This window comes from Myxocyprinus asiaticus, chromosome 28 (genome assembly GCF_019703515.2).
Source record: "Myxocyprinus asiaticus isolate MX2 ecotype Aquarium Trade chromosome 28, UBuf_Myxa_2, whole genome shotgun sequence".
Classification (NCBI taxonomy): domain Eukaryota; kingdom Metazoa; phylum Chordata; class Actinopteri; order Cypriniformes; family Catostomidae; genus Myxocyprinus; species Myxocyprinus asiaticus.
Window position 1 is genome coordinate 618,166 of NC_059371.1, and position 144,179 is coordinate 762,344.

Consider the following 144,179-nt stretch of genomic DNA (forward strand, 5'->3'; position numbering starts at 1 on the left):
TAATGGAAAGTGATTTTCTAGTACCAAATTAGCAATTTAGCATGATTACTCAAGGATAAGGTGTTGGAGTGATGGTTGCTGGAAATAGGGCCTGTCTAGATTTGATCAAAAATTACTTTTTTCAAATAGTGATGATGCTGTTTTTTACATCAGTAATGTCCTGATTATACTTTGTGATCAGTTGAATGCCACTTTGATGAATTAAAGTACCAGTTTCCTTCCGAAACAGCAAAATCTGAACATTATTCCAAACTTTTGGCCGCCAGTTTATATATATTCATTTATATTATATTATGTATACATTTATTTTAACAAATAGCATCAACAAGAGTCACATGACGCCATGCGAGGATCGGACGTGTGAACGGTGAGCTCTGTGCACTTTGCTAGCGTAATACGTTTTAATGACATAAACCGGTGAGATTCGATACACTCTGATCCATAACTGTTCTAGGAGGACAATATGTCAAAGAATTCAATATCCTCAGGCTCTAGAGACATTAAAAGACACTTACGTGCTCAGGCAGACACCCCTGACCAGGCTGCGGACCAGGGAGTCGATTTGGTTGGAGAGATGCAGGAATTGCGGCGAGAGATGTTGAACATGTCGGCAGTGCTGACGAATGTCGTTGCTGATGTAAGGGGGAAATCACCCACTGGCCCAAGGACAGTATCCAATGGCATGGCTGAAGGTCTCCTGCGTGTTCTGTCTTATCATGCACGACATTAAATAATACTTTGATTATTTGATTTTAGTTCCATGTTTTATTAATCTTATCATTAATTCTTTTCTTTATTTCATCTTACTCCAATTATGAAAAACCTTGTTGATGTATCTATGCTCTGAATTTAAGTTTTGTATCTTATTATTTTTAGTAATTCTCTCTTCTAGACTGCATTTGTTATTTCAATGTTATTTGGGTCCAGTGCCAGCCAGACGCAGGTCCTTTAACTACATTTATGCATTTGGCAGACGCTTTTATCCAAAGCGACTTACAGTGCACTTATTACAGGGACAATCCCCCTGGAGCAACCTGGAGTTAAGTGCCTTGCTCAAGGACACAATAGTGGTGGCTGTGGGGATCAAACCAGCAACCTTCTGATTACATTTTGATTACCAGTTCAGTGCTTTAGCCCACTACGCCACCACCACTCCACAAACTACAAATTCATCAGTTTCATATATTAGTAAGTTTTAGACTAAGTCCTTATAGATTCTCGTCTTTATCCGTTTAGTCTGATTTGGCTAAGTTCATATAGATTCTCGTTTAGCCCCAGTCAATTAAGTTCTGTTTTACAGATTCTTGGTCCTACTCTTGGTATTCCCGTTTAATTCTACTTGGCTAAGTTCTATTATAGATTCTCGGTTCGCCGTTTAGCCTTTTAGTACATACTTAACTAATGGGTTACTTCTCAAGTAGCTTAATTAAGCCAACTCTGACCATAGATCTGTAGTTAATGAGAAATATACTAGAAAACAGTCCTTTAGAATGAATCATAATAAAAATGTATTTACCAGGTAATAGTAATACATTCAAACAATCCAATTAAACTAATAAATCAAACTCAAAGCTATCAGTGAACCAAGCATAATAATAATAATTAAAGTTGCATTCCATTCAAACATTTACCAAACATAAGAAATTCAAAATGCAATTACCTGGTAATGGAAAGACTACACACAATGTTTACTGGGTGGGTCATCTGGCTACAGAGGCACTGGTAAAGAAAACTACACACAGCAATTGTGTGGGATATCTAAATACAGACTCCTTGATTCCTTTGTTATCTCTCCTTAAATACCAAAATGATTCTATTGTTATTTCAGATGTGTGTGTTTGATGTTATCCAGGATTTGGTTTACAATTTAGGGGTTTGAAGGTAGACCTCTGAAACTTGTGATTGAGTGTTTGATTGATGTTTACAAAGAATGCACCTAATCTGCATACAGCATCTGGTCTGGGAGAGACCTGGGAGGGGTCATGCCTCTGAAAGAATACAGTATTTTACTAATTTCTTAAATCTTACTTGTGATTTGACTTTGCTGAAAGGGAATAAGACCATTTTACTAGTTGCACTGAGACCTCTTGAATGATACCAAACATGTATGATCAGAAAACCTTTTACATTATAAAACAGGATAAGTCATAACTTTGTTTTTTGGTGTCCTTAGTGATTAACATTTTTATTAATTTTCAAAACAAAGAAAAACAAAACATAAATACAATGATTCAACTTTAACTTCCACTACTTCCCCTTCCCAATCAAGAACCCCACCCGACCCCAAATGAACATCCCAGTGGTCTTTCATAAGTACACACATTTACAGAGAATAATATAATATAATAAATATATATATATATATATATATATATATATATATATATATATACACATACATACATATACACATACACACACACACACATATATATACACACACACACACACATACACCTATAATAAACATACAACTCTAAACTATACCTCTCTCTCCACAGACCCACTGCGAGAGCCCCCCAAAAACGTCAAATATCTACCCCATTTCCCAATAAAAGTGTCCCATATCCCCAGCCTTCTACATGTTACCTCTTCGAAGGCTGCCACCCTTCCCATCTCCTCGCACCACTCCCGAATTGAGGATGCTCCCACTGACTTCCAACCCCTTAAAACAATCTGCCTGCCTATCATCGCACTGGTGAGGACCCAATTGTTTATGTATTTATCACCTACGTCGATGACCGCCCCATCACCCAAAACACAGAGTCTGGGGCAAAACGAAATCCGAATGCCCAACACGTCACACAGAACACTCTGTACCTTCAACCAAAATTCCTGAATCTCAGCGCACCACCAAAAAACATAGGCCATGTCTCCTTCCTCTGACTGGCATCGCCAGCAGGTGGGTGTGTCTTTAAGACCAAGCCTATACAATTTAGAGGGGGTCCAATAGAACCGATGTAAAATCTTGAATTGTATAAGGCGAACCCTTGCATCTCTCGATGCAGTTTATATGTTTTTAAAATCCTAGCCCATTCTCTCTCCTCCAATTCCAGGTTTAAATCTTTCTCCCATAATCTCTTGAGAGTGGTTGAGACTCTGTCCCCCAGACTCTGAATTAATAAGGAGTAATACACTGATGCCTCATGGCCCTTTCCAAAAGCAGAAATCACCTCTCCTAGGGTATCTGCTGCTTTAGGGGGGTGTATGCTACTCCCAAAAATAGTACAGAGCAAATGGCGTAACTGAAGATAACTAAAAAACTGAGATCTGGGGATCCCAAAATATTGAACCAGATTTTCAAAGGATCCCATCACACCGCTCCGAGTGAATTAACCCCCTCGCAATCCACTCTGACCAACAAAAAGGGGACTTATTAATGCATAGTTTGGGGTTTAGCCATAGGCTCGAGGCAACATTTAGATAAATATCTGAATTAAACACTCTGGACACTTTTGTCCATACTGAGTGTAAATGTGAAATAATGGGGTGTGATTTAACTTCTCTATTTAGTTTGATGGAAAGGCTGTGCAATGGCAAAATAGGGGCAAGAAGTTCTTGTTCAATGCAGAACCAAGGAGGGGCTCTTTCAGGTGGAAGCGACCAATGAGCCAAATGTCTGAGACCGAATGCATAATAATAAAACAAAATCTTGCGTAGGCCTAGCCCACCTTTGTCAATCGGTCTATGTAATTTATTGAAATGTAGTCTGGGGCGCTTACCACTCCAAATGAAAGACTTTGCTATGCTATCAAATTGCTTGAAATAAGAGAGGGGGACATCTACCGGGAGAGACTGTAGCAAGTAGTTAAATTTTGGAATACAGTTCATTTTAATAACATTAACCTTCCCAATCATCGATAAATGAAATGAAGCCTACCTGACTACATCGCTCGAAAAGCTTTTTATGAAAGGGTCAAAATTAACTCTGACTAAATCAGACAAATTTGTTGGGAATAAAATGCCCAAATACTTAATGCCCTGTTTGGGCCACTGGAAGGCGCCTGGCTGAAAGGCCGTTACTGGACAGTACGCTGTCAAAAACAAAGCTTCAGAATTAGACCAGTTGACTTTGTATCCTGAGAACTTGGAAAAGGAATTAATAATTCTGTGGAGGCAAGGCATAGATCTAGTGGGGTCAGAGACGAATAATAAAATATCATCCGCATAAAGCAGAAGCTTATGCACCATACCTCCCGCCACCACCCCTGGAAAATCATCATCTTTTCTTATCGTGGCTGCTAATGGTTCCAGGGCAAGACAGAACAATAATGGGGAAAGAGGGCAACCCTGACGGGTGCCCCATCCAGAGTAAAATAATCTGAAATTAATCCATTTGTTTGTACCGCTGCTACAGGGTGTCTATAAAGTAACTTGATCCAACCAATAAATGTACTCCCAAACCCATACATTTCCAAAATCTTAAAAAGATAATCCCATTCTACCATATCAAACACCTTTTTGCCGTCAAGTGAGATGGCAGCGACCGGAGTCTGATCATTCGCCACTGACCACATGATATTGATGAAATGCCTAATATTATCAGAAGAGCTATGACCCTGAATAAACCCCACCTGATCTAAATGTATAAGAGATGTCATAACTTTACTTCATCGGTTAGGCAAAATTTTAGCCAGAATGTTTACATCTAGCTGGATCAGGGAAATTGGACGGTAACTTTTACACTCACTTGGATCTTTGTCCTTTTTAAGAATCAGACTGATCCGGGCTTGTGTCATGGATGGTGGAAGCTTTCCATTCTTTAATGATTCAGTATAAACTTCTAACAAAAGTGGAGCCAGTTCTGTAGCATAAGATCTAAAAAATTCAGCAGCAAAACCATCTGGCCCCGGAGGCTTGCTTGTAGGTAAGGACTTAATTACCTCGTCAAGTTCCTCCAGGGTTATCTCAGAATCAATAGAGTTTTTTTGCTCATTCGTCAGTTTAGGGAGTTCTAATGGTTCCACAAAGTTTCTAATATCTTCATCAGTAGACGAAGACGTGGAACTATAGAGATCAAGATAGAATTTTTTAAAAGCATTATTAATATCAATGGCTGAGGTAAATATTTCACCACCAGCAGATATCACTGAGGGAATGGTAGAAAAGACTCTCTCTGCTTTATATACAGTATCTAGCCAAGAGCTTCCCTGCTTTGTCCCCTGACTCAAAGTATGACTGTCTTGCCCTGAACAACCAAAACTCCACTTTCTGCAACAAAATAGTATTATACCTGTATTTCAATCGGGTCTATTCTCTGAGACCATCAGATGACATACAGCGCTTCAGCTCTGCCTCGGCACTTTTAATATTTCCTTCCAACTCCACAAGTTCTCATGCTTTGGTTTTTTGATAAATGAGGCATACTGTATGATCCGACCCCTAAGAACCACCTTAAGTGCCTCCCAAGCCACGCCCACAGAGGATACTGAGGTCCAGTTGGTCTTCATATAAACATTGGTTTCAGTATTTAACATTTGTTGGAAATCAGGATTTTGCAAAAGGGATACATTAAAGCGCCAACTATATGATTTCCTTTTCTCTGTATGTGGCAATATCTCTAAGTTCACCAGGGCATGATCTGAGACTAAGATATTTCCAATTGAGCAATCAACAACAGATGAAATGAGGGACTTAGATATAAAAAAAATCTATTCTAGAGTAAATTTTATGAACTGATGAAAAAAATGTATAATCCCTACCAGATGGGTTCAAAAGTCGCCAGATTTTTACAGATCTTGTGAAGTGTCAATGTTGCTCTAGGGGGTTTACACACTTTTGCTTCACTATGTTCAAGGACTGAGTCCATCAAAAGATTAAAGTCTCCTCCCAATATTATGTCATGAGAGATGCCAGCAGCTTGCAACATCCCTTCAAGATCTATAAAAAAGCCCTGATCATCAGCGTTAGGTGCGTAAATATTAGCCAAAATCAACCTTTGCCCCTGAATTTCTCCTAAAACAACGACTCTTCCTAATTTATCTTTAATCTGTTTGAGACATTTGAATTGTAGATGTTTAATTATCAATATAATAACTCCCCTGCTCTTACTTGAGCCAGCACTAAAGAAAACATGTCCACCCCATATCTTCCCACATTTTTCAGCTTCCTGTGGGGAAAGAAGCGTTTCTTGAAGAAACACTATATCATATTTCTTGTGCTTAAGAACAGAAATAACCTTCCTTCTTTTTATGGGGTTCCCCAACCTATTCATATTCCATGTGGAGAGAGATAACCCATTCACATTAACATTTGACATATTGATATAATAAAAAAATAACAAAAATGAGCATGTCAAAAACAAGATTACACAGACCACATTCCCCATTAGTGAAACAATCAAACCCCGCACTTTCCCCGGAACAAAACAAAGATAAAGAAAAACGTGCGCATTAACCCCACGCACGAAAGCGCCAACCGAACAAACATATTTAACCACAACTGTCCCGAAGTAGTGTAATTCCACAAAACAAGCTCCAGCCGTTAGGCAGAGCAGCACGAAAAACAAAACCGGCATCCCGGTTCCTTGGATGATCAAGAGCCAAACTAACTCAGAGGCCGCGCAAAAAACAAAACAAAAAAACACCATAAATTACTCAGCCCGTCAACTTTATAAAAGACGTCTTTTATGTGAGCATGTAGATATTTTGTGGTCATCCAAAGTGTCCATTCTCGATCTGGCCGGGAAAAAAAAAATCTTCAGTCAATGCAAAAGTTTCTTGGAGTCATGCCATAAAACAAACTCCAGCCGCTAGGCGGAGTCAACGCAGAAAGAAAAAAAATGGCACCCAGCTTCCTCAGATAATAGAGCCCTGATCCGCGAGTCAGTCCACTAATATAAGAAACATCAAATGGCTTACTCCAATGTATTTATAAAGGAGAGTGCCTGTTTTGGACAAGTAAATACTTTGCGACCATTCTTCGTTTCTATTCTCAGTTTGGCCGGGAACATCAATGCAAAGGCGATCTTCTGTTGGTGTAAGAGTTTCTTACACTCCTTGAACTGATCACATTTCTCTCGTGGAATTCGCAAAGTCCGGGAACAAGAAAATATTATGGTTCTTCCAAGAAAGCTTCCCTTTACTCCTCACCTGGTGCAACACGAGATCTTTATCGGATGATTTCAGAAATCTGGCCAGAATCGATCGGGGCTTGTCTCCCTCAGCAGATCTGCGAGTTCGTTCAATTTCCAGCTTGTAGCCTGTTATGTCGAGCAGACTCGGGAAAAACTCGTCCAGGAATTTCACCATATCTCTGCCCTCTTCATGCTCAGGAATTCCAACAATACGTATGTTATTCCTTTGGCTCATATTTTCGAAATATTCCAGTTTTTCCTAAATTAATTCCAAATCTGTTTTGGACATGGGCGGATTAACGGATAATTCCCTTTCCGATGACTCAAGATAAATTTGTTTTTCAACTTCTGTCACTCTTGTAAACAACTCAGAGAATTTTGTTTCCATCTCCGTAATTGATCGACGTATTACAGCGAGATCCTCCAAGTCAGCAAGAACCTTCGTCAACATCACCGACATGTTGGACAACTGACGCTGAATATCTTCTCCCGAAGTGCCATCCAAATCGAGTCCCCGGCTCACAGTCCCATCAGAGGCCTCAGCTTGAACACGTAAGTGTCTTTTAATGTCTCCAGAGTCTGAGAATTTTGACTTCTTTGCCATATTTACCTCAAAGAGCAAGTATGTAACTGGGTGTATCGAATCTTACCGGATCACAACATGAAAATAATTAAAAAACTAGCAAAGTTCGCAGAGCTCGTGTCTCACACGTCTGTCTCTCGCATGGCGTCACATGAACTGGCCATTTTTTGGTGTCCTTAAAAGTGACCTGAGGTGAGAGAGAGAGAACAGATGTGAGTGTGATTTGCGTGATTTGCGTTCTAATCAGTGGGGTGAATTGTCTCAGGTGGAGATGTCTTCTGGGTGAGGGTTTTATGACATTGGTTCTTGCAGAGTTCTTTTACCGGAAGTGATGCAGACAATTTTGTGCCAGTCTTACACTGACTTGGAGGATCTTGCTGTGTTACGTCGACCGATCACTGCCATGGAGGCGAAATTTACCGATGTGGTCACGAGTGGGGGATGTCGAGAAACGGATCGATTATCTGTAGTCATCGGAGAGGGAATTATCTGCTAATCCACTAGCAAACAAGGTGAATTTGGACCGTGTCTGGGGGAAGTTGGAGGACATGGAAAACCGTAGTCAGTGGAATAACGTCTGTATCGTGGGAGTCCTGGAGAGAGTGTAGGGACAGAATATGGTGGAATTCCTGGACGGGCTGGAAATCGAGCGAGCTCACAGGGTTCCAGCTTGGCGATCCGCTGAGGGAGGCAGGCCCCAATCAATTCTGGCCAAATTTCTGAGATCATCCGATAAAGATCTTGTGTTACATGAGGTGAGGAGTAAAGGAAGGCTTTCTTGGAAGAACCACAGCATTTTCTTTTTCCCAGACTTTGCGAACTCAACAAGAGAGAAACGTGATCGATTCAAGGAATGCAAGAAAGTTTTACATTAACGGAAGGTCGCTTTTGCACTGATATTCCCAGCCAAATTGAGAATAGATACTAAGGATGGCCGTAAAACATTCACATGCCCACAGCAAGCCATGTGCTTCATAAAGTCAATGGAGTGAGTGAGTCGTGTTGTGTTGCTCACGTTGCGGCCGGGTGGACTGGCTCACTGAACATTTGCTTGACTGTTTGAAGATTCTGCGTGCTCTTTTTGTGCTGGTTCTGTCTAGTGGCTGGAGTTTATTTTGTAAAACAACACATCTTTGGAACGGTTTTGTGGATGAATCTACATGCTCTTTGTGCTTATTCCACCTATCGGCTGGAGTTTATTTTGTGGAGTATTTCTGGCAAAGTCACTGGAGTAAGTAATTTGCTTACACTCATGTTGCAGCCGAATGGGCCAGCTCACTGAACATCTGCTTAACAGTTTGAGGAACCTGCAAGTTTTTTTGTACTGGTGCCGCCTATTGCTTTCTCGAGATTTCTCTTCTTAGACATAAGAAATATGATATAGTGTTTCTTCAAGAAATGCACCTTTCTCCGCAGAAAGCTGTAAAATTTGGAAAGATATAGGGTGGGCATTTTTTTATAGTGCTGGCTCGAGTAAGAGCAGGGGAGTCATTACAATGTTTTGTTTGTTTTGTTTACAATTCTTATGTTTTTTGTCTTGGATGTTGTCTGCCTTATTGTCTATGACAGACAAACACTTTTGGACATTGGTTCAGCGATCTCACACCAAAAACCGGACTTCACATTCCTCAATACCGACCCGCTGTTTACAAACACGCAAGCGGAGCCCTTTGTCTGGGCAGCACGGCCGCGGAAACGCAGGAGGAAAAGGGGAAACAGAGCCGGCGTTCTCATCAGAGTAAGACGCCGCGCAAATCAACCCCCGCTACCCACTATTCTACTGGCAAATGTTCAGTCTCTGGATAACAAGCTCTGCGAGCTGAAAGCGCGGATCTCTTTCCAACGAGAGATGAGGGACTGCTGCATTATCTGCCTAACAGAAACTTGGATGTCTGCGGAGATTCCAGACTCAGCCATTGAACCCGCGGGGTTCTCCATGCACCGAGCGGACAGAGCGAAAGACCTCTCAGGTAAAACTAGAGGAGGTGGTGTATGTTTTATGATCAACAAATCCTGGTGTGATCAGAGGAACGTACATTCCATCAAGTCTTTCTGTTCTCCTGATCTGGAATTTCTTATGCTTCTGTGTCGACCATTCTGGCTACCGAGGGAATTCACAACGGTCATTATCACTGCTGTGTACATTCCCCCACAAGCCGACACAGACCGAGCACTCAAGGAACTGTATGGGAGTATAAGTGAGCAAGAAACCGCGCACCCTGAGGCCGCGTTCATTGTGACCGGGGACTTTAATAAAGCCAGTTTAAAATCAGTCGCACCAAAATATCACCAGCACATTAGTTTCAACACACGAGGGGACCGGGTTTTGGTACATTGCTACTCTCCGTTCTGGGATGGCTACAAATCCCTCCCCCGCCCACCATTTGGCAAATCGGACCACTCTTCCATTCTGCTTCTGCCCGCTTACAGGCAGAAATTGAAACAGGAAGCACCCACCCTCAGAACGATCCAGTGCTGGTCGGACCAATCAGACTCTACGCTACAAGACTGTTTTGATCACACGGACTGGGAGATGTTCCGGTCCGCCTCTGATGACGACATCGAGCTTTACGCTGATAGCGTAATGTGTTTCATCAGAACGTGCATAGAGGAAGTGATTCCAACCAGAACTGTATGAATCTATCCAAATCAGAAGCCATGGATCAATAGCGATGTTCGCGCGGCACTTAATGTGCGGACCTCCGCTTTTAATTCCGGGAACGCGGAGGAGCATAAACAAGCCAGTTATGCCCTCCGAAAAACTATCAAAACAGCAAAACGCCAGTACAGGAGCAAGATTGAAGGACAGTTTAACACCACCAACTCTAGAAGCATGTGGCAGGGAATTAACATCATCACGGACTTTAAAGGGAATAAAAACTCCGCCATGAACACCGCTGCCTCTCTACCGGATGAGCTAAATACTTTTTATGCTCGTTTCGAGGGAAATAACACCGCCCTTGCGGAGAGAGCTCTCGCGGCTGAAGCTACAGAGGTTAGTTCACTCTCCGTCTCTGTAGCGGATGTAACCCGATCCTTCCGACGGGTGAATATCCGCAAAGCCGCGGGCCCAGACGGCATTCCGGGCCGCGTCATCAGAGCGTGCGTGAACCAGCTGGCTGGTGTTTTTACGGACATCTTCAACCTTTCCCTCTCTTTGTCTGTAGTCCCCACATGCTTTAAAACATCCACCATTGAGCCTGTTCCAAAGCAATCAAAAATAACTTGCTTAAATGACTGGCATCCTGTTGCTCTGACCCCCATCATCAGCAAATGCTTTGAGAGACTAATCAGAGATTATATCTGCTCTGTCTTGCCACTAAATCTTGACCCGCTGCAGTTTGCTTACCGCAACAACCGCTCCACTGATGATGCCATTGCATCTACAATACACACTGCTCTCTCCCACCTGGAAAAAAAGAACACTTATGTGAGAATGCTGTTTGTAGACTACAGCTCAGCATTCAACACCATAGTGCCCTCCAAGCTAGATGAGAAACTCTGGGCTCTGGGCTTAAACAGCTCGCTGTGCAGCTGGATCCTGGACTTCCTGTCAAGCAGACGCCATGTGGTTAGAATAGACAGCAACATCTCCTCATCACTGATCCCCAACACTGGAGCCCCACAGGGCTGTGTTCTCAGCCCACTACTTTATTCCTTGTACACACATGACTGTGTGGCAACACATAGCTCCAATGCCATCATTAAGTTTGCTGATGACACGACGGTGGTAGGTCTGATCACTGACAATGATGAAACAGCCTACAGAGAGGAGGTGCACACTCTGACACACTGGTGTCAGGAGCACAACCTCTCCCTCAACGTCAGTAAGACAAAGGAGCTTGTGGTGGACTTCAGAAGAAAAGACAGAGAACACAGTCCCATCACCATCAATGGAGCACCAGTGGAGAGAGTCAGCAGCTTCAAGTTCCTGGGTGTCCACATCACTGAGGAACTCACATGGTCCGTCCACACTGAAGTCGTTGTGAAGAAGGCTCATCAGCGCCTCTTCTTCCTGAGACGGCTGAGGAAGTTTGGAATGAACCGCCACATCCTCACACGGTTCTACACCTGCACTGTGGAGAGCATCCTGACTGGCTGTATCTCCGCCTGGTACGGCAATAGCACCGCCCACAACCGTAAAGCACTGCAAAGGGTGGTGCGAACTGCCAAACACATCATCGGAGGTGAGCTTCCCTCCCTCCAGGAAATATATACAAGGCGGTGTGTGAAAAAAGCTCGGAGGATCATCAGAGACTCCAGCCACCCGAGCCATGGGCTGTTCTTACTGCTACCATCAGGTAGGCGGTATCGCAGCATCAGGACCTGCACCAGCCAACTCCATGACAGCTTCTTCCCCCAAGCAATCAGACTTTTGAACTTTTGATCTCCCACGATCAAAATACATCAGCCCTGCACTTTATTACTCTTTTATCTCACACCGGACTGTCATAAATTATATTATTATTATTATATTATGTCTCTCTTAACAACTGACTATCAACCGACAGCCTGAATGTCAATACAGTACAATACTGTACATTCTATATATATATATATATATATATATATATATATATATATATATATATATATATATATACTTTTTTTTATATATATTTTAATTTTTAATTTTTATTGAATAATGTGTATCTATATAGTAAAAAAAAAAAAAAAAGCGTATTGTATACTGTACAGTGTATGTTATATTTGTATATTGTTGAGTGTAATTATGTGTATAACAGATGTTTAAATTGTGTTGTGTTAATTTGATGTTATTGTAAATTGGTATATGTCTCATCACTGTCACGACTGCTATGTTGATCGGAACTGCACCCAAGAATTTCACACACCATTGCACTTGTGTATATGGCTGTGTGACAATAAAGTGATTTGATTTGATTTGATTTGAAGAGCAGGGGAGTCATTACAGTGACAAGTTAACATCTACAATTCAAATGTCTCAAACAGAGTAAAGATAAATAAGGAAGAGTCATTATTGTTTTAGCTGAAATTCAGGGACAAAGTCTTATTTTGGCTAATATTTATGCACCCAACATCGATGATCAGGGCTTTTTTATAGATCTTGAAGGGATGTTGAGGGCTGCTGGCACCCCTCACGATATAATATTGGGAGGAGACTTTAATCTTTTGATGGACTCAGTTCTTGATCATAGTGAAGCAAAAGTGTGCAAGCCCCCTAGAGCAACATTGACGCTTCACAGGATGTGTAAAAATCTTGGTATTATAAATATTTGGAGACATTTGAACCCATCTAGTAGGGACAATACATTTTTTCATCAGTCCATAAGATTTACTCTACAATATATATTTTTATATATATCTAAGTCTACCATTCCCTGCTAGTGGTTAAATATTTACCTCGGCCACTGATATTAATAAGGCTCTTAAAGAATTCTTGATCTTTATTGTTCCACATCTTCGTCTACTGAAGAGGATATTAGAAACTTTGTGGAACCATTAGAACTTCCTAAACTGTCGGCTGAGCAAAAAAATTCTCTTGAATCTGAGATAAACTTGGAGGAGTTTGATGAAGTAATTAAGGCCATGCCTACAGGCAAGGCTCCGGAGCCAGATGGCTTATTTTTTAGATCTCATGCTACAGAACTGGCTCCACTCTTGCTAGAAGTTTACACGGAATCATTAAAGAATGGAAAGCTTCTGCCAACCATGACACAAGCCCAGATCAGTCTGATTCTTAAAAAGGACAAAGATCCAAGCGAGGGTAAGAGTTACCGTCCAATTCCCCTGATCAAGCTAGACGTTAAAATATTGTTACAAATTTTGGCTAACCTATTAAGACATCTCTTATACATATAAACTCAGCAAAAAAAGAAACGTCCCTTTTTCAGGAGACTGTATTTTAAAGATAAGTTATTTGGATTTTTACAAAATTTACAGATCTTTATTGTAAAGGGTTTAAACAAAGTTTTCCATGCTTGTTCAATGAACCATAAACAATTAATGAACATGCACCTGTGGAACGGTCGTTAAGACACTAACAGCTTACAGACGGTAGGCAATTAAGGTCACAATTATAAAAACTTAGGACACTAACGAGACCTTTCTACTGACTCTGAAAAACACCAAAAGAAAGATGTCCAGGGTTCCTGCTCATCTGCGTGAATGTGCCTTAGGCATGCTGCATGGAGGCATGAGGACTGCAGATGTGGCCAGGGCAATAAATTGCAATGTCCGTACTGTGAGATGCCTGAGACAGTGCTACAGGGAGACAGGAAGGACAGCTGATCATCCTTGCAGTGGAAGACCAAGTGTAACAACACCTGCACAGAATTGGTACATCAGAATATCACACCTGCGGGACAGGTACAGGATGGCAACAACAACTGCCTGAGTTACACCAGAAACGCACAATCCCTCCATCAGTGCTCAGACTGTCTGCAGTAGGCTGAGAGAGGCTGGACTGAGGGCTTGTAGGCCTGTTGTAAGGCAGGTTCTTACCAGACATCACTGGCAACAACGTTGCCTATGGGCACAAACCCACCTTCGCTGGACCAGACAGGACTGGCAAAAAGTGCTCTTCACTGATGAGTCGTGGTTTTGTCTCATCAGGAGTGATGGTCGGACTCGTGTTTATCGTCGAAGGAATGAGCGTTACACTGAGGCCTGTACTCTGGAGCAGGATCGATTTGGAGGTGGAGGGTCCGTCATGGTCTGGGGCGATGTGTCACAGCATCATCGGACTGAGCTTGTTGTCATTGCAGGCAATCTCAACGCTGTTCGTTACAGGGAAAACATCCTCCTCCCTCATGTGGTGCCCTTCCTGCAGGCTCATCCTGACATGACCCTCCAGCATGACAATGCCACCAGCCATACTGCTCGTTCTGTGCGTGATTTCCTGCAAGACAGGAATGTCAGTGTTCTGCTATGGCCAGCGAAGAGCCCGGATCTCAATCCCATTGAGCATGTCTAGGACCTGTTGGATCAGAGGGAGAGGGCTAGGGCCATTCCCCCCAGAAATATCTGGGAACTTGCAAGTGCCTTGGTGGAAGAGTGGGGTAACATCTCACAACAAGAACTGGCAAATCTGGTGCAGTCCATGAGGAGGAGATGCACTGCAGTATTTAATGCGGCTGGTGGCCACACCAGATACTGACTGTAACTTTTGATTTTGACCCCCCCTTTGTTCAGGGACACATTATTCCATTTCTGTTAGTCACATCTGTGAAACTTGTTCAGTTTATGTCTTAGTTGTTGAATGTTTTTATGTTCATACAAATATTTACATGTTAAGTTTGCTTAAAATAAAAACAGTTGAAAGTAAGAGAACGTTTCTTTTTTTGCTGAGTTTAGATCAGATGGGGTTTATTCGGGGCTATAGCTGTTTTGATAACATTAGGTGTTTCATCAATATCATGTGGTCGGTGGCGAATGATCAGACCGCTGCCATCTCACTTGATGCCGAAAATGCATTTGATATGGTAGAATGGGATTATCTTTTTAAGATTTTGGAAATGTATGGGTTCGGGAATACTTTTATTGGATGGATTAAGTTACTTTATAGACACCTGGTAGCAGCGATACAAACAAATGGATTAATTTCAGATTATTTTACTCTGGATAGGGGCACCCGGCAGGGTTGCCCTCTTTCCCCATTATTGTTCTGTCTTGCCCTGGAACCATTAGCAGCCACGATAAGAAAGGAAGATGATTTTCCAGGGTTGATGGAGAGAAGTGTGGCACATAAACTTTTGCTTTACACAGATGATATTTTATTATTCATCTACGACCCTACTAGATCTATGCCTTGCCTCCACAGAATTAATAATTCCTTTTCTAAGTTCACAGGATACAGAATTAACTGGTCTAAATCCGAAGTTTTGGCTCTGACAGCGTACTGCCCGGAAACGGCTTTTCAGCCGGGCGCTTTCCAGTGGCCCAAACAGGGCATTAAGTATTTGGGTATTTTATTCCCAGCAAATTTGTGATTTAGTTAGAGTTAATTTTGACCCTTTAATAAAAAGGTTTTTGAACGATGTGGGCAGGTGGGCTTCATTACATTTATCTATGATTGAACTGTATTCCAAAATTAAATTACCTGCTACAATCTCTCCCTATAGATAGGGAAAATCTAATTCATGCGTTCATGACCTCAAGACAAGATTATTGTAATGCATTACTGGGAGGATGTCCAACAAGATCAATAAATAAACTTCAATTGGTTCAAAATGCAGCAGCCAGAGTGCTGACGAGAACCAAGATATATGATCATATTAGCCCCATTTTATCATCGTTACATTGGCTACCTGTTAAATTTCGTATTAATTTCAAAATTCTGTTAACTACCACGCTATATTCCATCACGTTTATTATGATCGCAAAATTCTGGCCTGTTAATAGTTCCTAGAATATCAAAATTCACAAAAGGAGGTAGATCCTTTTCATATTTGGCTCCTAAACTATGGAATGGTCTCCCTAACACTGTTCGAGATGCAGACACACTCACTAAGTTTAAGTCTAGACTAAAGACTAACTATTTAGCCAGGCATACACCTAATTTATCCTTCAACTTACAATTAGGCTGCTTTAGTTAGGTCTGCCGGAACCAGAAACAATGATCATGATCTATAACTCTGTAATAAATTGAATGGCATCTATGCTAATATTCTTTTATTTGTTTCGCTCTCTCAACCTCAGGACTCCTCTCCTGAGGTCACCAGAACTGGCTGGATCCAGCTCTATTCCTGCTTGGTGTTGGACTCCACTGCTACGTATCGCTGTGTGATGATGACTAATAGCAGCCGGTGCCAGCTAAACATCACTTCGGTCTATTACGATGGACTTCAGAGGATGAACTGATGCCAACTCCAACCATAAAGACATGGGATACTTCATATGCCATTGCCTGAACCTTGGATTTAGGATAGACCTCAACGAAATTACCAGCCAGATTGAACTGCGATACACCTAACTGAACTCTGCATCACCTCGGTCTAAATATGGACTACACTTTTGAAATGGAATACATGGACTATCAATTAATTGCCAACAAAACCCTTCATCAGCCAACTAACAAGGACAATTGCATCTATGTGAACTTCTGCAGTTAATCCAGGATTACTTTTTTGAACTAGTCCTAGGCCGTTCGCCTGTTTGGAACCAAACCAGTGCAGAAAGATTCTCTGGAGTCCCAAAAATAAAAGTTATCAAAAGAATTTTAAAATTTTAATTTATCGTCAAACGGTGTGCCAAAACATTCGTAATGGGTGTGGCCACTTTTACTAAAATGGTTATAACTATTTAACAGAATCAGATATTGTCACCAAATTTGGTACACATACACTATATTGCCAAAAGTATTCGCTCATCCATCCAAATAATTGAATTCAGGTGTTCCAATCACTTCCATGGCCACAGGTGTATAAAATGAAGCTCCTAGGCATGCAGACTGCTTCTACAAACATTTGTGAAAGAATGGGCCGCTCTCAGGAGCTCAGTGAATTCCAGCGTGGTACTGTGATAGGATGCCACCTGTGCAACAAGTCCAGTCTTGAAATTTCCTCGCTACTAAATATTCCACAGTCAACTGTCAGTGGTATTATAACAAAGTGGAAGCGATTGGGAATGACAGCAACTCAGCCACGAAGTGGTAGGCCACGTAAAATGACAGAGCGGGGTCAGTGGATGCTGAGGCGCATAGTGCGCAGATGTCGCCAACTTTCTGCCGAGTCAATCGCTACAGACCTCCAAAGTTCATGTGGCCTTCAGATTAGCTCAAGAGTTTCCATGGCCGAGCAGCTGCATCCAAGCCATACATCACCAAGTGCAATGCAAAGCGTCGGATGCAGTGGTGTAAAGCACGCCGCCACTGGACTCTAGAGCAGTGGAGACGTGTTCTCTGGAGTGACGAATCGCGCTTCTCCATCTGGCAATCTAATGGACGAGTCTGGGTTTGGCGGTTGCCAGGAGAATGATACTTGTCTGACTGCATTGTGCCAACTGTGAAGTTTGGTGGAGGGGGGATTATGGTGTGGGGTTGTTTTTCAGGAGCTGGGCTTGGCCCCTTAGTTCCAGTGAAAGGAACTCTGAATGCTTCAGCATACCAAGAGATTTTGGACAATTCCATGCTCCCAACTTTGTGGGAACAGTTTGGGGAAGGCCCCTTCCTGTTCCAACATGACTGCGCACCAGTGCACAAAGCAAGGTCCATAAAGACATGGATGAGCAAGTTTGGTGTGGAAGAACTTGACTGGCCTGCACAGAGTCCTGACCTCAACCCGATAGAGCACCTTTGGGATGAATTAGAGCGAAGACTGCGAGCTAGGCCTTCTCGTCCGACATCAGTGTCTGACCTCACAAATGCGCTTCTGGAAGAATGGTCAAAAATTCCCATAAACACACTCCTAAACCTTGTGGAAAGCCTTCCCAGAAGAGTTGAAGCTGTTATAGCTGCAAAGGGTGGGCCGACGTCATATTAAACCCTATGGATTAAGAATGGGATGTCACTTAATTTCATATGTGTCTAAAGGCAGATGAGCGAATACTTTTGGCAATATAGTGTATGTATGGAGTCATTCTAAGGACACACAAAAACAATTGTGCATCTCCACCTCTTGGTGGCATTTTAATATTAAAAAAAAAAATTTCTTATGCCTCTGCTCTGGGCATCAGAGATCGTAGGTCATAGAGACCTCAGAATTGGCAGAATGGTTCCAAATCGTCCCCACTACTCAGGCGTACAGACACATCCATCGGACACTAGGTGGCGCTATTGTGTACAAAAAAAAACAAAAATCACATTTTGGGCCATAATTCTTGAATCGTAAGGGCTAAAAACAAAATAGTTTTTTCCTGTGTTTCCTTATGCCATGACAAAGGGTTTTGCAACTGTCAAATTTTTGCTCCGCCCCTTCGTTTTCCCGCTCTTTTGGATTATTTAAAACAATTCAAAACTAACTCTTCCTAGGCCGTTTGCCCAATCGGAACCAAGCCAGTTCAGAATGATTCAGTACAGTCTCAATATCAAAAGTTATCAAAGGAATTTTGAAATGCTGATTTATCGTCAAACGGTACGCCAAAACGTTCATAGTGGGTGTGTCCATTTTACTAAAATGGTTTTAACTTTTGAACGGATTGAGGTATTATCACCAAGTTTGGTACAGGCATGTATGGGCTCATTCTGAGGACACACCAAAATTATTTCACATTTTTGCCTCTTGGTGGCACTATAATAATTAAAAAACTAAAAATGGCTCTAACTATTGAACCGTTGGTCCGATTGACTTTTGAATGCAGGTCTTTGAAACGAAACCTGGTAGGCCTATTTGTCTCTTGGCCCAAGAGGTCTGTGCAGAATTAGAAAAAAAAGGCCACTGGGAGGTGCTATCGCGTTTAACATGTGTGTAAATCATTGTACATAATGCTGTGTTTAAAAAAGAAACCATATTATACCATATTGTAGATCTCCTCATTCTGAACAAGTTTACCTAAGTACCATTGGTGTGAAATAAAACATTCAATAAATACTTGAGATTATTTAAATAAAATACTTTTTTGAACTAGTCCTAGGCCGTTCACCTGATCGGAACCAAACCAGTGCAGAAAGATTCTCTGGAGTCCTAAAATGAAAAGGTATCAAAGCAATTTTGAAATATTGATTCTTCTTAAAACAGTATGCCAAAACGTACATAATGGGCGTGGCCACTTTTACTAAAACGGTTAAAACTCTTGAACAGAATCAGATATTGTCACCAAATTTGGGACATATATGTATGGGGTCATTCTTAGGACACACAAAAAATATTGTGGCACTATAATATTGTATACACGCAGACGTCACGTTTAAGAGACGCAGACATGACATTCAGTGAGATGAGTGCGTGATGCAAAGTCATATTTTTAAGCCTAAAGGGATGCCATAGAAGTGAGGGAAATATTTTGAGAGAGAATTGTTCATTAGCTTTGTGACTTGTTGCCTATTACCTGTTGTACAGTCAAGAATACATCTCAGAAAAATAGAACGACTGCACTCGTTCATTAATTGTGATTGTTGCAGTAACACAGGGGTCCTCAACCATTTTCAGGCCAAGGACCCCTTGGTATGTAGAGAGACAGAGCAGGGACCCCGTTGCATATTGTCTGAAAATTGAGTGTTGCATTTTATGCCTATAAAAAAAGTGTATGGTACCATATTATTGTATGTACATATTTTATGATGTTAACATTGCAAATCCATTAAAATAATTATTAAATTAAATATAGCAGAGGTCTGCAACCTTTTTGACATGAAGTGCTATTTTTAATTTTCCTTTTTAATCACTGTGCCATACCCCCTCCAAAAAAAACAAAAAAAAAAGAAAAAAGAAAAGAAAACAATAGACAGATAAACATACAGACATACAGAAAGACAGACTGTCCATGCAGAATAAAAAAACTTTTATAAGGTTACTGATAGGCCTATACCTGGAGTCTTCATCTCATGTTAGTGATCAATTTTATACATAAGTTTCAAAATTACAGTTAATTTCCGTAGAAGGAAAATGTTGTAATGAGGACAAAATGACTGTGTGCACCTTTAATTATGTTGATTTGACAGTCACCGTCAGTGTAGCCTATGGCAGCTTGATAATCTCAGTGGTAACTATATATTTAGACATATTACATATACATAGGTCTATACTGTATATTAAGTAAGTATAGGCTATTGTTCTGAAAGCAAAAAGCAACTAATAATACAAGAAACTGTAGGCTGACATTCGTATACCACATAAAAAAGCATAGCAGATGCGTTTACTTAAGGAACCCTCTACTGCAGCGCTGCTTAACATGATATACGTTGCGTTATGAGCGGCTCGTAATGAGCATGGCCGATGGGCTAATTTTGTCAAACTTTAACAATGTTCGGTGTTCCATTTAGTTCATATCAAAATAAAATAAATATGAAGAAGGATTACTGCAAGAGGAAGATTTGGCATGCAGGTTCGAGGGGCTTCAGAATGTGGATGGACTAAAATACATACTCCTCTCTCGCCAGGGACGTGCAAGTGTGAGGATCAAGTGCGAGCACGATGTGATCATTTGTGTTCCGCGACTACTACCGGGTCCTTGAATAACGTGCGAGTAAGGGCAGCCGGTGATGTTTCTGGTGCTCCCCATGGAGTTGGTGCCCTATGCAGACTGCGTAATATGTGTATAGGGAGCGGCGGTACCGTCTCTCACTCGCGTGCGAGTGATTATTACGAGTGCCGGTGGTGGATCAAACAGTAATTTACGGACCCCCTGTTGAAGAACCTTGCAGTAACATTGATAATCTCAGTGGTAACTATAAAACCACCTGTCTAATATTTTGTAGGTCCCCTTGAGCTACCAAAACAGCGTCAACCCACATCTCAGAATAGCATTCTGAGATGCTATTCTTCTCACCACAGTTGTACAGAGCGGTTATCTGAGTTACCGTAGACTTAGTTAAACTGTCTGTTCGAACCAGTCTGGCCATTCTCTGTTGATCTCTCTCATCAACAACGCATTTCCTTCCACAGAACTGCCGCTCACTGGATGTTTTTGGCACCATTCTGAGTAAATTCTAGAGACTGTTGTGCGTGAAAATACCAGGAGATCAGCAGTCTGGCACCAACAATCATGCCATGGTCCAAATCCCTGAGATAAAAAATTTTCCCCATTCTAATGGTTAAAGTGAATGTTAACTGAAGCTCCTGATCCATATCTGCCTGATTTTATGCACTCCACTGCTGCCACACAATTGGCTGATTAGATAATCGCATGGATGATTGTTGGTGCCAGACGGGCTGGTTTGAGTATTTCTGTAACTGCTGATCTCCTGGGATTTTCATACACAACAGTCTCTAGAGTTTACTCCAAATGGTGCCAAAAACCAGAAACATCCAGTGAGTGGCAGTTCTGTGGACGGAAACACCTGTTGATGAGAGAGGTCAACAGATAATGGCCAGACTGGTCAGAACTGTCAAAGTCTACGGTAACTCAGATAACCGCTCTATACAATTGTGGTGAGAAGTATAGCATTTCAGAATGCTATTCTTGCCCTTAAAAACCCATGTATACACAAAAATGCACCTCCCGCTACAGCACCCCAACTTAAATCATCTTCCCAAGGCCCTGCAACAGACCTTTCACACTTATGTCAAATCTATGCAAACTTACGGAGAAAATGATTGTATGTAGACTATCCTTTTTTTTTTCTAGAGAGTAGAGGTTTACTTGGTTATCGTCAGTGTGGTTTTAGGAAGGGAAGATCAACAACAGATGCACTTACAAAATTCATCAATGAAATTGAAAAGGCTATGGCTAATAAGGAAATGATGGCTGGCTGCAGTACACTTCGACGTAGAAAAAGCATATGATGCAGTGCGTAGAGAAGGCTTACTCATTAAATTATGCAATGTGTGGTGGAAGACTGTATATTTGGATCATACCAGTTCCTATCAGGCAGATCTTTAAAAGTTAAAGTAAGATCATCATATGATGTAGGCTGTGGGGTACTGCAGGGTATAGCGTTATCAGCCTGATGCCATTAAATACCTGTATAATGATAAATTATATATATGATAATGTGGGACCTGGTATAGGGGCTGCTTTATATGCTGATGATGGGGCTGTGTGGAAAAGAAGAAGGAATATAAAATACTGTATGTTAGTGCTGCTCTTCAAAAAGCATCGTTGACTGGAGAAATGGTTGCTTAAATGGGGTTTTACAATGTCAATAATTAAATCTTGTAGTATATGTTTCTCAAAGAAAAATAGGTCTATACTATCAAAAGAGATTAAGTTCTTCTTGTATGTGAGCTCATGAGAAAGGGTAAGTGTTTTTAAATAACTGGGGCTGTGGTTTGAAAATAGTTATATCTGGAGAACACATTAGTACAAACCAAAAGTAAGAAAATTATTAATCTGATGAGGGCAATTTCAGGGTTCAGTTGGGTCAGTGATGACAATATACAAACTCATGTTAAGAGTAGATTAGGGATGACATATTAAAAGTTGTATGTGTATCCACATAGTACTGATGAACAACCAGAGGTGTTAAGGTCTAGCCTGGGTAATGGGGCAGAACACGCAGCGGCGTTGACCTCATTTGGAGGGGATCGTCATTTATTTATTTTTGGAGCACAGTATCACATCTCCACATTAATATTATAGAGCAGAGTTACGGTAGAATACATTTTCCATGCGGATTGCACTAGCCCTTCAGGTGGCGATATACATCAAAGGTGGTCCACCCGCCATAAAATACGGAAGAAGAATTTATATTGTTGAGCCTCTGCGGCTGCCGTACCTACGCGCGTGTGTATGATGACATAAAGAGAAACGACCATTAAATGCCATTTCAGTTTAGCACAGCGGTACTGATTCAGAGATTAGTTTATTTTAGTTAGCCTAATTGTTTACGTTTTCTTTTATGTATTTATACACGCTGATAAGGTGAAATAAAACCCAACGCTCATACTATTTTCAACTGTTTTAACCACAAAAATCAGCGGCGTTAATCATATTTACAATTAGGTCATATTTCTGTCAATCAGTCGTCATACAATCAATAATATTTCTAGTTAAAGGGCATCATGAGGCTCGTGAATCTGTGCAGCAGGACTGTGATGCTCCACAGACACAAACACACGACAACAACAGAGAAGAAAATGGTTTGTGCGACACACACACAGAGAGAGAGAGAGAGAGAGAGAGAGAGAGAGAGAGAGAGAGAGAGAGAGTTGACACTGATCTCTTGCCCTGTGTCTCCTCGCAGAGCCGGTATTTTGTGGATCATCGCCGGGTGAGGCTTATAGCGGGATCAGGGGGTGACGGCGCCTCCACGTTCCACAGTGAGCCTAGGAAAGAGTGGGGCGGTCCGGACGGGGGCAATGGAGGTGCTGGAGGAGATATAATCATTAAAGGTTGGGTGAGCATACGTCCTCTTTTTCTCGGACATGTTCTCTTTTTCGGATACGTCCGGTCGGAATTTCAAAATTAGCTAAAATGTCTGGGATATGGCTTGTTCTTCAAATTGACCCTTCGCTAAGCCCCGCCTTAAAGAGATAGTTCACCCAAAAATTTAAAAACAGGTCCGCCCCAGAAAAACTAAAGAACAGGGTAGGGGTTGAACCAGCTGTGCGTAAGTTGGGACGTAAAGTTCACACTAAGGGCTTAGTAACTACTAGTTAGTTTGTGACTAAGTCAGTGCTTAATTTGGTTGCACCACCTGTTCTTAAGGCAAGACTTAACTAGTAGGTCTTACGTTCTCAAAGTAATGCGTAGTCACATAATATGACGATTACCTGTATTATCCAATAAGCAGCCTTCAAATTTGTACACAGAAGTGTTAAAAAGCTGTGAATTTCAGTTTGATCGTGTTATGCTTGATGTTCAAACCTTGTTTGCTCAGGTAACTGTCATCTGTAATAAATTATATCCCCATTAAAATACGATAGGTAATATAAGAAGATTTGATAAATAGTATATTTGCCCTGTGTAAATAACAATATATAGAAACTGTATCTAAAATAAATAAGGGGTGATAAATAATACTAATACAACAGGCTGGGAAAATAGACATTTATTCATTTTAATATCCTATATATATTTTGAATATGTTGAAACTTGACACACTGAAAACTGCACGTTAGATCAGTTTCATGCTGAAGAGCTGCTTCAAAGTTTTTGTTTTCTCTCTTGTGAATGTGAGTGTAAATGTCAACATCATAATGTATGTCAAAAGGATTGATGCCTGTCACGCAAAACATGAGCTCATTGATGTCATAAAATATCAGTATGCTTTTTTATTCCATCCATTACTCCTGGTCGAAGGCTTCCGTAAATATTTAGTTTGTACGTAGGGTTGCATTCTACTTAAGTTTAATGGTGCAACGCTCAAATATTTAGTAGTGCGTAAATTGTGACTTAGTGCCCATTTACGCCACAAATAGGCTAAGTTTTAACATATGTATAGCTGGTGCAACCGGCCCCTGGTCTCAGGAAAGTTTGAAGAGCACCTTATTTTCATCATACCTCTGTATACAGCCAACGAAGGCAGCATTTTCCAGTTTTTGGACACAGCCATAGACAGAGGAGGCTGAAGGCAGCCTCAGTCAAACCGGTTCCTAACCTGATGGCAAACGACACATGATAAAAGGTATATTTTCTATGTTAATTAGAGTTTTTGTATTAACAAGTCATGACGAGCGACAGTACATTCTGTCATAGACCTTGTTCACGCTGGCGCCATCTTTGATTTATAATGGGAATGAAAACAAGGCTGTGAGGCTTGGTTTCTATTTTTGGCATTGCGCTGGGTAACCCTGCCCACTGTGAACTGGTACCGGTCCAAAAACTTTCTCATAACAGTATATTGAAGCCAGCATATCATGAGACGGTTACAAACTACTTTTGCTTTTTGATTTTGGTCGAGAATATCACACCTACCGAATGTTTCGCTGAGGTATTGCTCTCTTCAGCCGGAGGTTCAGAATGGAGTGACAGACATTCCTGCCTAGTCTATCTCTGTTTGATTAAATATTCCAGTTAAAAAAAAAATTAGGCTGGGCATATAAATGCATCTATTCTTGGACTACAGACTCTTCAGAAATGTTTTGTTAGTTCGGTTTTCTGGTTTGTGTGCAGCTGTGTTCTGTTCTTTAGTGTTGCTGTGGCGGACCTGTTTTTAGATAAACAAAATACGTTTTCGCTTGAACGCCCCATTTCACCAGCGGGCTGCATGAACTACTGATCTCGTGCAGTCTCATGAACGTGCAGAGAAGAGCAACGGTCGGTCAACAGTTTTACTAAATAATACAGTAGACTTAGGTTTGTTTCGCACCAAACCTTATCATATGTTTTCATAACAATCATGAGTCTCACGGGTTAATTTATTAGACTTTTGAATTATACTTTTGCATCCTTTTGAAGCTTGAAGATGTGGTCACCATAAACTGCCACTGTTTGACATCACTGTGCACATTGTTTTCACAATTCCTTTGTCTTAAGAAAAAGAAAGTCATATTGGGTTATAACAACACAGGGGTGAGTATGTGAACAATGATTGAATTAAAATTTTTGGGAGGACTACCCCTTTAAAAGCACTTTTGACCAATCCTGTCTGAGGAACTGTTGCCCTTCCGACATTAATGCTGTGTTCCATTCAGCTCAGAAAATCGGATTTTCCAACTTCCTACTAGGAAAAGTGCAATAGAACGCCACTTGAAGTCGGAATTCCAACTGGCAAACTCGTGCGGAAATTTTCAACTAAGATTTCTCCGTGATGCAGGTTTGTGACGTCACACAAACATGTCGGCACTCTGAGATATACAAAGTAAGTGATAAGCATTCAGTTTTATCAAATAATATCGATAAATAAGTTCTTACACTACATGATATTAAAGCTTGTTTTACAAACGCCTGCAGAAACACGTGTGTAAAACACAGTAAATTAAACTCTTTTGATAATTGTACACCTGTAGCACAAATGCTAGCATTGCAGCATTGTTTAAGAGTTGGGTTGCTAGGAGACGTCTCTGGTTACAGTCAAACACCTGCTAAACTAACAGGAGCATTGCAGTTTTGTTTCCTTGCACTAAGGTGCTCCGATCAGGATTTTGGGGCCGATCACTGATCGCTGGAAGCAGTATCGGCCGATACCGACCACAGGGTCAATTTGAAGCCTTCTATTTATCATGTAGCATTATTTCTTTATTTAACTATTCTTAACAACAATGTATATTAAGTACTAAAATTAAGAGATGATAAAGGGTCATGTATTGACAACTGTTTATTTATTGGCAGGAAACATGTGCAACATATTCCACTCCCTCTCTTAGAAACACTCTCTTAGAGACATAACTTAAACCATAGCAGTCTATGCTGGGTTATTGAGAAAAGCCTAGAGCTTAACAAATATAGCTTTCCTGTGGATTATATTACAAAAACAGAACAGAGTCTTTATAAATTTACTTTAACTTAAGACTATAAAAACTGCAACAAAAAAGGCTATAGCCAAAATATTGATTCAAGTCAGTCAGCCCTCAATTTTTTTCTGCATTTAGGAGATTTATTTAGGGCAATAAAGTGCACAGCAAGAAAAAAAAAATCTTGTACCTCCATATCTGTGTCTATCTATCTATATGTCACTTTATCTCACTTCTCAGGGCAGGCCTAACAAGCCAGGCCCATTGTAAGTTCACATCTTTTGGGATGTCAAGAAACGCAGCTGACACTAACAGAACCACAGCTGCACTGTCATGACGGCTTTTGCATCATGAGTCAATGATAAACTCTGGAGTAGCCGCTTTTTGTTCTGGAAAGCTCAGGCAGTTTTTGTTGGCTTTTAGAGAGGAGTAGAGAGAGGGAAAGTGGGGTAGAGAAAGAGAGAGGGGGGATAGAGATTAGTAGATTCATATCTCCCAAAGCTTACTTCTTAAGCATCAATGGCAGATTTTTCTTTGTAAATATAAGCATCTCCACATTTTTGGCAGACAGCTTGTTCCTCTTCTCATCTACAATATTCCCTGCTGTGCTAAAAAGTCACTCGCTATCTACACTTGTGCACGGTACACAGAGGTATGCTCGTGCTGCTTGTGTGAGAGCGGGAAAACGGCTTTTATTGTCCTGCCAAAAAACAAGCGACTGTCCGCTCCATGGGATAACTGGCTCCGATAGGTAGAGGTTCATCTGCAATGATGTTGAGCTGCTGATGTCACCGCCACCATGTTCCCCATCTTCATCCAACAACTCAGCATACATAGATTCAATGTCACTGAATCTGCTCTGGACCGCTTCCAACAACGTGGCTTTCGAAGTTTTTACACCATGGTCAGTCTCTGCTGTTTTCTCAAGAAGACGAGTTAAAGCTCTGATGGATGGTATAACATCTGCAGCCGATATGGTTGATGAGCTGATCTGTTGCATGAGCTCTTCAAATGGGGTGAGTAGAGAAATCATATTTTCCACCAATTTCCATTGGCTGCCGGTGAACATGGAAGGCAAGTCATAGTCAGCTCCATAAGCACACAGGGCACGTTTCTGTTCCAGCAGACTCTGTAGCATAAATAAAGTACTGTTCTACCTGGTAGGTACATCTTGCTGTAGCCTCTTAATAGGCTGGCCAAGTTGTTTCTGAATACTTTGAAGTCAGGAGTAGGCAAACTGGGAGTGTTTGAAATGACCGATGTGTCTTCCAGAGGCTATTATATCACCGATGCTCCCTTGGCCACGGCGAGCTGGAGTGTATGAGCCATGCACGGCAGGCTGGGTTGATCGCATCCCTCATGGCCTTTACAATGTTCTTGGCATTATCCCTCTTGTGAAACTGATTGATGTGATGTTTGTCCTTCGTAAGGCTGTCGACATGTGTAAACACTGTTTGGTATAACTGCGGCAGGCATACATCAGTGAAATATTTACGCCCTGGCAGAGTGTAGTGTGAATCCAAGTAGGACATGAGTCACCGGAACCCTTCGTCTTCCACAATAGACAGCGGCTGGTGATCAAAGCATATGAATTCCATTATTTTGGCTGATATTTCTTTTATTTCTTGCTGTTCTATTACTGTAGGGTTGATGTTGTTGCAATATCTCTGTTACCGACAGCTGAGTGAGTGGCGCCTGAACTGCTAAACGGTCCTGCTCTCTCTCTGCCTTAGTGCTAGCAAGCTTTGAAAACTGCTCATATTCCTTTATGTGACTAACCTTCAAATGTCTGATGAGGTTGGTGGTGTTGAAATGTTTTTGGTGCTTTCCATCTCGTGGTATTTCCTTGGCACACACATTGCAAATTGTCTTTTTCAGACACCTGGTAGAACTGCCAGACTGCTGAATATAGTGAAGCCATTTTAGCTGCGCATAGAAAAATTGTCTCGCGAGTTTTGCATAATTTGATCACTCTTCTGATCGGCCTTTATGGAGACCACCGATCAAACTATTTAAAACGATTATCGGCCGATAACGATTGGCAGCCAATCGATCGGAGCAACCTTACCTTACACATCATCTTCCAAACATCTGGCAGTGGATTGCCTTTATGGTCGGAGATTGAGATATCAAGTAGGAATACTAATGCTGCATTCCATTCAAGTCAGATGCGGGATATTCCTACTTGATATCTCTGATCTCCGATTATCAAAAGAGAGTATAATATACCATGTTTTATACACCTGTTTCTGCTGGCATTTGTTATACAAGCTTTAATATCATGTAGTGTAGGAACTTTGACTCATGTATCGATATTACTTAATAAATGTGAATGTTTATCACTTACTTTGTATATCTCCCTGAGTGTGACATGTTTGTCTGACGTCACGCACCTGTGGCTCATCGAAATCGGAGCTGAACATTTCTGCACGAGATTCCCAGTTGGAATTCCGACTTCAAGTGGTGTTCCATTGCACTTTTCATAGTAGGAAGTTGGGGTTGTTTGCCGAGGATGGCAGCCATGTTGCGAGCTCCAACACAACTTAGCAGTTTTTTGTTTTTAATGTTCTTCGTTCATGTTATTTTAGTGTTAGAAGTCATCAGTGTTATTGTATATGACAGACAAACTATTCTGGACATTGGCTTTTCATTCACACATCAGAAACCAAGCTTTGAGTTCCACAATGCCGATAACGCACTGCTTACAAACACAGCAGCGGAGCCCTTTGTTCGGATTACGCGGAAAGGGAAGGAGAGCCAGTGTCCTTGTCTGGGTTAGACGCTGCGCCAATCAACCTCCACTACCCAGCATTCTTCTGCCGAATGTCCAGTCTCTGGGACAACAAGCTCTGCAAACTTAGGGCACGAATCTCCTACCAACGAGAGATGTGAGACTGGTGCATTATCTACCTTACAGAAACTTGGACGTCTGCTTAGGTTCCAGACTCAGCAATTGAGCCTACGGGGTTCTCCGTGCGTCGCGCGGACGGAACAAAAGATCTTTCGGGGAAAAGCAGAGGAGGGGGCGTATGTTTTATGATCGACAAATCATGGTGTGATCGATGGAACGTACACACTATCAAGTCTTTTTGCTCCCCTGATCTGGAATACCTCACGCTGCTGTGTCAACCATTGTGGTTACCAAGGGAATTCACGGCGGTCATTATCACAGCCGTGTACATTCCTCCACAAGCCAACACAGAGCAAGCACTTAGGCTGTATGGAGTATAAGTGAGCAGGAAATCATGCACCCTGAGGCCGCATTCATTGTTACAGAGGAATTTAACAAAGCCAATCTCAGGACAATCTCTCCTAAATACTACCAACACGTCACATGTAGCACACGGGGGGAATGGGTTTTAGATCACTGCTACTTTCCCTTCCGGGATGCTTACAAATCCCTCCTCTGCCCACCTTTTGGCAAATCGGACCACTCTTCTGTTCTGCCCGCTTACAGGCAGAAACTGAAACAGGAAGCACTGTCGGATCACCAATCAGATTCTGTGCTACAGGACTGTTTTGATCATGTGGACTGGGAGATGTTCCGGTCCACCTCTGATGACAACATTGAGGACTACACAGATTCTGTAACGCATTTAATCTGGAAGTGCATAGATGATGTAGTGCCGACCAACACAATACGGATCTACCCTAACCAGAAACCGTGGATTAATAGCGATGTTCATGCGGCACTTAATGCGCGGACCTCCGCTTTTAATTCTGGGAACACTGAGGAGTATAAACATGCCAGTTATACTCTCTGCAAAACAACCAAAGCAGCCAAACACCAATACAAAAACAAAGTGGAAGTACAGTTCAACACCACCAATGCAAGAAGTATGTGGCAGGGAATTTACATCACAGACTTCAAAGCGACTAAACACTCCGCTGTGAACACCACCGCCTCACTTCTGGACAAGCTAAACACATTTTATGCTCGTTTTGAGGAAAACAACACAGCAGAGGTTAGTTCACTTACTGTCTATGTAGCGGATGTAACCTGATCTCTCAAACGGGTGAATATTTGCAAAGCTGCGGGTCCAGACGGGACTCCAGGCCGTGCTCTCAGAGCATGCGCGGATCAACTAGTGGGTGTTTTTATGGACATTTTCAATCTCTCCCTCTCCCTGTCTGTGGTTCCCACATGCTTTAAGACATCCACCATTGTGCCCATACCAAAACAGTCAAAGATAACTTGCCTAAATGACTGGTGTCCTGTTGCCCTACCTCCCATCATCAGCAAGTGCTTTGAGAAGCTTATCAGAGACCACATCTGCTCTATACTGCCTGCCTCCCTGGACCAACTACAGTTTGCTTATAGAAGCAACAGCTCCACTGATGATGCCATTGCATTTACAATACACACTGCTCTTTCCCACTTGGAAAAAAGGAACACATATGTGAGAATGCTGTTTGTGGACTACAGCTCAGCATTCAACACCATAGTGTCCTCCAAGCTTGATGTGAAACTCTGGGCTCTGGGCTTGAACAGCTCGCTGTGCAGCTGGATCCAGGTCTTCCTATCAGGCAGACGCCAGGTGGTCAGAATGGGCATCAACATCACCTCATCACTGACCCTCAACACTGGAGCCCCACAGGGCTGTGTTCTCAACCCTCTCCTGTATTCCCTGTACACACATGACTGTGTGGCAACACATAGCTCCAACGGCATCATCAAGTTTGCCGATGATACGATGGTGGTAGGCCTGATCAGTGACAATGATGAAACAGCCTACAGAGAGGAGGCGCACACACTGACACGCTGGTGCCAGGAGCACAACCTCTCCCTCAGCGTCAGCAAGACCAAAGAGCTTGTGGTGGACTTCAGGAGAAAAGCCAGATAACACACCGATGGAGAGGGTCAGCAGCGAGTTCCTTGGTGTCCACATCACTGAGGAACTCACATGGTCCGGCCACACAGAGCGCCTCTTCTTCCTGAGATGGCTGAAGAAGTTTGGAATGAATCCCGCATTCTCGCACTGTTTTACACCAGCACTGTAGAGAGCATCCTGACTGGCTGCATCACTGCCTGGTATGGCAACAGCACCACCCTCAACCCCAAAGCCCTGTAAAGGGTGGTGCGAACAGCCAGATACATCTTCGGAGGTGAGCTTCCCTCCCTCCAGGACATCTATACCAGGCAGTGTGTGAAAAAAGCTTGGAGAATCATCAGAGACTCCAGCCACCCGAGCCATGGGCTGCTATCGCAGCATCAGGACCCGCACCAGCCGACTTCTTGACAGCTTTTTCCTCCAAGCGTAGTTGTGTAAATTGTGTTGTGTAAATCTGACGTTTATTGTAGATTGGTGTATGTCACATCACTGTCATGATTGCTATGTTGCTTGGAACTGCACCCAAGATTTTCACCCACTGTTGCACTTGTGTATATGGTTGAGTGACAATAAAGTGATTGATTTGATTTGAAAATCCCACTTTCCGAGTTAAAAGAATAGTTCACCCAAAAATGAAAATTTGCTGAGAATTTACTCACCCTCAGGCCATCCAAGATGTATCTGAGTTTCTTTCTTCATCAAAACAGAATTTAAGACTTTTAGGATTTCATTTCAGGCCTCCTCCTCTAAACAACGCAAGTGAATGTCCTCCATTTTTTGACGGCAACAAAATGCATATTTAGGGTGCATCAAAATAATCCACACGACTCCAGTAGACAAATAAAGTTCTTCTGAACCCAAACGATTGATTATTTTTAGAAACAAAACAATACTTATATACTTTTTAACTACAAATGTTTGCTTCCGTACATCTCTGTGATGTGCGCTCATGAGAGGGATGACATAAGCTCGTTGGTAAGGTCACGTGTCACATGGAGGAGTCAGGAAGCGTGTCATTGTTTACAAGAGAAACTTGTGCTGTTTGCAATCCAAAACAATTTCAAAACAATATAAAATAAAAAATAATTTCCAAATAATAATAAAATAAAAATGTAAAAGATGACACGCTTCCTGACTCCTCCACGTGATGCGTGGACATTCACTTGCATTGTTTAGAGGAGGAGGCCTGAAATGAAATCCTAAAAGTCTTAAATTCTGTTTTGATGATGAAAGAAAAACATCTTGGATGGCCTGAGTAAATTATCAGCAAATTTTCATTTTTTGGTGAACTATTCCTTTAAATGTAATACAGCATCTGACACACATTTGCTATTTTCCAATGACAGCCTATGGAATTAATGTGTGTGAGTACTTTTATGCTGTGTTTCATCAAAATAATTACAAAAATTTTAAACGCATTGTTGCCGGGTCATTTGTAATAGTGACACAGTTTCTTTTAAAAAAAAAAATCTTTAAATCTAGAGAAGAGCATGTTATGGATTAAATTGCATTTGAGGAGGTGGTTTGAGACACATTCGTAACTCAGTCAAGTGTAAGTGCATCTGGCTGTTCAAGATGCATATGTAAACTTTACTCCACCCAAACAGCGCTACGTCAGCATAGGGAAAATGCGAAATATAACAGAAGTAACTGAGTATTTGCATAGGGCTCGGGTTTGTTGACATTATATAGTCATGGTAACGAAGTTGTAAAATTGGCTGTAAGTTTACACAGAAAAGGTTAGTAAGCAATTATATCACACAAAAATCATGTTTACATGCATATCCTTTATGTCTTGTGGCTGTACTTTTGAAACAGTGAGTATTTTAATGTTCAAAAATTGGCCCCGTTCACTTCCATTGTAAGTGTAAACCAGATTTTTGCTTTTTTTTTTATAAAGGAAAGGAGGGACGAGTCGAAATAAAGTTTTGTGGTAATCAACATTATGCCACAAATGCTGTCGATTGAGCTTAACTTGTATTGAACCCGGAACATTTCTTTAACACCCGCCAAGTGCCAAATGTGGGTAAATTTTCTGTTTGGCCGATGAATTTCGCAGCATCACAGGCCACTTTGGTAGGTGGTTTTTGCTTTCTATCAGTTTGTCATCTTGTACAATAAATTTAAACACATTCTAGTTTTGTCATCAAGGGGGCTCTGTAGGCCTACAGTACAGTCAGTAACACAGGAGTTTACATAGAATGGCTCTTATCAGCTCATAGTCCTGCTGCTCGTCAGTAGTCTCAAGCGCTGTGTCGAAGGTGGTTTCAGTGCTTTTAATCCAGACTTCAAATAATGATTGCATGCATTCATTGTGGCAATTCTGTATAGCAATAACAATGAAATGTAAACATATATATGTATATATGTATATGTATATAATCAACATTTAAACCCCACAACCCCCCCTCCACGACCCCGCCCCCCCCAAAAAACAACCCTGTGGTCAAACATAAGTAAATATATAGAAATAAAAATCAAACAGACACACATATATACATATATATATAAAAAAATACATATATATATACATACATATACAAACATAAATACATACACATATATACACATACATACATACATACAAACACACATAATAATCATACTAACTATATTACACTACTCTCTCCACACCCCACCCGAGAGCCCTCCAAAAACTCCAAATACCTGCCCCATTTCTGTATAAAAGTATCCAAGCCACCCCGTCTTCCCGGTGACACCTCCTCATAAGCTGCCACCCTCCCCACCTCCGTGCACCACTCCGGATATGGGAGCGCACCAGCTGACCTCCAACCCCTCAAAATAACCTGCCTGGCAATCATCACAGAGGTCAGAACCCAGTTCTCTATATGATCATGCCCCACATCGATGTCCGCCCCATCGCCCAGAACACAAAGTCTGGGGCAAAACAAAACACGAGTGCCCACCACGTCACACACAAAATTCTGAACCTTTGACCAGAATTTCTGGATCTCGACACACCACCAAAAAACATGGGCCATGTCTCCATCCTCCGATTGGCATCTCCAGCAGGTGGGTGTGTCTTTAAGACCAAGCCTATACAGTCTAGAGGGGGTCCAATAAAATCTATGCAAAATTTTGAATTGTATAAGACGCACCCTTGCATCTCTAGATGCAGACTTAACGTTTTTAAGAATCTTAGCCCACATCCCTTCCTCCAATGCCAAGTTGAAATCTTTATCCCATACTGTCTTGAGAGAAGTTAAGGCTCCATCCCCCATACTCTGAATTAACAGGGACTAGTACACTGATTCCTCATGACCTTTTCCAAAAGTCGCAATCACCTCTCCCAAAGCATCTGCCTCCTTAGGGGGGTGTGTGCTACTCCCAAAAATAGTACAAAGCAGGTGGCGCAGTTGTAAATACCTATAAAACTGAGGTCTGGGGATCACAAAATGTTGGACCAAGTTTTCAAACGATCTCAACACTCCACTTTCATATAGGTCACAGAGTGTAGCAACCCCCCTCACAATCCACTCTGGCCAGCAGAAAGGGGACTTGCCAATACACAATCTTGGGTTCTACCATATGCTCGAGGCAACATTTAAATAAGTGTCCAATCTTGACACTTTAATCCATACCGAGTGTAAATGCAAAATAACGGGGTGTAACTTAACTTTTCCAATTAGTTCGATAGAGATTCTTTGTAATGGCGAAATAGGGGCAAGAACTGCCTGTTCAATAAAAAACCAGGGAGGGGCTCTCTCAGGTGGAAGTGACCAATGAGCCAAATGTCTGAGACTGAACGGATAGTAATAAAACAAAATCTTGGGTAGGCCTAGCCCACCTTTGTCTATCGGCCTATGTAACTTATTAAAATGCAATCTGGGATGTTTACCATTCCAAATGAAGGACTTCGCTATGCTATCAAATTCCTTGAAATAAGAGAGGGGGACATCTACAGGGAAAGATTGTAGCAGGTAGTTAAATTTTGGAATAACATTAACCTTCCCAATCATCGATAAATGTAATGAAGCCCACCTGCCCACATCGCTCGAAAAGCTTTTTATTAAAGGGTCAAAATTAACACTAACTAAATCAGACAAATTTGCTGGGAATAAAATCCCCAAATACTTAATGCCCTGTTTGGGCCACTGGAAGGCGCCCAGCTGGAAAGCCGTTACTGGACAGTACGCTGTCAGAGCCAAAGCTTCGGATTTAGACCAATTGATTTTGTATCCTGAGAACTTGGGAAAAGGAATTAATAATTCTGTGGAGGCAAGGCATAGATCTAGTAGGTTCAGAGACAAATAATAAAATATAATCTGCGTAAAGCAGAAGCTTATGCGCCACACCTCCCGCAACCACCCCTGGAAAATCATCCTCCTTTCTTATTGCGGCTGCTAATGGTTCCAGGGCAAGACAGAACAATAATGGGGAAAGAGGGCAGCCCTGCCGAGTGCCCCAATTCAGGGTAAAATAATCTGAAATTAATCCATTTGTTGTACCGCTGCTACAGGGTGTCTATAAAGTAACTTAATCCAACCAATAAATGTACTCCCAAACCCATACATTTCCAAAATCTTAAAAAGATAATCCCATTCTACCATATCAAACGCCTTTTTGGCGTCAAGTGAGATGGCAGCGATCGGAGATTGATCATTCGCTACTGACCACGTGATATTGATGAGACGCCTGATGTTATCAGAAGAGTTACGGCCCCAAATAAATCCCACCTGGTCTATATGTATAAGAGATGTCATAACCTTACTTAATCGATTAGCCAAAATTTTTGACAATATTTTTACATCTAGTTGGATCAGGGAGATTGGACGGTAACTTTTACACGCTTGAATCTTTGTCCTTTAAGAATCAGACTGATCCGGGCTTGTGTCATGGTTGGAGGAAGTTTCCCATTCTTTAATGATTCAGTATAAACTTCTAACAAAAGTGGAGCCAGTTCTGTAGCATAAGCTCTAAAAAATTCTGCTGCAAAACCATCTGTCCCCGGAGCCTTGCCAGTATGTAGGGACTTAATTACCTTGTCAAGCTCCTCCAAGGTTATCTCAGAATCAAGAGTTTTTTTGCTCAATCGTCAGTTTAGGAAGATCTAATGGTTTCACAAAGTTTCTAATATCTTCATCAGTAGACGAAGAGGTGGAACTATAAAGATCAATATAGATTTCTTTAAAGGCATTATTAATATCAATGGCTGAGCTAAAAATTTCACCACTGAGGGAATGATAGAAAGAGACTCTCTCTGCTTTATATATCTAGCCAAAAGTTTTCCTGCTTTGTCACCTGACTCAAAGTATGACTGTCTTGCCCTGAATAACCAAAACTCCACTTTCCGCGACAAAATAATATTATATCTGTATTTCAATCGGGTCAATTCTCTGAGGCCATCAGCTGACATACAGCGCTTCAGCTCTGCCTCTGCACTTTTAATATTTCCTTCCAACTCCACAAGTTCTCGTGCTTTGGATGTTTTGATGAATGAGGCATACTGTATTATCTGGCCCCTAAGAACCGCCTTAAGTGCCTCCCAAGCCATGCCCACAGAGGATACTGAGGACCAACTGGTCTCCATATAAACACTGATTTCAGTCTTTAACATTTGTTGGAAATCAGGATTTTGCAAAAGGGATACATTAAGGCTGCAACTGTATGATTTCTTTTTCTCTATATGTGGCAACACCTCTAAACTCACCAGGGTGTGATCTGAGACTAAAATGTTTCCAATTGAGCAATCCACAACAGATGAAATGAGGGATTTGGATATAATAAAAAAAATCGATTCTAGAATAAATCTTATGGACTGATGAAAAAAATGTATAGTCCCTACCAGATGGGTTCAAAAGTCTCCAAATATCTGTAAGACCAAGATTTTTACACATCCTGTGAAGCAATGTTGCTCTAGGGGGTTTACACACTTTTGCTTCACTGTGATCAAGGACTGAGTCCATCAAAAGATTAAAGTCTCCTCCCAATATTATATCATGAGGGGTGCCAGTGGTTTACAACATCCCTTCAAGATCAATAAAAAAAGCCCTGATCATCAGCGTTAGGTGCGTAAATATTAGCCAAAATCAATCTTTGCCCCTGAATTTCAGCTAAAACAATAATGACTCTCCCTAATTTATCTTTAGTCTGTTTGAGACATTTGAATTGTAGATGTTTATTAATCAATATAATGACTCCCTTGCTCTTACTTGAGCCAGCACTAAAAAAAAACATGTCCACCCCATATCTTCCCACATTTTTCAGCTTCCTGTGGGGAGAGATGTGTTTCTTGAAGAAACACTATCATATTTCTTATGTTTAAGAAAAGTAATAACCTTCCTTCTTTTTATGGGGTGTCCCAACCCATTTACATTCCATGTGGAGAGAGATAGTTGTAAAGAGGAGGTGAGAAGCAGCTTTCCTGGTTCAGGTAAGGGTTTATTTTCTCTCTCTCTGCAGCACAAATTACAGTCTCCCAGTCTTTGCGTTATGCACAAAGTTAATCAACAATCTCACACCGCTTCACAAAATAAACTCTCATCATTTGTAATAAAAACTCTTTGCTTCTTGCTCGGGTCTGTCGTGCCCAGGCTCTCTCTCCCTCCTATTTGCGGTGTGTCTCTATTTATGCCGCTCTCCCCGTGCTCACTGAAATTAGAGACAGGTGTTAGACATAATTTAGCTCAGGTGTAAGCGCCCTTACCGCTTTTTCTCTCTCCGGAGAGATGCTTGACCACGCCCCCGCTGCCACATATCCCCACCGCCTGACTCAGGCCGGGGCGACATCCTGCCTGCCTACCACTCCCCCCCCATTCCTGGAAAGGAAGTCGGCGACAGCCATCTGCGCCCCCGGTCTGTGGACCACCTTGAACTTAAACGGCTGAAGAGCCAGATACCAACGGGTGATCCGGGCGTTAGTATCTTTCATGCGGTGGAGCCACTGGAGTGGGGCGTGATCCGAGCAGAGGGTGAAGGCCCGCCCCAACAGGTAGTACTGGAGAGTGAGGACCGCCCACTTGATGGCGAGACACTCCTTCTCCACGGTGCTGTACTTAGTTTCCCTTAACGAGAGCTTACGGCTAATGTACAGCACCGGGCGCTCCTCCCCCCCCACCACCTGCGAGAGCACGGCCCCCAGCCCCCTGTCTGAAGCATCTGTCTGTAAAACAAAAGGGAGAGAGAAGTCAGGTGAATGTAACGGCGGCCCCCCGCAAAGTGCGGCTTTAACTTGCGTGAACGCCTGTTGACACTGCTCCGTCCACTGGACCGGATCTGGAGCTCCCTTTTTAGTGAGATCAGTCAGCGGGCTGGTGACGTCCGAATAGTTAGGCACAAACCTCCTATAGTAGCCAGCCAGCCCCAGGAACTGCCTCACCCCCTTTTTGGTCTTGGGTCTCGGGCAGGTCGCAATCGCCGCTGTCTTGTCAATTTGGGGACGCACCTGCCCGTGGCCCAAGTGGAACCCCAGATACCGTACCTCCACCCGCCCAATCGCACACTTCTTCGGGTTCGCTGTGAGCCCCGCTCGGCGCAGCGATCTCAGAACCGCCCTCAGGTGTTGCATATGCCACTGCCAATCATTGCTATAAATGATGATGTCATCTAAATAGGCAGCGGCGTAAGCTGAATGCGGCCTGAGGATTCGGTCCATGAGACACTGAAACGTAGCCGGGGCCCCAAACAAACCGAACGGAAGTGTCACAAATTGGTGTAATCCAAACGGTGCGGAGAAGGCGGTTTTCTCACGGGAAATTGGTGTCAAGGGGATCTGCCAATAACCCTTCGTCAAATCCAATGTCGAATAAAAACGAGCAGTGCCCAGCCGATCGAGCAACTCATCAACGCGAGGCATTGGATATGCATCAAATTTAGACACCGCGTTGACTTTTCTATAATCCACACAGAATCGCACAGACCCGTTGCTCTTAGGCACTAGAACAACTGGGCTGGACCAATCACTGTGGGATTCTTCTATTACCCCCATATCAAGCATCGCATCCAATTCCTCCCGAACAATTTTCTTTTAGTGTTCGGGTAGTCGATAGGGGCGGCTACGTACCACCACCCCCGGCTCGGTCTCGATGTGGTGATGGATGAGGTTTGTACGTCCCGGTAGAGGGGAAAACACATCTGCAAACTCCTGTTGCAACCTGACAACCTCCGCGAGTTGGCTCGGTGAGAGGTGGTCTCCGCAAGTGACCGGGGTGAACTGTTTATGTTTTGAGCTCACCTCCGGTCCAAGCTCCGCCTTCTCGGGAACCACCGTAGCCAACGTCACGGGGACCGCCTCCCTCCACAATTTTAGGAGATTGAGGTGGTATATTTGACGTGCGTCCCCTCTATCGGATCGTTTAACCTCATAATCGAGATCTCCCACTCGTCGTGTGACCTCAAAGGGTCCTTGCCACTTGGCGAGTAATTTAGAGCTTGATGTGGGAAGCAATACAAGCACTTTATCTCCCGGTGCAAATTCCCTTAGCTGAGTTCCCCTGTCATACAGTCGGCGCTGTCGTTCTTGAGCTTGGAGCAAATTCTCCTGTGTTAGTTGCCCCAAGGTGTGGAGTTTTGCTCTAAGATCAAGAACGTACTGAATTTCATTTTTACTGTTCGAAGGTCCTTCCTCCCAGGCTTCTCGCAATACATCAAGCACGCCGCGTGGGCGTCGCCCATACAGCAGCTCGAATGGGGAGAAGCCAGTGGAGGCTTGCGGGACCTCTCGTACTGCAAATAACAGGGGGTCGAGCCATTTATCCCAATTTTTAGCATCGTCGTGCACGAACTTACGAATCATGTTTTTGAGGGTTTTATTAAATCGTTCCACCAGGCCATCCGTTTGAGGATGGTATACACTGGTGCGAATCGATTTAATATTTAATAACTCGTACAGTTCGCGTAGTGTCCGTGACATGAACGTTGTGCCTTGATCGGTGAGGATTTCTTTCGGAATCCCCACCCGGGAGATTATTTTGAAGAGTGCCTCCGCAACACTGCGTGCTGAGATGTTGCGAAGAGGCACTGCTTCCGGATATCGCGTTGCATAGTCCACTAGGACCAATACAAAGCGATGTCCGCGTGCTGACCGTTCTAATGGCCCGACGAGGTCCATTCCAATTCTCTCAAAGGGGACCTCGATCAAAGGGAGAGGGTGCAATGGCGCTTTTGGGGTGGCCGGTGGGTTAACCAGCTGACATTCGCGGCATGCCGCACACCACCTGCGGACATCGCCGCCAATGCCCGGCCAATAGAAACGGGCTATTAGACGGTTCAGTGTTTTCCTTTCTCCTAGGTGACCTGCCATAGGATTATAATGAGCCGTCTGGAATACCATTTCCCGACGGCTCCTTGGAATCAAAAGTTGGGTTGTATCCTCTTTGGTTCGAGGGTCCTGTGTCACTCGATACAACCGCTCATTTATAATTGCAAAATAGGGATATGAAAGTGCGATGTCAGGCTGGAGTCGTTGACCATCGATAACTCTCACTTGGTCAAAGGCGTGTTTGAGGGTTTCGTCTCGCGACTGCTCCAAAGGGAAATCCCCCTCAGGGAATTCCCTGAGAAGGGGAGGGGCCGCAGCCTCTCCCCCTCTCTCGTCATCATGACGTGGAGCTGTCGAGGACGGCCCCGGCTCCGCCTCCCCTGCCAGAGCATCGCACATCACACATCTCCCTATTCTCACACAGGACCCATCCGCACAAATTCCCTTTAATAAAGCTTTAAAATCAGGCCAATCAGTCCCCAAAATCAGCGGATGGGTGAGGTGGGAACTAACCGCAGCCTCCACTCTATGCTTTTTCCCCCGAAATTTAATTGTCAGGGTCACCACTGGATACTTGTGAATATCCCCGTGTACACACTTCACCTTCACCGTTTTGGATGTGACCAATGCCTCGGGTTGAACCAGGCGTTGGTGGATAGTCGTTTGATTACACCCGGTATCCACCAACGTTTGGTGAGTACCCCCCTTGACACTTACCGGTATCCGGTACGCTCCGGCCCGGTCGGGGGCAGCCTGTGGGAGGTCAGAGACCCGCACCACCGTCCCCAGCTCCATCAGAGGGCACTGATCTCGGAAGTGGCTCGGGTCTCCGCACCTCCAGCAGGCCGGCCCAGGCGCCACGCCCGCACTTGCGTCAGCGGGCGCCCCCCCCTGAGGGGGAGAGCGGCGGGGCACTGGAGTAGGGGAAGGTGTCGCCTCCCACACCCGGGGAACTGGTCTCAGGGGCTGGGTTCCTCCTCGTCTGCGTGGGGCAGGAACGGGACCTGGAGAGAGAGCAGACGAGAGAGAGAGAGGGGAGGGGGAAGAAACAGAGGGAGGAGAGAGAAGGTAGGAGGGATCTTCTGTCCTCGGAATCGCCACCATGTGGTCCTCCGCAAGTCGGATAGCTTCCTCCAACGACGCCGGGCGGTGGCACTGGACCCACTCTGCCGTTCCTTTTGGCAGTCGAACTATGAACTGTTCCAGTACCACCTGGTCGATAATTCCCTGGACGTCGCGATCCCCCGCTAACAGCCATCTTCGGCAGGCGTCACGGAGCCACTGGGCAAAGGCAAACGGGCGGTCAGAGCTTTCCAACTTCAAGCTCCGGAAGAGTTGACAACTTTCCTCCGGAGTGCGACCAACCCGTTGCAAGATGGCTTTTTTTAGATCTCCGTAGGCCAGGAGGCTCGACGCTGGCAGTTGTTGAGCCGCGAGCTGGGCTTCCCTGGACAGTAGTGGGATCAGTCGGGCTGCCCATTGGCCGAGCGGCCAGCCAGCCCCAGATCTCGGCGGTCCACTCAAACAAATCCAGGAAAGCCTCGGGGTCGTCCGCCGCCCCCATTTTCTGTAATGCTGGCGGGGGTAACGGCGTGGGTGTGTCCGGGGTCGCGGCTGAGGATGCCCCCTGGCTGAGGAGGCTCCGGATCGCCTGCCGGTCCTCGGCTTGAGCATGCATGAGCTCGACAAACCGGCGGTCTTGATCTTGCCGGAGCTCAAGCAGCGTTTGTTGGTGGTTCCGATGTAGGCTGGCGAGGGCTTGGAGGATCTCCGCCAACTGGGAGGACTCTACGGGACGACCTCCATCCATCTTCGACCCAAAACTTCAGTTCCCGGGTTTCGGCACCAGTGTAAAGAGGAGGCGAGAAACAGCTTTCCTGGTTCAGGTAAGGGTTTATTTTCTCTCTCTCTGCAGCACAAATTACAGTCTCCCAGTCTTTGCGTTATGCACAAAGTTAATCAACAATCTCACACCGCTTCACAAAATAAACTCTCATCATTTGTAATAAAAACTCTTTGCTTCTTGCTCGGGTCTGTCAGGCCCAGGCTCTCTCTCCCTCCTATTTGCGGTGTGTCTCTATTTATGCCGCTCTCCCCGTGCTCACTGAAATTAGAGACAGGTGTTAGACATAATTTAGCTCAGGTGTAAGCGCCCTTACCGCTTTTTCTCTCTCCGGAGAGATGTTTGACCACGCCCCCGCTGCCACAATAGTATACTCATATTAACATTTGACATTTTGATATAGTAGAAAAAATAAATTGTGTATCAAAAAAAAAATTATACAGACCACATTCCCCCCGAACAAAACAAACAGAAAAAAAAACATGCGCATTTACCCCGCGCACGAAAGTGCAAACCGGCGTCAATCCCTTTAAACTCAAAAGTTCCATGAATGCCCACGAGCCCCCATGACAACTTTGCCATCGGATTGCACAATTTTGCCTCACAAATTTGTGAGGCAAAATTACATAACAGAAAATACTTTGTAAAATAAACCCAGCCAATAGGAAGAATGAACACAAAGAATGTGTAGATTCATTCACAGAACTGTCTCAAAGGTGTGATCTTCCACAAAACAAATTCCAGCTAATATAAAACATTCCGATATGTTCAGTGAGCTGGCTGTTATGAGTTCAACGGATGATGTAATCATTCCAATGTCCCGTAAAAAAAAAACCTCAACAAAACAAACTACAGCCAGCAGGAGGTATAAGCACGAAGAATGAACAGATTAATCCACAGCTGTTCCAAAGGAGTGTTATTCAATAGAACAAGCTCCAGCCGCTAGGTGGAACCAATACGAAAAGAAACAAAACCAGCATCCCGGTTCCCCGGATGGTCGAGTCAATTCACTCGGAGGCCGCATAAAAGTATATACTATGACTTACACAATCCGTCAACTTTATAAAAGACATCCTTTGTGTGAGCATGTAGATATTTTGCGGTCATCCGTAGTGTGCACTCTCAAACTGGCCGGGAACTTCAATGCAAAAGTAATATTTCGTCAATGCAAAAGTTTCTTTAAGGAAAATTGTTATTCACAAAACAAGCTCTAGCCGCACGGCGGAGCCAACGCAAAAAGAGAAAAGAAACCAAAATGTCGCCCAGCTTCCTCAAAAGCCAGAGTAAGTACAGTGAGTCGACCCACTCACATGAGAAACACCCAATGGTTTACTCACCCATTTATTCAATAAAAGACATTGCCTGATTGGGTCATGTAAATACTTTGCGACCGTCCTTCGTTTCTATTCTCAGTTTGGCCGGAAACATCAGAGCAAAAGTGATCTTTTGCGCATGTAAGAGTTTCTTACATTCCTTGAACCGATCGCGTTTCTCTCTTGTCGAGTTCGCAAAGTCCGGGAACAAGAAAATATTATGGTTCTTCCAAGAAAGCTTCCCTTTGCTCCTCACCTGGTGCAACACAAGATCTTTATCGGATGATCTCAGAAATCTGGCCAGAATCGATCGGGGCCTGTCTCCCTCAGCAAATCTGTGAGCTGGGACTCTTTGAGCTTGCTCGATTTCCAGCTTGTGGCCTGTTATGTCGAGCAGACTTGGGAAAAACTCTTCTAGGAATTTCACCTTATCTCTGCCCTCCTCATGCTCAGGAATTCCAACAATTCTAACGTTATTCCTGCGGCTTCTATTCTCAAGATCTTCAAGCTTTTCAATGTTCCAAATCAACTTTGGTCGCGGGCGGATTAGCGGTTAATTCCCTCTCCGAAGATTCCAAAAAAAACGATTCGTCTCTCAACATCAGTCACTCTTGTAACTAGCTCAGAGAATTTTGTTTCCATTGCCGTAACTGATCAACTTATTACAGCGAGATCCTCCAAGTCAGCAAGAATCTTCGTCAACATCACCGACATGTTGGACAACTGACGCTGGATCTCCTCTCCCACCGCGCCATCCAAATCGAGTCCCCGGTCTGTAGGCCTATCGGGGCTTTCATCCTGAACACGTAAGTGTTTTTTAATGTCTCCAAAGCCTGAGGATTTTGACTTCTTTGCCATGTTTTGCATCAAAGAGCAAATGTGTAACTGGGTGTATCAAAATTCACCAGATTATAACATGAAAATACTAAAAACATTTAGCAAAGTGTGCAGAGCTCGTCGCTCACACGTCTGCCCCTTGCATAGGGTCAGGTGACCTCCACAATTCCTGACATTTAATCATAGAAAACATTCCCCGTCTCAGTTAGGATCATTACTTTATTTTAAGAATGTGAAATGTCAGAATAATAGTAGAGAGATTTATTTAAGCTTTTATTTTTTTCATCACATTCCTAGTGGGTCAGAAGATCATACACTTTGTTAGTATTTGGTAGCATTGCCTTTAAATTGTTAAACTTGGGTCAGACATTTTGGGTAGCCTTCCACAAGCTTCTCACAATAAGATGCTGGAATTTTGGCCCATTCCTCCAGACAGAAATGGTGTAACCGAGTCAGGTTTATAGGCCTCCTTGCTCGCACACGCTTTTTCAGTTCTTCCCACAAATTTTCTATCAGATTGAGGTCAGGGCTTTGTGATGTCCACTCCAATACCTTGTTTTCCTTTGTTGTCCTTAAGCCATTTTGCCACAACTTTGGAGGAATGCTTGGGGTCGTTGTCCATTTGTAAGACCCATTTGCGACCGAGCTTTAACTTCCTGGCTGATGTCTTGAGATGTTGCTTCAATATATCCACACAATTTTCCTTCCTCATGATGCCATCTATTTTGTGAAGTGCACCAGTCCCTCCTGCAGCAAAGCACCCCCACAACATGATGCTGCTTCACAGTTGGGATGGTGTTCTTTGGCTTGCAAGCCTCACCCTTTTTCCTCCAAACATAACGATGGTCATTATGGCCAAACAGTTCAAATTTTGTTTCATTTGACCAGAGAAAATTTATCCAAAAAGTAAAATCTTTGTCCCCATGTGCACTTGCAAACTGTAGTCTGTTTTTTAGGGCAGTTTTGGAGCAGTGGCTTCTTCTTTGCTGAGCAGCCTTTCAGGTTATGTTGATGTAGGACTTGTTTTACTGTGGATATAGATACTTCCTGTTTCCTCCAGCATCTTCTCAAGATCCTTTGCTGTTGTTCTGGGATTAATTTGCACTTTTCGCACCAAATTATGTTCATCTCTAGGAGACAGAATGCGTCTCCTTCCTGAGCGGTATGATGGCTGTGTGGTCTCATGGTGTTTATACTTGCGTACTGTTGTTTGTACAGATGAATGTGTTTCGAAATTGCTCCCAAGGATGAACCAGACTTGTGGAGGTCTTTTTTTTTTTTTTTGAGGTCTTGGTGGATTTCTTTTGATTTTTCCCATGATGTTAAGCAAAGAGGCACTGAGTTTGAAGGTAAGCCTTAAAATACATCCACAGGTACACCTCCAGTTCAGTACACCACCTATTAGAATCATAACAACAACAATAAAAATACTTGTGTTCTTATAAAATGGTATATACAATCTTCTGGAGTGTCTATTTGCACCCCGGTGTCAATAGCATCTGCCACACAGTTCAGCTATTTGCACCCCAATAGTCTGATGCAGTGTTTCCCAACAACACTAGTGTGCCATGAAAATTGTCAGGTGTGCTGTGGAAAATTATCATATTCCACAAAATAAATAAATGCATGAAAAAAAATTTATTTCAGGGATCCAAACTCCTCACCTTTCGGAGAAATTCGCCATCTTGGAACCATAATCGGTCACTTTTGTGATTGTGAAGAGTAATGATTAATGTGCAAAAGTGACTGATATTTATATGCGTTAAGAGTCTTTCACATGACTCGCGTCAGCGCTGCAGAATACATTGAAGTCTATGAAGTGATGCCACTTTACACCAAAGTGTTTTCACACACGTTTTTGCTTCACCAATGATATCTTTGAGAGTACTAAGCAACAAGAAATATTTAAAAAATGTCCAAATTTGTGAAGAGACATTGAATGTCTCATAATTTCTTTTAATTAAATATTACTTTATTGTTTACGAATATCAGAGACCCCAGTTATTGAACTAATTTAAATTCGCCAAGAAAAAGCTTAGACCTAAACATAAACAAGTCCTTTTATTACTTTCTGCTATCAAAGCAACTGCAAGCTTTTTTTCTCTCTTCCAAATACAGTGGCATGCAAAAGTTTGGGCACCCCTGATCAAAATTTCTGTTGCTGTGAATAATTAAGCGAGCAAAAGATGACCTGATTTCCAAAAGGCTTAAAGTTAAAGATGACTCATTTCTTTAATATTTTAAGCAATTTTACTTTTTTATATTCATCTTTTACAGTTTCAAAATAACAAAAAAGGAAAAGGGACCGAAGCAAAAATTTGGGCACCCTGCATGGTCAGTACTTAGTAACACCCCCTGGCAAGTATCACAGCTTGTAAAAGCTATTTGTAGCCTGCTAAGTGTCTTTCAATTTTTGTTCGGGGGATTTTTGCCCATTCTTCAGGCTTGTTTAGATGTTCATTTGCAAACTTCTGAGCTGAAATTTGTGGTGAGGATGCAGGAAAGGTTTTCTTCTCATGACTCTTCCATGAAGGTCATATTTGTGCAGGTATCGCTGCACAGTAGAACAGTGCACCAATACTCCAGAGTCTGCCAAATCTTCCTTAAGGTCTTTTGCAGTCAGACAGGGGTTTTGATTTGCCTTTCTAGCAATCCTACGAGGAGTTCTCTCTGAAAGTTTTCTTGGTCTTCCAGACCTCAACTTGAACTCCACCATTCCTGTTAACTGCCATTTCTTAATTACATTAGGAACTGAGGAAACGGCTACCTGAAAATGCTTTGCTATCTTCTTATAGCCTTCTCCTGCTTTGTGGGCATCAATTATTTAAATTTTCAGAGTGCTAGGCAGCTGCTTGGAGGAGCCCATGGCTGCTGATTGTTGGGACAAGATTTGAGGAGACAGAGTATGTCTAAAGCTTTGAAATTTGCATCACCTGGCTTTTCCAAACGATGACTGTGAACAAGCCATAGCCCTAACAAGCTAATTAAAAGTCTGAGACCTTCGCAAAAGTTATCTGAGAGCTCAAATCTCTTGGGGTGCCCAAAATTTTGCATGCCACTGTACATGTTTTCAATGTTTATTGTGTACACCTCCCATTTTTTTACCTGGCAAACTCGTAAAATCGCCCCTCTGTGACGCTTTCTGCAACTCTTGTCATGTGGAGGGCAATGCGGCGCTTGAGGCTGGCGTTGAACGTAGCGTAGACACCTCGACACAACTCCTGTGAAATCCGCTTTACAATGACGAAAGAACATTATTGAAACTCAAAATTATTATTATTTGTCTATTATTGTGGTCTTTTCTGATAAAAGCCATGCTCAGCAGTTTAAATAGGCTACTGTAGGAAAATGATACTGTAGATCTGCTTTGTTTATAATTCTTATCAGAATCAGAATGAACTTTATTGCCAAGTATGCTTTCACATACAAGGAATTTGTCATGGTGACAGGAGCTTCCAGTGTACAACAATACAAAAACAGCAGCAAGACACAGATAATAATAAAAAATAAAAAATAATTATATACATACATACAGACACACACATACATACACACATACTCATGGGTAGTGCAAATCTAATACAAACTGTTATGTACAGTGCAAATGTTTTTTTTTGTTTTTTTCAGAGGAATGAAATGGCAGAAGAGGTTGGAAGTGTTGGATAAATATAAGAAAGACTAAACTGTGTATTGCACATAGTTATTGCTCAATGGGTCAATTTAACTGTTCATGAGATGGATAGCCTGAGGGAAGAAACTGTTCCTGTTCCTGACGGTTCTGGTGCTCAGAGCTCTGAAGCGTCGGCCAGAAGGCAACAGTTCAAAAAGGTACTGGGCAGGGTGAGTGGGGTCCAGAGTGATTTTTCCATCCTTTTTCCTCACTCTGGAAGTGTATAGTTCTTGAAGGGGGTGCAGGGGACAGCCAATAATCCTCTCAGCAGTCCGAACTATCCTTTGTAGTCTTCTGATGTCTGATTTCGTAGCTGAACCAAACCAGACAGTTATTGAAGTGCAGAGGACAGACTCAATGACAGCTGAGTAGAACTGTATCAGCAGCGCCTGTGGCAGGTTGAATTTCCTCAGCTGGTGAATGAAGTACAACCTCTGCTGGGCCTTTTTCACAGTGGAGTCAATGTGGGTCTCCCACTTCAGGTCCTGTGAGATGGTAGTGCCCAGGAACCTGAATGACTCCACTGCTGCCACAGTGCTGTTTAGAATGGTGAGGGGGGTCAGTGTTGAGGTGTTCCTCCTAAAGTCCATAATCATCTCCACCGTTTTGAGCATGTTCAGCTCAAGGTTGTTTTGACTGCACCAGACAGCCAGCTGTTTAACCTCCCTTTTGTATGCAGACTCATCGTCATCTCGGATGAGGCTGATGATAGTTTTGTCATCTGCAAACTTCAGGAGCTCGACAGAGGGGTCCTTGGGGATGCAGTCATTGGTGTAGAGGGAGAAGAGTAGTGGGGAGAGCACACATCCCTGGGGGGCACCAGTGCTGATTGTACAGGTGCTGGAAGTGAGTTTCCCCTGTCTCACAAGCTGCTGCCTGTCTGTCAGAAAGCTGGTAATCCACTGACAGATAGACATGGGAACAGAGAGTTGGTGTAATTTATTCTGGAGTATAGCTGGGATGATGGTGTTGAAAGCCGAACTGAAGTCCACAAAAAGGATCCTTGCATATGTCCCTGGTCTGTCCAGATGTTGCAGGATATGATGCAATCCCATGTTGACTGCATCATCCACAGATCTGTTTGCTCGATAAGCAAATTGAAGGGGATCTAGAAAGGGTCCAGTGATGTTCTTCAGGTGGGCCAACACCAGTCTCTCAAATGATTTCATGACCACAGATGTCAGGGTGACAGGTCTGTAGTCATTAAGTCCTGTGATTTTTTTTTTTTGGTTTCTTTGGGATGGGGATGATAGTGGAACGTTTGAAGCAGCATGGGTTTGAAGCAGCATAGCACTGCTCCAGTGATCTATTGAAGATCTGTGTGAAGATGGGGGCCAGCTGGTTAGCACAGGATCTAAGACATGCAGGTGAAACGCCATCTGGGCCCTGTGCTTTCCTTATCCTTTGTTGTCGAAAGACGCGGCTCACATCATCTTCACAGATCTTAAGTGCAGGCTGAGTAGGAGGAGGGGGGTTGCAGGAGGTCTTGATGTTTGTGTGAAGTGAAGGTCAGAGTGGGTGTGGGGTGTGAGATTGGGCCTTTCAAATCTACAGTAGAACACATTCAGGTTGTCAGCCAGTTGTTGGTCCACCACAGGGTTGGGGGCAGGAGTCTTGTAATTCATAAGTTGTTTCATGCCACTCCACACTGATGCAGGGTCATTAGCTGAAAACTTGTTTTTCAGCTTCTCAGAGTATCTTCTTTTAGCCAATCTGATTATACTGACGTCAGTAGATAAGGACGTTATTGAAACTCACTATTATTAGACTATTATTGTTGTCTTTTTGGATGAAAAATAATGCTCAGACTGAAGGAAGACTATAGATCTGCTTTGTTCTTTTAATGCTTAAACACTGTAAAGTCTCTTGGTAGATTTCGGTCATGAATGACTCGAAATGATTCACTGACTCACTCATAGCACATAAGACACTCATTTGTCGCCACCTAGTGACATTTCCAGAAGGGGTCACTGAACTAATCATTTCATAAAATTGAACAAATTTGTGAAACAGAAGCAAGACTCACCAAAATACTCTTTATTTTGCAGCTAATTCTGCACAGTTGTAAACTTGAATAAACTTGAATCACTAAAATAGCTGGAACTGGTGCTTTTAGCTTATTCTTTAAAAAAAAATATCCCCAGAAACAATGTTCGTGAACCAGTGATTGTCTTACCTTTTTCACCCCTCATGAGTTTGCATCCCTGTAATTTGTTGTGGCATTGCAAGAACAAATCTACAAATTATAAAAGAAGCAAATTTGTTGTTTTTTCATTACCCATTTAGCGCTCTTACCTCCTGTGACCTCACACAGGGTTGAAAAGGGAAAATATTGACGATGGTTAGCCTATGTGGGATAGTGGTGTGCCGTAGAATTTTTTAGTCGTAAAAAAGGTTGGGAAACACTGGTCTGGTGGAACCACAGAAATAAACAACAAACTAACCAATAGATGTCGCTGCAGTGGCGTGGGGTGTAAAGACGGTGTATGAATGTGTAGTGTTGTCCTAACAACTGGGGTGTGAATCCATGTTTTATCCCCCTCTTTTTCCCATCCAATTTCCTGTTTCCACTCTTAATATTTCCTTTTAATTCTACTTAAAATAATAGATAAAAATGAATATAAATGTTGATTTCATCGCAGTGATTTCATCGCGGTGAATGTTAGGGAGTGTTGAGAAGGGTTTCTTTTTGTGCTGGTTCCGCCTAGTGGCTGGAGTTTGTTCTGTGTAGTAACACTCCTTCAGGACAGTGTTGTGGATGAATCTGGACGTTCTTTGTGCTTATGCCTCCTATTGGTTGGAGTTTGTTTTGTGGAGTACTTCTTGCAAGACATTGGAGTGATTAGGTAATTTTTAATGTTTTTTTTGTTGTTTTTTGCTGGTTCTGCTAGCAGCTGGAGTTTGTTATGTGGATGAATCTACACGTTCTTTGTGTTTATTCCGCCTATTGGCTGGAGTTTGCTTTATAGATTATCTTCTGTTATGTAATTCTGTCTCACAAATTTGTATAGAAACACCGGACTTGAGCAATCCGATGGCAAAGTTGTCACGGGGGCTCTCGTAGGCGTACATGGACTGCTTGAGTTTAGAAGGATGGACGCCAGCTGGCGCTGTCGTGCGCGGGGTTAATGCGCATGTTTTTCTTTTTTCTGTTTGTTTGGTTCAGTGGGAAGTTTGGGCTTTAATTGTTGAACTAATGTTGGAATGTTAATGTGAGTGGATTGTCTCTCTCGACGTGGAATGTGAAAAGAAGGAAGGTTATTTCTCTTCTTAAATGTAAGAAATATGATAAAGTGTTTCTTCAAGAAACACATCTTTCCTCGCAGGAAGCTGAACATTTTGGGAAGTTATGGGGTGGCAGGGCTCGACAATAAGGAGTGCCCGGGCCATTTCTCAGTGTGAGAAGATTCGGGCCAGTTGCTAGAACTGTCACTTGCCCGATCGGGCCAGTGCTGCATTTATAACATTAGTGCATGCAAACAACAAGCGAGAGAGCAAAAAAATTTACACAGAGCGAACAAAGTCTTCTAACCGTGGAGCGAGTGCGAGTATATTTATCTTGCAAAGACGCGCAAATGCATAATATACTGGACGCGCCAAGGCACAGTCGCGTGCATGCACAAGATCGTGCAGACACCGAACGCACTCTCCTAGCACTGTCCTCGCTCTTTTCCAAGTGTCTTAGCAGCAGCTATTACCAATGTGTAGAAAATAGCAGGAAAAAACCCCACTTAATGAATTTCGTAGTGGGATTTAACGTCTTGTGCAACATTTTAAGTATCCCCGCACATTCCGCGTTCACAGTGCGCTAAATCCCCACATTTTCCGTTTTTACATGTTGGTGAAAATTAGTAATCCACACATTGGAACACAAGAAATTAACAGTTTCTTTCTATAGGACTGAAAATCCATGTCTCTCTGTGCACGTCTCATCATCATCATCTCTCTCTCTGTGCAGCATAGACTGTTTAACATGCATGCGCTCTCGTAAAGGGACAGAGCGCTAGTTTTATTCCCACTGTAAAAAAAACAAACACATTTTCTCTCATTAATTCGCCTTTAGAGATGAAGTGCCGAATGAGACGTAATAAACTTTGTTAAACCCCAGTTATACACGTGTCTGGAAATCACAAGCTGCTCAGTATCCAAAATGTAAGTATACATTTTATTAGGTAATGTTTCAAAACATAAACATTAATTCGACATGATAATGGCATTTGATATGAAAAGAAGCAAGATCACTATGGCTATTAGGCTATTATTATCAGAGCTGTTCAGCTGCAGGGTGAAGATAAATATTTGAAACAGTCTACTTTATATCATCCTTATAAAACACCTGTTACATGTCTCATTTCTGGACCATACAGGTATTTTTGTTTTTGTTCTTTGTATATCAGTCAGTGTTGGTCTTGTTTGGGTTGTATGATTTCATGTTATATACACATTGTTAATTCACATATTAGGCCTAATATCTACCTACTGTATATTACACATCACAACCGATTTGGTAGCAAGTCTGTTCTCTCAGCCAATAATCAAATCTTTAACTCAGTGAATAATCTTTGATCCTTCTTGTGAAAACACTACACATGGGCAAAAGTTGCATGAGAGCATGACTAAACGGGTGACCGAAAACCCATCATCTCCTCCACAGAACTCTTGGCTTAAAAGCACGTGTGTAAATGGCAGGACAGCTGAGGTTAATATGATATATTTATGAATTTATATCTGTAAAGTGCATATATGGGATTACATAAGGCATAAATCATATTTTGCAAATTATAAATGTGATTCAATTTTGGGGGACATTGTATTTATTTTATTTTTTTTTCTCCCCTTTTTCTCCCCAAATTGGAAAGCCCAATTCCCAATGCGCTCTAAGTCCTCGTGGTGGCGTAGTGACTCGCCTCAATCTGGGTGGCGGAGGACGAATCTCAGTTGCCTCCGCATCTGAGACCGTCAATCCATGCATCTTATCACTTGGCTTGTTGAGCACGTTACCGTGGAGACATAGCGCGTGAAGGCTTCACGCTACTCTCCGCAGTATCCACGCACAACTCACCACGCGCCCCACCGAGAGCGAACCACATTATAGCAACCACGAGGAGGTTACCCCATGTGACTCTATCCTCCCTAGTGACCGGGCCAGTTTTGTTGCTGAGGAGACCAGCACGCTCTGGATTTGAACTCGTGACTCCAGGGGTGGTAGTCAGCATCTTTACTCGCTGAGCTACTCAGGCCCCCTTGGGATCTCATCTTTGATGGATTGGCCTAAATATTACTTGGAAGAAATTATCCCTTTTAATCTCAAGCACTTTTCAACAAAACAAGGCGATTTTCCAGGTATTCCAGTACTTAAATTTCTAAAAGCTATTTTTAGGCATTTCAAAGACCTTGTGTGAAAAGTGCAGTAGGGGTCAAATTAAGTGATATGATGTTTGACGGATCATTTCATTTATGATCATATGGACAGAAAACAGTGTTTCAAATTTCGAAATATAGATTTTTGCCTTGATATGGTTCGTAATTTTTTTTGGTTCGTGAGATATCGAAATTCGATATTGTCTCATCTCTAATTTCTATCTTTATACTGTGGAAGGCTTTGTTTGGAAAATGTTAATAAAGCATTATATTGTTACGTATTGTTTTGTTTTCCTTCCTGAGATGGAAATAAATGCATTTTAACAGGAAAAGAAGTATATATGGTGTCAAATTTCAGCACCTTTAAAATCTGTGATTTATCATGATTAACTGCAAAAATATGCGTTTAATAGCGATTAAAAAAATTTTTAATTGACTGACAGTACTAATTGTGATATATCAGATTTCTGTATGGGTTTTGGCTGAAAACTATGTAAACGTCAAATGGAACTGAGATGACACTCTTTCTCCTCATTTCTAATGTCCAGCACACACCACTGCCCTAACTGCATTTACAAACTAATTCACGTCATTCTTGTTTGCAGTGGACCAGAAGGTAAAATCACTGTCTTCATTGTCAGCAGTGTATTATGGGAAAAAAGGAGAGGGAGGAAGCAGCAAAAACTGCTATGGACGCAATGGCAGTCCCACCTACATCTCTGTGAGTTTCAAACAGTTCAGATCGTCGTCTTGTATGTGAACATGGCTAAATGTGCCATTAAGATTCTCATAAAGTCACGTGTATCTAATGCATTTTAACGCAGGTTCCTATAGGGACAATAGTGAAGGAGGAGGGGGGAATAGTGGCAGACCTCTCGCAGCACGGCCTATTGTATACTGCTGCATATGGAGGAGCAGGAGGCAAGGGGAACCGCTTCTTCTTGTCCAATGAAAACAGAGCTCCGATGACGGCCACACCAGGAGAGAAGGGACAGGAACGAGTCGTTCAGCTGGAGCTGCAAACTGTGGCCCACGCAGGACTGGTCAGAACAAATGCCTTTTTATTATTAAATTGTTGTTAAAACAAGCTATGATTTTCAAATAGTAAACAGTAACTAAATCAAATGCATGAGCTGGCAAATGCTGAAAGCCCTGGTACTCTTATACGTGCCACATCCAGCCTCCAGCCTTTATTTTGTAGCCTACGACATGCCTAATAATATGTGTACTTATTATAAATATTCCCTAAAAGTTGCATGAAAATATATGGTGGAAGAATTACACAAATCCTGTTCTAGTGTAAAAATACAAATACCCTGATGAAATGATTTCCATTTACAGTTATCAGTACTAAAGTTGTTTATCTCATGGATGTAATGTATTCCTCTAATGAGCTGCATTTAGCTATTATAGTACCATAACTAACTTCATTGGGCAAATCCTCCATATACTCGAGCTCTGAGGATCATAGTACTGCCATTTTTTGGCTTATTCAAGTCAGAGAGCTGCTAACTTGAAACCTGTGCTTTGGAAATGTAGTTGAGTAAAAGTTTCCAAAAATAAAAAGTCTCTGATAAAGAGCAGGTACTGGAAAGGTACTAAAGTACTGAAAATGCATTTTGCAATTGTCCTCCATTATTAAAAATTAGGCAGTGTGCTTCTAATTTCATGTGTATTGCAATATCATTTTAACTGACAACATGAAAGTATTTATTGCAAGAGCTCATCAGTCAGATGAGCATATTAAATCTTTTATCTTAAGTGATGACAGTGAGAAAAGAAAAGTGAACGTTGTAGGTCAAATTGACTTACACAAGCAGACTTTAAAAAGATATTGGACTTTGTCACAATGGAACATACCAATAAACAGCCCATTGTAGGCTTTTCAGCTAAATTTAAATGGTAAAACAATTATGGAATACAAACTATTGGTAAAATATTTGACTAAAATGTGAAAGGTAACTTGCAAAATTAAAAACACTGAGTGCGTTTACATCAGTGGTTCTCAAAGTGTGGGGTGCGGAGGTATTGCAAGGGGGGTGCGGAAGGCTGAACCATCCTCAAATCTCGTTCACTTTCACACATTCAACAAAAATAGTGAAAATACACATAAGAACCTATGTGCGCAATTTCTTTTCCTCTGCCTTTTCTCCTGCCTTGTTTAAACTTGTGCCTGGCACCGCAGCGCATCCTGCATGTGCAGCTCTTGACAGCCCAAAGCATTGATGTCAGGTGTGCTCATGTAAACAAGGTCACTCTTGTAGTGATGGGAAGATCAGATCATTTTACTGACTTGAATCTTTGAGTCTCGTTCAGCAGAATTAACTAATCTTTATTCGTCATTTTGTTCATTTCGTTCATTTGAGAAGAATTCAATTAAAATGTTACATTTTCAATAGCCAAATCCCCCCCAACACGTCTACTTATGCAAAATTTGATTATAGTCCCAATAAGGAAAAATGTATAATGCAGCCAAGGACAAATTATGAGAAACAGAAATGATTAGTTCACCTCTGGAATCTTCTTGTCTGAGTCGTTCGTTCTTTTGTCACGTGACCGCCGTATGTGCATAGCTTATACAGCAGTCACGTGACAAAAGAACGAATGACTCGGACCAGAAGACTCGAGAAGTGAACTAATAATTTATGTTTCCTGTGTGAGCAATGCATAGCGTATACAGGTGTCACGTGACAAAAGAACGAAAGACTCGGACAAGAATTCTCGAGAGGTGAACTAATAATTTCTCTTTCAGAACTCAAAAGAACTAATGACTCAGACCAAAAAGCTGTGTCGTTTCGAAGGCCGCGTGCTAGGTAGGACGCGTCCTTTGAAGGCTATAGTGTACTGAGCGTCATCCTTTAAACAAGCCTCGTTTAAACGAGACAGTCCTCGTAGGACAAACGGAAATGGAACGGAACATGGTTGCTATGACAGCACGCCACTCTTTAACAAGCGGGAGCGTTTTGAGTGAGAAGGGAACAAAGTCCCTTTAGAAGGAAATGTATGAGGTACATTTTAGGAGAGTTAAAATGATGTGAAAAGAAAATAGATTTTACAGGTGCACTTTTAGTCTAATACTTTATTTTAATTATATATTAATATAATTACACATATTATATACTCTGCACCCATCTACTGAGGTACTTCAACTTGGGAATTAACCTTACTTGCATTTGAACATCATATTTACGGGTAAATTGGCGTAATTTTTTTTTTTTTAGACATTTCTGTTGAAGCAAAGAATTGTGGGTTGTGAGTGCCCACGAAGGATACACCTCTTGCATCCTCCGTATTCCCATGAAAGAAGGTCGCATTCGAAGGCTGCATTCGAAGTGTCCTACTCGCTTTTCTGAAACGAGCCTTGATGACATATGCAGCAGACAAATACGACCTCCGGAGGACGCAGCCTTCCACATGAGACAGGCAAAGAGTTGAAAGGTGAACTATTCATTTCTGTTTCCTGTATAGCTCCTATGCGGTTTTCACCTAACAAACGAACGGAGGTTGCGCAATGCGCATGCACGTCCAATACAAAACGAACGAATCGCTCTCTGAGACTACTCGTTCTTCTGAGTCACATAGAAAGTTTACAGCGTAGATGCCGCTGACACAAGATACTTGTTAATTTTCAGCGCTGGCTAGGTTGCGACAATCACAGTCATTTATTATTACTGGATGAGGATTTAAAAAAAAAAAAAACGTTAGAGAGACTGCTGAAGCTTATCTCCATTCATAGGTATAAATCTTGTAATTATCAGTTTTTATTAAAAAATAAGTATTTGAGAGTAAAATTGTCTCCAATGATATATAACATTTTCTGATAGTTAAAATGCAGATGAATGGAGGATTTGGTTTTCTGAGAGGCCAAGCATGGAGTGAAGTGAAACTTTTCATAAATGTTTTATTGTAATTTTTAAATAAAACCTTTTTTGCCAAATGAAGATGAAAGAATATTTATGTTAATCTTTTAAAAGCATTTTTTTTTTTTTTTCAGTAAAAACAATTATTTTTGGATTAGATTATTTGGGGGTGGGGGGGGCAAAAGTTGTTCTTGCTTCAAAGCGGGGCGTGGCCCGAACAAAATTAGAAACACTGGTTTACATGCACGTTCTTACACGATTATGCTTAATAAGCCGACAACGTGTGTGGTCATGTAAACACAATAAACCGCATTCCTTTATCGTTGTAAAGTCCATAAATGGCTTATGAATAACCTGGTCAACATGGGTAGATTTTTGCCCATTACACCTATTTCTTGTGCCATGTAAACACCTTAACCAGCTTTCTTACCGGCTTATCCAATGGCACATGTTGCACGCAGATGTTGCGCTAGATTTTTTTTTATCCATCACTGACAGACTGAGTTTTAAAATTTCCATCGTGGTCTATATTTTCTGTCATAGTTGTTTTCATCTAATTAACACCAAGGCTTCATTCAGGGGCATAGCATCCATTATAATGGCATATACAGTATAAAATGTATAATAGATGTGGATGATCTACCTGTCAATCAACCGCTGTGCAAAAAAAACACGATTTTTAAACATGCAGCTTAAAAGGAAATAACCGTCTGGTCGGAAAATTTGAAAAAGCGCTTACACTCAGGCACAAGACTTTATAAAACTTCAGTCTGTTTGATATCAACTTGATATCAACAAGACAGAGATGAGATGCAAGCACATCAGATTATCTACAACAGGTTATAACAGAGAATTCTAAAGTCTAAATGTCATGTTTGTACAAAGATTAAATGCAAGTAATAATTGGTAGAAATGGTGATACATTTTTTTTCTTTTTGTTCTTGTATTGTGACCATTTTTGGTCCTGAAAAAAAGCATTCAGCTGGGATTTCAAAATTGGCTATAAGTGTCCAGGATTTGGCTTTCTTCATATTGACTTAATTGCACAGTTAGGACTCATACATTCGGTGTATTTTAAACTGCGCACCAGTTTTTATGTTACGTGTCCTTACATGATTATTCTGCCTTTCAAAATAAAAAAAAAACCTCTCTCGCCCGCCTGCTTGCTTTCTGCACGCACTGTATGTGCTTAGGCAAAAGATATCACCAGAGCTCTGCCACCCTCATCCAGAAACATCAGTAACATAAGTTTCCCAACTTTGTGAATTATTAAATAGAACATCTGTTTAATCAGACTCATGCTTGCCAAAAAGTTGAATTTGAATTTACATTTATTAAATACAATGTATTGAGTGTACAATTTTCGGTTAACACAACCCCTTGTTGCATGCATGCCTCTTCACGGTTTGACGTCAAAAACAGAGAATAATGTGATTATTAAAAGTGTAATGTAAATGCAGTTTTCTTATGTTGTCAGAATAAATGACTTGAATAAACAGATTTTTGTTAGTAACCCACGTATTGCTGTGCACGTAAACGCGCTCGTTGTTTTGGTTCCCCTCTGCCGTTTTGCTCGCCCCTCAGACCTGGCTTGCTTTTACTCGCGTTGCACGCAAACAAATGTCCAAGTTTGGGAATATATCCACTTAGGTGGTGGTGCGGGAAGATAGATTTACAAGGCACTATTTATGTTTGTCCGCTTCTGTTCCAGCTGAGCGGGCTTTTAAAGTGCATGAATTAACCACCTCAGGTCCCGTCTTTCTCTGGACCGCGTTCACGTGTAAAAAAAAAAAAAAAAAAACAATTGCATGGTACGAGCAAGTAGGAAATTGCTATTGTAGGCATAGTATGCAATTGTTCCACATTATTTTTTTACCCTACCAGTTACATATATGTTGATTCGTTTGGCTGATGCTTTTATCCAAAGTGACTTACAATATGAGGAAGGATACAACATAAGCAATTCATCTTAAGAAGACTGTAGTATGAAATGTGCTGCATTACAAAGTTTCAGCTGTATCAGAAAAGTACTATCCAACAAAGAGATTAGAGTACAACAAGATTTTAGTTGTTTTTTTTTTTTTTTTCCAAATGTTTGGTCAAGTGCGCACGAAACAATTGTGTCTTTAGCTGTTTTTTTTTTTTTTTAAGACAGAGAGGGAGTCTGCTTCTCTGTTGGAGTTTGGAAGGTCATTCCCATCGGGGTACAGTGAAGCTGAAAGTCCGGGAAAGTGATTTGGTGCCTCTTTGTGTTGTTAAGATGAGGCACCTCTCATTTGCAGACCGCAGACTTCTAGTGGGAACATAGTTCTGCAGGAATGATTGTAGGTAAGCTTGAGCAGACCCAGTGACTGTTCTGTTTGCCAGAATCAGAGCACTGAACTTAATAAATGCAGCAACCAGCAGCCAGTGTAGAGAGACAAGGTGGGGTATAACATACACTCTCTTGGGTTCATTGAAGACCAGATGTGCTGCTGCATTCTGGATCATTTGCAGAGGCCCAATTGTGAATGCAGGAAGGCACGATATGACAAGTGACTGAACAAGGAGGTGTGTGGCATGTTCAAAAAGGAAGGGTCTTCCTGATGTTGTAGTGTGCAAATCTACATGATAGGGCTGTTTTTCAGAAGCGGTCGGTGAAATTTAGTTGGGTGTTGATGGTTACCCCTAGATTTCTGACTGTGTTGGATGGTGTTATTGTAGATGAACCCAGCTGAATGGTGATTTTGTGCTCAACAGTTGGGTTGGCTGGAAAGACAAGGAGCTCAATCTTCGCTGGGTTTAGCTGAAGGTGGTGTTCCTTCATCCAGGCCAAGATGTCTGCCAGACAGGCAGAGATTTGAGCCATCACCGTGGGGTCACTGGGCTGGAAAGACAAGTAGAGCTGTGTGTCATCGGCATAGCAGTGGTAAGAGAACCCAGGTGCTTGAATGAAGGGTCACAAAGATGTTGTGTATATAGAGATGAGAAGTGGTCCAACCATTGAGCCCTGACGTACCCCAGTAAAGTAGCTGATGTGACTTGGACACCTCACCTCCCCAGGTTATCTTGATAGACCTACTTGAGAGATAGGACTTGAACCAGCCAAGCACAGTTTCTGTGATGCCCAGAGTAGAGAGGGTGGACAGGAGGATCTGATGGTTGATCGTGTCAAAGGCTGATTGGTCCAGCAAAATTAGGACAGATGATCTGAAGCCAGCTCTCCCCTGTCTCAGGGATTTAGTGACAGCAGGGCAGTCTCTGTGGAATGGTTACTTTTTAAGCCTGACTGATTGTCATGTAGCAGCTTGTTCTGTGAAAGGCAGAGATCTGATTGAAAACTACCCTTTCGGGTGTTTTCGCACAAATGAGAGAAGAGAGACTGGTCTGTAATTTTGTACTTGTGTGGGGTTTAGTGCAAGTTTTTTATCAGTGGAGTTGATCAAGCCTGCTTAAATGTGGTCGGAAATGTGCCTGCAAGTAGATATGCGTGTGAGTGTAGGTAGGTTATAGGTTGGGTAACTTTGTACATTTATTCATTTGGCAGACGCTTTTATCCAAAGCGACTTACAAAAGAGGAAAACATAAGCAAATCATCTTAGGAGACAGTGGTATGAAAAGTGCTGTATTACAAAGTATCACTAGCATCATAATAGTATTCAAAACAGAATAAAGTGCAACAGAATGTTTTTTTTTTTTATTTTATTTTTTTTTATGAGTGTTTAAGTGTTCATGGAAAAGATGTGTTTTTAGTCATTTTTTGAAGACAGAGAGTGAGTCAGCTTCACGGATGGAGTTGGGAAGGACGTTCCACCAACGTGGTACGATGAAGCTGAAAGTCCGGGAAAGTGTTTTTTGCCTCTTTGTGTTGGTACAACAAGGCGGCATTCCTTAGCCGACCGCAGGCTTCTAGTGGGCACGTAGCTCTGTATAAATGATTTTAGGTATGCTGAAGCAGACCCAGTGACTGTTCTGTGTGCCAGCATCAGAGCCTTGAATTTGATACGTGCATCAACCGGCAGACAGTGGAGAGAGACAAGGAGTGGTGTAACGTGCTCTCTTTGGTTCATTAAAGACCAGACGTGCTGCTGCATTCTGGATCATTTGGAGGGGTCTAATTGCACATGCAGGGAGGCCTGCAATGAGAGCGTTACAGTAATCCAGTCTAGTTATGACAAGTGACTGGACAAGCAATTGTGTGGCATGTTCAGAGAGGAAGGGTCTTATCTTCCTGATATTGTAGAGTGGAAATCTACATGATCTTGCGGTCTTTGAGATGTGGTCTGTGAAATTTAGTCTGTTGTCGATGGTTACCCCTAGATTTCTGACCGATTTGGAAGGCGTTACTGTAGTTGCACCCAGCTGCACAGTGATGTTGTGTTCAACAGCAGGGTTGGCTGGAAAGACAAGGAGTTCAGTCTTGGCTGGGTTGAGTTGCAGGTGGTGCTCCTTCATCCAGGCCGAGATGTCCGCCAGGCAGGCAGAAATTCGAGCAGTCATTGTGGTGTCGTTGGGCTTGAAAGACAAGTAGAGTTGCATGTCATCAGCGTAGCAGTGGTAAGAGAAACCATGTGCCTGAATGATGGGTCCCAGTGTTGTTGTGTATATAGAGAAGAGAAGTGGCCCAAGCACTGATCCCTGAGGTACCCCAGTAAGTAGCTGATGTGGCTTGGATACCTCACCTCTCCAGGCTACCTTGAAGGACCTACCTGAGAGATAGGAATTAAACCAGTCAAGCACAGTTCCTGTGATGCCCAGTGAGGAGAGGGTAGATAGTAAGATCTGATGGTTGACTGTGTCAAAGGCTGCAGAAAGGTCCAGCAGAATCAGGACTGATGATCTGGATTCAGCTTTCGCCCGTCTCAGCGACTCAGTGACAGACAGCAGGGCAGTCTCGGTGGAGTGTCCACTTTTAAAGCCTGACTGATTGTCATCCAGCAGCTTGTTCTGTGAGAGATAGGCAGAGATTTGATTGAAAACTCCCCTTTCAAGTGTTTTTGCCATGAATGGGATGAGAGAGACTGGTCTGTAGTGTTCTATTTGTGTGGGATTAAGTGCAGGTTTATTTTACTCAGTGAATTCTGTTTAGGACAGGCTATATCAGTAGGTTCGCTCTTGTTCCTGCACTGCAAATTCATTCAATTGTTTTCAGTAAATATTCCTGTATTGGCTAATGTTGAATTCTGTTAGTCTTAAATCCGTGATTGGCGATCGGCCAATCGTGCCTAGATTTAGGGCCGATCTTTTTTGCAGCACGCAGGGAATCACACATACACTGCTACTCTAATGAATGAGTGCTTTCTCAGCCCTTGATGCATGAAAGTATGGCCTCTGGAGGGTTGTTGGCAATTCTAAGCAGTCACGAATTTAAACTTTCATACATGCTGCAATTCAGATGAATATGCTGGTTTGTTTTTAAAAATGTGTAAGAATTACATGTGTATGAATATTAAGCTGCCCATTTTCTAGAGTCGTTACGGTAGTAATTCTGACTCACTGAAGAGGATAAAGAGGCTGCTAACAGGTATAAAAACGAATTAAACAACAAATAAACATGCAAATACATGATACATGACGTGAGTCGTGACAATCAGATGTTGTGTTGAGCTATAAAGACTGTTTGCGCAATCATGACCGCTTTTAGCTTCACAGCCTTCAACACGAGTGCTCTCTGTGTCAATCAAACATGCGTGCTCTGCACGTGCTCTCAATATCTCATCAGTCACTCATCTCAGTGCTATTCTGTGAGGATCCCAGTTTAAATCAGATTAATATTAGTCACAATACCACTAATCACAGATGTAACTGTTTAACCTTCAATAACGGCACCGCGTCTTTACGCATTTGCTTAATTCATGATTTGTGTTACAACAAGATGCCAAAGACAGTAAACAAGTCATAGATAGTAATGATTTCTCACTGGAGCAGTTTTAGAGCTTGTAATAGATATATTTTTCTTATTTTGGAATGTATCTCTGTGGTGTGTGATGCTCTCATGGTTTTTACTGATTGCCAGTATGTCACAATGACCTTTTGATATTGACAGCAGAACTATTAATAACTGTTTTCAATACAAATAAATGTTAGCAGTTTTACCCCAGGATGGTAGGTAGTGCAAAGCACCTTTCAGCTGGTCTGCCCAGAGATCTTCTATACCGAGTCAAGCCATTTTATTTGTATAGTGCTTTTCACAACACATTGTTTCAAAGCACCTTTACAGAAAATCATGCTTTAACAGAAAATTAAGCTGTAATATCTATAAAGTCTTAGAGTCATTGTGCATTTTTATAAAAGTTGTGTCTAAAAATAAATAAATAATAATTGTATTTAAAACCCCTGTGAGCAAGCCGAAGGTGACTGTGGCAAGGAACACAAAACTCCATAAGATGTAGGTTAATGGAGAAAAATAACCTTGGGAGAAACCAGACTCACTGTGGGGGCCAGTTCCCCTCTGACTAAAAAGCATGAATATAATGCCAAAATTGGTCATTTATGTGTAGTGCAAGTGATCGTTTAAAATGAGTAAACCAAGTAAGTGTTAAGGGCCAGTGTTTAAACAACAAGATTTTGTACAAACTGTAAGATTAATGACTAAAGTCTTTGAGGTCCATCCTGGATTAACTGCAGAAGTTCATATAGATGCATTGTCCTTTGTTATTTGGCTGATGAAGGCTTTTGTCGGCAATTAACTGATAGTCTATGTATTCCATTTTAGGAGTGTAGTCCATCATTAGACCAAAGTGATGCAGGCATGGATCCCGAGATATGAATCCCGAGGTTGAGACAGGGAAACAAATAGGGTAATATTAGTGTAGATGCCATTCAATTTATTGCAGAGTTATAAAATATGAGAAGTGTTTCTGGTTCCAGCAGACCTACTGTAACTAATGTAGCATAACTATGAGTTGATGGATAAATTAGATTTATGCCTGGCCAAATAACCGAGATAACAACCTCTGCAATTTTACCATAGGAGAGAGCATAATGATCAACTAGCATGTTACGACATGAAGGCACAGTTTGCAGATTCCATACAAATGAATGGGGAGAGCCGTAAACTGACACCTACCTGTCGCAAAATTGTCCATGTGTTCACTTATAAAACAGCAATTATTTTGTAGTAAACTACATCGTTCACTTAAAAAGGATTGTTTAGTGTAAAACATGTTGAAGATTAGCAGACAGGCAATCAGTTCATTAAGTGATGAGCTGTTTCCTCACAAAAGCAGTTTTTCAGCACACTCAAGCATGTCCTCCATAGACATCTATTAAAAAAAATGGCCTATTGTCTTCTCGCCTGTGTTCCGCCCATAGAATGTCTATGGAACCGCCACGTTATGCTGTTTTAGGCTAAGCTTGTAGGCTCCCCTATTAGAAGGTCTGCCATTTGCCTATCACGGATGAGAAGTACTTGACAAGTTTGCAAATCGATAAGCAAACAAGCTTTTTAGCGAGCAGATTGAGAAAAGAAAACCGATTTCTCTACAAGCTGCAGCAGATGAAGAGTTTGTTGTTGATTTGCTCAACGAGAAAGAAAACATTTAAGACACTTTCACAAACTATTTCAGTTCACCTGCTTGACGAGTTGACTGGCAATATTATCATGTGTACACCGTCTGAGGGGTGATGAGAGAATCAAGTGTAAATTTATTTTAACTGTTAAAACATGTTATTAATTATTATCATAATCATGTTATCAGATCAACAATACTGATTACATGCTGCCGCCATGTATACTTTTGTTAAAGGTGCTATATGTAATATTTTTACTGAACTAAATCATAAAATTACCATAATATGTCATTAGAGAATTAGGAAAAATGCTAAGTTGAAATACTGGCTTCTCCGATAATGCTACAGCCAGTATATTCTACTTTGAAGTTTCCATTCCAGGCTGGAATTTCTGTTTATGTTTTGGCCTGTGTGATCCTGCCCGCTGCCCATCCACCAATAGTATTTCGACACTGCCGGGTTGCCAGATTTGAACAAGTTTGCAGGCAAACAACACTGTGTGCTGCAGCCATGGAAGCCAGCAAACGAACTGGATCAGAGATAACAGATGTGTAAACTGGTTGTATCTTATTGCCATATATACTGTATATCTACTTGAGTTATATATTTGCATGTATACACCATGTTTTTGGTATTCAGAGGCACCGTCTGTGTGACTGTAAGGCACTGACACCACAATAGTATTAAGATTATTAATATTTGGCAAAGAAAAACATGAGATCTGTAACTCAGATGTCTCTGTGGTAGAGTCCAAGTCAAGTCTCAAGTCTTTGGTCACAAGTCCAAGTCAAGTCTTAGTTCTTTCTCAGCAATAGTTCTTTATCTGTAACTGGTTAGTTTATTGAAACCCTGTATATGGCTAATTCAGTTTTGAAATGTAAAAAATTATTACTTCTAGAGACTGCCTTGTTAATTTTTTATTCAAACTTAAATGTTTTACTTTAATCATGTTTTTTTTTTTTTTTATACAGTAAACAATCAATAAATTATTTCAAATTTGCATAGTATTTCATAGCTACCTTTGATCTAGTGAATTCAGTGAACCTGCAGACAGAGAACAATGACTTCATTGTAGCCTTTTAACGTTTAACATTTAAAACAAGATGTAAACCATCATAGGGATAACTTCTGTGAAAACCCCATATGCACGACAGCTGCAATAGAGGTCTGCACAAGCCATAAAATGAAACCCGAACCCTTCACGGCCTGAACGATACCGTCAGATTTTAAGCCCGAACCAGAAATCGCTTACTATCTAATTTCTTCTCTTAGCAAGTGTTGCAATAGGCTGTATTTTATGCAAGCATATATGCAACATTCGTAACAGTACTGAAACAGTAAACATACACAATTTTAACAAGGCATGGCAGCCCCTTAATATACTAGAGCAGAAGGGAAAAAAGTATTGCCTTACCGTTTATTTGCTGAAAATTCACTTGGTGCAGAACAATCTGGAATAAAATGAAACACTGCAACAGTCCCCGCTATACAGCCTGAACTTGTTCAGAACGTTGAATCTTTGTGACAACTGCGCTAAAAACAATCTAGACGCAGCGCAAAGAATGAAACAGAGCGCAGGTGTCTCGACATGCGTTTTTGAAGATTTGAAGTTCTTTTTAACTTGACATGGTGTTTAAAATGTGCCGGTCCTGCGTGAGACGCGGTGCAAATGTCAAAGACATTCGTCCAGCATGTGTTTACATAGGAAAATAAGGGGGAAACCGAACAGACATGCGCAAAAACACATTCGGTGTGAACAGCCCCTAACTCGTCTGTTCGCGTGTGTCTGTGAGTGAGAGAGCGCGTGCCTGAAACAAGTTCGGTAAGCCTGTTTATTTTTTCACTCATAAAACCCGTCGGATTCTCGGGTCCCATTGGGCCCAGGTCGGGTTGCAGACCTCTAAGCTGCATACACTTTATAAGTAGGGATGGGACGATATGGTTATCACAGTTCGGTTCGATATAGGACATGAGGTTCAGTATTCAATATAATCTTGATTTGCTATAATAACACTTAATTGACAAAGTTTTTATTTTTATGTTTGAGCAAAATATAAACATAATTTCTCATCAAAATAATGTTCTTAAATACACAATATAAATGCTCAAAATTTAAATAAGAGGTTTTCATATACCTTTATAAGAAATGATCAAACAAATAAGCCTTACAATAGAGGGATATATACAGGTTTATCAGATGCAGAACAAGCAATAGTGTGTAATTTGTTATATGTTTGTCAGAATCAGCTTTATTGCCAAGTATGCTTACACATACAAGGAATTTGTCTTGGTGACAGGAGCTTTCAGTGCACAACAATACAAAACAGCAACAAGACATAGATGATAATAAAAAATAATAAACAATTGAATAGAAAATAAAGTGTGTGTGTATATATATATATATATATATATATATATATATGTATACAGGTGCATCTCAATAAATTAGAATGTCGTGGAAAAGTTCATTTATTTCAGTAATTCAACTCAAACTGTGAAACTCGTGTATTAAATAAATTCAGTGCACACAGACTAAAGTAGTTTAAGTCTTTGGTTCTTTTAATTGTGATGATTTTGGCTCACATTTAACAAAAACCCACCAATTCACTATCTCAAAAAATTGGAATACATCATAAGACCAATAAAAAAAACATTTTTAGTGAATTGTTGGCCTTCTGGAAAGTATGTTCATTTACTGTATATGTACTCAATACTTGGTAGGGGCTCCTTTTGCTTTAATTACTGCCTCAATTCGGCGTGGCATGGAGGTGATCAGTTTGTGGCACTGCTGAGGTGGTATGGAAGCCCAGGTTTCTTTGACAGTGGCCTTCAGCTCATCTGCATTTTTTGGTCTCTTGTTTCTCATTTTCCTCTTGACAATACCCCATAGATTCTCTATGGGGTTCAGGTCTGGTGAGTTTGCTGGCCAGTCAAGCACACCAACACCATGGTCATTTAACCAGCTTTTGGTGCTTTTGGCAGTGTGGGCATGTGCCAAATCCTGCTGGAAAATGAAATCAGCATCTTTAAAAAGCTGGTCAGCAGAAGGAAGCATGAAGTGCTCCAAAATTTCTTGGTAAACGGGTGCAGTGACTTTGGTTTTCAAAAAACACAATGACCCAACACCAGCAGATGACATTGCACCCCAAATCATCACAGACTGTGGAAACTTAACACTGGACTTCAAGCAACTTGTGCTATGAGCTTCTGCACCCTTCCTCCAGACTCTAGGACCTTGGTTTCCAAATGAAATACAAAACTTGCTGTCATCTGAAAAGAGGACTTTGGAACACTGGGCAACAGTCCAGTTCTTCTTCTCCTTAGCCCAGGTAAGACGCCTCTGACATTGTCTGTGGTTCAGGAGTGGCTTAACAAGAGGAATACGACAACTGTAGCCAAATTCCTTGACATGTCTGTGTGTGGTGGCTCTTGATGCCTTGACCCCAGCCTCAGTCCATTCCTTGTGAAGTTCACCCAAATTCTTGAATCGATTTTGCTTGACAATCATAAGGCTGCGGTTCTCTTGGTTGGTTGTGCATCTTTTTCTTTCCACACTTTTTCCTTCCACTCAACTTTCTGTTAACATGCTTGGATACAGCACTCTGTGAACAGCAGCTTCTTTGGCAATGAATGTTTGTGGCTTACCCTCCTTGTGAAGGGTGTCAGTGATTGTCTTCTGGACAACTGTCAGATCAGCAGTCTTCCCCATGATTGTGTAGCCTAGTGAACCAAACTGAGAGACCATTTTGAAGGCTCAGGAAACCTTTGCAGGTGTTTTGAGTTGATTAGCTGATAGGCATGTCACCATATTCTAATTTTTTGAGATAGTGAATTGGTGGGTTTTTGTAAAATGTGAGCCAAAATCATCACAATTAAAAGAACCAAAGACTTAAACTACTTCAGTCTGTGTGCACTGAATTTATTTAATACATGAGTTTCACAATTTGAGTTGAATTACTGAAATAAATGAACTTTTCCACGACATTATAATTTATTGAGATGCACCTGTGTATGTATGTATATATATAGAATACACAAGACTAATATATTATATATATATATATATATATATATATATATATGTATACATACACACGTACGTAGTGCAAATCTAAATACAAATCTGTTATATACAGTGCAAGGGAATGTAATGGCAGAAGAGGTTGTATGTGTTGGATGTATATAAAAAGACTAGACTGTGAATTGCACATAATTATTGCTCAATGGGGCAGTTTTAACTGTTCATGAGATGGATAGCCTGAGGGAAAAAACTGTTCCTGTGCCTGACGGTTCTGGTGCTCAGAGCTCTGAAGCGTCGGCCAGAAGCAACAGTTCAAAAAGTTAGTGGGCATTGTGAGTGGGGTCCAGAGTGATTTTTCTAGCCTTTTTCCTCACTCTGGAAGTATATAGTTTTTGAAGGGAGGGCAGGGGGCAACCAGTAATCCTCTCAGCAGTCCAAACTGTCCTTTGCAGTCTTCTGATATCCAATTTCGTAGCTGAACCAAACCAGTTACTGAAGTGTAGAGGACAGACTCAATGACTGCTGAGTAGAACTGTATCAGTAGCACCTGTGGCAGGTTGAACTTCCTCAACTGGCGAAGGAAGTACAACCTCTACGGGGCTTTTTTCACAATGGAGTCAATGTGGGTCTCCCACTTCAGGTCCTGTGAGATGGTAGTGCCCAGGAACCTGAATGACTCCACTGCTGCCACAGTGCTGTTTAGAATGGTGAGGGGGGTCAGTGTTGGGGTGTTCCTCCTAAAGTCCACAATCATCTCCACTGTTTTGAGCATGTCCAGGTTGTTTTGACTGCACCAGACAGCCAGCTGTTTAACCTTCCTTCTGTATGCAGGCTCATTGTCATCTCGGATGAGGCCGATGACAGTGGTGTCTTCTACAAACTTCAGGAGCTTGACAGAGGGGTCCTTGGGGATGCAGTCATTGGTGTAGAGGGAGGGGCACCAGTGCTGATTGTACAGGTGCTGGAAGTGAATTTCCCCTGTCTCACAATCTGCTGCCTGTCCGTCAGAAAGCTGGTAATCCACTGACAGATAGACGTGTGAACAGAGAGCTGGTGTAGTTTAGTTTGGAGTGTAGCTGGGATGATGGTATTGAAAGCCGAACTGAAGTCCACAAAAAGGATCCTTGCATATCTCCCTGGTCTGTCCAGATGTTGCAGGATATGATGCAATCCCATGTTGAAAACTTGTTTTTCATCTTCTCAGTGTACCTGATTGTACAAGACTGTACCTCATCTCAGCAAAGGAAGATTATAGAGAATAGGGTTAGTGTGGCAAAGGACAGTGGCCTTTTTAACAGCCGCCCCAGATTTATATAAGTAAATATGTAGAGTTACAAAAGGCCCTGAAGCCATGTTATTTTCACAGTGTTATCACAATAATTGGGAATGGCAGGTAATTGTATAATATGTTTCCAAAAATGGTCCGCCAGGATTTGGCTGTGGTGCAATCTGCGTCGGTTAATCATCTCAGATTCAGAATATATTACAAGGGGGAGGGATGCGTCTGGCCATGCTTCTCAGGAACTAGAGTTCATGACTTCTCCACATAGAGTCCTAAATGCCTCTATGTGGAGAAGTCATGAACTCTAGTTCCTGAGAAGCATGAAAACTCTGTCTGTAAGAACTCTGTGGTCTTTGATATTAGACCTCATCTTCTTGTGGAGCTTCCCATCTAGTAGTATGGGCGTATGCAGTATCAGAAGTGGAAATCTATGTAGCTCTAGGTGCAGCCACTGGAGCTGGTCAGGGCTGAGGAATGGGATGGTTGTCCTCATACTGTGATTGTTCCCTATTGTCACTGAAACGTGGGGTTGGCACAGGCCTGTAGGTATTCTCATCCAACCAAGTAGGTTGTTGATGATGTGTTGCAGGAATAGGGTGGTCAGGGCTGTATGATGTCGATGGGATAGGAGGCAGAGAAGACGGAGCTCTATTGTGTTGCTGTACCAGCTTAACTTGAAGCTGCTGCATTTATTTCTTCAGCTGTGAAAGCTCCTGAGTATAATAGACATTAGTCTGCTGGGCTGTGTCCCTTTCATGTTGCATCATTTGTATAGTGTGCAAGAGCTTCTCTTGTACTTGGTAAAGATTCTTATTCTCCACCTTGAGAATAGCTGACTCAGAATCCCACTGCTCAGAGTCCAACCACTGAAGTGGACTGTCAGGCTCCTCACATCCTAGACGTGACAAGGGAAGCCCATCTGCAAACTCTTCTTGCTCTGTGCCTTGAGCCAGTGTATAAGATGACTGAGTGGGTGGCAATATGGGTTGTGCAAAGAGATTAGGGAGAGTAGAGCCAGAAAGGTCATAATCTTCATATCGTGCAGGGAGCGTTGTCTTCCTCCTGACTTGCACAGTTGGTTCCTCTGCTGAATATGACAACATCTATCCACTGTAGTAAGCCAAGGTTCTGGCTCGAAGGACCATGTAGAATTGGATGTCTACTGGTAGCTATCCACTATTGTGTTGTTGCCAGATGATAACTCTGCCCAATACAGGGTATCTCGTTAGAGATAATTCAGAAGACAGTCTTCAAAGTCTGGGAATAACCCATTTATTATTGTTGCCACACACAATGTGCAGTGAGTGATTCGATGAGCCTTATGTAGCTTGATGAGTAGTATTTGTGGTTTCTATAACACAGAGAAATTGAACAACATACATGTAAGCATACATAATAATTAAGCATATTGCTATGAAACAATACAGCATAATATCAAATAATTAAAGCAATAAAGTTATACATGAACACTGTTACTGGTTAATGAAGGCAAAACATGAATTACTGTGTGTAGGCTTCCTTATAAACAGCGCACACATATATCTGAAATCTGACACCTCTTTAGGGATGAGCACCGCTCTGTCTGAGCCGTGCGCGCATACACACAGTGAGTTGTTTACCACTTTGTGCCCATAAGAATATATGGAAAATACCATGTTGTGTAGTTAACGAAGATTATATAACATATAAATAATAATATTATCAGTAACAACAAATTGAAATGTCAACCGAAGGATGAACATACAAAATATAGATTCACAGGCTAATCATGAGCGCGTACAGATAAATAGTACAACAAACAAGGATTATACACTTACTTTGTGCATTCACGCACAACTCCTCAACAAATAAGGCAAAGAATTATAAAGTTAATTCAAACTTAGTGTCCATCTCTTTATCCCGTTCAGCGCAACTGTCCCCTTTGTGAGGGCAGAGGAGATTGTGGCGGAACTGGGAAAAATCTCAACAAAAAAACAAACGAGCCTTTGTTGTTGCCACCCCCGAATAGCAATGGGAACGTAATTAACAGATGTGAGGTAATGACATAGAAGATGGAGTCGTAGGAGGAGGAGGAAGTAAGAGGGAGATAGAGAGCAAAGGGAGTACCTGAGTGGAGAAAGATGCAGCCTCATCAGCTGGGCGCACGCTGTGTTTAGTGCTGGAGCGATCGCGGGAATGTTCCGAGGAGCTGTGCTCCAAGCTTCGGATTCCAGCGCAGAGCGTGTGTGGACTTGAGCTGAAGTGTGTTTCAGCCCGGGTATCTTCCTTTCCCCTGGAAATCTTTACCTACGATTCCCTGTTCACGCATTCATTCATGCACCTCTTCCGTTGTTGTGTGAGTATACTAATTTTCCTTTTTATATATTCATTTCTATTATATAGTGAACAATATTTAAATTAATATTGTTTGTATTTTCCCTTTATTGGTTTTTTTAATGGTTATTTGATGAGAACTGGACTCTTGAATCTGCCGATTTGAATGCGGGATTAGAGCGGGTCCTCGGCCTTATCACAACATTTAATATTATTTTTTGTTGTTGTTTTTGTGTTTTCTTTTTTTTCCCTTTCCCCAATTGATTGAATCAAGGTGTAAAAAGGTTAATGTAATGTGTTGTTTTGGTTGATTTTGTGAAAATATAATTGGAAACTGAACTAAAAACCTCTTTTTCTAGTGCATTTATTTTATGTTGGTGTAGAGAACTTAAAAAAAAAAAAAAAAAGCTCTCTTAGAGCTTATCTGGGTTTTTTATTTTGACAGGCACCCAAACGATTTAATTTAGGTAAATTTATTTAATTATTGATTTAAATTGTTTTTCCTGGGAGCTGCCACCGTTACAGAAGTGGCACCCAAACAGGGACTTGAAAAAAAAAATGTGAACTTTAAAAAAAAAAAAAAAAAAAAAAAAAAAAATACCGAATGGAATCAATTGAATGACTTGAAAACTTTGGATTTACTTGAATTCTGAACTGCATTTCAAATTGTGATTGTCTGCTAAGGTGTTTTATTGAAAGAGAAAATGTGTGAACGGGGTGAACTCTATTTGTTGTGGTAATTTAGTTAATTTCTAACAATCCAAAGAAAAAAAAAAGGGTGTGACTAATTACTAATTTAATTGAGTACTTATTGGGTCAAATTCTGTGAGGATTGTAATTGTTGTGCTGGGAAAAAGTTGTAAACTTCAAAAACTTTGTAGTTTGTTATTTTCCTTTTGATATTTTCCTTATTCCCCTAATTGCCCAAAAACTTGACACATATATGTTGAACTTCACTTTCTGATTTTATTTGTACAACAATTTACATTGCCCATTTACTTTTACACACACTAAAAACATGGCCGCTTCCACTCCCCCTCAATCAACTTTTGTGGAAATTGATCCCCCAGACATATCAACCCCAGTCTGGCCACCTGTGCCCCAAACCCAGCAGCAACCAAGACTACTTCCTCCACCTTGTGTTCCCACCATTCACTCCACACCCACTCCATTCAGCAGCACCCCTCCAAGGGCCCAGGTGGGTTTTGCATCCCCACCACCAGGTGGCAGATCTCCTTTCCAACTGGATCACATGCAACTGTGTACTTCCTCCGAAGTTTCACCACCATCTTCAGGAGCACAGCATGACCTGCCTGGCTTCCTCCCAACTCCTGGAAAGGAAATTTATCAATTTACTGCACATGTACAAGGGAACTGGGATTATCTGTTTAACTGTCTGAAACAGCAGGATAGAACTGAGAAAGAACTAACCCAAGAATTTACAAAGACCATTTCTCTTCACGATGCCAAGCTTGAGACATTGACCCCTCTGAAGACTATGAAGATGAGTTGGCTGAGCAAGTCCAAATTAGGACATAGGGAGAAAAGGAATCAATTAGGTATTTTGCCTTCACGTACAGAGCCCTATGCAAGCGATAGAAGCCCACCTTAATGGAGAGCAAGCTGGTAAAGATGATTCTTAAAAACATCAAGCTTTAACTTGCCAGCCAACTTCGCAGTCGAGTAAACACTGTGGATGAGCTAGTGAAACTGGGTCATCAGCTGGAAAAGGATCATGCGGAACAGTTGCACTACGAAGGACGCATAATAACTCAACACATACCACAAAAACCCACCTCTAACTGACTTGCTGAAAAACCTCCGGTCCAGTGTTGGAGATGTAAAGGACAACATCCGCCTGGAAATTGTCCACACTATTCCACCCTTCATTCCACACATTCTTCCAGTCAGCATCTTTCTGCCGGAAGTAAGCGTTCCTTCCAACCTCAGAAGTCAGGAGATCCGCCTTCTAACAATGCCATGTCTGTCACAATTCCCTCAAAATCTTTCACCAGGTTCGAACAGTTCACTTCCATTGCTTCTAACGAGTTTGTTTCCATACCTCAACAGTTAGTTGTTCCCATTAGTATTGGAGCCTGGAAAGGCCGTAGTAGATACGGGAGCAAGTTATACTCCCCTCCACGAGAGCCTGTGGAAGGAGCTCGCTCCACATGACAACCTCCATCCTTGGTCCTTTGGTCCACTCTATTCATCTAATGGCGAGGCCAAAGTACCTTTAGGATGGACAAATATACAGATAACACTTCACAACAAAGGCTTCACCATACATGCTGCCATTCTCACCTCCAAAGCCCTGGCTTATTTCGTAGTCCTAGGCTTGGACCTCATCTTTTCCAGTGGACTACAGATAAATGTAGCTGACAGGAAATATTCAAGTCAACCCTCGACGAAGAGTATCCTTTTCAACTGGGCCAGGCCAGCGTTCCAGATGGAAAACCCCAGCATCTGAAAAGGAGACCACACACCAAAAGTTCAAACCAGACACTTTCTCTACTCAGTTCCATTCCTCTATCACATTTCCCATGGGTATCGCAACCAATAGATAGCATGGATGACAAAACCTTAATAGAGGCCGCGGTAAACAAAGCACATTTACCACTTGAAGGAAAACATCAGTTACTTCACCTTCTAGAATACAACCCACAAGTCTGTACACTCCAGCTTGGAAGGACAACTGTTCTTCAGCACTGCCCCTACACCACTCATCCAGTACCCATTAAACAACATCCATATCGGTTAACACCTGAAAAACAAGCTGTTGTGAGAGATCATTTTAAGGAAATGAGTAGAGTTAAAGATTCTGTGTAGACTACCGTAAGGTTAATGCCATCACGAGAGAGATGCGTATCCTCTACCGACCATCACAGAGATCCTGGAATCCCTCTCCAGAGCAGTCATCTTTTCCACCATTGACTTGAACAGTGGTTACTGTCAGGTAACTATGGATCCAGAGAGTAAGCCTAAGACCGCCTTCATCACTTCCTCAGGGCTGTATCAGTTTAATGTCATGCCTTTTGGGTTGAAAAACGCTCCCGCAATGTTTCAGAGATTGCTAGAGACTGTCCTGGGAGAGTTTCGGGGACAGATATGCTTCGTATATGATGATATTGTCAATATATATATATATATATATATATATATATATATATATATATATATATATATATATACTCCCCATCCTTGACCCAACATTTTCATGTTCTCCAAATTGTCCTCTCCTGTTGACAAACAGCAGGTTTGACCATAAATCTGAAAAAGAGCAAATTCTGTCTTCAGGAACTGACATTTCTTGGACATGTTGTAAACCTTAAAGGCATTTCCGCAGACCCCAGCAAAGTGGAAGCCATACGTTCTTACCCTGTACCCAGAAATCTCAAAGAAGTTCAGTGCTTCCTCGGATTGGCGGGATGGTACCACAGATTTGTACCCAGCTTCTCCCAAATAGCTGAGCCCATCAGTGCCTTTAAGAAAAAGGGACGGGCATTTCAGTGGTCAACTCAGTGTCAGCATTTCTCCTGCTATGCTGGATCATCCCGATCTACAACTGCCATTTGTGGAGTATACTGACACCAGTGACACCGGACTGGGTGCAGTCTTGACAGAGCGGAGAGACCAAGGTTTCGAGACCAAGAGGTTATCGCCTACGCAAGTAGAACACTAAGCAAAGCAGAAATCAATTACTCCGCGACTGAAAAAGAATGTCTTGCGGTAGTTTGGGCACTGGAAAGGTGCCAACATTACTTTGAACCTAAACTATTCACCATTGTTACTGACCATTCAGCATTGCAGTGGGTGATGTGTTCTACAAAGACTACCAATCGTCTTATCCGATGGGCACTCCGCCTACAAAAATGTGATTTTGTGGTTGAGTACTGCAAAGGAAAGCTCAATGTGGCACTGGACGCTCTTTCTTAGATGCACTCCAGACCTGGATGTAACCTGTACTCCACCCAAAATGAGGATCCAGAACTTTCAGTTTCAGATGCTGTCATCTGGGAGGAACAGCACAAAGATCCTGAGATCACAAAGATATTTCAGACATTAGCAGAAGATAGTAATTCATTGAAAGATCAATATAAGGTAATCGAGGGCAAACTACAGTCGTGTGAAAAAGTGTTTGCCGCCTTCCTGATTTCTTATTTTTTTGCATGTTTGTCACACTTAAATGTTTCAGATCATCAAACAAGTTTAAATATTAGTCAAAGATAACACAAGTAAACACAAAATGCAGTTTTTAAATGAAGGTTGTTATTATTAAGGGAAAACAAAATCCAAACCTACATGGCCCTGTGTGAAAAAGCGATTGCCCCCTTGTTGCAGCAGGGGCGTGGTCAAGCATCTCTCCGGAGAGAGAAAGCGGTAAGGGCGCTTACACCTGAGCTAAATTATGTCTAACACCTGTCTCTAATTTCAGTGAGCACGGGGAGAGCGGCATAAATAGAGCGACACAACACTCAGTCGAGAGGGAGGCTGGATATGACAGAGCAAGGATTTGCTAATAGTGAGAGTGTATTTGTGGAAACAGTGTGTGTTAGTATTTAGACAGTGTACAAAGGTAAACTGTAAAGTGGTGTCGAGGAAGAGGGGAAATAAAGCATCACCTGAAGAAGGAAAACTGCTTCTCGCGTCATCTTTTACACCCCTAAACCTAATAACTGGTTGGGCCACCCTTAGCAGCAACAACTGCAATCAAGCGTTTGCGATAACTTGCAATGAGTCTTTTACAGCGCTGTGGAGGAATTTTGGCCCACTCATCTTTGCAGAATTGTTGTAATACAGCCACATTGGAGGGTTTTCAAGCATGAACTGCCTTTTTAAGGTCATGCCACAGCATCTCAATAGGATTCAGGTCAGGACTTTGGCTAAGCTACTCCAAAGTCTTCATTTTGTTTTTCTTCAGCCATTCAGAGGTGGACTTGCTGGTGTGTTTTGGATCATTGTCCTGCTGCAGAACCCAAGTTCGCTTCAGCTTGAGGTCACGAACAGATGGCTGGACATTCTCCTTCAGGATTTTTTGGTAGACAGCAGAATTCATGGTTCCATTTATCACAGCAAGTCTTCCAGGCCCTGAAGCAGCAAAACAGCCCCAGACCATCACACTACCACCACCATATTTTACTGTTGGTATGATGTTCTTTTTCTGAAATGTGGTGTTACTTTTACGCCAGATGTAATGGGACACACACCTTCCAAAAAGTCTTTTGTCTCGTCAGTCCACAGAGTATTTTCCCAAAAGTCTTGGGGATCATCAAGATGTTTTCTGGCAAAAATGAGACGAGCCTTAATGTTCTTTTTGCTCAGCAGTGGTTTTCGTCTTGGAACTCTGCCATGCAGGCCATTTTTGCCCAGTCTCTTTCTTATGGTGGAGTCATGAACACTGACCTTAACTGAGGCAAGTGAGGCCTGCAGTTCTTTGGATGTTGTTGTGGGGTCTTTTGTGACCTCTTGGATGAGTCGTCGCTGCGCCCTTGGGGTAATTTTGGTCAGCCGGCCACTCCTGGGAAGGTTCACCACTGTTCCATGTTTTCGCCATTTGTGGATAATGGCTCTCACTGTGGTTCTCTGGAGTCCCAAAGCTTTAGAAATGGCTTTATAACCTTTTCCAGACTGATAGATCTCAATTACTTTGTTTCTCATTTGTTCCTGAATTTCTTTGGATCTCGGCATGATGTCTAGCTTTTGAAGATCTTTTGGTCTACTTCACTTTGTCAGGCAGGTCCTATTTAAGTGATTTCTTGATTGAGAACAGGTGTGGCAGTAATCAGGCCTGGGTGTGGCTAGAGAAATTGAACTCAGGTGTGATAAACCACAGTTAAGTTATGTTTTAACAGGTGGGGCAAACACTTTTTCACACAGGGCCATGTAGGTTTGGATTTTGTTTCCCCTTAATAATAACAACCTTCATTTAAAAACTGCATTTTGTGTTTACTTGTGTTATCTTTGACTAATATTTAAACTTGTTTGATGATCTGAAACATTTAAGTGTGACAAACATGCAAAAAAAATAAGAAATCAGGAAGGGGGCAAACACTTTTTCACACCACTGTATATCACATGACTCACCTGCCCAGTGGCCAAGTCCATTACCGAGTATACATTCCTAGTAACCTTGTCCCAACGATCCTGCAACACTACCATTCACATCTCTTAAGTGGTCATGTAGGAATCTACAAGACTTACAAGAGGTTTCACAATGTTGTCTTATGGCCTGGAATGTGGATGGATGTGAAACATCATGTTAAGAGGTGTGTGAAATGCCAGACACTTAAAAGTGAGAACCAAAAACCTGCTCTAACAATTCACCACTTCACATCCAAACAAAATGCTAGTAGACATTATGGGCCCTCTGCCCTGCAGCACTCAACGACATGAATATCTTGTAGTTTTTGTGGATTATTTTTCGCAATGGGTTGAAATGTTCCTCATGCGGAAGGGGCCAATGCCCAGACCATCGCATCACTTCTCCTGAAAGAGATTCTAACCCGGTGGGGCGTTCCTGATTTCATCTTGTCAGATTGAGTTACTAAGTTTTTTTCAGCTGTGTTCCAAGAGATATGTGCAAAATGGGGTGTCACTAAGAAAATGACTACCACATATCATCCACAAACTAACATGACGGAATGAGTAAACCGTACCTTAAAGCAAATGATCTCGGCATACGTAGGTGACAACCACAAAAAAATGGGACCAATATCTACCTGAACTGAGGTTTACGATCAATTCAGCAGTACAGGAGTCCATCGGAATGTCCGCAGCCGAGCTCCACCTGGGAAGGAAGTTACAAATACCCATGGACAAGTTATTGCAGGGCCTCTCTCCCACCGTTCCCTCCTATGACATAGTCAAACATCTACCTCAATTGCAATCAAGAGCAAAAGAGTGCTGCAGAAAAGCCCAGATAAGACAACTTAGGAGTTATAACAAAAAAAGAAGAGAGAGTACATTCAAAGAAAAAGACAGTGTGAGAGAGAAATTTTCCCCAGTCCAGTGCATTTCACCACTTCAGTGCCAAACTAGCGAACAAATGGAAAGGACCTTACTGAGTGATAATGCAGTTGGGCCCACTGAACTATCGGGTAGCGCTGGAGGCCACTGGAGAAGATGTTCACACTGTCCATATATGTAATTTGAAACCATGTTTTCCCACTGCTGAAGAGTTAGAATCCCAGGAAAAAAAAAAACTCCTTGAAATCTTCCACGAATCCTCCAAAGACGAAGGGTTTCGGGGGTTTTGGGAAACACTATCCTCTTTAACAACCTGGGGTTGTTTCCTCCAGAGGGGAGACTGTGGCGGAACTGGGAAAAATCAAAACAAAAAACAAATGAGCCTTTGATGTTGCCGCTCCCGAATAGCAATGGGAACGTAATTAATGGACGTGAGGTAATTATATATAAGGTGGAGTCATAGGAGGAGGAGGAGGAAGTAAGGGGGTGATAGAGAGCAAAGTGAGTACCTGAGTGGAAAAAGACGCAGCCTCATCAGCTGGGTGCACGCTGTGTTTAGTGCTGGAGCGATCGCGGGAGTGTTCTGAGGAATTGTGCTCCGAGCTTCGGATTCCATGAGCTGAAGTATGTTTCAGCCCGGGTATCTTCCTTTCCCCTGGAAATCTTTACCTACGATTCCCCATTCACAGCTGTTTCCCCAAGTTGCCAAGAGTAGCGGTTCGGCTGTACAGCTTGCTATAACATGCACACATACCAAACACCCACGGCACTTTCGCCCACGCATTCATTTTTATTTGTACTTTGTTACTTTACACCACTGCTTTATATTTTTATATTTGAAACAATGTTTAAATCTCTTAAAATTTTAGTTTAGAAATGTGTGATACATTTTGGCATTTTAGTTTAGGTTATAGAGGCAGCTTCAACTGAGGAATAGAACAAAATGTCTCCAGTGTACTACACATGGTTAAGATGGAAAAAGATTCAATTTTCAGAATAGTGTGAAAACAGAAAAAAAAAAAAAAAATTATAGAATGTATTTTATCAATTAACTTTTTTACTGAACACCATTAATAGATAATCATAGACTTTAAACTCTTGTTGGATGGATCAAATTAAAATAGCATGCTTTTTAGTGTGTTTGACACAAATGACAGTAAGATGTAAGTTATGAAGTAAATAAATGTCAACTTTCAGAAAAAAAGCATTTTTATAAATGTATTTAAAGTTTTTATATATCCATTTTAAAATAATTTAGTGTTAAAGAATAAAAAATAAAAACATGTTTCGTCCCTTATCTCAAGAATCAGTCATCTACTTTCTATTTACTGTAAGGAAGTTAATGTTGACCTTTTACAAAATGTAGATTTTTTTATTTATTTATTTATTTTATTTTATTTTTATTTGTGTTGTAAATTTTGCTGCAGTATTCGGCCTATTTGTTAAATTGAGGAACTTTGAAAACAGTTTTTTGATAATTTAGATGATGATTAAGAACCACCCTTTAAACTGTGTTCATTGTTTGTTTTTTCTAGTTAATTACATGTTTCCATAATGTATTAAAATAGCATGTTGATTGCTAAAAATAATTACAATATTTTTTTATTATTATGAATTAATTAAATACATAAAAACAGGTCTGCCGCCAAAGCTAAAGGGATCCTGCTTTGCGGCCTCAGGCTGTCCAAAGTTTTAGACAATGATTTGAACCTTTGATTTAGACAATGCAGATTGTGTTATATCCTCTCAATAGCAATGTTTACATGCAACCAAATAATCTGTTTATAATCCAACTGATAGCTCAAATGGATTGAAAAGCCTTCATGTAAACAAAAAATGATCTGATTGAGCTGGATCCGAATGAAAAGTTGTGGTGTAGACCTAAAATAATCTGTTTAAAAGAAAAATGTTAGCCATGTATACATTTGATTTTGACCACTTTCTCAGTCGTATTCTAAAATACCTTGCGCTCATGTGCAGAGTAGTGGTGCATATGTAAGTTTATACATGATACTCTTCGCGGGAACCTAATTTATACAAAGCAATGACAAAACACATTATTAAGGGTTTGGGGGCTCACACTGAATATTCTGCAGGGCACATATGTTCTTTCATGACATCACATAAAGCCAAAAGAATGTTGTGTCATTCTTTTTTTTTGTAATTAACATTTTTTATTAAATCATACAATAACAATGAAATGCAAAACATATATATATATTATATATATATATATAAAATCAACATTTAACGAAACCCGAGTGCCCACCACGTCGCACACAAAATTCTGAACCTTCGACCAGAATTTCTGGATCTCGACACACCACCAAAAAACATGGACCATGTCTCCATCCTCCAATTGGCATCTCCAGCAGGTGGGTGTCTTTATGACCAAGCCTTTACAATCTAGAGGGTCCAATAAAATCTATGCACGATTTTGAATTGTATAAGACGCACTTAATGTTTTTAAGAATCTTAGCCCACACTCCTTCCTCCAATGCCAAATTGAAATCTTTCTCCCATACTCTCTTGAGAGGAGTTAAGTCTCTGTCCCCCAGACTCTGAAATAACAGGGGGTAGTACACTGATGCCTCATAACCTTTTCCAAAAGCCGCAATTACCTCTCCCAAAGCATCTGCCTCCTTAGGGCGATGTGTGCTACTCCCAAAAATAGTGCAAAGCAGGTGGCGCAGTTGTAAATACCTATAAAACTGAGGTCTGGGGATCACAAAATGTTGGACCAAGTTTTCAAATGATCTCAACACACCACCTTCATATAGGTCACCGAGTGTAGCAACCCCCCTCACAATCCACTCCGGCCAGCAGAAAGGAGACTTGTCAATACATAGTCTTGGGTTCTGCCAAATGCTCAAGGCAGCATTTAAATAAGAGTCCAATTTAAACAATCTGGACACTTTAGTCCATACTGAGTGTAAATGCGAAATAACGGGGTGTAACTTAACTTTTCCGATTAGTTTGATAGAGATGCTTTGTAATGGCGAAATAGGGGCAAGAACTGCCTGTTCAATAACAAACCAGGGAGGGGCTTATTAAAATGCAATCTGGGACATTTACCATTCCAAATGAAGGACTTCGCTATGCTATCAAATTCCTTGAAATAAGAGAGGGGGACATCTACAGGGAGAGATTGTAGCAGGTAGTTAAATTTTGGAATACAATTCATTTTAATAACATTAACCTTCCCAATCATCAATAAATGTAATGAAGCCCACCTGCTGACATCGCTCGAAAACCTTTTTATTAAAGGGTCAAAATTAACACTAACTAAATCAGACAAATTTGCTGGGAATAAAATCCCCAAATACTTAATGCCCTGTTTGGGCCACTGGAAGGCACCCGGCTGAAAAGCCGTTTAATGGGCAGTACGCTGTCAAAGCCAAAGCTTCGGATTTAGCCCAATTGACTTTGTATCCTGAGAACTAGGAAAAGGAATTAATAACTCTGTGGAGGCAAGGTAAATATCTAGTAGGTTCAGAGACAAATAATAAAATATCATCTGCGTAAAGCAGAAGCTTATGCGGCACACCTCCCGACCACCCCTGGAAAATCATCCTCCTTTCTTATCGCAGCTGCTAATGGTTCCAGGGCAAGACAGAACAATAATGGGGAAAGAGGGCAACCCTGCTGAGTGCCCCTATTCAAAGTAAAATAATCTGAGATTAATCAATTTGTTTGTACCGCTGCTACAGGGTGTCTATAAAGTAACTTAATCCAACCAATAAATGTACTCCCGAGCCCGTACATTTCCAAAATCTTAAAAGATAATCCCATTCTACCATATCAAATGCCTTTTCGGCATCAAGTGAGATGGCAGCGATTGGAGATTGATCATTCACTACTGACCACATGATATTGATGAGACACCTGATGTTATCAGAAGAGCTGCGGCCCCGAATAAACCCCACCTGATCTATACGTATAAGAGATGTCATAACTTAATCGATTAGCCAACATTTTTGACAATATTTTTACATCTAGTTGGATCAGGGAAATTGGACGGTAACTTTTACACTCGCTTGGATCTTTGTCCTTTTTAAGAATCAGACTGATCCGGGCTTGTGTCATGGTTGGAGGAAGATTTCCATTCTTTAATGATTCAGTATAAACTTCTAACAAAAGTGGAGCCAGTTCTGTAGCATAGGATCTAAAACATTCTGCGGCAAAACCATCTGGCCCCGGAGCCTTGTTAGTAGGTAGGGACTTAATTACCTCATCAAGCTCCTCCAAGGTTATCTCAGAATCAAGAGTTTTTTTGCTCAATCGTCAGTTTAGGAAGATCTAATGGTTCCTCAAAGTTTCTAATATCTTCATCAGTAGACGAAGACGTGGAACTATAAAGATCAATATAGAACTCTTTAAAGGCATTATTAATATCAATGGCTGAGGTAAATATTTCACCACCAGCAGATTTCACTGAGGGAATGGTAGAAAAAGACTCTCTCTGCTTTATATATCTAGCCAAAAGCTGACCTGCTTTGTCACCCGACTCAAAATATGACTGTCTTGCCCTGAATAACCAAAACTCCACTTTCCGCGACAAAATAGTATTATATCTAGATTTCAATTGGGTCAATTCTCTGAGGCCATCAGCTGACATACGGCGCTTCAGCTCTGCCTCTGCACTTTTAATATTTCCTTCCAACTCCACGAGTTCTCGTGCTTTGGATTTTTTGATGAATGAGGCATATTGTATGATCCAGCCCCTAAGAACTGCTTTAAGTGCCTCCCAAGCCATGCCCACAGAGGATACTGAGGACCAGTTGGTCTCCATATAAACATTGATTTCAGTCTTTAACATTTGTTGGAAATCAGGATTTTGCAGAAGGGATACATTAAGGCGCCAACTATATGATTTCTTTTTCTCTATATGTGGCATCACCTCTAAACTCACTAGGGCATGATCTGAGACTAAAATGTTTCCAATTGAGCAATCAACAACAAATTAGGGATTTGGATATCAAAAAAAAAAATCTATTCTAGAATAAATCTTATGGACTGATGAAAAAAATGTATAGTCCCTACCAGATGGATTCAAAGTCTCCAAATATCCGAAAGACCAAGATTTTTACACATCCTGTGAAGCATCAGTGTTGCTCTAGGGGGCTTACACTCTTTTGCTTCACTATGATCAAGGACTGAATCCATCAGAAGATTGAAGTCTCCTCCCAATATTATATTCTCCCAACACTATATATTATAGTGGTGGTGGCGTAGTGGGTAAAAGCACATAACTGGTAAAAGGTTGCTGGTTCAATCCCCACAGCCACCACCATTGTGTCCTTGCGCAAGGCACTTAACTCCAGGTTGCTCCAGGGGGATTGTCCCTGTAATAAGCGCACTGTAAGTCGCTTTGGATAAAAGCGTCTGCCAAATGCAAAAATGTAATGTAAATGTAAATATCATAAGGGGTGCCAGCGGTTTGCAACATCCCTTCAAGATCTATAAAAAAAGCCCTGATCATCAGCGTTAGGTGCGTAAATATTAGCCAAAATCAACCTTTGCCCTTGAATTTCAGCTAAAACAATAATTACTCTTCCTAATTTATCTTTAATCTGTTTGAGACATTTGAATTGTAAATGTTTATTAATCAATATAATGACTCCCTTGCTCTTACTTGTGCCAACACTAAAGAAAACATGTCCACCCCATATCTTCCCAAATTTTTTAGCTTCCTGCGGGGAGAGATGTGTTTCTTGAAGAAACACTATATCATATTTCTTACGTTTAAGAAAAGAAATAACCTTCCTTCTTTTTATGGGGTGCCCCAACCCATTCACATTCCATGTGGAGAGAGAGATAGTACACTTATATTAACAACTGACATATTGATATAATAGAAAAAATAAATTGTGTGCCAAAAACAAAATTATGAAGACCACATTCCCCATTAGTGAAACAATCAACCCCCGAACATTCCCCCGAACAAAACAAACAGAAAAAAGAAAAAAGTTTGCATTAACCCCGCGCACGACAGCGCCAACTGGTGACAATCCCTCTAAACTCAAAAGGTCCATGAACGCCCTCGAGTCCCCATGACAACTTTGCCATCGGATTGCTCAATTTAATTACATACCAGAATATACTTTGTGAAATAAACCCAGTCAATAGGACGAATGAACACAAAGAACGTAGATTCATTTACAGAACTGTCTCAAAGGTGTGATCTTCCACAAAACAAATTTCAGCTGATAAAAAAACATTCAGAATCCTCGGACAGACAAACGAATGTTCAGTGAGCCGGCTGTTATGAGTTCAATGGATGACATAATCATTCCAATGTCTCGTAAAAAAAAAAAAAAAAAAAAAACTCAACAAAACAAACCACAGCCAGCAGGAGGAATAAGCACGAAGAACGAACAGATGAATTAACAGCTGTTCCAAAGGAATGTTATTCAACAGAACAAGCTCCAGCCGCTAGGCGGAACCAATACAAAAAGAAACAAAACCATATCAGTGTGTTACTGAACGATAATAAACTGCAAAAAAGTCAAAAAGACAGAGAAAGCGTCAACAAAACCGGTGTGCTGTTTCTCCCAGATGCAGTTGAGATTTATTCTAAGCACAAACTCAACATTTCGAGCAAAATTATCAGTTGTTTTATTGGAGTACCTGTGTTAGATCAGCTTCAGATGTGTGTACTTGTCTTCATGTCATCCTGCATGTTCAAATCAGACAGATACACTAAGAGCTGTGAAGTTCTCATACTTGGGTATGTAATTGCTTTTTCTTTTTTTTTTCTTCTTCTTCTTTTTTCTTTTTTTTTTTTGATTTTTTTTCTTTTCTCCCCAATTTGGAATGCCCAGTTCCCAATGTGCCCTAAGTCCTTGTTGTGGCGTAGTGATTCGCCTCAATCCAGGTGGTGTAGGACGAATTTCGGTTGCCTCTGCGTCTGAGATCGTAAATCCGCGCATCTTATCACGTGGCTTGTTGAGTGCGTTACCGCGGAGACGTAGCGCATGTGGAGGCTTCACGCTATTCTTCAACCTTGTCAAGGAGATGTTCCAAATCAACTTTGGTCACGGGCGGATTAGCGGTTAATTCCCTCTCCGAAGATTCCAGAAAATCGATTCGTTTTTCAACATCAGTCACTCTTGTAGCTAACTCAGAGAATTTTGTTTCCATCGCCGTAATCGATCGATGTATTACAGCGAGATCCTCCAAGTCAGCAAGAATCTTCGTCAATATCACCGACATGTTGGACAACTGACGCTGGATTCCTTCTCCCGCCGCGCCATCCAAATCGAGTCCCCGGTCTGTAGGCCTGTCGGGGCTTTCATCCTGAACACGTAAGTGTCTTTTAATGTCTCCAGAGCCCGAGGATTTTGACTTCTTTGCCATGTTTTGCAACAAAGGGCAAATGTGTAACTGAGTTTATCAAATTTCACCAGATTATAACATGAGAATAATCGAAAAAATTCAGCAAAGTGCGCAGAGCTCGTCGCTCACACGTCCGCTCCTTGCATGGCGTCACGTGACCCCTGTTGTGTCATTCTTAATAGAAACTTGAAGCAGCATGTGCAGCTATACGGTGTTCTGTGTTCCATTGCTTGCACGTGACTTCACTTACTTCCTGACGTTGAAATGAAATAATTTCTAAAGCATTTCTTTTTTGCCATAGTGACAGTCGATCGTACGTGAAAGATTAGGAAAGTAAATGTTAGAATATGTTGTACAAGAGATGATGCAAAGTAAACACAGTAAATAGCCTAAACATCCTCCACAAAATTTTTAATTATACACGGTTATAGGCTTTAAATAAAAAAAAAAAAAATAAAAAAAATATTGATAGCCTATTAATAATATCTAGGTTTAGACGTAGGCTCTTTATATTGTACAAAGCAAAACTCTTCTATTGACAGTTATTTGACACTGCAAGCTTCCCTTCTCTTGCTGTTTTAAATAGCCTACCTTTTTTTTTATTATTATTATTAATTATTTTATGATTAAATGCTTCATTCCGCCATCATTATTGCTTAGTGATTTTTGCGTAGCATCCTGTCCGCAGCTGTTGCTTAAAGTCCCTATTATTTTGTTTCTATTCCACATGTGTAAACTCCTTTAAGGACAACTCTCACCCATCTGTCTTCGTACTCGCATCTAGAGATGCCTGCAGTTAGATTGGAGGAGGAATGGGCATGAGGCAAATATTTGGTTAAGTCAGACAGATGCTGCTCCTAATTCTTCGTTTGCCGAGTAGAGTGAGTGTAAAAAGCTTTCCTGGCATATTTTTTAAAAATATCTCAACAAAGCAAAAACGGCAATTATGGTTTTTGGTGCCATTGTCATTTTCACAGGCTTTCTTTGCTTCATCAGAACGCAACGATTGATGCTCTTCACATGCGCAGAAGTTTTGTTTAGAGAACATGCAATGCACATGTAAACAAATATTTGTATCGGATTGCAAAATGTATTTAATCTGCAGTCATAGTAAATTTATTGGGATTGATGAAAATTAGTGCATGTAAACAGCCAGTGGTGTAGACCTCTGGCCTTGCTGGAATACAGCTGCGACTCACCGAATGCAACATACCAGTGTTGGGGGAGCTACTTTGAAACTGTAACTTCTCAAGCTGCTTATAAGGCAAGCTACCATTTTCAATAAGTAGTTAGCTACACTACATGCTGCAAATCTTTTTAATTATACAAATGTCAAGTGATATGTAATTCTACAGCCAGAACAGTATTTACATGGTTTTCTGGCACAACAACTATGAAGATCTTAAGGGCCTATGTACATATGGTCACTTCATGTGTTTTCACTGATCGGATGGCTATCCGATCATGAAAAGACTAGTTGTAAATGCCCTCCGAAACACATTTGAGACGGATTGCAATCCGATCGTTCAAACCACTTCAGAGGGTGGTTTTAGATGCATACCATTAATAACAAATTCAAGTGTCTGGCTGTTCAAGACGCATATGTAAACCTTTACTTCACCCAAACAGCGCTACGTCAGCAAAGGAAACAGGCAAATATAACAGCTGCTACTGAGTATTTGCATCGGGCTCACATCACACAATACATAACAAATTAAGACAGATGCACGTTGTAGGAATGACAGGACTTTTTTTCTTTATTTATTTGATTCAGATCGCTAAGCAAACTAGAACTAAACGCTGGCAATGACCGCATCTGACGCACATGATGCATCTTGCTTACAAGAAGCCCAGAGCGCACAAACAGAAACACTGTTCAAAGTCAGCTGGAATCAAATATCACATCTTTTAAATTTTCTGCCCGGCATTATCATAATCACGGAAGTGAACTCCGTGTTATTTGCATTTAGCGCAGGAATTGAAGATCGGATTTATATCCATTTGGTGGAGACACATGATGTGGCCAAGGGAAAATGGAATGTGCTTATTCAATCAAATAGCTATCCGATCAGTAAAAACACATGAAGTGACCCTTAATTAGGGTGACATTAAACAAGAAGGCTGACAATATGAAACTGAACATAATAAAACAAATGTATATGAAATACTTCTTAAACTTAATTAAAAGGATAATAAAGCATATTATGTTATTTCCTGACTAGTTCCAAATGACATGTGTGAGTGTGTGCGTGCATACATGTGTTTTCTGAGCAGGTTGGGTTTCCAAATGCAGGGAAGTCATCTCTGTTACGTGCCATCTCTAATGCCCGGCCAGTGGTGGCAGCGTACCCCTTTACCACACTGAACCCTCATGTGGGCATTGTCAAGTACAGGGACCATGAGCAGGTGGCAGGTGTGTGTTGAATGTTTGTTTGTTTTTTAAATATGAAGTGTGTAATTTTTTTCGATGTTAAAATACTACTACTCCCATGCAGAGAAATGTATTAATAAGCCATGCGTAGGTGGATTTCCCCCAAAATTGTCAACACTATGAAAACATTGCTCTGTTTGTTTGACCATCCTGATCAGCACAACAATAACATTGGCTTTACCAATGGTTTTAGTTTGAGGTGGGGCTTTTAAGACACTTAAGATACTGACTAGTCATTAAAGCCATTAATTTCTTTCTCTTCCTGTTTTTTCTGCAGTGGCTGACATTCCAGGGCTGATTCCAGGTGCTCATCTGAACCGCGGGCTTGGCATCTCTTTCCTGCGGCACATTGAGCGCTGTCGTGTCCTGCTGTACGTGTTGGACATGTCTTTACCAAATCCGTGCGAGCAGCTGCAGCAATTGAGCTTTGAGCTGGAACAGTACAAACCTCACCTGTCCTGCAGACCTCACGCCATCGTGGCCAACAAAATGGACCTGCCCAACACTTGGAAGAATCTGAAAGCTCTGAGGAGCCATGTCCATCAGCGGGTCATTCCCATTTCTGCACTAACTGGGGACAACACAGAAGAACTGATCCTACACCTGCGACAGCTGTACGATAGCCACGCTCAGAGCAGCAGTAACTCTAGGCTGTTACCACGGAAGACATAGACTTTTGAAGAGAACTTTATGAGGATGACAATTTATTTTGATGTACTGAATAATTGGAATGGCTATGCACAAAGAGTTGAAAGGATTAGTTCACCCAAAAATTTAAATTCTCTCATAATTTACTCGCCCTCATGCCATCCCAGATGTGTATGACTCCCAGAAGTGCGTTAGCAAGTTCAAACAAGAACTGACGGAAACAAAAACGGAAGTGCAGTGTTGTTTACAACAGAGGATTATAGAGAGTCATACGTAGTTGCCTCATTTGGCTGGTTTGAATACGTCAACTGTGGCTCCATCCTGGAGCGGTGAACAAGGAGAGCTGTTTGAATCAGTTTGAATGCAAGTGAGTGGAGTAGATGCCTCAGACCGCTGCATAAACTCCTTTTGTGTCGAAAAAGTACTGCAGCCCATAGAAACAGCTGCTAATAAGGGATCTACATATGAATATCTATGCAGAGGAGGCTTACGCCACACCAGAGGCAGTTTGAACTCCACCCTCTTCAACGTACAAACCTCAAGCTGGCAGGAAGTGAACATTTTTAGTAAAAACGTTTTAAATATTGATCTATTTCTTACACCTAGCATTTCTCTTCAGAAGACATTTATTGGACCACTGGAATCATATGGATTATTTTTATGATGGCTAAATTTGGCACCCATTCACTTGCATTTTATGGACCTACAGAGCTGAAATATTCTTCTAAAAATCTTCATTTGTGTTGTGCTGAAGAAAGTAAGTCATACACGCCTTGGATGGCATGAGGGTAAATATTTTCATTTTTGGGTGAACCATTTTTCTTTTTGATTTGTAACTAGTACAACCTAATAAACATGCAAACAAAAAAACAAAAAAAGCTATGTGTATTGGGAAAAGCACAAATTTGTTTTGACTTATGTTACAATATCCCATTTATAAAATTGAATAAAAAATAGATAAATATTGAAAAGAAAAAAGTATATAAATAATACACAATAGACTATATATATATATATATATATATATATATATATATATATATACTATCATACATACATATACACACATACATACATATACACACATACATACATATACACACATACATACATACATATACACACATACATGAATATATATATATAAACATACATACACATACGTAGTGCAAATCTAAATACAAATCGGTTATGTACAGTGCAAGGGAATGTAATGGCAGAAGAGGTAGGATGTGTTGGATAATATAAAAAGACTAAGCTGTGTATTGCACATTAATTATTGCTCAAAGGGGCAGTTTTAACTGTTCATCTGGCAAAGGAAGTACAACCTCTGCTGGGCCTTTTTCGCAATGGAGTCGATGTTGGTCTCCCACTTCAGGTCCTGTGAGATGGTAGTGCCCAGGAACCGAATGACTCCACTGCTGCCACAGTGCTGTTTAGAATGGTGAGGGGGACAGTGTTGGGGTGTTCCTCCTAAAGTCCACAATCATTTCCACCGTTTTGAGCGTGTTCAGCTCAAGGTTGTTTTGAATGCACCAGAGAGCCAGCTGTTTAACCTCACTTCTGTATGCAGACTCCTCATCATCGCGGATGAGGCCGATGACAGTGGAGTTGTCTGCAAACTTCAGGAGCTTGACAGAGGGGTCCTTGGCGATGCAGTCGTTGGTGTAGAGGGAGAAGAGTAGTGAGGAGAGCACACATCCCTGGGGGGCACCAGTGCTGATTGTACAGGTGCTGGAAGTGAATTTCCCCTGTCTCACAAGCTGCTGCCCGTCTGTCAGAAAGCTGGTAATCCACTGACAGATAGACGTGGCAACAGAGAGTTGGTGTAATTTAGTCCGGAGAATATCTGGGATGATGGTGTTGAAAGCCGAACTGAAGTCCACAAAAAGGATCCTTGCATATGTCCCTGGTCTGTCCGGATGTTGCAGGATATGATGCAATCCCATGCTGACTGCATCATCCACAGACCTGTTTGCTCTAAGCAAATTGAAGGGGATCTAGAAAGGGTCCAGTGATGTCCTTCAGGTGGGCCAACACCAGTCTCTCAAATGACTTCGTGACCACAGACGTCAGGGTGACAGGTCTGTAGTCATTAAGTCCTGTGATTTTTGGTTTCTCTGGGATGGGGATGATAGTGGAACGTTTGAAGCAGCATGGGACTTCACACTGCTCCAGTGATCTATTGAAGATCTGAGTGAAGATGGGGGCTAGCTGGTTAGCACAGGATCTAATACATGCAGGTGAAATGCCATCTGGGCCCTGTGCTTTCCTTATCCTTTGTTTTCGAAAGACAGTCTTCACAGATCTTAAGTGCAGGTTGAGTAGGAGGAGGGGGGTTGCAGGAGGTGTTGATGTTTGTGTGAAGTGAAGGTCAGAGTGGGTGTGGGGTGTGAGATTGATCCTTTCAAATCTACAGTAGAACACATTCAGGTTGTTAGCCAGTTGTTGGTCCACCATAGGTTGGGGGTAGGAGTACTGTAATTCATAAGTTGTTTCATGCCACTCCACACTGATGCAGGGTCGTTAGCTGAAAACTTGTTTTTCATCTTCTCAGAGTATTTTTTTTTTTTAGCCACTCTGATTCCCTTATTCAGTGTGTTACTGGCCTGATTGTACAAGACTTTATCCCCAACTCTGTAAGCATCCTCTTTGGCCTGACAAAGCTGCCTGAGTTCCACTGTAAACTATGGTTTGTCATTGTTAAATGTTAAATAAGTCCTAGTAGGAATGCATATATCCTCACAGAAACTGATATATGATGTAACGGTATCCGTGAGCTCATCCAGGTCTGTGGCTGCAGCCTCAAAAACACTCCAATCCGTGCAGTCAAAGCAGGCTTGTAGTTCCAGCTCTGCTTTGTTGGTCCATCACTTTACAGTCCTTACAACAGGCTTAGCAGATTTTAATTTCTGTCTGTAGGTTGGAAGAAGATGAACCAGACTTTAACGTTGTTTCAACTGTACACCAACTTTCATTGATGTAAAAGCATGTTCCACCACCTCTTGTTTTCCCCGTTAACTCCGCGATGCGATCCGCTCTGATCAGCTGGAAGCCCGGCAGATGTAATGCGCTGTCCGGAATGGCTTCACTCAGCCAGGTTTCTGTGAAGCACAAGGAGGCAGAGGTTGAAAAGTCCTTGTTTGTGCAGGTGAGGAGATTTAGTTTGTCCATTTTCTTAGGGAGAGAGCGGAGATTCGCTAGATGAATGCTTGGCAGCATTGTTCGAAAGCCCCGCCGACGGAGTTTGACCAGCGCTCCTGCTCGTCTCCCTCACCTGCGTCTCATAGCGCGTTTAAACAACACAGCCGTGCCTCCAACTAAAATGTCAAACAAAATGTCTGAATATTCAAAATCTGGGAAAAGATTGACTGGTATATGCTGTCGAATGTTCAGCAGTTCGTCTCTGGTAAAACTGACTGGAAAAAATCACTAAACACAGGACAAACAAACAAAAACAACAAAACAATAGAAGCACTCCACACTGAGGCGACCATCCGCGATGCCATCATGATGTAAATGATAGGTCACCGAGTGTTGTAACCCCCCTCACAAGCCACACTGACCAGCAGAAAGGGGACTTATTAATACATAATTTTGGGTTCTGCCATATGCTTGAGGCAACATTTAAATAAATGTCCAAATTAAACACACTGGACACTTACCTATACTGAGTGCAAATGCAAGATAATGGGGTGTAACTTAACTTCTCCAATTAGTTTGATAGAAAGGCTTTGCAATTGCGAAATAGGGGCAAGAACTTCCTGTTCAATACAAAACCAGGGAGAAGCTCTCTCAGGTGGAAGCAACCACTGAGCCAAATGTCTGACCGAATGCATAATAATAAAAACAAATCTTGGTAGGCCTAGCCCACCTTTGTCAATCGGTTTATGTAATTTATTGAAATGTAATCTGGGATGCTTACCATTCCAAATCAAGGACTTTGCTATGCTATCAAATTGCTTGAAATAAGAGAGGGGGACATCTACAGGGAGAGATTGTAGCAGGTAGTTAAATTTTGGAATACAATTCATTTTAATAACATTAACCTTCCCAATCATAGATAAATGTAATGAAGCCCACCGCGCACATCGCTCGAAAACCTTTTTATTAAGGGGTCAAAATTAACCCTAACTAAATCAGACAAATTTGCTGGGAATAAAATTCCCAAATATTTAATGCCCCATTTGGGCCACTGGAAGACGCCCGGCTGAAAAGTCGTTACTGGGCAGTAACGCTGTCAGAGCCAAAGCTTCAGATTTAGACCAATTGACTCTGAATCTTGAGAACTTGGAAAAAGAATTAATTCTGTGGAGGCAAGGCATAAATCTAATGGGGTCGGGGACAAATAATAAAATATCATCAGCATAAAGCAAAAGACTATGCCCCATACCTCCCGCCACCACCCCTGGAAAATCATCCTCCTTTCTTATCGCAGCTGCTAATGGTTCCAGGGCAAGACAGAAAAATAATGGGGAAAGAGGACAACCCTGCCGAGTGCCCCTATCCAAAGTAAAATAATCTGAAATTAATCCATTTGTTTGTACCGCCGCTACCGGGTAACTTAATCCATCCAATAAAAGTATTCCCAAACCTGTATATTTCCAAAATCTTAAAAAGATAATCCCATTCTACCATATTAAACTCTACGAGATGTGACTCGTGGTGTCTCGCACGCGATTGGCTGTTCGCTTCATTCATGTGAACACTCACGTGAACTAATCATAACCTTGGGATCAAACTCCGAATTGATTAAGCTGGTAACGAGCATCTTGATACCACTTAACTCTAATGAAGCCTGATTGGATTTGGTGAGTTTTGTCAAAATAAAACCAATCCTGGAATCCAGAATTTGTTCAATTTTTTTAATTTATATATATATATATATATATATATATATATATATATATATATATATATATATATATATATGGCACTAGACTGAGTTCTTTTCAATGATATTAGCCAATAATAACAGTGAATGTGTCTTAAAGATGAAGTACTGTACACATAAAACCAAGCGTTTCAGGCAGAGGGCCAAAGACGGGGTAGGTTTTTGTGCATTTTTTTTTATTTTTTTTTATCTAACATAAGTGAACCTTAAGAAATTTTAAATAAAATATATGCATGTCATGACCCCTTTAACATTTAATAATATTTAATCAATTACTTTACTAAATAACATTTCACTATTGAAATTCCAGAAAATGTATGTCTTTTTATTATTATTATTCTGCTGCTGCTGCTGCTTATTATTATTATTATGTGGGACGTTGAGTTACGCTCCATGCCACCCTTGAATGAGTCTGTGCCGCACATGGGCCAACCCAGTAAAAAAAAGTGGACGCCACCCTTGACACGTCAACATGAGGGCACACTCCAACCCGACAGGCGGCGCGACACAAACCGACTGATCGTGGGGTGAACACGCCGAGGGAGTAAATCTCCACACGCTCGCTGCGCCGGCTCTGATAGTGAAAATCTGTTTTGTTTTTATACACGGTAAACGATGGAAAAACGGATGAAACGAACAAGAGAAGATGAAGAGTGTGTGCTTGATGCGAAACAGGTTTTCGATGGAGATTTCAGGCGTTGGGATGTAGAAGAGACAGCCGCTTATCTGCGGAGAGAAGGACTCAGCGAATGGGAGAAAATATTCAGAGGTGCTTCATCAAAGATCAATAACTTTCATCAATAACATAAGATTAATAACGTTCATCAATAACAGTAGAATAATAAAGTTAGTTAATATCAATAACATTAGACCATTAACATCCATCAATAACTTTAGATCAAACGCTTTTATCAATATTATTAGATAAGTAATATGAGTTATTAAACTATCAGTATATATTAGTCATTAACATATCTGATTTTAATAATATTTTTTATTTTATGAAACCGATTATGTAAAGTAGCAACACTTATCTGTTGCAGAACAGAAAATAACAGGTCCTGTTCTACCGTACCTTACAGAGCTGCATTTGGAGAAGATGGGTATTTTGTGAGTGTTGCTTGCATTTATCTAGTGATGCTTTGTGATGATTGACGTGATTAACCAAATGAAACAAGCTGATATCTACTTATCTTCAGGTTAAAATATAATGCAGCACAATATAATGTGCAGATCAGCTGTTTATTCTCCTTTGATGGCATTTTTATAATGCAAAAGTGTATTTACCGTTGTTTACCGCTTTAATGGCAATAATTGTCCATAATGTCACTTAGTCCTCTGGGATCTTGTCTGCGAGTTCTCCACTGCTTACAGAGACTCTGGCAAATCTCATCTGATGCCATGAAGGTATGAGGCAAAAGCAGCCAACTTCACTGACCACTTTCTCAGAATATTTAATACCCAGATCTTACTATTGTTTCTGCCAGATGTGAAATCCTATAAACAGATCTTCTGTTTGTGTCACAGGTTTTCAATGACCCCATTCATGGCCATATTGAGTTGCATCCTTTGTTGGTCCAAATCATAGACACGCCTCAATTTCAGAGACTTCGCCACATTAAACAGCTTGGAGGAACTTACCTGGTCTTCCCTGGGGCTTCCCACAACCGCTTTGAGCATTCCATTGGGTAAGTGTGAAAGTGCATTCAGCACATATCTGCAAAAATAAAAAGAACCGAATGAGCTGGTCCCACTGACTTGTCGAAGTTTGCCAAGGATTACAGAGGACTTCTGTGTGTTGAGATGGTAACTGCAGTAGCCGAATAAAACATTTAGAAATCTACAGATGATTGTTTCTGCGTTATTTTTGAGTGATTTACAAATATTTGCAAATTAAGGTCTTGAGACTTAAGCATTTTTTCATCGATGTTACTAATACAAATTATTAATAACATATTAGTTTTCTAGTTGTATTTCTATTTTTTAAATTAGACTTAATGATTTGTGTAGCTAACTATGATGGACGTTTTCAAGAAACTGAATTTCATTACATAAATGCTGATGACTAGTAGCCTGACACCGAGTTAGAAATGAACGAGTTTTACTCATACAGGCACTCTTACGAGTTACTAGACCGGTTATTGAACCAAAAAACTGTTTGAAATGAAAAAAATCAAACCTACAGGCAGAATCGAAAGTCAGCTCTTCGGTCGTGTCTGACTCAAAAAGAACCGAAAGAGCCGGTCCGCGAACTGTCTAAGTTTGCCGAGGATTACCAAGGAGTCTTAATGAGGAGCTGCTGATACTATGAGCATGCGTGTACCGAGGACATGAATGGGCCTGGGGCGAACTGTAAGTTTCAACCAAAATGTACTGGAAACATTCTTATTTTATTAAATAAAATTTAAGACACGTAGAACATATCCGTGTTTGTGCACAGTGTCTGTATTGGGTGCTTTAGGTGCAAAACTTTAATGTAGGAAACTTATCCAAGATGAAATCAATATCGGTCGTATTCGACATGCAGGATCACAGAATGAAACAATTATAACTTAATTGAATAAAAGGTAATAATCAGCAATGTGCGTTCAACATATGGCTTTAAATATTTGAGCGTGAAAACCATGACTCCGGGACGTTAAAATTAAGTGCTAGAGACGTCATTACATGATGACGTAAAAGAACCACTGAATCGGTTTTTTGAACCGGCTCATGGAAATGAACTGTCCGAAAGAACCGGTTTGCAGAAATGAATCAGATGCGCAGATGATTCGCACAGCCGAGGAGTCAAGAAAATCTAGGCGGTGCGCTTTCATGCCGTGCTGATGTTGCGTCACACATACTGTGCACGGAGCAGTCCACAACGCGCACACCAGAAGTATACTTTGACCTTGAAAAACTGTTGTTATTGGTTAATATATTTGCTCAGTCAGTATAAGTTGCGTCAGCCAGCGGAACAAGTTATTAAATTTTGATGAAAGATTACGAAGACAATAGAAATTATTTTGTCCTTTGGAAAAACACACTGATGAATTATGCTCTAAGAACGTGTATTGACGGAATAGTTCACTCAAAAATTAAAAATTATTTCATCATTTACTCACCCTCACCGCCACCCTCCCCCCCCCCATTACAGTGCCGCTGAGGGTGAGTAAATGATGAAATAATTTTACATTTTTGAGTGAACTATTTGGGAGTAATTTACGTGTAAAATGGAGCTTCCCGAAAACTTTCCTCCGGATTCGCGAGTGCTTTGTATTCCCCAGATATGTTAGTCAAACATGTGAATGTTGGCAAATTCCAAACATCCGTAAGTAGAGCGTTCATGCACAATTTTCATAATCCACGCCCATGAAAACGCCATATAAGGAAGGTTTTAGACTCGTCAGTAAATGAAAATAGGAAGCTTTTAACATCTATTCAAACAGTAATTTAAAGTTTTATTTTTTATTTATTTATTTTTTTAATGGAGTGCATTCACATCGTAAAATATTGATTTAGCAAACACATGTTCAAGGGATGCTCCGATTGATCGGCCGATATTCACGTCCTATGACTCGATCGGTAATTTGGCCGAATTCGCAAAAGTTATGTGGCTCCTTTAAGACTTCAGTAGCACTCTCATGGCATAACAGACTGTGAGGAATACTGGCTTAGTGTTGTAAGACAACAAACTTGTTTCAGCATTTAAGAACGATGCAGTGAGAGAGGTATGGGGAATATGAAAATTTTGTGTACTTTTAATGTGGCGTTTCACATGCAAAAAGGCAAAGGGAAAACATCGCAATCTGTGAAACAGATTATCATTCATGGCGGCAGATTCTCAGTCTGTTCCAGGCATAGGCATCTCCGTAATAGTGCGAGTTACAAGATGTGGTTTAATTCAAACATCTTTATTAAATATCTCCAGATTAAACGGCATTAACAATAATAGTAGCACCTGTAGAGTCCAGAAACATGCGCTCTTACTCCACTTTCCTTTCATCTCTTGCCATCATGAGAGAGCGTGTGCTCCCTCATTAAACAGCAACAAGTGAAAAATTTACGAAACTATTAATACAATCGTCCAACTAAATGAAAAGGCAGGGGAACTATTTATAAATATAATTATTTATGCCATATTAAGATACCATAATATAATGTATTAAATATAATGCAAAAATAAAATAAGGAATAATAATTATATGAATGACAATGAATCAATGTCCAAAAATGTTTTTTTTTTTTTTTTTTTTTTGCTCTTTTCCGATTAACATTTTTTATTGATTCAACCATTAAATATATACATAGCAGAGCACACATATACAGAATCAATATACAACACCCCAGTGGTCACACAACCATAGACACACAACAAAAATAAATAAATTAATAAAAAATAAAACTAAAATAAATAAAACAATCACACACATAAAACCCCTACACCTCTCTCTCCACTGTCCCTCCCCAAGAGCCCTCCAAAAAAGACAGATATCTGCCCCACTTCTTCGCAAACATGTCCAGACTCCCCAGTCTTCTGGATACCCCCTCCTCAAGAGCTGCCATTCTGGCCATCTCTGAACACCACTCCTGAAAAGGGGGCGCTCAAGCCGACTTCCAACTCCTCAAAGTGATCTGTCTGGCGATCATAACACTAGTTAGGACCCAGTTTTTCACGAGCTTATTCTCCAAATTAATAACTTCCCCATCTCCCAAGATACAGAGTCTGGGGCAAAATAAAATTTGAGAGGCCAAAACCTCGCACATAAAACTCTGAATCCTCACCCAAAATTCCTGCATCTTAACACATCCCCAGAAGACATGGGTTGTGTCTCCATCTTCTAATTGACATCACCAGCAGATGGGTGTGTCTTTAAGACCAAGCCTATGTAATCTAGAGGGGGTCCAGTAGACTCTATGTAAAATCTTAAATTGCATGAGGTGAACCCTTGCGTCTCTGGATGCAGATTTGAAATTTTTTAGAATCCCAGCCCACTCTCCCTCCTCCAATACCAAATTTAGATCTTTCTCCCATAATCTCTTAAGAGAAGTTGAGGTTCTGTCTCCCAGACTCTGAATTAGTAGGGAGTAATACACCTATGCCTCATGACCTTTTCCAAAAGCAGTAATCACCTCTCCCAGAGTGTCTGCCGCTTTAGGAGGGTGTAAACCACTCCCAAAAACAGTACAGAGCAGGTGGCGCAGCTGTAAATACTTATAGAACTGAGATCTAGGAATCCCAAAAAGTTGACCCAAATTTTGAAAGGATCTCAACACTCCATTCTCATACAGGTCACCGAGTGTAGTAACCCCCCTCCCAATCCACTCTGACCAGCAAAAAGGGGACTTGTTGATGCATAGTTTGGGGTTCAGCCATATGCTCGAGGCAACATTTAAAAAAATTTCAGAATTAAACAGTCTGGACACTTTAGTCCATACCGAGTTCAAGTGCGAGATAACGGGATGTAACTTAGCTTCTCAGATTAATTTGATAGGCTCTGCAGTGGCGAAATTGGGGCAAGAACCTCCTGTTCTATACAGAACCAGGGAGGGGCTCTCTCAGGTGGGAGCGACCAATGAGCCAAATGTCTGAGACCGAATGCATAATAATAAAATAAAATCTTGGTAGGCCTAGCCCACCTTTGTCAATCGGCCTATGTAACTTATTGAAATGTAATTTGGGACGCTTACCATTCCAAATGAAAGACTTTGCTATGCTATCAAATTGCTTAAAATAAGAGAGGGGCACATCTACAGGGAGAGACTACAGTAAGTAATTGAATTTTGGAATACAGTTCATTTTAATAACATTAACCTTACCAATCATAGATAAATGTAATGAAGCCCACCTGCCCACATCTCTCGAAAACAGTTTTATTAAGGGGTCAAAATTAACTCTAACTAAATCACACAAATTTGCTGGAAATAAAATACCCAAATACTTAATGCCCTGTTTGGGCCACTGGAAAGCACCCGGCTGAAAAGCCGTTTCTGGGCAGTATGCTGTCAGAGCCAAAGCCTCGGATTTAGACCAATTGACTCTATATCCTGAAAACTTAGAAAAGGAATTAATAATTCTGTGGAGGCAAGGCATAGATCTACTGGGGTCAGAGACAAATAATAAAATATCATCTGCTTAAAGCAAAAGCTTATGTGCCATACCTCCTGCCACCACCCCTGGAAAATCATCCTCCTTTCTTATTGCGGTTGCTAATGGTTCCAGGGCAAGACAGAACAATAATGGGGAAAGAGGGCAACCCTGCCGGGTGCCCCTATCCAAAGTAAAACAATCTGAAATTAGTCCATTTGTTTGTACCGCCGCTACTGGTTGTCTATAAAGTAACTTAATCCATCCAATAAACGTACTCCCGAACCCGTATATTTCCAAAACCTTAAAAAGATAATCCCATTCCACCATATCAAACGCCTTTTCAGCGTCAAGTGAGCGTTTCAACAGAAACATTGTATCATATTTCTTACGTTTAAGAAAAGAAATAACCTTCCTTGTTTTTATGGGGTGCCCCAACCCATTCACATTCCATGTGGAGAGAGAGAGTACACTTATATTAACAACTGACATATTGATATAATAAAAAAAATAAACTGTGTGTCAAAAACAAAATTATACAGACCACATTCCCCACTAGTGAAACAATCAAACCCCAAACTTCCCCCCCGAACAAAACAAACAGAAAAAAGAAAAACGTGCGCATTAACCTCGCGCACGAAAGCGCCAACCGGTGACAATCCCTCTGAACTCAAAAGGTCCATGATCGCCCACGAGCCCCCACGACAACTTTGCCATCGGATTGCTCAATTTTGCCTCAAATTTGTGAAGCAAAATTACATAACAGAAAATACTTTGTAAAATAACCCCCAGCTAAAAGGAAGAATGAACACAGAACATGTAGATTAATTCACAGAATTGTTTTAAAGGTGTGATCCTCTTCAAAACAAATTTCAGCAGATATAAAACCATTCAGTTTCACAGACAAACAAATGTTCAGTGAGCCAGCTGTTATGAGTTCAGCAGATGACGTAATCATTCCAGTGTCCCGTAAAACGGCACAAGTTCCAGCCGCCAGGCGGAGCCAACACAAAAAGAAACAAAACCGACATCACGGTTCCCTGGATGGTCAAGTCAATTCACTCGGAGGCCGCATAAAATTATATACCATGGCTTACACAATCCATCAACTTTATAAAAGACATCCTTTGTGTGTGCACGTAGATATTTTGTGGTCATCTGTAGTGTCCACTCTCAAACTGGCCGGGAAGTTCAGTGCAAAAGTAATCTTTCATCAATACAAAAACTTCTTTAAGGAAAGTGTTATTCACAAAACAAACTCCAGCCGCTAGGCGGAGCCAACGCAAAAAGAAACCAAAATGACGCCCAGCTTCCTCAAAAGCCAGAGTACGTACAGCGAGCCAGACCCACTCATATGAGAAACATCCAATGGTTTACTCACCCATTGATTCAATAAAAGACTTTGCCTGATTTGGACATGTAAATACTTTTTGACTGTTTTTCGTTTCTATTCTCAGTTTGGCCGGAAACATTAGAGCAAACGAGATCTTTCGCCGATGTAAGAGTTTCTTGCATTCCTTGAACCGATCGCGTTTCTCTCTTGTCGAACTTGCAAAGTCCGGGAACAAGAAAATGTTATGATTCCTCCAAGAAAGCTTCCCTTTGCTCCTCGCCTGGCGCAACACGAGATCTTTATCGGATGACCTCAGAAATCTGGCCAGAATCGATCGGGGCCTGTCTCCCTCAGCAGATCTCCGAGCGGGGACTCTGTGAGCTCGCTCGATTCCCAGCTTGTGGCCTGTTATGTTGAGCAGACTCAGGAAAAGCTCATCTAGGAATTTCAGCATATCTCTGCCCTCCTCATGCTCAGGAATTCCAACAATTCTGACGTTATTCCTGCGGTTTCTATTCTCAAGCTCTTCAAGCTTTTCAAAAATACGTTGCAGATCAACTTTGGCCGCGGGCGGATTAGCGGTTAATTCCCTCTCCGAAGACTCCAAATAATCGATTTGTTTCTCAGCATCCAACACTCTTGTGACTAACTCAGAGAATTTTATTTCCATCGCCGTAATCAATAGACGTATTACAGCGAGATCCTCCAAGTCAGCATGGCCCTTCGTCAACATCACCGACATGTTGGACAACTGACGCTGGATCTCCTCTCCCGCCACGCCATCCAAATCGAGTCTCCGGTCTGTAGGTCTGTTGGGGCTTTCATCCTGAACACGTAAGTGTCTTTTAATGTCTCCAGAGTCCGATGATTTTGACTTCTTTGTCATGTTTTAAATCAAAGAGCAAATGTGTAACTGGGTGTATCGAATTTCACCAAATTATAACATGAAAATAATAAATAATAATGCGCAGAGCTTGTCGCTCACACATCTGCTTCTTGCATGGCGTCACGTGACCAAAAATGTCACATTAAGTTTAATTTCACCTATGGGTTATCAGTTTGTGTTAAACTTGACACTAAGATTTTTTTTTTTTTTTTTTTTTTTTATAAAAATTTTTTATAGGGCGCTCTATCTCAATATAGAGAATATTTGTTAGCCTAAAGCTTAGAAAAAAAAAAGAAAAAAAAAGCCTTTTAAACTTTTTACACTTTGTCAGCAAAAGCTAGGCAAGGTGATATTACTGGGAAGAGGAAAATTCAATTAATAGTGACAGTGTGCAGAAAGCTTACATATTGCCAGTTATGACAGAGATCCTAATAAAAGGTTAAATGATCAGTATCGGGATCGTATCGGCCGATCAGGTGTCAAGAAGATTGGTATCGGTTGTAAAAATCCTGATCGGAGCATCCCTAACATGTTCGTTCTTAAAAGAAAGTGAGGAACTTGCAGTCATCACATGCTTTTGCTGTCATCATAGGTTCTTTTATTAATTAAACAGTCCTAGAAGTCAATAAAAATGGTTTTACCTGAAGCTTTAGTGTAAAAAAATGTCAGTTCACGATAGCAGGTGGAGGTCTGCTTCTCTGGTTCAGTTGATCACATCTCTAGCGTCATTGGAGAACTTCATGAGTAAATCCAAGATTTGCAACAGGAAAAATCTTCAAAGAAATTGAATGTCTGAAGAAGATCTTTGACCTAAATGCTGTAAGATATTACAGATTTGCAAGCTATACGACAGAGTGCAGGTCCCCCCCATTGTTTTGTCCGCACCTGCCTGCGATGTGTTTGTGGGTTTAATAGCATTAGTATCGACCGTACATTAGCAACTGAACGCAATTTACAGATGCCAGTACTAAATTATGAAACCTAAATTATAGAGCTCTTATCAAATAAAAAAATGCCCAGCCAGTAACGTTAGAGGGCATTATTTTATTTATTATTAGCATTATTTATGTTACTTTTTTTTTTCAGAAAATCAAACGCAAACTGCGACTTTCTGTGAACCTTCACCTCATGTCAAGAACTTCTGCTGGAAATGCGATAAGCAGAGTTGGGGAAAAACTATACTTTGAAAAAAATAAATGCAAGCAGCAAAGAAACATTTCTAAATAAAAGCTTTTTATGTTATTTTTTTAAGGTTAATTTCACTCATTTAATTATTAGTAAATGTAATTATTTAATTTTACTTCTATCAAAATTAAGTCATGGCAGTTTGTCTGAAAGAAAACAACACATTCGGATGTCTTACGCACAAACCGATTTACACTTGGTCAGGAGCAGGTGTAAATTTTAATCGTACCGACTAACATTTTAAAAATACAAACATTTTATGAATCCATAAATTAACGGCTGACCAGCTTTACAAACGATTTACACAAAAATTCTCTCTGCTCGTGTTTAATTAACGAGGCTCAAGGTCTTTAAAGCCTGGGCCTTTTAGAATTGTCGGCAAAGCTGTCTGTTTTTCACATGTATAAAATCGGTAATATTCTAATGCTCCTGTAGGAGGAAATTTTTCTTGAGATATACAATCTTATTCTCTGACTTAAATGAACATTTAAACATAAAAAAATCCATTATTTGCATTAGAAACACAGTCCCAACTCCCAATGATATGATTAAACATTATACTATTCATTCATTTATTGTGTAGTTATTTCTTTTAAATGTAGTGAGTTATTTAAGTCAAATTCCTTTTTTAGTGTCTCTTTTTGAATGTGCAATCATGCTTATGTTCACATTTATTAATAATAATAACTTTTCATGAAAAAAATGTCATACGGGTTGAGATAAGGGGCCCAGAGTGCAAAGTTGTCAGGCGGTCCAAAAATCCTAACACCGCCCTGTTCACCCTCATGCTATCCCAGATGTATATGACTTTTTCTTCTGCAGAACAAAAATAAAGATTTTTAGAAGAATATTTCAGCTCTGTAGGTTCATACAATGCAAGTAAATGGTGACCAGAATTCTGAAGCTCCAAAATCAAATAAAAGCAGCGTAAAAGTAATCAGGGCTGTACGTTAACTTTTTTTGCACATAGCACTGGTGCTACAAAGGTTGAAAGCTTTGTAGCACAGGCCATACAATTGTAGCACAAGTATAAAACATCTGTTACCATCTCTGAAAACAACCACAAGTAGTACAGTTCATCACTTAAAAAGGCATGTGACTGGCAAAGGACATTAATGTTGCATACAGGGCACACAAAATCCAAACCTTAACAAGAAATGTTTTCAGGCAAAATTTTTCTTTATTTGCACATAATGGCAGACTGCAGGAACATAACACCTCTTGCTTAACATCAAGTCAGTTTTGTTTATATAGCCCAATATCGCTAATCACAATCCAAATAACATCCATATATTACTCTTCAGATTAGCAGGGCAAATCTGTGGGTCTGTGGGCAAACATCACTTAATAAAAGAACTCTTATTTGCAAACCAGCAAACTCACCCAAACCGTGACACTCCTATACTGGACTCACACTGTCAACAGTTGCATCATTGCTTTAGTGCAGTGTGTGTGTGTGTGTGTGTGTGTGTGTGTGTGTGTGTGTGTGTGTGTGTGTGTGTGTGTGTGTGTGTGTCACAGATTTAGCATGTCTGCTGGCCACTCTTTCCTATTTGGTCTCCTGGCGTGGCATTGGGAAGTGCTGTGTTTATTTTTATTTTTTTATGTTATCCCTTTTTAAAATGCTGTTACCCATTACATAAGGATTGTCTACTCTGATTTTTTCTGGACCCTCCATACACCAGCAACAGAACAAGGGCTGTTGTTTAGCATCGAAAGTTAGCCAAGAAACATTTTCACCTTCGTTTCTCCCATAATTTCATTTGGCAGTGTTGCTTTCTTCGTTTCTTCCTCACGGGCTCGTTTGGGGTTTTGGTTGAGCATCAAACTCACTCGACTAGCTGAGGAAATGGCATAGAGGCAACTGCATAGGAATTATGGGATTGTTCCCTAGGAATTGTGGGAATTGATGTTGGATGTATGGACTCTACGCAGCCGGGACATGACATTTTAATCACACAATAGACTACAACTACCAAGTAAAATTGCGATGCGCCGTCGATTAACCTCACACAAACAAGCACACAACAAACTCTCACTTCACACAAACAAGTGGCTCTGTCTCACACACATGCAAAACTGTGTCGCACGGGTGCTACAACATATGTCGCACTGTACAGCCCTGGTAATCCATAAAACTTTAAGTGGATAGTGGTTTAATCCATGTCTTCAGAAGCAATTATTTTTTTTATTTTTTTACTTGAATAAAACCAATTAATTTATTTATCATATGAAGTACATTTTGTTTACCACAAAAAAACTTTTTTACAGTGTACGACCTAAATTATGTTTACACAGTGTTTTACCCGTTATTCTCAATGGTGATTCACCGATTAACACTTTTTATTGATTCTAACGAATGAAACAGAAAAGCAAAACATATATACACAGAATCAACTTTTAACTCTCATTATTCCCTTTCCCCCTCCCAATCCCTAACCCCACCTGACCCTCAACAAATATCCCTTTGGTCAAAGCCAAAGTATGCACAAAAAAAAAAAAAAGAAATATATATAGTAATAATAATCACACACCTTTAAAACCATAAATCTCTCTCCACTGCCCCTCCTGGAGAGCCTTCCAAAAAGGCCAAATAGCTGCCCCATTTCTTATTAAATAAATCCCAGTTGCCTAGCCTTCTATATGACATTTCCTCAAATGCCGCTACCCTGCCCATCTCTGTGCACCACTACTGTAATTAGGGCACTCCAGCCGACTTCCTTTCCCTAAGGAAGACCTGTCTGCCGATCAGAACACTGGCTAGAACCCAATTTTTTTATGCATTTATCCCCTATATTAATGACCGCCCCATCGCCTAAAATACAGAGTCTAGGGTAAAATGAAATTTGATGCCCAATACGTCACACAAAACTCTGAAACCTCAACCAAAATTTTGGGATCTTAACACACCACCAAAAAAACATGGGTTGTGTCCCCATCTTCTGATTGGCATCGCCAGCAGGTGGGTGTGTCTTTAAGACCAAGCCTATATAATCTAGAGGGGGTCCAATAGAATCGATGTAAAATCTTAAATTGCATAAGGTGCACCCTTGCATCTCTAGATGTAGACTTGATGTTTTTTTAGAATCCTAGCCCACACTCCCCCCTCCAATACTAAGTTTAAATCTTACTCCCATAAGCTCTTGAGAGAAGTTGAAGGTCTGTCCCCCAGACTTTGAATTAGCATTGAGTAATACACTGATGCCTCATGACCTTTTCCAAAAGCAGGAATCACCCCTCCCAGAGTATCTGTCAATTTAGGGGGGTGTATACTACTCCCAAAAATAGTACAGAGCAGGTGGCACAGTTGTAAATACCTAAAGAATTGAGACCTGGGAATCCCAAAATACTGAACCAGATTTTCAAAGGATCTCAACACTCCACTCTCATATAGGTCACCGAGCATATTAACCTCCCTCACAATCCACTCTGTCCAGCAGAAAGGGGACTTATTAATGCATAGTTTTGGGTTAAGCCATATGCTCGAAGCAATATTTAAATAAATGTCTGAATTAAACACTCTAGACACTTTTGTCCATACCGAGTGCAAGTGCGTGATAACGGGGTTTGCAATGAAAGAAAGGCTTTGCAATGGCGAAATAGGGGTAAGAACTTCCTGTTCAATACAAAACCAGGAAGGGGCTCTCTCAGGTGGAAGCGACCAATGAGCCAAATGCCTGAGACCAAATGCATAATAATAAAACAAAATCTTGGGTAGGCCTAGCCCACATTTGTCAATCGGTCTATGTAACTTACTGAAGTGTAATCTGGGACGTTTACCATTCCAAAAAAAGGACTTTGCTATGCCATCAAATTGCTTGAAATAAGAGAGGGGAACATCTACAGGGAGAGATTGTAGCAGGCAGTTGAATTTTGGAATACAATTCATTTTAATAACATTAACCTTCCCAATCATAGATAAATGTAATGAAGCCCACCTGCCCACATCACTCAAACCTTTTTATTAAGGGGTCAAAATTAACTCTAAATCAGACAAATTTGCTGGGAATAAAATGCCCAAATACTTAATGCCCTGTTTGGGCCACTGGAAGGCACCCGGCTGGAAAGCCGTTACTGGGTAGTATGCTGTCAAAGCCAAAGCTATATATATATATATATATTAGATAGATAGATGGATAAAGAGTAGAAATAGAAGTAAAAAAAACAAAAACAATGGTACACTATATTGCCAAAAGTATTCGCTCATCTGCCTTTAGACGCATGTGAACTTAAGTGACATCCCATTCTTAATCCATAGGGTTTAATATGACGTTGGCCCACCCTTTGCAGCTATAACAGCTTCAACTCTTCTGGGAAGGCTTTCCACAAGGTTTAGGAGTGTGTTTATGGGAATTTTTGACCATTCTTCCAGAAGCGCATTTGTGAGGTCAGACACTGATGTTGGACGAGAAGGCCTGGCTCACAGTCTTCGCTCTAATTCATCCCAAAGGTGCTCTATCGGGTTGAGGTCAGGACTCTGTGCAGGCCAGTCAAGTTCTTCCACACCAAACTCGCTCATCCATGTCTTTATGGACCTTGCTTTGTGCACTGGTGCGCAGTCATGTTGGAACAGGAAGGGGCCATCCCCAAACTGTTCCCACCAAGTTGGGAGCATGGAATTGTCCAAAATCTCTTGGTATGCTGAAGCATTCAGAGTTCCTTTCACTGGAACTAAGGGGCCAAGCCCAGCTCCTGAAAAACAACCCCACACCATAATCCCCCCTCCACCAAACTTCACAGTTGGCACAATGCAGTCAGACAAGTACCGTTCTCCTGGCAACCGCCAAACCCAGACTCGTCCATCAGATTGCCAGATGGAGAAGTGTGATTCGTCACTCCAGAGAACGCGTCTCCACTGCTCTAGAGTCCAGTGGCGGCGTGCTTTACACCACTGCATCCGACGCTTTGCATTGCACTTGGTGATGTATGGCTTGGATGCAGCTGCTCGGCCATGGAAACCCATTCCATGAAGCTCTCTACGCACTGTTCTTGAGCTAATCTGAAGGCCACATGAACTGTAGCGATTGACTCAGCAGAAAGTTGGCAACCTCTGCGCACTATGCGCCTCAGCATCCGCTGACCCCGCTGTGTCATTTTACGTGGCCTACCACTTCGTGGCTGAGTTGCTGTCATTCCCAATCGCTTCCACTTTGTTATAATACCACTGACAGTTGACTGTGGAATATTTAGTAGCAAGGAAATTTCACGACTGGACTTGTTGCACAGGTGGCATCCTATCACAGTACCACGCTGGAATTCACTGAGCTCCTGAGAGTGGCCCATTCTTTCACAAATGTTTGTAGAAGCAGTCTGCATGCCTAGGTGCTTCATTTTATACACCTGTGGCCATGGAAGTGATTGGAACACCTGAATTCAATTATTTGGATGGGTGAGTGAATACTTTTGGCAATATAGTGTGTATATATATATATATATATATAAAAAAAAAAGCCCACCCCATATCTTTCCAAATTTTTCAGCTTCCTGTGGAGACAGGTGCGTTTCTTGAGGAAACACTATATCACATTTCTTACGCTCAAAAAGAGAAATAACCTTCCTTCTTTTTATGGGGTGCCCCAACCCATTCACATTCAATGTGGAGAGAGACAGTCCACTCATATTAACATTTGACATTTTGACATATAAGAAAAAATAGATGTGTGTCAAAAACGAGATTACAAAGACCACATTCCAACATTATTGCAACCCTCAAAACCCGAACATGCCCCCGAACAAAACAAACAGAAAAAAGAAAAATGTGCGCATTAACCTGGCGCACAACAGCGCCAACTGGCGTCCATCCCTCCAAACTCAAACACTCCATGCACGCCTGCGAGAGCCCCCGCTACAACCTTGCTGTCGGATTGCTCAAGTCCGGTGTTTCTATACAAATTTTGTGAGACAGAATTACACAGCAAAAATAATCAATAAAACAAACTCCAGCCAGTAGGCGGAACAAACACAAAGAGCGTGTAGATTCATCCATAAAACTGTCCTGAAGGTGTGTTACTCTACAAAATAAACTCCAGCCGCTAGGTGGAACCAGCACAGCAAAAGTGCTCAGATTCCCTAAACAGTCAAGCAAATGTTCAGCGAGCCGGTCCACTTGGTCACAACGTGAGTACAACAAGATGACTCACTCACTCCATTGACTTAATGAAGGACATCACTTGCTGTGGGCATGTGAATGTTTTACGGCCATCCTTAGCATTTATTCTCAGTGCAAAAGCGACCTTCCATTGATGTAAAAGTTTCTTGCATTCCTTGAATCGATCACGTTTCTCTCTTGTTGAGTTCGCAAAGTCTGGGAACAAGAAAATGCTGTGGTTCTTCCAAGAAATTATTTTACTCCTTGCCTCGCTTAACACAAGACCTTTATCAGATGATCTCAGAAATTTGTCCAGAATTGATCGGGGCCTGTCTCCCTCCATGGATCACCGAGCAGGAACCCTGTGAGCTCGCTTGATTTCCAGCTTATGGCCTGCTATGTCGAGCAGATTCGGAAAGAGCCCATCCAGGAATTTCACCGTATCCTGTCCCTCTACTCCCTCCATGACTCCAACGATACGGACGTTATTCCACCGGCTACGGTTTTCCACGTTCTCCAACTTCTCCCAGACATGCTCCAAATCCACCTTGGTTGCTAGTGGATTAGCAGATAATTCCCTCTCTGATGACTCCAGGTAATCAATCCGTTTTTCGACATCCCCCACTCTTGTAACCACATCAGTGAACTTCGCCTCCATGGCGGTGATTGATCGACGTATCACAGCAAGATCCTTCAAGTCAGCAATGACCTTCGTCAGCATTTGAGTATCTCCCGCCGCATTTCACGCACCTCCCCGTCCAAATCGACTCCCAGGCTCACGGCCTGCTTGGGGGCGTCAGCTTGAGCACGTAAGTGTCTTTTAATGTCTCCAGAGCCCTGAATTCTTTGACATATTGTCCTCCTAGAACAGTTATGGAACAGAGTGTATCGAATCTCACCGGTTTATGTCATAAGTATTAAAACTAGCAAAGTGCGCAGAGCTCGTTGTTCACACGTCCGATGCTCGAATGGTGCCACGCGATTCCTCATTTAAGTCCTTTTTTTTTTATTACTATATATCTTCACTTTCATATTCTTTTTGCATTTTTGGCGAATCACATTCTTCGTGCACATCGCCACATACTGGCACTAGAGGAGAGTTTATAGTAAAAAAGACTTCAATATTGATCTGTTTCTCACCCACACCTGTCATATCGCTTCTGAAGACATATTTTTAACCCTAAAAAGGTTTTTGCATCCTGGGGCAGGAGCAATGAGTGAGTCTTATCTAAAGTAAAAATGCAGCATTTTTGAGAAGGCAGCTGACCTCGAGGCAAAAACTCCTATATCAATGTTATATTCACGATTTCTACAAGCAATACAATTGAACATAAAAGCTATTTTTTTAGGAAACAAAATATGGAAATGTATTATGTGGGCCTTAATGTGTTTGAAAAAAGCAATCAATTAATTTTCCTTTAAACCTTTATATGTTTGCCCTTTTTTAGGGTTTACCACTAGAGGCAAATGGATTACTTTTATGCTGCCTTTTATGTGCTTTTTTGACCTTCAAAATTCTGGTCACTATTCACTTTGCATTGTGAGGACCAACAGAGGTGAAATATTCTTCTAAAAATCTTTGTGTTCTGCAGAAGAAAGTCATACATATCTGGGATGGCATGAGGATGAGTAAATGATGAATGTTCTTTTTTGTGCAAACTATCCCTTTAAAAAAGTGAATTGGGCAGTTTTGACTTTCATTTTACATTTCCTTTTCATGCATGTTGGTGTGACCTTGTGTTTCTGTGGTGTAGAGTGGGATATCTGGCAGGGTGTTTAGTCCAGGCTCTCAACGAGAGACAGCCAGAGCTCCTCATATCAAAGCAAGACATTCTCTGTGTGCAGATTGCTGGCCTGTGCCATGACCTGGGTGAGTGCCACACATGTTCAGATATAAACATGAGAACACATGAATACAGCAACAGGGTTCACTCCTTAAAAAAAAGAAGAAAAAATGCATTAAGATCCACATACATCATACATATGTGGGGTTTTAAGTCCAAGCAAAATAATCATTTAACTTAAAAACCCATTGTTATCACTTGGCTGTACACAGAAAAATTTAACACATTCACCTAAGTATTTCGACTTGGGCCTTCTTCAGGGACAGTCACCTATAAGCTTCACACTGGTTGAAATAATGTCTCTCATCTTGTATATATTTGGTTATGTAAGTTAAATAACTTGACATGAAAAATTGTTTTAAATATCAAAGTATTTCTAAATAAATAAAATGTCTCTTTTACCAAAACTTCAGTTTTGGTCATTTTTCATTTACAACCCATATTATATATTTTTTTTTATACTAAAAATCTGTTTATATATATATATATATATTATGCAAGAGTAAAATGTTTCTGTTCTAATTTCTTCACTTTCTAACGTTATTTTAATGCTTTTTGTTTAAACCCATGAGCCCTTATTTCTCAAGAAGCAAAACCTTTGAGATTTCGTTTCATCATTTATCACTCCACAGAAATAGAGTAAACATGCGTCCTCTCACTGCGTGTAACACAATGAACCCGCTATGACCAGGAACATTTGCCATTACAGGATTGTTCAATTAAAGTGAAACTGGAGCTCTTTGCATTCACTATCAATATACACTATATTGCCAAAAGTATTCGCTCACCCAACCAAATAATTGAATTCAGGTGTTCCAATCACTTCCATGGCCACAGGTGTATAAAATGAAGCACCTAGGCATGCAGACTGCTTCTACAAACATTTGTGAAAGAATGGGCTGCTCTCAGGAGCTCAGTGAATTCCAGCGTGGTACTGTGATAGGATGCCAAGTCCAGTCCAGTCGTGAAATTTCCTCGCTACTAAATATTCCACAGTCAACTGTCAGTGGTATTATAACAAAGTAGAAGCGATTGGGAATGACAGCAACTCAGCCACGAAGTGGTAGGCCACATAAAATGACACAGCGGGGTCAGTGGATGCTGAGGCGCATAGTGCGCAGAGGTCACCAACTTTCTGCAGAGTCAATCGCTACAGACCTCCAAAGTTCATGTGGCCTTCAGATTAGCTCAAGAACAGTGCGTAGAGAGCTTCATGGAATGGGTTTCCATGGCCGAGCAGCTGCATCCAAGCCATACATCACCAAGTGCAATGCAAAGCGTCGGATGCAGTGGTGTAAAGCACGCCGCCACTGGACTCTAGAGCAGTGGAGACGCGTTCTCTGGAGTGACGAATCACACTTCTCCATCTGGCAATCTGATGGACGAGTCTGGGTTTGGCGGTTGCCAGGAGAACGGTACTTGTCTGACTGCATTGTGCCAACTGTGAAGTTTGGTGGAGGGGGGATTATGGTGTGGGGTTGTTTTTCAGGAGCTGGGCTTGGCCCCTTAGTTCCAGTGAAAGGAACTCTGAATGCTTCCACATACCAAGAGATTTTGGATAATTCCATGCTCCCAACTTTGTGGGAACAGTTTGGGGATGGCCCCTTCCTGTTCCAACATGACTGCGCACCAGTGCACAAAGCAAGGTCCATAAAGACATGGATGAGCGAGTTTGGTGTGGAAGAACTTGACTGGCCTGCACAGAGTCCTTACCTCAACCCGATAGAGCACCTTTGGGATGAATTAGAGCGAAGACTGCGAGCCAGGCCTTCTCGTCCAACATCAGTGTCTGACCTCACAAATGCGCTTCTGGAAGAATGGTCAAAAATTCCCATAAACACACTCCTAAACCTTGTGGAAAGCCTTCCCAGAAGAGTTGAAGCTGTTATAGCTGCAAAGGGTGGGCCGATGTCATATTAAACCCTATGGATTAAGAATGGGATGTCACTTAAATTCATATGCGTCTCAAGGCAGATGAGCGAATACTTTTGGCAATATAGTGTATTTGTTCCTTTTATATTTTCACGGGAGTTTGGTGCAAGCCTCTGCTGATGGTGCGCATATCAGAATGCTTGAAGCGCTTCACGCTCTTCAGGACTGGAGCTGCTTTGGTTGACATTGGCAGTGCGGCTCAGTGATGCTCGGAGTTCAACTGATTGACTAAGTTTACATGGCCACGAGAAAGCAGCTTATTGTGTGAAAGCAGTTTCAGTTTACATGCACTTTATAAGCAATGAGTACATGCAGCTCAGTCAGGAAGCAGCTTTCTCCACAGCAACTTAATTTCCCCACAACGCTTGTGTAAATAGCAAACATGGGATCCGAAACAGACTTGGCAATTTTATTCTCCGTTGATTCGCTTTATTTCCAGATATTCCAGAGTTGTTGCTGTGTTTGTTTCCTTCACTTTCTATCGTGATATGCAGCGGAATTGTGCTGCAATAGTTGGGTTACATCTTACGTTAAACTCTGGGATTCTTTTAATGTAAGAGCGCATATACTCGAACATGAGAGACAGTCAGTGTTTTACATTGGTTTGTATAAATGGCTATAATTTACAGTGTATGTGATTTTCCCGCTGTAAATCCAGAAATGTTGAATTCTTTCCACTGTGTTGACTTGTTGTTGCCATTAGGACTGGGCAAATTTTGTGGGGGGCTCTGTGGCGCTCCCTTTAAAATGGACGTGTAAGACGGCCTCTGTAGCACCCCCATTTTCACCTACAGTCACTAAACTTGGTACATATATAGTTCTCACCCACTCCTCTTACGGGGCCCATGAGACTCACCACATTTAGACAACATTATGCAAAGACATTGAAGATGTTAAATTGCGAACAGATTTTGATATATCGAACGGTGTTGCCATGGCGAGGCATTTCTAATTAATGACGAAAAATGGGAAACCAGAAGTGTCTTATATCTTCAGTGTGAAATGTGTGAATTAGATCACAATTGAGATGTATGTTTAGTCTTGAGGGCTAATCACATGAATGTGACTATTTTGGGTCATGGTCATAGCGCCACCACCTGGCAGCAGGAAGTGTGGCTTTTACAACAGACTTTAAAATAGTCCTACCTTATTTACTCGTTGCTTAATTGTTTAGAATAATGTCAAATGCATTAGTGGTCGACCAATATGGGTTTTTTATTGAGCAGGGTTGCAGATAGGCTGATACAGTGCCAATATATCTCACAATTTAAAATAGTATGTAACATAAACATAAAATTGCTAGAAAAAATAATAAACTCTTATTTAGCACTATTTGCTTGATTTCACACACAACTTTGTTTAACCCTCTGGAGTCTGAGGGTGTTTTGGGCCCTGGAGAAGTTTTAACATGCCTTGACATTTGCGCTTTTTTCAGTTGCTTAAAAACATATTAATGGCTAAAGTCTGATAACACTGTATTCAGTTCAAACTGGGCTACAATAATATGTGAACGACATGTATGTACATGTTTGTATTTTTGAGAAAATAACGTTTATGCGTGGTTTTTGAAAAAACAAAAATTTTAAGTCACTGAAATAAGGCCATATAACACATACTAAACATTTGTTCACAATACTTTTGAGAACTGGATCTTGTAGCCTACAGTTTTGCTACAAAAATTATGTGAAAATCATCCTGATCACTCATTCATACAAAACAATGTAGTCGTTTAACTTTTGTAAGACACTTTTAGTGTTAGAAAGGCCATATGCGAGGAGACGTGGATGATCATGAATCTTGATGTGATTCACACCTGAGGAGACAAAGACCCCTCCCCTGAGAGAGAATGAATGTGAGGAGACTTAATGATTGAATGTATTGTTTGTAGCTTATTCACAAAATCAAGTTTGTTAAAAGAAGTAATCTAACTATACATTTTCTTTAAAGACTTAAAATTTTAGACCTACACTACTGTTTAAAAGTTTTAGATCGGTAATATTTTTAAATGTTTTTAAAAGAAGTCTCTTCTGCTCACCAAGGCTGCATTTATTTGATCCAAATTACAGCAAAAACAGTGATTATTGTGAAATATTTTTACAATTTAAAATGACTGTTTTCTATTTGAATATATTGTCAAATGCAATTTATTCCTGTGATCAAAGCTGAATTTTCAGCATCATTACTGCAGTCGTCAGTGTCACATGATCCTTATAAATCATTCTAATATGCTGATTTTCTAATATGGGCATATTTACAGCACATTTGACACATTTACACCCAAACAGATATTTGCAAGCACAAGCTTCGTTGATGATAATGAGGCAGCATAAACACTAGTTAAAATATAATCTAAACATTCATATTATTTTTAAATCATGTTACATATCATATTTATATCATACAGCATACTATTTAAATACCTGCTTTAACCGAAACATTTAAATGTAACTAAAACTTGCCTATTAGGACATATTTAAAATTTCAATACTCTGAATACTGGCTGGCAAGTCTGGAAATAATCCAACTAGTAAAATATGTACATGTTTATATAAAATAGCATGTCAACTAATATGTAAGTAAAACTAAATGACTTATCCGAAATTGTATCCTCGTCTGGATCAAATCGCTCTTCAAAATGTAAACGTTCCTCGTCTGATTCCCGCTCTTCTTCTGAGAAAAATGTGAACTCTTCGTCACTATCCAGGGCCATCTGTAGAGCTTCCTCACCCATGTAGCGTGCCATCTTCCAAACGCGCAGGAAAGTGAATGAATCTGATGATGAAACTTGATGTTTTTTAAGGCATTGTTGTGGGGGCGTTTACCATTTGCGTATTTGCATTGATCGCCTCGGCACATTACCGTATGAATAGCGTGCTCTGTTGGTGGGTGGGATCACATTAGCGATAATGAGCTGAGCCAGGAGAAACTGTACATCACTTTGTTTCATACAGATTACATTGCAGGAGAATATTTGTTTTGAATTTGAATTGTTTTATTTAAAAGTAGACATTTTAAGCTTTCTTTAGGCATATGTTTCATGTTTGTGTGATAAGTATTCGCAGTTTCATTTCATTTTTGTGACGTGTTACAGAAAGATGCTCGCAAAGACAGAGACGGCTGAAAGCACACCCTGTTTATTTTCTTTATTTTACAAAAGCACAAGGTTTTGTTGTTGTTGTGAGTGTACACAAATAAAAGTAGACCATTTATAGTTTCTAATGATGTCTTACACTTATCTGTATGCCCAAAAATGACGGGGTATTTTAAGTTGTTTCCACTGTTATGTGGAAAAAATCAAGCAGGAAGTGCCGGCGCATCCGTCGACCCCAGAGGGTTAATGCCCTATTTCGGTCTCTGGAATTACTGGGCAGTACGCTGTCAGAGCCAAAGCTTTGGATTTAGACCAACTGACTCTGTATCCTGAGAACTTAGAAAAGGAATTAATAATTCTGTGGAGGCAAGGCATAGATCTAGTGGTGTCAGAGACGAATAATAAAATACCATCTGCATAAAGCAAAAGCTTATGCGCCATACCTCCCGCCACTACCCCTAGAAAATCATCTTTCTTTCTTATCGCAGCTGCTAATGGTTCCAGAGCAAGACAGAACAATTATGGGGAAAGAGGGTAACCCTGCCGGGTGCCCCTTTCCAGAGTAAAATAATCTGAAATTAATCCATTTGTTTGTATCGCCGCCACCGGGTGTCTATAAAATAACTTAATCCATCCAATAAAAGTATTCCTGAACCCGTATATTTCCAAAATCATAAAAAGATAATCCCATTCTACCATAACAAATGCCTTTTCGGCGTCAAGTGAGATGGCAGTGACCGGAGTCTGATCATTCACCACTGACCACTTAATATTGATGAAACATTATCAGAAGAGCTGCGGCCCGAATAAACCCCACCTGATCTGTATGTATAAGAGATGTCATAACTTAATCGGTTAGCCAGAATTTGACAATATTTTTACATCTAGCTGGATCAGGGAAGTTGGATGGTAACTCTTAGACTCGCTTGGATCTTTGTCATTTTTAAGTATCAGACTGATCCAGGCTTGTCATGGTTGGCGGAAGCTTCCAATTCTTTAATGATTCCGTATAAACTTCTAACAAAAGTGGAGCCAGTTCTGTAGCATTAGATCTAAAAATTAGATTAGATCTTAATTACCTCGTCAAGCTCCTCCAATGTTATCTCAGAATAACGAGAATTTTTTTGCTCAGTTGTCAGTTTAGGGAGTTCTAATGGTTCCACAAAGTTTCTAATATCTTCATCAGTAGATGAAGACGTGGAACTAAAAAGCATTTTTAATATCAATTTAAAATTTCACCATCAGCAGAGGTAAACATTTCACCATCAGCAGATTTCACTGAGGGAATGGTAGAAAAAGACTCTCTTCTTTACATATCTAGACAAAAGCTTCCCTGCTTTGTCCCCCGACTCAAAGTATGACTGTCTTTGACTAGACAAAACTCCACCTTCCGCAACAAAATAGTATTATATCTGTATTTCAATCGGGTCAATTCTCTGAGGCCATCAAATGACATTCGGCACTTCAGCTCTGCCTCGACACTTTTAATATTCCCTTCCAAATCCACGAGTTCTCGTGCTTTGGATTTTTTGATGAATGAAGCATACTGTATCATCCAACCCCTAAGAACCGCCTTGAATGCCTCCCAAGCCACGATACTGAGGACCAGTTGGTCTGCATATAAACATTGATTTCAGCCTTTAACATTTGTTGGAATTTAGGATTGATGGACTGATGAAAAAAATGTATAGTCCCTACCGGATGGGTTCAAAAGTCTCCAAATATCTGTAAGACAAAGATTTTTACACATCCTGTGAAGAGTCAATGTTGTTCTAGGGGGCTTACACACTTTTGTTCCACTATGATCAAGGACTGTGTCCATCAATAGATTAAAGTATCCACCCAATATTATATCATGAGGGGTGCCAGCAGCTTGCAAATCCCCTCAAGATCTATAAAAAAGCCCTGATCATCAGCGTTAGGTGCGTAAATGTTAGCCAAAATCAAACTTTGCCCCTGAATTTATGCTAAAACTCTTTTCAGAGTTTCTGACTCTTCCTAGATTCTTTAATCTGTTTGAGACATTTGAATTGTAGATGCTCCTTATCAGTGTAATGACTCCCCTTCTCTTGTTTGAGCCAGCACTAAAGAAAACATGTCCACCCCATATCTTCCCAAGTTTTTCAGCTTCCTACGGGGAAAGATGCATTTCTTGAAGAAAACAATGTCATATTTATTACGTTTATGAAGAGAAATAACTTTCCTTCTTTTTATGTGGTGCCCCAACCCATTCACATTCCACATGGAGAGAGACAATCAACTTATACTAACATTTGACATTTTGACATATTAGGAAATATAGATTAATAAAATTTATAAAGACCACATTCCATATTAATGCAACAATCAATCTGTTTCACAGACATGTGACTTTGTGTCCCTGAACAAAGGGGGGTCAAAATCAAAAGTAACAGTCATTATCTGGTGTGGCCACCAGCTGCATTAAGTACTGGAGTGCATCTCCTCCTGGACTGCACCAGATTTGCCAGTTCTTGCTGTGAGAGGTCACCCCACTCTTTCACCAAGGCATTTGCAAGTTCCCGGACACTTCTGGGGGGAATGGCCCTAGCCCTCACCCTTCGATCCAACAGGTCCCAGACGTGCTCAATGGGATTGAGATCCGGGCTCTGGCCATGGCAGAACACTGACATTCCTGTCTTACAGGAAATCACGCACAGAACGAGCAGTATGGCTGGTGGCATTGTCATGCTGGAGGGTGATATCAGGATGAGCCTGCAGCAAGGGTACGACATGAGGGAGGAGGATGTCCTCCCTGTAACACACAGTGTTGAAATTTCCTGCAGTGACAACAAGCTCAGTCCGATGATGCTGTGACACACCGCCCCAGACCATGATGGACCCTCCACCTCCAAATCGATTCTGCTCCAGAGTACAGGCCTTGGTGTAACGCTCATTCCTTCGACGATAAACACGAGTCCGACCATCACCCCTGGTGAGACAAAACCACGACTCATCAGTGAAGAGCACTTTTTGCCAATCCTGTCTGGTCCAGCGAAGGTGGGTTTGTGCCCATTGGTGACGTGATGTCTGGTAAAGACCTGCCTTACAACAGGTTACAAGCCCTCAGTCCAGCCTCTCTCAGCCTATTGTGGACAACCTGAGCACTGATGGAGGGATTGTGCATTCCTGGTGTAACTCGGGCAGTTGTTGCCATCCTGTACCTGTCCGCAGGTGTGATATTCGGATGTACCGATCCTGTGCAGGTGTTGTTACAAGTGGTCTGCCACTGTGCGGACGATCAGCTGTCCTTCCTGTCTCCCTGTAGCGGAGACAGTCATCTTGGGCATCTCACAGTACGGACATTGCAATTTATTGCCCTGGCCACATCTGCATTCCTCATGCCTCCATGCAGCATGCCTAAGGCACGTTCATGCAGATGAGCAGGGACCCTGGGTATCTTTCTTTTGGTGTTTTTCAGAGTCAGTAGAAAGGTCTCTTTGGTGTCCTAAGTTTTTATAACTGTGACCTTAATTGCCTACCGTCTGTAAGCTGTTAGTCTTAATGACTGTTCCACAGGTGCATGCTCATTAATTGTTTATGGTTCATTGAACATTGTTTAAACCCTTTACAATAAAGATCTGTAAAGTTATTTGAATTTTTACAAAATTATCTTTCAAAATACCGTGTCCTGAAAAAGGGATGTTTCTTTTTTTTTTTGCTGAGTTTACATATACACATTTGCACACATATACATTAGTGCCTGACCGATATACCGGTCCGCCGATATTATCCTTTCGATGCCGATAATATATCAGTATCGGCGTATATGTTTACTGATATGCGCAGATATTAAAACTTTTTCAGAACATATAATGCAGAAAACGATGCTTTATAATTGGTGTCATTACGTAGTTTGTCCAGCAGAGCGCACTCTGACGGCTGACGGTGGCTCTGCAGACAGGGCAGAGTTTAGCGGTGTCTTTGTGTAAGTTGCTAACTAGTTTGTGAAATACATACTGGAAAGTTAATAAACAATGACCCCATCATTTTCCCTTTTAAATATAACATTAACCCTGTCCCTGACAACCATGTCTCATGTCTGTTTGCTGTTAGCCAGCTATAGTTTGTGCAGTCAGTAAAGTAGCAGATTGAAAGGTAAACATCAGAGTATCTTTTTGCAGCTCAGCAGACAATGGTACGGTGGTGGATTGTGTCTGTTGAGTGTTGATTTCACGCTATGCTGTTACCTAGTTGGTGAGACGCAATGTTGGAAAGTAAGTAAAGTCCATCTTTTACTCTCTGTGACAACGAGCTTATAGCTAACTAGCTAACCACGTAGCTGCTTTCATTGCTTGTCAGCTGAGTGAAAGTTCATGTGTAAACATGTATTCACCAAACTGTTTTGTTCAGGATTCACAGTTTGGTACCCCCTTCAAGCGAACAATTCCAGTCGTTGCATTTATAAAATGTAATATTTAAAAGTCTGGTTTTCCACCGTTGAAAGTTTCCCCTGAACTTGTATAGCAGAATACAGTGTAACACGCTGCCGCTGTTTATCTCTTGACTTGGCAGGTGTAAATGCTTCTTGTTTTACAACCTGACACTAATTGACTGGCAGTATTAATATAGTCAGCATTTGACTGATACTGAACATACAGAACTGATGTTTATTTAGCTATTTATTTTATTTGAATTTATTCTTTATTTTAATGGTCAGCAACTGACTGATAATAAACATACAGTACTGATGTTTTTTAAGCTTTTTATTGTATTTTTATTTATTCTTTATTTAAATGATCAGCAACTGACTGATACTGAACATACAGTACTGATGATTTTTAAGCTATTTTTATTTATTCTTTTTTTTTTCTCAGTGTTCATTTCTAGAATTTATTGAGAATGTACAGTATAATAATAATGTCAAATATTCTATGATAAAAATATTTAAGAAAGCAGCCTTCTGAGTACCTTTGCATAGTCATATCAGTGGAAAATTGGTGAATAATCCACATATAAAAGGTCTGTTTTCATTCCAGCTCAAAAATTAACTATATTGGCCACCATATTGGTAATCAGTGAAGTTTCCCCCTCTGAAATCGGTATCGGTCTCAAAAATCCCATATCAGTCGGGCTCTAATATACATACAATTTAAAATATATACAAAATAATATCAGATAAAATAATAACAATAACAGATGTAAAAATAAAAACTGTGGTCTGTTTTTATCTACAATTTACACAGTTCCCTCTGCGTGTTGCACAGTGTTGATATTATCTCCCAATTGGTGGTCCTGTCCCACTGGTTTCCCTTTTGTCATGGCAGGAGCACTTGCACTTGCTGGAGTTTCTCTTAACAGGTATGGGAGTTTTTCCTTATTTGTTAGTAGATTGAAGTCCTTATGGTGGGTAATGAAGTGGGGAAAGAAGGTGTCCCTAATCTGTGTGTAGTTAGAGCATGATGTTAAAAAGTACAGTTTTGATTCCACTTCATTTTGTGTGCAGTGGGGGCACAACCGGTCGTCTTTTGGGAGCCAGGTTGTCTCTGTGTCGGCCTGTCTCTATGACAAGCTTATGTTTGCAGAGTCTGTAAACGGTGAGGGCTTTTCTAAGTTTAGGATCACTGTGCTCAGGTATTCTGCTAATTTATATTCTCTGTTTCGGCACAGGTAGCATTCCAATTTGCTCTATTTGGCTGTTTCTTTTTCCAATGTTTTAGGTATTTTTCTTTCTGTGTTTTTCTGTGTTGATCTAACTAATTTTTTATTCTTTGGTCAGACCTTATTTAGGTTGTGAGGTCAGTTCTAAGGCCAGCTGGTTTGACGGATTTCTCTCTGGTGGGTTAGTGCTTTGTAATGGAGGGTTTCATTTTCGCTACTTTTCAGGTGTGTGTGATTTTATGGCTTTTTAAATTTTAATTATTAGCGGGTATAATCCTAATTCTGCTCTGCAAGCATTATTTGGTGTTTTACTTTGAAGTTTCTTGTGCGGCTGATGTTTATGCAGCGGTATGTGTAGTTCTGAGTGTGCTTTAAGGATATGTTGTCTAATTAAAAGTTATTGTTGTGGTTTGGCGACAGGGTCTTTTGCGGAATATCATTAGTTTTGTCTTTTTGAGGTTATCTGTCAGGGCCTATGTTTTGCAGAAATTTTGCAGTTGGTTTAGATGCTGCTGTAGACCCTCTTTTGTGGGTGACAACAGCAGCAGATCGTCAGCAAACAGGAGGCATTTGACTTCAGTGCCTAGTAGAGTAAGACCAGGTGCTGAAGACTTTCTGGAGCTCTCGCTAGTTCATTGATGTAAATGTTGAATAGCGTAGGGCTCAGACTACAGCCCTGTCTTGCCAGTGTCTCGGAGGGAGGAAATTTGTGTTTTTGTTGTTAGCGTACATTGATTTGATGTTTGTTTTTCCTCCTACACTGCACTAAATCAGTTGATTTAGAAGGCCCTCATGTGAAATTAAGTCAAAAGCTTTTTTGAAGTCAACAATGCATGATAAATTTTACTTTTGGTTTGGCTGATTTGCTTGTCAATTAGTGTATATAGAGTAAATATATGATCTGATGTGAGGTATTTTGTTTGGAAACCAATTTGACATATGCTCAGGATATTTCTGTCCATAAGGAATTTGTGGAGTCTGCTAAAAAGTTTACCTAGGTTGCTGTTTACACATAAACCTCTGTAGTTATTGGAGTCAAATTTGTCTCCATTTTTATGAATTGGAGTAATGAGACCTTGGTTCTATTTCTTAGGGAATATGCCTGTCCTAAGAATAGCATTGAAGAGTTTGTGGATGGCCAATTTGAATTTGTGTTCTGAATTTTATCATTTAATTTAGAATGCCATTGATGCCAGAAACTTTTGGGAATTTAAGGGGTTGTATTTTGTCTGATAGTTCAGCTAGTGTAATTTGTAAGTCCTAAAGATTTTGGTAATCTTTGATAGTGGACTCAGGAATAGATAATTTTTTATATAGGGTGTTTTGTTCATGATTTTTGTTTATATTATTAAAAAGGTTGGAGAAGTGGTTTATCCAAACATCTCCATTCTGGATCGCTTGTTCTTCATGAAGAGGCTGGTTTAGTGAATTCCAATGTTCCCAGAACTGATTTGATTCTAAGGATTCTTAAATTTTTCTTGGCTGATTTTTTAAAAATATTTTGTTTCGGGGTTTTTTTTTCCCTTACGGCCCTCGTATGTTGTTTAAATTACTTGTGATAGAGATTGTCAGCATCTCTGTGCTTCTGATTTGGTAGATTTCTTCTTTCCTAAGAATTTACGTTCATTGTCTAACCATTTCTCATTGTTATGCCGTCTGTTTGATTTCCCTTTAGTAATTTTTAGCTTAGACAGTGTTGCAGATAAGTCAAATATTCTGTTTAGCTTGTCTACTGCTAGATTAACATTGTTGTGTGGAAATTGTGTGGTAAGGTAATTATCTAATTAGGTTTGGACTTTCGCTTGGCCAGTTGTACTGATATATATCTTTACTGTTTTGTTTCCACCTGTACGTATTTTTAAGTAGGTGGAGTTGGGTTTGTTTAGGTGCCTCTTGGTTGGGCATTGTTCTGTTTAAGTACAGGATGATTTTGCTGTGGTCTGAGAGTGGAGTTTGTGGGCTGACTGTGAATGCGCTGAAAGATTTTGGGTTTAAGTCTGTAATAGAGTAATCTACTGTACTACTGTTGAGTGATGAGCCATAAGTGTTCCTACCATAAGAATCTCCTCAAAGTCTGCTGTTGACTATGTACACACCCAGTGTGCTACACACTCTCTCTCTGCTGTGACAAGCCTCCATATCGCTACCAATCCTTAACCTTTCAACATTAGTATAGCCAATCTAAAAAGATAACAATCACAAGCTGACCTTGCACAATTCCTCCAATTATTGACCATATGAAAAAATTACTATCATACTTGTTTGGAGCATAATAAACAATAACATTTTTTTTTTTTTCATTATTATTTCTTCAGTGGTGGCTTCTAGCACGGCCACATTCACCCTCTTATATACCAATATTGCTACTCCATTCCTTTTTGAAATACAGTACCTGTCCTATTTAATCACACTTCAGTTTATCAGCTTCTTTAGTTTTTCCTGAATCAGGGAAATATCTACATCATTAGGGTTCAGGTAACATAACCATTTCTTTCTTTGAACTGAGTTATGATATTCCAGGTAATTATTTTTAGATACTTAGCCATTCAGTTAAAGCATTTCTAAAGTAAAGTGTGTTTCGCCAAAGGATGCCCCTTTCGTACATGGTCAGTGAGGCGCAACTAATGGAAATGCCTGTAGAACCTGCCCCAATTTCAGTTTATATACAGGTGCTGGTCATATAATTAGAATATCATCAAAAAGTTGATTTATTTCACTAATTCCATTCAAAAAGTGAAACTTGTATATTATATTCATTCATTACACACAGACTGATATATTTCAAATGTTTATTTCTTTTAATTTTGATGATTATAACTGACAACTAAGGAAAATCCCAAATTCAGTATCTCAGAAAATTAGAATATTGTGAAAAGGTTTAATATTGAAGACACCTGGTGCCACACTCTAATCAGCTAATTAACTCAAAACACCTGCAAAGGCCTTTAAATGGTCTCTCAGTCTAGTTCTGTACGCTACACAATCATGGGGAAGACTGCTGACTTGACAGTTGTCCAAAAGACGACCATTGACACGTTGCACAAGGAGGGCAAGACACAAAAGGTCATTGCAAAAGAGGCTGGCTGTTCACAGAGCTCTGTGTCCAAGCACATTAATAGAGAGGCGAAGGGAAGGAAAAGATGTGGTAGAAAAAAGTGTACAAGCAATAGGGATAACTGCACCCTGGAGAGGATTGTGAAACAAAACCCATTCAAAAATGTGGGGGAGAACCACTAGGCACAGACGTATGCAAGACATGGGTTTCAGCTGTCGCATTCCTTGTGTCAAGCCACTCTTGAACAACAGACAGCGTCTGAAGCGTCTCGCCTGGGCTAAAGACAAAAAGGACTGGACTGCTGCTGAGTGGTCCAAAGTTATGTTCTCTGATGAAAGTAAATTTTGCATTTCCTTTGGAAATCAGGGTCCCAGAGTCTGGAGGAAGAGAGGAGAGGCACACAATCCACGTTGCTTGAGGTCCAGTGTAAAGTTTCCACAGTCAGTGATGGTTTGGGGTGCCATGTCATCTGCTGGTGTTGGTCCACTGTGTTTTCTGAGGTCCAAGGTCAACGCAGCCGTATACCAGGAAGTTTTAGAGCACTTCATGCTTCCTGCTGCTGACCAACTTTATGGAGATGCAGATTTCATTTTCCAACAGGACTTGGCACCTGCACACAGTGCCAAAGCAACCAGTATCTGGTTTAAGGACCATGGTATCCCTGTTCTTAATTGGCCAGCAAACTCGCCTGACCTTAACCCCATAGAAAATCTATGGGGTATTGTGAAGAGGAAGATGCGATATGCCAGACCCAACAATGCAGAAGAGCTGAAGGCCACTATCAGAGCAACCTGGGCTCTCATAACACCTGAGCAGTGCCACAGACTGATCGACTCCATGCCACACCGCATTGCTGCAGTAATTCAGGCAAAAGGAGCCCCAACTAAGTATTGAGTGCTGTACATGCTCATACTTTTCATGTTCATACTTTTCAGTTGGCCAAGATTTCTAAAAATCCTTTCTTTGTATTGGTCTTAAGTAATATTCTAATTTTCTGAGATACTGAATTTGGGATTTTCCTTAGTTGTCAGTTATAATCATCAAAATTAAAAGAAATAAACATTTGAAATATATCAGTCTGTGTGTAATGAATGAATATAATATACAAGTTTCACTTTTTGAATGGAATTAGTAAAATAAATCAACTTTTTGATGATATTCTAATTATATGACCAGCACCTGTACATACAGCCTGCTTGAGTGAATCACATTCTGTCTGATAATTAAAGAAAACATTATCTCACGAACATTGTAAAACAGGATTATCAAGCATCCACTGAAATTAAAGCTGTTAATATCCCAGTCCAAATCAAAACACAAAAGAAAGAGTCCCAAAACTCGGGGGAAATTATCCTGACCTAATTTAAACACTCACAGATTCATTATTCATAGAAAAGACAGATGCCCAACATGCTCTGATTCTGCAGCACATAAAGTTTAACTTCCCTGGTACCTCAATCATTTTCAGACTGTAGCTACAAAGCCTTACAATGATCATCGAAGCTTACCTGCTTTCGTTTCCATGTAAAGTAAATGTATGATTGCGGGGTATGCCAACCTGACATGAATGTCCAGCTCGTGCAGCCCATTTTCGGACCCCTGTGAACCAATAAAGTCATCTAGAACAATGTCATGCAAATGTTCTGCCTTTTCGATTAGGTATAGCATTCGTGTTAAGTAGATAATCCTACATTTTTACTTTAGTTGATCATCACATCTTTAATTTGATCAACGATTTCTTACTGTTGTCTGTGTTTATTTTATTTGCAGCACATTGTGAGCATCACACATTGAATAGAGATAATGACATGAAAAGAGATAAGTTTGGTCTGCATTAACTACATTTTACTACATGCATCATTTTGTAAAAACATCAACGGCTCTCGGAACGAAAGACCCACAGCAGATCTTCAGTGTGGTGGTGCTTCTCTCCAACATGGTAGAAGGCATGAAATGTAGAGTAAATGAAAAATGATTGAGCAAAAATTGAGGAATGTGTACTGTGTGTCATGAAAACTGTAACAGGATGCATGTGACAGTGAAACCAATCTTTGGTTTCAAGACACAATTTAATGACAAAGCAGTATGTCCCAATACTTATGCACATTTTTGCTACACACTAAAAAGAGTACATACTCGGGCATAGTATAAGTAGGATTAGGAATTTAGATGCTGTCAAAGTGATCATGTGACTTAGATAAGTGAAATTATTTCTGCCTGCATGAGGAGTCTCTCCCTGAAGAAGACCCACACAAAAATGCGCAGGGGAATATTTAAACTTTTTGTATACATGTGATAATAAAGGCTCTTTAAGGATGCCATGGTTTTTATTTTTTTATTTTTTTAAAAGACACAACTGTTTATAGCATATGTAACTCTTTGTGTGCTTTCACATACAAATAAACAGCTTTTACTCCGTGTTTAGACTGTGACTGAAACAATATGCTTGTTGAATTCTAATCATTAATGTTAATGACTGTCTATCAAGGATATTTCTGAAAATGTGCAACCCTGTTGGCTATGCACTATTTGTCCTGCTCACTAACTTGTATTTCAGAATATATTTTAGTCTCAACCTCAAATGGCCCACCTACAGTCTGCTAACTGACCGTCTGATGCATATCGCACACATTTTCTCAATCTAGCAAGCTCTAATCTGATTGGCTGTGTTTAAGCAGCTTATGTATGTTAAATAATCTTTATTACTTTTGACAAGCGGAGATTCGGATCACAGAATCTTACATTTTCTGCTATTTTCCCTGTGTTTTCTGAACAACTATTCACAATGCTATGCACTCATTTATTTATTTTTTTCATGTTGGTCCACTATTGTGAAATCATAATTTTAGGTAAACCCATCCCTACAAAACACACAAAAAACAAATCACACTGTAATAGGTTGCTCTACAGGCTGGTCTGACGTCTCTTCCTGTCTGAGTGGGCAGTTTTTGGCCAAGATGAGCTGTAATGTGGACCGGACCTTTTACGGTTTAGTCAAACGTGAGACATTGATGCAGTTGATTACAATGGGAGTGGGCTTTTGGCACATCACTCATTTTCATTGTAGATGTGATGTTTGGCTGAGAAAATGATTTGATTTAGGAGACATTTTGATGTTCCACATTCAGAGATTTAGATTTTTTTCTTTGAGTTATTTCAGGCCTTTTTCCATAACTGGTCTGCATGTTTTTTATAATTTGGACCTAATTTACAAAAGCCTTTTAAATCACCAAATTTTACCATAACCAAGAACAAAGACAGTGACTGGACATTGATCATGGCCATGTAAGCGCCTTATAAATCATAAACGGCTCGAGCATAAATTGATCAGCACAGGTCAGTTAACTTGATTAGGTGTTGAATGTGTCATATCAGACTTATGGTAGTAATCTATGTATTGGTGTGCATGTAAACATACTCGCTGTATTTTACAGGATTCAGCTAGGTGAATCATGTTTCCCAAGTAGTGGATGCTAAGAACACATGTTAATGTTTTTGGGAAGATGTTGTCAATGTGGGTCATCATTGTTTAAAATCTCTGGTTTTGTCTGTTCTTCAGGTCATGGCCCATTCTCTCATATGTTTGATGGTATGTTCATCCCTAAAGTTCGACCCAGTGAGAAGTGGAAGGTAAGCATGGAAATATTGTAGTTGATGATAATAAAATATAAGTTGATGTCCTCAACAAACAAAAGCTGTACAAAAAAAGTAGCTGCTGTACAACATAGACCATAATACTTCTTGATAAGGACACATGTATTCACACCTGCTAATGCAGGTTGACCAAATGTGAACTTTAATTACACAACACTCAATATTGGGATGTAGGAATATCTGCAATATATTCCTACATCTGAAGGCGCTTTACATGAAATGTGGGTGTAGCTTCTGGGAAACAATAAGTATTTGCAAAACTTGGATACACATGAAATTTTGTGTAAAACAAGCTGACATGATTCTCCTTTTATATCCCTCGACCATCAATAGATGAAAGGAAACATAAGTTTATTTATAAAACGCTTTTCCCAAGCCCAAAGCACTTTACAAAAACAACAAACATAAATTCATAAAAAATAAAACAATACAGTATACACAAACACAACAATCCATGAGTAAAAAGTATAGTCAGGAGTGAAAATGTGGACATGGTCCCTCGTGGAGTGGGGGCTCCAGGCAAACTGTTTCGACCCGCATCTCTCTTGCCATGAGACAAAACGAGTAAAAACTTAACGACACCAAATAGCGAACTGGAACACACAATAATGACAAGCACCATGCCGCAAAATAATTGCTGCAGACGATGTCTGCATTCTCTGACGGAACTGTTGGCTTATTGTTTGAGCAGTCTTTAAACAGGCTGGCTAATATTTTTTTTTTTTTTTTTTTTTGGCTGCCAGATTTTTTACGGGAACACAATTCTCCTGTATTAGCCTCAAACAGTTCTTGCCCCTGTGAACTTAAACATGAATGCCACCAGTTGAACCTGTTTTCTGTTTGCTGTTTTTGAGCATATAGATTATCCACCAGAAACATATCATCATCGGGCAATGTTTAGTTGGCTGCCGTTGACAGTCACATGTTTTGTTTATGCACGTTTAAACGGCTGTTCATAAACAGCGCACACGCTGATTGGATTGGAATATATGAATACTGTTACGACACTGAAAAGCTGCTAGTAAATACGCTACAAAACTACTGGTCTAGGGAACTATACTGAACAGGCTTCCGTCCACAACATCCAAACTAACTGTCCCTACATGATGTAATATAACGTGGGAGTCAGTCCTACCAAAAATGTATGGATGTGTGTGTCAGCTAGAAGACACCCAGATGTCTTCTAGCTGACTCTTCAGGCCACTCACCTCTTGGCTTGGTTCCCCTCCGGCCTGGTGGTGTGTGGCATATGTCGGGTTTTCCGGACCAGCACGAGCGTCGATACAGTTCTGTTCAGGTTTAAAAATGGTGGTAGTTCATCCAGTGATAATCCACGGAGAGAGCAAAACACTCATACACACTATGTGGAATGTTTGAAAATGCGGATGTCACTACCTTAATTCTTCTGGAGTTAATTTGGTTGTAGACTGCGGTTGTCACTCCCCTGTTTTACTGAGTTGTGTTTGTACATAACTGGATTAAGCGCTAAAAGATGAACTGACAATCATATTTAGCTGCAGTGTGTACGTGGCCATAGGATGGCGAGGACTCGTGTTAGGATTATGATTATTTGCCAATTTTCTTATGAAACAGCAATGAGGCAAAGTTATTTCATATCACAATTTAACATGTTAGTGGACATATTTCTAGGGATACATGGATGCTCGGTGCAGCCCTACAATTGAAAAATGTATAAATATACAACAATTAAACATGAGGTAGGGTACAACGGGGCTAAAGGCACCCCTTAAGGAAATGTAGCTTTTTTTTCTGCTCACAAAATGTATCAAGGTCATTTTTTAATTTATTTTCATTGAAAATTGATAGAACAACATAATTAGTGTGAAAAGAAATAATAACGGAAAGTAGATGCAATTAAAATTCTGTTTTAAAAAATAGGTGGTGAGGGATCCTTTTACCCCACACTTGGTTAACACTTGATACTTACTCAAAATAACTACCTCAGAAAAAAGTCAACAATTTCCTGTTAATTTCAAACACATTTGGTATTTTATTACATTTCAAGTATTCTATAAACAAACTAATCTCTATGATGATAGTTGTGTATAGCACAGTGTGAGCACACTTTGAACATTTTTCATAACAAATCTATTCACCCCACTTAAGAAAAACAATGTATTTTATAGGGGCCTTTAGCTCCTGCAACAGGGGGGCTTTTTACCCCAAATACTATCCTTTCACTTATTGGACAGTTATTGAAAAATATTTGATTTAATGACCTAAAACAAAACTGAAAAGTATTTTGTCTCAAACGAAATGTGTAAATTTCAGGGATTAAATATAGCTACATAAATTTGCAATATTTAAAAAAATAATAAAAATGAAATCAAATTACCTTGAATCAACCTATAGACACCACATGCAAAGATCTCATGGAACAGTGAAAATTTCTAGTGTATAGTGATGAACAGGTGCCCAGGAAAGTACTGTGGTAGTTGTAGTTGCTATTTAGTTTTTGTTGCAATTTAGTGTTTTGGGAGAAAGTAAATCATTGGAGCCTTTTACCCAGCGGAGCCTTTAGCCCCATTGTACCCTATATAATAAGCGATGCCCCAACATGGGGCACAACACCGCTTATGTGCATCCCGTGTTATGCACATAAGCGGTTACAACACCGCTTATGTGCATAATTTTTACAAAATTATCTTTAAAATAGTGTCCTGAAAAAGGGACGTTTATTTTTTGCTGAGTTTAACTCCGCAAAAAAAGAAACTTCCTTTTTTAGGACACTGTATTTTAAAGATAATTTTGTAAAAATCCAAATAACTTTACAGATCTTTATTGTAAAGGGTTTAAGCAATGTTTTCCATGCTTGTTCAATGAACCATAAACAATTAATGAACGTGCACCTGTGGAACGGTTGTTAAGACACTAACATCTTACAGACGTAGGCAATTAAGGTCACAGTTATAAAAACTTAGGACACTAAAGAGACCTTCCTACTGACTCTGAAAAACACCAAAAGAAAGATGCCCAGGGTCCCTGTGCATCTGCGTGAACATGCCTTAGGCATGCTGCATGGAGGCATGAGGACTGCAGATGTGGCCAGGGCAATAAATTGCAATGTCCGTACTGTGAGATGCCTAAGACAGCGCTACAGGGAGACAGGAAGGACAGCTGATCATCCTCGCAGTGGCAGACCACATGTAACAACACCTGCACAAGATCGGTACATCTGAATATCACACCTGCGGGACAGGTACAGGATGGCAACAACTACTGCCCAAGTTGCACCAGGAATGCACAATCCTTCCATCAGTGCTCAGACTGTCCACAATAGGCTGAGAGAGGCTGGACTGAGGGCTTGTAGGCCTGTTGTATGGCAGGTCCTTACCAGACATCACCAGCAACAATATCGCCTATGGGCACAAACCCATCTTCGCTGGACCAGACAGGACAGGCAAAAAGTGCTCTTCACTGACGAGTCGCGGTTTTGTATCATCAGGGGTGATGGTCGGACTCGCGTTTATCATTGAAGGAATGAGCGTTACACCGAGGCCTGTACTTGTTCCTGACTGCATGCTGCACAAGTGTTTTGTAGCCTGCTTAGCATTGCTTATTCTCATACGTTTGTCTTTATATCTTTTGTCTTTTTACCGTGTGTTTCGGGTTTTTCCGCTTTTCTACTGTTTCATCTGTGTGTATTTTACCTGTTGCTGCTGGCGTCTAGCTCGAGTCTGTGTTTGTAGCCTGCTGGCTTTTTTAGCATGGCTTATCTTTATGTTTTCAGACTTTAATCCTTAACATCTGCCATTTTGTTTCCCCCGCATTATTCTCTTATCGCGATTAAACTGCGTGCATTTTCCACATGAATCTGCTTTCTATTTTTATCACGATTAAACTGCGTGCATTTTACAGCACGCACCCGGATTTTTTTTCTCCTCTGTGTTACACGGATTATTGCATCCATCTCAAAGCACCGCTTATCAAGAACAACCATAACAACAAACAATTGTGTGAGGGATTCACATCGATCTCAAACCCTCACCACTCAGGAACAACCAACAACAACAAACAACTGTGGTAAGTCATGGCATCCACTCATGTTATTTCTTCCTGCATTGCATGTCACATGTTTACAATAGCCTCTTCCGTCAGCAGTGAGGGATTCACATGTGATAAATGTAAGGAATTAGTCAGGCTGACGGAGAAGTTTCATGAGTTAGAGGCACGCATCCAAACGCTAGTGGAGGTCAGTGAGAAAGAGAAGCCGGTAGATACTGTTTCGGATGCGGGCAGTATAGAGAGCAACACACACACTTTTGTTCCGGCTGTAGAGCCCCCGCAGCAGGGCGTTTGGGTGACGTCTCGGCGGCATACTCGCTCAGCAAAGCAACACCACTCTTCCGTTCCTGTTAGGGTTTCCAATCAATTCTCCCCACTCAGTGATGCACCCACTGAGAATCATGTTGAAAGAGCTCTTGTTATTGGTGATTATATTGTAAGGAACGTGGAAATAGAGACTCCAGCCACTATTGCATTTCGGGTGCCAGAGTGTCTGACATCAAATCAAATCAAAGTTACAAGTGCTGGCTAATGCTAAACGTAGATTTTCTAAAATTGTTATTCACGTCAGCACTAATGATTTCTGGCTTCGCCAGTCGGAAATCACTAGAGATAATGTTAAAGAGGTTTGTCAATTTGCAAAAACGATGTCAGACACTGTAATATGCTCTGGCCCCCTCCCTGCTCGTTGTGGTGATGAGGTTTATAGTAGATTAGTGTCACTGAATGGCTGGATGTCTGAGTGGTGTCTGGAGAATAGAATATTATTTATAGATAATTGGAAGAGTTTTTGGCATAGACCTGACCTGTTAAAAAGAGACAGACTCCATCCCTCCAGGGAAGGTGCCGCTCTCCTCTCTAGTAATTTGGCTCATAGTCTTAATAATGATAGTATTTGACTAACTGGGGCCCAGGTCAGGAAGCAGACAAACTGGCTAATCCAAACGTCTTCTAGCTGCCTTGGGACGTCACACAGTTCACATAAACTACAACACATAGAGACTGTATCACCTAGATATCATATAGAGACTGCGTCTGTTCCTCGAACTACCAAACACAAAACCCTCATTAAATCATTTAGAAAAAATTTGATTAAGGTCAAACTTGAACAAAACAAACAAAGATAAACACCATATAAAGATAGGGCTACTAAACAGTAGATCTCTTTCTACCAAAGCACTAATTGTAAATGAAATTATTACAGATCATTGTTTGGATGTGCTCTGTTAAACCTGGCTTAAACCGGATGAATATATTAGTTTAAATTAATCTTCTCCCCCAGGTTATTGATACAAACATGAGCAATGAGAAGTTTTTGGTGAACATGAGAAGTTTTTGGTGTTACTCAGAGGACAGGATATAAATTTAAGTCTTTTGAACTAATAATGCTTAATGTGACACCATCAAATATAGATATAAATTAATAAAAAACTCTTGTCGTCTTTTACCCTTGCTACAGTATATAGATCACCCGGGCCTTATTCTGATTTCCTTGGTGAATTTGCACATTTTTTTATCAGATCTTGTAGTCACTGTTGATAGAGCTTTAATTTTTGGTGACTTCATAGATGATGAAAATGACACATTGGGATTAGCATTTATCGATATTCTCAACTCTCTTGGAGTCAGACAAAATGTAACAGGACCAACTCATCGCCATAATCATACGCTAGATTTAATTCTGTCATATGGAGTTGATGTTGATAATATAGAAATACTGCCGCAGAGCGATGACATCTCGGATCATTACCTCGTCACTTGTATGCAGCAATCAGCTAACGTTACTCAATCTACACCACGCTATCGTTCAGGTAGAACTATTCTTTTGACCACTAAAGATAGCTTCACTTATAATCTTCCAAAAAAACCCAAAGCCAAGAAGAACTTGATGAAATAACAGAAAATATAAATACAGTCATCTCTAGCACTCTTAATAGTGTCGCCCCCCTTCGATTAAAGAAAATGAAAGAAAAAAGCCCTGCACCATGGTACAATGATCACACTCATGCTCTCAAAAGAGCTGCTTGGAAAATGGAGCGCAATTGGAAGAGTACAAAATTAGAGGTATTTCGCGGTGCATGGAAGGATAGTGTCTGTAGCTATCAGGTCAGCATATTTTAGCAAACTCCTAGAAAATAACCACAACAATCCTAGGTGTTCAGTACTGTGGCTAAATTGATTAGGAATAAAGCATCGACTGAACCAGATATTCTGTCACAGCACAATAGTAATGACTTCATGAATTTCTTTACTGATAAAATTTAAATAATCAGAAATAAAATTGAAATTATGCAATCATCTTTCACTGTCATAGGTCATGAAGAGCTAACAAAATTATCAAAACATCAAAAGCCACAACATGTATGTTAGATCCAATACCAACCAAGCTCTTCAAAGAAGTATTCCCTGTAATCTCAGAACCTCTTCTTAATATTATTAATTCCTCGCTATCCTTAGGACATGTCCCAAGAAATTTTAAAGTGGCAGTTATCAAACTGCTTAAGAAGCCACAACCTGATTCTGGAGAACTGGCTAATTATAGACTGATTTCAAATCTCCCGTTTATGTCGAAAATACTAGAAAAGGTAGTATCCTCCCAAATATGTTCATTTCTACAGAGAAATAGTATATATGAACAATTTCAGTCAGGATTTAGGCCTCATCACAGTACAGAGACTGCACTTATCAGAGTTACAAATGACTTGCTCATATCATCTGATCGCGGCTGCATTTCACTTCTAGTGCTTTTAGATCTTAGTGCTGCATTCGACATGATAGATCACAACATTTTCTTGAATAGGCTGGAGAATTATGTTGGCATTTGTTGACTTGCATTAGCATGGTTTAGGTGCTATTTAGCAGACCGCTACCACTTTGTCTATGTAAATGAGGAATTGTCAAACCAAACAAAAGTAAAATATGGAGTGCCACAGGGATCAGTCTTAGGGCCTTTGCTTTTCTCCTTGTATATGCTTCCCCTGGGAGATATTATCAGGAATCGTGGAAGTTTCCACTGTTATGCCGATGATATCCAACTTTATATTTCTTCAAAACCTTCTACTCAATTCTGACAAAACAGAGGTACTAATTATTGGACCAAAAATGTCTAAAAAAATAAGCCGTTAAAATATAATTTGACACTCGGTGGATGTACTGTTACATCATCCTCAACAGCGAAGAACTTGGGTGTTATATTTGGTACCAATCTGTCCTTTGAAAATCAAATTACAAATGTTTGTAGAACAGCATTCTTCCACCTAAGAAATATTGCTAAATTACGACACGTGCTCTCTGTTGCTGATGCCGAAAAACTAATTAATGCGTTCATGACCTCAAGATTAGATTATTGTAATGCATTACTGGGAGGATGTCCAGCAAGATCAATAAATAAACTTCAATTGGTTCAAAATCCAGCAGCCAGAGTGCTGACTAGAACCAAGAAATATGATCATATTAGCCCCATTTTATCATCGTTACATTGGCTACCTGTTAAATTTCGTATTAATTTTAAAATTCTGTTAACTACGTACAAAGCTTTGAATGGTCTAGCTCCGCAGTACTTAAGTGACCTTCTACCACGCTATATTCCATCATGTTCATTACGATCGCAAAATTCTGGCCTGTTAATAGTTCCTAGAATATCAAAATCCACAAAAGGAGGTAGATCCTTTTCATATTTGGCTCCTAAACTATGGAATAGTCTCCCTAACTCTGTTCGAGATGCAGACACACTCACTTAGTTTAAGTCTAGACTAAAGACTCTTCTATTTAGCCAGGCATACACCTAATTTATCCTTCAACTCACAATTAGGCTGCTTTTGTTAGGTCTGCTGGAACCAGAAACATTGATCATGATCTATAACTCTGCAATAAATTGAATGGCATCTATGCTAATATTATTTTATTTGTTTCCCTGTCTCAACCTCGGGACTCCTATCCTGAGGTCACCAGAATGGCCAGATCCAGCTCTGTTCCTGCTTGGTGTTGGACTCCACTGCTACGTGTCGCTGTGTGATGATGACTAATAGCAGCCGGTGCCAGCCAAACATCACTTCAGTCTATTACGATGGACTTCAGAGGATGAACTGATGCCAACTCCAACCATAAGACATGGGATACTTCATATGCCATTGCCTGAACCTTGGATTTAGGATAGACCTCACTGAAATTACCGGCCAGGTTGAACTGCGATTGCACCTAACTGATCTCTGCCTACATCACCTCGGTCTAATGATGGACTACACTCTTGAAATGGAATACATAGACTATCATTTAATTGCCAACAAAACACTTCATCAGCCAACTAACAAGGACAATTGCATCTGTGTGAACTTCTGCAGTTAATCCAGGATGAACTTCAAAGACATTAGTCATTAATCTTACAGTTCTTAAAAAATCTTTGTTTTAAACACTGACCTTTAACACTTAGTTTAATAATTTTAAACCATGACTTGCACTATACATAAGTAATATTGGCATTATATTCATGAAGCTAGCCAGAGGGGAACTGGCCCCCACAGTGAGTCTTGTTTCTCCCAAGGTTATTTTTCTCCATTAACCAACATCTTATGGAGTTTTGTGTTCCTTTGTGTACATTTGCCTTCAGCTTGCTCACTGGGGTTAGAAATACAATTATTATTTAATTACTTATTTTTAAACAATACACAATTGTATTTTATCAAACTACACAATGATGACTAAGACATTATAGATATTACAATTTTAATGTTTAAAGTTGTTAATGCCTGATCTTCTGTAAAGCTGCTTTGAAACGATGCGTGTTGTGAAAGGCACTATACAAATAAAAATGACTACTCTGGAGCAGGATCGATTTGAAGGTGGAGGATCCATCATGGTCTGGGGTGATGTGTCACAGCATCATCGGACTGAGCTTGTTGTCATTGCAGGCAATCTCAACGCTGTGCGTTACAGGGAAGACATCCTCCTCCCTCATGTGGTACCCTTCCTGCTGGCTCATCCTGACATGACCCTCCAGCATGACAATGCCACCAGCCGTACTGCTCGTTCTGGGTGTGATTTCCTGCAAGACAGGAAGGTCAGTGTTCTGCCATGGCCAGCAAAGAGCCCGGATCTCAATACCATTGAGCATGTCTGGGACCTGTTGGATCGGAGGGTGAGGGCAAGGGCCATTTCCCCCCAGAAATGTCCGGGAACTTGCAAGTGCCTTGGTGGAAGAGTGTGGTAACATCTCACAGCAAGAACTGGCAAATCTGGTGCAGTCCATGAGGAGGAGATGCACTGCAGTACTTAATGCAGCTGGTGGCCACACCAGATACTGACTGTTACTTTTGATTTTGACCTCCCCTTTGTTCAGGGACACATTATTCCATTTCTGTTAGTCACATGTCTGTGAAACTTGTTCAGTTTATGTCTTAGTTGTTGAATCTTTTTATGTTCATGCAAATATTTACATGTTAAGTTTGCTGAAAATAAAAACAGTTGAAAGTGAGAGGATGTTTCTTCTTTTGCTGAGTTTATATATATATAAATATAAACGTATTATGAAGCACCTGCGTTGTTTCATTCGTTGCGCTGTGCTGTCTGAAAAAGTTCAGGTTGCAAAGAGGACTTCATGTGACTGTTAAACATGATTCCAGGTTGTTTTTCACCAAGGCAAGTTTCAGCGCTTTATAAATGGTAAGACAGTGTTTTTCCTTTTGCTCTAATGTGCATATTTATGTTCAATAGCTAACCAAGTACAAGCCATTTGATTTTAAACCATTTAAAAATCAAAGCACCACAAAGAGGCTATTTAACCGCAGCAGTTTAACTCCATGCACATGACAATACTTGCGTTCACTGCCACACAGAAATGTCAGCCCACCAGGGCAGAGCACATGCTACATGCAGTGACTATTTGATTATTTTTGTTTGTTTAATGTGAGATCTTATCATTTGAAGATCTACATATTTTACTATTTAGGCTCAAAGCTCACTGTGCACTTTATTTGCTGCAGTTTTGAGTAGTGTTTGAGGAAATTCCATCGCAATCAACTTTCTTTATTCCCGACAAAAAAACTATTAGCTCTTAATGAAACCTTGCGGTTAACCGAATGTTAAAAACTGTAACCGTGTTCACGTGTTCAGGGCTAGTGTTCACGCCAGCTTCAGTTTTAATGTCCGCATTCTTTCAGTGTATTTTGGCTCCCAGAATAGAGTGAGTGAGTCACATTTAATTGTGGGGAATTGACATAAAATACTTTTCGAAAATTGATATGTACTGTGGGGTGACATGCTATACTTACACACTATGTTACACTTTTATAATTATCACACAGCTTTAATGAGCTCATATTAATGGAAAGACATGTAATATTTGAAATTTATTTGTCACACTGCAGGACTTGATTTTAAATGAATGAGGGTGATTAACATCGGTGGAACTTAAAAATGGTGACCAGTCACAGGACCTAATATATTTTCATTATACAGTACATTTATATGGAGATAGGCCTTCCTGCTGGTCTCATTCTAGTTGAGCTAAAATCCTTTTCCAGTAATCACAAATGACTGGAAAGGTCATGTAAAAGTCCTGGAAAAATTATTGGTCAAAAATGGTGGTAACCCTGCCCGGCACTAGCAATTCAAAGGCTGTTTAACCCTGTGATGCGTGATGTCCTCTACAGTCAGTAGACCTTTAGAGGCCATTTTTAAGTGTTGCTGTGTGCACAGTAAATCTTCTTTGGTGAAAATGCTAATGTCAGAAGCATACAACAGCTGGTCTTTTTGCTGCATGGAGGTACAGATACAGTATGCCAATGAACTTAAAACACCTTGCAGGCATGAATGCATGCGTGATCAGCCAATAATAAAAATAACTGATAGGTGGAGGTTGATGGATGTTGTTGAAGCATTGTGGTGTGTGCGTGCGTGCGTGTGTGCGTGCATGTCTCAACAGCATGAGATTGCCTCAGTGGAAATGTTTGACCACCTGGTGAAGGTGAATGGTCTGGAGGTGGTGATGTTACAACACGGGTTGACCCTCCCAGATGACCTTATTTTCATTAAGGAACAGATTGCCGGGCCTCTACATCCCCCCGTTCTAGACTGTACGGTATGTAAGTGTGTTGTTGTGGTACCCAACCTATGGGACCCATTTAGATTGTTTTGCTTCATTGAGCTGTAGGTGGGAGCGGGTGATATTTTCAAGAGTTGTCAGCGGTTTGAAAATAAGTTTATGAAAAAAGTTTGAAAAATAAAAAGAATAAAAATAAATGTTAATAATATTTTTTATAATGCATATGTAACAGTTTTCAGTTCCCTGTACTGCAAGTCCATACATTTACACAAGTTAGTTCTTCAAAATGTTTGGTTTGATGAAACTGTTCTTTCACTTCTGCTCTCTTTCTGAAAGAGCATTTAGCATTTGAAGCTGAGGTGGATGAATTTTTTTTAGGGCCTGAAATTTGAGGGATTTTTTTAGTGGGGAAAAATTCACTGATTACCGATATGGTGGCCGATATAGTTGATTTGAGCTGGAATGAAAACAGACCTTTTCTATGTGGATTGTGCACCGATATGACTATGCAAATGTACTCAGAAGGCTGCTTTCTTAAATATTTTTATCAAAGAATATCTGACATTATTATGATACATTGTCAACAAATTCTAGAAATGAACACTGAGAAAATAAAGAATAAATACAAATACAATAAATAGCTCAATAAACATCAGTACTGTATGTTCAGTATCAGTCAGTTGCGGACCATTTAAATAAAGAATACAAATCAGTACTGTATGTTTAGTATCAGTCAATGGCTGACCATTAAAATAAGAATAAATTCAAATACAATAAATAGCTCAATAAACATCAGTAATGTATGTTCAGTATCAGTCAGTTGCTGACCATTTAAATAAAGAATAAATACAAATCAGTACTGTATGTTTAGTATCAGTCAGTGGCTGACCATTAAAATAAAGAATAAATTCAAATAAAATAAATAGCTAAATAAACATAAGTACTGTTTAGTATCAGTCAATTGCTGACCATTTAAATAAAAATCAGTACTGTATGTTAAGTATGTCAATGGCTGACCATTAAAATAAAGAATAAATTCAAATACAATAAATAGCTAAATAAACATCAGTACTGTACAGTGCATCCGGAAAGTATTCACAGCACTTCACTTTTTCCACATTTTATGTTACAGCCTTATTCCAAAATGGATTAAATTCATTATTTTCCTCAAAATTCTACAAACAATACCCCATTATGACAACGTGAAAGAAGTTTGTTTGAAATCTTTGCAAATTTATTAAAAATAAAAAACGAAAGAAATCACTTGTACATAAGTATTCACAGTCTTTGCCATGACACTCAAAATTGAGCTCAGGTGCATCCTGTTTCCACTGATCATCCTTGAGATGTTTCTACAACTTGATTGGAGTCCACCTGTGGTAAATTCAGTTGATTGGACATGATTTGGAAAGGCACACACCTGTCTATATCCTTATATAGACAGGTGTGTGCCTTTCCAAATCATGTCCAAATCAAGGTCCCACAGTTAACAGTGCATGTCAGAGCACAAACCAAGCCATGAAGTCCAAGGAATTGTCTCTATAGACCTCCGAGACAGGATTGTATCGAGGCACAGATCTGAGGAAGGGCACAGAAACATTTCTGCAGCATTGAAGGTCCCAATGAGCACAGTGGCCTCCATCATCCGTAAATGGAAGAAGTTTGGAACCACCAGGACTCTTCCTAGAGCTGGCCGCCTGGCCAAACTGAGCGATCTGGGGAGAAGGGCCTTAGTCAGGGAGGTGACCAAGAACCCGATGGTCACTCTGACAGAGCTCCAGCATTTCTCTGTGGAGAGAGGAGAACCTTCCAGAACAACAACCATCTCTGCAGCACTCCACCAATCAGGCCTGTATGGTTGAGTGGCCAGACGGAAGCCACTCCTCAGTGAAAGGCACATGACAGCCCGCCTGGAGTTTGCCAGAAGGCACCTGAAGGACACTCAGACCATGAGAAACAAAGATTGAACTCTTTGGCCTGAATGGCAAGCGTCATGTCTGGAGGAAACCAGGCACCGCTCATCACCTGGCCAATACCATCCCTACAGTGAAGCATGGTGGTGGCAGCATCATGCTGTGGGGATGTTTTTCAGCGGCAGGAACTGGGAGACTAGTCAAGATTGAGGGAAAGATGAATGCAGCAATGTACAGAGACATCCTCGATGAAAACCTGCTCCAGAGCGCTCTGGACCTCAGACTGGGGCGAAGGTTCATCTTCCAACAGGACAACGACCCTAAGCACACAGCCAAGATAACAAAGGAGTAGCTCCGGGACAACTCTGTAAATGTCCTTGAGTGGCCCAGCCAGAGCCCAGACTTGAACCCGATTGAACATCTCTGGAGAGATCTGAAAATGGCTGTGCACCGACGCTCCCCATCCAACCTGATGGAGCTTGAGAGGTCCTGCAAAGACGAATGGGAGAAACTGCCCAAAAATAGGTGTGCCAAGCTTGTAGCATCATACTCAAAAAGACTTGAGGCTGTAATTGGTGCCAAAGGTGCTTCAACAAAGTATTGAGCAAAGGCTGTGAATACTTATGTACATGTGGGTTTTTTTTTTAGTTTTTTAGTTTTTTTTATCAATTTGCAAAGATTTCAAACAAACTTCTTTCACGTTGTCATCATGGGGTATTGTTTGTAGAATTTTGAAGAAAAATAATGAATTTAATCCATTTTGGAATAAGGCTGTAACATAACAAAATGTGGAAAAAGTGAAGCGCTGTGAATACTTTCCGGATGCACTGTATGTTCAGTAGCAGTCAGTTGTTGACCATTAAAATAAAGAATAAATAAAAATAAAATAAATAGCTAAATAAACATCAGTAGTACTGTTTAGTATCAATCAAATGCTGACTATTTTAATACTGCCAGTCAATTAGGGGCAGGTTGTAAAACAAGAAGCATTTACACCTGCCGAGTCAGGAGTTAAACAGCGGCAGCGGTGTTACACCGTATTCTGCTATACAAGTTCAGAGGAAACTTTCAACGGTGGACAACCAGACTTTTAAATATTACATTTTATAAATGGAATGACTGGAATTGTTCGGTTGAAGAGGGTACCAAACTGCGAATCCTGAACAAAACATTTGGGTGAATGCATGTTTACACATTAGCTTCCACTTAGCTGACAAGCAATGAAAGTAGCTACATGGTTAGCTAGTTAGCTATGAGCTCGTTGTCATGGAGAGTAAAAGATGGACCAGCATTGCGTCTCACCAACTAGGGAACAACATAGTGTGAAATCAACACTCAACAGACACAATCTACCACCGCACCGTTGTCTGCTGAGCTGCAAAAATATGCTTTGACAAACTATAGCTGGCTAACATAGCAAACAGATATGATAAACATGAGTGACATGGTTGTCAGGGATAGGGTTAACGTTATATTGAAAAGGGAAAATGATGGGGTCATTGTTTATTAACTTACCAATATGTATTTCACAAACTAGTTAGCAACTTACCGAAAAGAC

The 144,179-nt window shown here is 40.8% G+C and overlaps 2 protein-coding genes across 8 annotated transcripts in view; both read left to right on the plus strand.

Moving 5' to 3' along the window:
• Positions 1–22,944: 22,944 nt before the first annotated feature.
• mtg2 (mitochondrial ribosome-associated GTPase 2) lies at positions 22,945–90,935 on the plus strand. 4 transcript variants are annotated; one of them, XM_051660453.1, is made up of 7 exons: positions 22,945–23,314; positions 52,348–52,436; positions 53,144–53,627; positions 54,251–54,366; positions 54,470–54,688; positions 89,191–89,329; positions 89,625–90,935. In XM_051660453.1, exons 3-7 carry the CDS (start codon positions 53,546–53,548, stop codon positions 90,017–90,019), a joined length of 951 nt encoding a protein of 316 aa, XP_051516413.1. In that variant the 5' UTR covers positions 22,945–23,314; positions 52,348–52,436; positions 53,144–53,545; the 3' UTR covers positions 90,020–90,935. The 4 variants fall into 4 exon arrangements, with proteins under 4 accessions (XP_051516413.1, XP_051516411.1, XP_051516414.1 ...); XM_051660451.1 differs by lacking the exons at positions 52,348–52,436; positions 53,144–53,627 and adding an exon at positions 23,419–23,566; XM_051660452.1 differs by lacking the exons at positions 22,945–23,314; positions 52,348–52,436 and adding an exon at positions 52,471–52,983.
• Positions 90,936–95,411: 4,476 nt separating this feature from the next.
• The window catches only part of samhd1 (SAM domain and HD domain 1), a 72,271-nt gene continuing 23,503 nt past the window's right edge, over positions 95,412–144,179 (plus strand). Inside the window, exons 1-7 of one of the 4 annotated variants that reach the window (XM_051660412.1) lie at positions 95,412–95,658; positions 95,933–95,999; positions 96,224–96,296; positions 96,417–96,577; positions 112,203–112,318; positions 129,549–129,619; positions 140,589–140,744. In XM_051660412.1, coding sequence (XP_051516372.1) covers positions 95,505–95,658; positions 95,933–95,999; positions 96,224–96,296; positions 96,417–96,577; positions 112,203–112,318; positions 129,549–129,619; positions 140,589–140,744 — 798 coding nt within the window. In that variant the 5' untranslated portion in view covers positions 95,412–95,504. The remainder of the gene's footprint in view (positions 95,659–95,932; positions 96,000–96,223; positions 96,297–96,416; positions 96,578–112,202; positions 112,319–129,548; positions 129,620–140,588; positions 140,745–144,179) is intronic. The other 3 variants (XM_051660414.1, XM_051660413.1, XM_051660415.1) reach the window with 3 other exon arrangements.

Bases quoted from the DNA above. Each gene is read 5' to 3' on its own strand.
- mtg2 (XM_051660451.1), top strand. From the start codon at position 23,237: ATGAGGCTCGTGAATCTGTGCAGCAGGACTGTGATGCTCCACAGACAC. The intron at 23,315-23,418 runs GTTTGTGCGACA...GTCTCCTCGCAG, and splicing joins CAACAACAGAGAAGAAAATG to AGCCGGTATTTTGTGGATCA. The intron at 54,367-54,469 runs GTGAGTTTCAAA...ATTTTAACGCAG, and splicing joins GCAGTCCCACCTACATCTCT to GTTCCTATAGGGACAATAGT.